This window comes from Macaca mulatta, chromosome 4 (assembly GCF_049350105.2).
Source record: "Macaca mulatta isolate MMU2019108-1 chromosome 4, T2T-MMU8v2.0, whole genome shotgun sequence".
Lineage (NCBI taxonomy): Eukaryota > Metazoa > Chordata > Mammalia > Primates > Cercopithecidae > Macaca > Macaca mulatta.
The window spans coordinates 37757256-37901434 of NC_133409.1; the positions used below are offsets into that span (position 1 = coordinate 37757256).

At 39.8% G+C, this 144179-nt stretch overlaps 3 protein-coding genes, 2 long non-coding RNA genes, 3 other non-coding genes and 1 pseudogene across 20 annotated transcripts; 4 read left to right on the top strand and 5 right to left on the bottom strand.

The window, feature by feature from the left end:
• Nucleotides 1-10866: 10866 nt before the first annotated feature.
• VNN2 (vanin 2) lies at nucleotides 10867-25808 on the bottom strand. The gene is made up of 7 exons (XM_015137426.3): nucleotides 25565-25808; nucleotides 25310-25440; nucleotides 23418-23610; nucleotides 19397-19685; nucleotides 18081-18454; nucleotides 16692-16862; nucleotides 10867-11489 (listed from the first exon to the last, which is right to left on the bottom strand). Exons 1-7 carry the CDS (start codon nucleotides 25775-25777, stop codon nucleotides 11298-11300), a joined length of 1563 nt encoding a protein of 520 aa, XP_014992912.3. The 5' UTR covers nucleotides 25778-25808; the 3' UTR covers nucleotides 10867-11297.
• A 2283-nt stretch (nucleotides 25809-28091) lies between these two features.
• On the bottom strand, nucleotides 28092-31332 carry LOC144340646 (uncharacterized). Its single transcript, XR_013416890.1, has 3 exons — nucleotides 31206-31332; nucleotides 29939-30121; nucleotides 28092-28624 (listed from the first exon to the last, which is right to left on the bottom strand). It is a non-coding gene; the product is annotated as an uncharacterized LOC144340646 (long non-coding RNA).
• Nucleotides 31333-37148: 5816 nt separating this feature from the next.
• On the bottom strand, nucleotides 37149-67214 carry SLC18B1 (solute carrier family 18 member B1). 11 transcript variants are annotated; one of them, XM_077998649.1, is made up of 15 exons: nucleotides 66991-67214; nucleotides 65332-65471; nucleotides 58538-58618; nucleotides 57927-58022; nucleotides 57517-57590; nucleotides 55513-55660; nucleotides 51762-51918; nucleotides 47036-47172; nucleotides 44428-44529; nucleotides 42008-42099; nucleotides 40780-40875; nucleotides 39926-40000; nucleotides 38831-38924; nucleotides 38685-38734; nucleotides 37151-38126 (listed from the first exon to the last, which is right to left on the bottom strand). In XM_077998649.1, exons 4-15 carry the CDS (start codon nucleotides 57984-57986, stop codon nucleotides 38060-38062), a joined length of 1152 nt encoding a protein of 383 aa, XP_077854775.1. In that variant the 5' UTR covers nucleotides 57987-58022; nucleotides 58538-58618; nucleotides 65332-65471; nucleotides 66991-67214; the 3' UTR covers nucleotides 37151-38059.
• A 4010-nt stretch (nucleotides 67215-71224) lies between these two features.
• LOC114677492 (uncharacterized) lies at nucleotides 71225-81028 on the bottom strand. Its single transcript, XR_013416988.1, has 4 exons — nucleotides 80915-81028; nucleotides 72906-73089; nucleotides 72752-72808; nucleotides 71225-71377 (listed from the first exon to the last, which is right to left on the bottom strand). It is a non-coding gene; the product is annotated as an uncharacterized LOC114677492 (long non-coding RNA).
• Nucleotides 81029-82198: 1170 nt separating this feature from the next.
• RPS12 (ribosomal protein S12) lies at nucleotides 82199-85165 on the top strand. Of its 3 annotated transcripts, none has more exons than XR_013416037.1 (6): nucleotides 82199-82270; nucleotides 82387-82531; nucleotides 82627-82879; nucleotides 84070-84172; nucleotides 84563-84664; nucleotides 85081-85165. XR_013416037.1 is itself a non-coding variant. In XM_077998646.1 (6 exons), exons 1-6 carry the CDS (start codon nucleotides 82219-82221, stop codon nucleotides 85141-85143), a joined length of 582 nt encoding a protein of 193 aa, XP_077854772.1. In that variant the 5' UTR covers nucleotides 82199-82218; the 3' UTR covers nucleotides 85144-85165.
• Nucleotides 82961-83033, top strand: LOC114677865 (small nucleolar RNA SNORD101). Its single transcript, XR_003729294.1, has one exon. It is a non-coding gene; the product is annotated as a small nucleolar RNA SNORD101 (small nucleolar RNA).
• On the top strand, nucleotides 84408-84483 carry LOC114677892 (small nucleolar RNA SNORD100). Its single transcript, XR_003729318.1, has one exon. It is a non-coding gene; the product is annotated as a small nucleolar RNA SNORD100 (small nucleolar RNA).
• Nucleotides 84822-84951, top strand: LOC114677884 (small nucleolar RNA SNORA33). The gene has a single exon (XR_003729312.1). It is a non-coding gene; the product is annotated as a small nucleolar RNA SNORA33 (small nucleolar RNA).
• A 50401-nt stretch (nucleotides 85166-135566) lies between the features above and the next one.
• On the bottom strand, nucleotides 135567-136204 carry LOC708321 (high mobility group protein B1 pseudogene; annotated as a pseudogene).
• Between the last annotated feature and the right edge of the window lie 7975 nt (nucleotides 136205-144179).

Genomic DNA, 144179 nt, shown 5'->3' on the forward strand with positions numbered 1-144179 from the left:
TCCACCCCAGTCCTAAGTGATATTTCTGAACTCCTATAGCATTTTTTTCTGTGCTGCTGAATGTCTCTCACTCCTTGCTGTTGTCTTGACCTTTAATTTAAATATTATACCAATACTTAATATTGTATATGCATGTTTTTTCTTCTTAAAGAGATTAAAAAGAAACTTGATGTTTTCTTTCAGAACATCCATGTCCAATAAACATCTAGATAGAGATGGTGTATCCTGGGATGTGGCCCCTGGAGGGTAAGGGAAGTGTCCTGCTCACTGTTGAACCTCATCACCCCGGCACATGTGTGACAGATGGTGAAAGCTCAATATATGAATGAATGTTGAATGAAGGAATCTACTGCCTGATGAACCAGTCTATTCCGCCTTTGAACATTGCCAATTTTAAGAACTTTCTTTCTTGTTATTGAGATGCAATTTACTTCACCTGTGTTCTCCAGTTTAAACCTGCTTCCATTTGAAGACTAATCAATAATTCAAAAAGTGTTAAGTTCTCTCTCTTTTATTTTTTAAACATATCATCCTTATAAGTCCCTTAAGGGCAAGGTCACATTATAATTCTCTGCTGCTCTATAGAATTTTATACAGTGCTAAGCTCTGTAAATGTTTTTTGATTAGTTAAATTCAATTCCCTCACCTAATTTTGGATTGAATCCCCTTGTTTGAATATGAGTTAATTTAAAATGTAGAAATTTGTTTTAAGGTTTAAATCTCTGATTCTAGAACAATTAACACTGCTTCTCCCTCTTGAAATTCTTTCTAAGGTCTAAGGAAACTTGTAAGTTATGGAGATTTGTGTCTATTGGGTTTGGTTTGGTTCTATAATTCAAAGTTCCTTGGTTTCAATAAACTTTTCCATTATCCAAATATTTCTGCTCCCAGGTACCCCATGGTGTTTCCTGATACCATTTCAGGGCATAAGGACATAAGAACATAAATTCAGCCCTAAATTCTGAATTTATGTCTGACATAAATTATTTTCATCAGACATCAGACATCAGACATAAATTCTTTTCAAAATAAATTTCTGAGGAGAAGAGGGAAACCATGTAAGACAGATGGATTGATCTGATATGAGAAGAAAACGATTTTCATATTTCGAGTTGAAATTCTAACTCTTTTATTGGTTCACCTGAGTTTCTGAATAGAACCAAAAGGAAACAAATAGGAATTCCCCTTCATTCTCCCAGTCCCTAGTTCCAGGAAATGTACCAGCTTTTTATTCTGTTGAAATCAATAGAAACTTGAGTTATATATTTTATTACCCAATGTTGTTAGTAACGCCTTTGTTTCATAGGTGTATAAGGCTTGCCGATACAAATTATTTGAAACACTGTATTGGTACATAATCCTTACGACAGTCTGGCATTATTGTAGGACTAAGAAGTTTAGAGTCAGAAGTTTTGTATTACAGTAAATATAATTCTTCTTTTAAATATGTAAGGGACACATTTTAAAGGAGAGAAGAGGTGCTGAAAGAACATCTCTAAGAGTGTATTGGCTTTCCCCAAATCTTTATTTCTAACACTCATTGTAAAACCTCCTCTCCATTCTCCTTATCAAGATCCTGACCCCATGAACAAGAATTCCTCTTTCAGGCTCTCCATCAGCCTCTCTGATCCCACTCCTCCCACCCTAGCCCTCAATACTGTAATCCATTAGCGTTCCCTTGACCATTGCTATCATTAATTAAGATACTTCCCATGCATATGTTGAATCAAAGCAGAGAGTAAGAGCTTTCTTTCTCTTGGTTCCATTTTATATTTTGTGTTCTTAGCTAAAAGTACTCTTCTTATAACATGATCACTGCTGCCCTGATCCTGGAATGATTCTGACCAAATCCTGCCATTCAAGCTCAAATCCATTGCCTCCCCAGTCTTGTTGCTATTCCCTTCTCTAAACTCTGAATGCACTTATGGCCAGTAGCCACATTGTTGTTCACTGTTTTTCAATCCCTTACTCTACCTTCTCACCTGGCCCCAGGTTTTTTCTACTTCATAACTTCACCTATCTTCTAACGAAAGGATAATGACTGTGTCTCCATCTTTAGCTCAAACTTCTGTTCTGAACTTCAGGCCTATTTATTCAACTCAGAAGAGCTCCCTTCCACAAGCTCCCACCAGGTATCGACCCACCTGCCAGCCATCTGGACCTGTAAATACTGCCTCCCCCTATCCTTACTATAAATGACTGCTCTTGACCCTATTTAAGTCTAGCCCCTATCCTTGAGCACTGGATCCCAAGGACATTGCTCTAGAAGTTAGGCCCTCTTACTTTTTTGTTTGTTTGTTTTGGAGACAGGATCTCACTCTGTCACCCAGGCTCTAGTGTAATGGTGCAGTCTTGGCTCACTGCAACCTCCACCTCCCAGGTTCAAAAGATTCTCCTGCCTCAGTCTCCCAAGTAGCTGGGATTACAGGCACCTGTCCCCACACCTGGCTAATTTTTGTATTTTTAGCAGAGACGGAGTTTTACCATGTTGGCCAGGGTGGTCTCAAACTCCTGATCTCAAGTGATCTGCTCACCTCGTCCTCTCAAAGTGCTGGGATTATATGCATGAACCACCATGCTTGGCTTTTTTTTTTTTTTTTTTTTTTTTTTGGAGATGGAAACTTGCTCCATCACCCAGGCTGGAGTGCAGTGGTGCAATCTTGGCTCACTGCAACCTCTGCCTCCCAGGTTCAAGCAGTTCTCCTCCCTCAGTCTCCCGAGTAGCTGGACTTACAGGCGCACATCACCGTGCCTGGCTGATTTTTGTATTTTCAGTAGAGACAGGGTTTCACCATATTAGCCAGGTTATTCTCGAACTCCTGACCTCATGTGATCCACCCACCTTGGCCTCCCAAAGTGCTGGGATTAGAGGCATGAGCCACTGTGCCCAGCCCCGTTACTGTTTATCACCAATTTTTCTTTCTCTATTGGATACAATAAAGAAAACACAAGTATCCTATTATATATTCTATAACTATCTGGTAATATTTTCTATCTAAAAAAAAAAAAAAAAAAAAACCTTCTTGATCTGACATCCTCTTCCAGGTCCTGCCCCATTTCTCAGCTTTATTTTACAACAAAACTCCTTTCCACCATGGCGTGTACTCCTTGCCTCAATTCCTGTCCTCCCAACAGGATTTTACCCCCATGATTTCATTGCCTTGTCCAGTTGCCATTAATCTCCCTATTACTAAGTTCAATGGTCAGTTCTCAGCCTCATCTCACTTAACGTCTTGGTAGTATTTGACACAGCTGCCATTATCCCATTCTTAATGTACTTTCTTCTTCACACTCTTTTGGTTTTCCTCTTTCTTTCTTCTTGGCTTTTGTATTTGTTTACTTTGTTTTGTTTCTTTGGACTTTTTTTTTTTCTGGTTTCTACTCATGATCCCTGACTTGGCAATATTGGTGCACCCTGGGGCCCCAACCTTTGGAAGTCTTCTGTTCCAATCTACACTCACTTCCTAGGTGATTACATCCATTTCATCTCTTTAAATACCATCTATATATTTAACATTAGTGACTCACAGATTTATATATCTATCTCAAACCTCCCTTGAGAACTCTAGACTCTTATGTCTAGTAACAGTCTACTCAAAATCTCCACTTGGATGTATGAAGGCTTATCGGATCAACATGAACAAAAGTGAGCTCCTGACTTTCTCCTCCTGATGCTCTTTGACCAGTAGTCTTTCAGATCTCAATTAATGGCTTCTCTCATCTCCCTTTTGTTCAGGTCAAAACCCTTGCAGTCATCCTTACTTCTTTCTATCTCTCTCAGTCTACACACGTTCAAGCAGGTAGTCTTTTACTACAGCAACTGTGGTCCAAGCCATCATTATCATTAGTCTGGATTATTCCCAAACCCTCAGACCTGGTGTTTGTACCACTACTTCTACTTTTGCACAACAACAATCAGAGCCATTCTTTTAAAATGTAAGACTAATCATGTCATTCCTCTGCTCAAAACCTATCAATGGCCTGGGCGCAGTGACTCACACCTGTATTCCCAGCACTTTGGGAAGCCAAGGCAGGCGGATCACCTGAGGTCAGGAGTTCGAGACCAGCCTGACCAAAATGGAGAAACCCGTCTCTACTAAAAATACAAAATTAGCTGAGCATAGTGGCATGCACCTATAATCCCAGCTACACGGGAGGCTGAGGTAGGAGAATCACTTGAACCCAGGGGTCAGAGGTTGCAGTGAGCCGAGATCGCACCATTGCACTCCAGCCTGGGCAACAAGAGTGAAACTCTGTCTCAAAAAAAAAAAAAGAAAAAAAAATTATCAATGGCATTCAACTTTACTCAGAGTAAAAGGCCAAGTTCCTACAATGCCTAAAAGAACCACTATAAGCTGTCACTTCTAACAATTCCTACTACTTTTCCCATGTTCACTTGGCTCCAGTTGCATTGACTTCTTTGTTGTTCCTCAAGCATATCCCCGTACTGATTCCACTACCCTTAGGGGACTGCTGCAGTTGGCTCCTTCCTGGCTACTTTGCCTTTAGAACTTCCTCCTCCACTCCATCCTTCAAACTACCATCAAATTTATCTAGTTTTTAAACTGTTTAGTCCCTCATCGCTACTTGACTCTAAAACTCTTCAATGTGTCTTTCTCTCAGCTTCTAGATAAAGTCCTGACTTCATTTGTGTTTCAATAATCTGGCTCTGGACTATCTCTCCAGTCTCATTTTTCACATCGTCTGTCCTTATCCTTCCTCCTTGCATCCTCTTCCTCCCTAATGCATTAAACACTGCCTGAAGCATACTTCCATGCCTTTGCATGCATGACTAACCCTATCTTAGATGCCCTGATTATCTTATTCTGTTTGTCTGTGACATTTTTCTGGTCTTCCAAGGTAGAATTGATCCATTTCTGGTCCTTGTATTGATCACAGCACTATCATATTCTATGCCTTTTATTATATGTATTAAATGAGATCCTTGAAAATGCTTAGCACAGTGTGAGACATATTCTAAATGCTCATTATTTAATTGCTATGATAATGAGTGGTAATGATGATGGTGGTAGTGATGCTCTATCTCTTCTTCTAGACTGAGATCTTTCAGAAATAGAATGTTTGTTTTATTTATCACCAGTCAGCACAGGGCTTGCCTGACCTAAAGTAGGCATCCAAAAATTCATTTGACATTTTAAGATGCACAAGAAGACATGTACCAGGATGCTCAGAGAAGTTTTAGTTATAATAGAAAATAATACTAGTAATAATTGTAATAAACAAACAACTAAAAAAGTAGAAAACTTAAGTATGTGTTAAACTTGACCATGCAACAAAAGTCCAGGTACAAAGTTCTTCAAAATGATGATGCAGAGTTGGCTAACATTGCTTCATGGTTCTGTGTTCAGCTTATTACTGAGAAATCACATAAGCACCACAAAGTACATTATATATTTGAGATAAAGGACATATACCGACACCAAACCTGCGTTTTCACAGAGACGTATCCAAAGATCATGGCTTCAGTAACTTTCTTACAGTGAAGAAGATGCCAGGTCAAAGAAAGTCCATGTCAGTTCACATCACTACACGTCACCACTGCATGTTAGAGAAAGCCCAAAATAGGCATGCTACCTGCCTACTGATGGCTGGTTGAGGGGCCATGATCACATGCCTGGGTCCACCACTGCATCACGGCTGAATGCAACCACATTTTGTATGTTAGCACATCATCTGGTTTACCCACAATTTCCATGCAGCAGGCCTGGCCATACTCACCATATTCATCAACGGCAGAATGGACAAATGAATAATGCTTTATCTCTTGAACCAGGCAAGATGCAACCAGAAAACAGAAACCATCCCAATTATTTTAAGAAAATTTAATATAAAGATCTGACCCAACAGGTATTTGATGAATGAAGGGCAAAAAATGAACACTGGGGTAACTCTGAGATGGTAACTACGGGAAGCAGCTACCAGTCCTAGTGTGTGAACAGACGGAAGAAGAGAGTGTTAGAAGCTGGAAGGTGGCTGGAGGAGCCTGTGGAGCTGAGGCTCAGGAGTGGGAGAAGAGGTTGCTCTCCAGCTGGTGCTGATGAATCAGATCCTTAGAGGGCCCCCATGGAGCTGGACCTCAGTACTGGCTGGTGCTGGTATTTTTGAAGAATGGCAATAATGCTGGTTCTGAGAGTGTGGGGAAAAAAACCTAGAAACAACAGCTGCTAGAACAAACTGCTGCTGCCAGGTACAATACCATGGTTGGGAAGACACCGATAGGGCAGCTAACAGGACAAGTCCCTTTCCTCTTCCAATGTAAGTGTCCCTCTGGTGTCTCCTACTAGCAAAACTTAGCAGGGAGCAGCCAACGAAAGAGAAGTATTTGCTTAGTCACAGAATCACAAAAAAAAAAGAATATGGGAGGGTGGGTTTGGAGCTGAGAGATAATAACTTAGTAATCTGTATATCCGTATAACTGTGCACCATGAAGCAGTGAAAACAGTGCACCATAAAGCAGTGAAAGTGGATGAAATAGAGCAATGCTCTTTTACATGGACTAAGCTCAGGATGTTGAGTATAAAAATAAGAAACATGCAAAATGTGAATAATTTACCATATATAGAATACACATTTGAAAAAGATGCAGAATTGTACTAAGTAGGATTGTGTATGTATATAGAAATCATGGGAATAATCTGTCACTATCTTAGGAGAGGGAGTTCCTCAGGGGTAAGGGGATGGGAACAAGAAGAGACATGCTGGGGCTGGGACACAGAGGCTTCTGCTCTATCCATATTGTCTTATTGCATAAGCTGGGCTGTGGGTCCGTGGGTGATTGCTATGCAAAACGATCTGTGTGTCAGAAACATCTGCATAAATAAAATGTTTAAATAACTTGGAATATGCATTTTTTCTTTTTTTGAGAAAGAGTGTCACTCTGTTGCCCAACCTGGAGTGTAGTGGCAGGATCTAAGCTCATTGCAACCTCTGCCTCCCGGGTTCAAGAGATCCACCCACCTCAGCCTCCCAAGCAGTTGGGACTACAGGTTCCCACCACCACACCCAGCTCATTTTTGTACTTTTAATAGAGATAGGGTTTCACCATGTTGGCCAGGCTGGTCTTGAACTCCTGACCTCAAGTAATCCACCCACCTCAGCCTCCCAAAGTGCTGGGATTACAGGTGTGAGCCACCACGCCCGGCTGAGTTTTATTTTATATGATTGTTAGTTGCATAAATATCTTCTTTCAAGAAGTGTCTGTTCATGCCCTTTGCCCACTTTTTAATGGGTTTGTTCATTTTTTTTTTCTTGTGGAATAAAATGTTCCTTGTAGATTCCAGATATTGGACATTTGTCAGACGGATAGATTGAAAAACAATTTTTTTTTTTTTTGAGATGGAGTCTAGCTTTGTTGCCAGGCTGGAGTACAGTGACACAATCTCAGCTCACTGCCACCTCCGCCTGCTGGGTTCAAGCTATTCTCCTGCTTCAGCCTCTCGAGTAACTGGGATTACAGGCGTGCGCCACCACACCCAGATAATTTTTTTTTTTTTTGTAGAAACAGGGTTTCACTATGTTACTCAGGATGGTCTCGATCTCCTGACCTCGTGATTCACCTGCCTCGGCCTCCCCAAGTGCTGGGATTACAGGCATGAGCCACTGCGCCCAGTCTGATTGCAAAATTTTTGTTTAAGTTCCTTGTAGATTCTGGATATTGAACCTTTGTCAGAAGGCTAGATTGCAAAAATTTTCTTCCATTCCACGGTTTGTCTGTTCACTCTGATGACAGCTTCTTTGCTGTGAAGAAGCTCTTCAGTTTAATTAGATTCCATTTGCCAATTTTTGCTTTTGTTGCAATTGCTTTTGGTGTTTTTGTCGTGAAATCTTTGTTCATGCGTATGTTCTGAATGGTATCGTCTAGATTTTCTTCTAGGGTTTTTATAGTTTTGGGTTTTACATCTAAGTTGTCAATCCATCTTCAGTTAATTTTTGTATAAGGTATAAGGAAAGGGTCCAGTTTCCATTGTCTGCATGTGGCTAGCCAGTTTTCCCAGAACCATTTATTAAATAGGGAATCCTTTCCCCATTGCTTCTTTTTGTCCAGTTTGTCAAAGATCAGATGGTTGTAGATGTGCAGTATTTTTTTAATTCACTTCTGAAATGCAAAATGCAAAGTAACAAGGAAGCAAAGGTTTATAACATAACTGATCAAAGCTTTTAGCAGGGTTGTTCAATCCATATTGAAACAAAATAAGATGTCACAGAATTCTTGAAGACAGGGAAATTGAAATTAGTCAGTTCACTCTCATCATTTTTCTCCTTTGACTTAGCTTCACGTGGTCTAGAAATTCTCAAAGAAATTGTTTTTTTGTTTTGTGTTTTTTTTTTTTTGACGCAAGATCTTGCTTTTTTGTCCAGGCTGGAGTGCAGTGGTACGATCACAGCTCACTGCAGTTTTGACCTCAGAGGCTCAAGTGATCCTCCCACCTCAGCCTCCCAAGTAGCTGAGAACACAGCCACACACCACCACACCTGGCTGGCTTTTTGTATTTTTGGTACAGACAGGGTTTTACCATGTTGCTCAGGCTGGTCTTGAACTCCTGAGCTCAAGCAATCCTCCTGCCTCAGTTTCCCAAAGTATCAGGATTACAGGCATGCTTTCTTTCCCATTCCAAGTACTTTATTTGCATACTCAAGAAATCCTCTTCACAGTTGTCCCTGTTTCTTTATCCAAATGTCTTCTCAGGAATGCCTTCATTGGAAGTAACTGTGTATGGCCCAGTGTAAGTGTGTGAGTGTGGGTGTGGGTGTAATAGCCTTATTGACCTAAGCAGGCATCCAGTCTCAGATGTCTTTTAGAACATTATCACCTATGGACTCTCTTGGAATGATGGTCAGAATGGAGTTATAAATGTAAAAAGAATTTGGGAAAGAGGCTAAAACAGAAAGAATGCTGCCAGAAATCACCTGTACAGAGCAATGAGCTGACACTATGAAGATAGGTCAAAATGCAAAGAAAGTAGGAAGTAGGAGCAGTGCAATTGCAAAGCAGGTTGTGAGCATATCACAAAAATTATGGAAATAGATCATATCAAAGGGAGCAATGTCACAGAGTGGCAAAGGGAACAAAGAGAATGCATTGACCACTGTCTCAGTACTTAGTGCTTGGGATGTAGTAGGTGATCAATGCTTCCTGAATGAATGAAAGAAGGCTAAGTAGTGAGCCCTGAGAGAAGGCGGCTGCTGAGCCTGTGACTTTGTAATACAGGAGGCTGTAACCAGGAAGTTGTAAGAGAACATTTCAGGAAAAAAATCTAATGAAAGAAAATAGCAGAAAATAAGAGCTTTGTTTATTATTTGCAGAACCACAAGGGACTCAAGAACTAACATGAAATTTTAAAATGGGATGAAAGATAGTTATCAAAGAAGTATTAAGGCTAAATGAAACTATGCTTGGGTTGTCTGATAAAATAAAATGTATGTGAGAAACCACTGCGGAGATGGGCTAAAATGTGCAATTTTGCAGTAGAGCATTAAGTGCTCTTTAATTTCCTTGGCACTTGGTGCTTTTGTTTTTTGTTTTTGTTTTTGTTTTTAACAAACTGAGGTACAGCTGACAGCTCCAAGCTTGGATCAGAACTGCCCCTTTCTGTGAAAGGAGCTCCTTGCTTGTATCTTACTCAAACCAGTTGGTTTAAGGTCAACTGTTGATTTTCAATCAACATCTAAACTTCTACAAGTGAAACATCATTGCCCAAGAGCCAAAATACATGCTGCAAAACCACTGCACAACATCTATCTTCCTCAAGCAAAACTTGGCAAATCTTAAATGTCCCATACTTCATGAAAAGAAAAAAAAGCCAGGAGTGGTGGCTCATGCCTGTCATCCCAGCACATCGGGAGGCCAAGGTGGGTGGATCACCTGAGGTCAGAAGATCGAGACCAGCCTAGCCAACATGACAAAACCCCATCTCTACTAAAAATACAAAAATTAGCTAGGCATGGTGATGGGTGCCTGTAATTCCAGCTACTTGGGAGGCTGAGGCAGGAGAATCACCTGAACCCAGGAGGCGGAGGTTGCAGTGAGCTGAACCCCCGCCATTGCACTCCAGCCTGGGTGACAGAGTGAGATTCTGTCTCAAAAAAAAGGAAAAGAAAAAAAAGAAAAGAAAAAAGAACATAAAACTTTTATGATTATATGATTTGGGCTATATACACAAATGCACATTCATTACAGCTTTAAAACTACCATCTTTGATGTCCCAGTGCTGAACATAGGGAATATGTATGCTCTTCTCAAAATTAAATACAAAATGTGGCTTAACTTCCATATCCCTTCTCTTAATAGTAACCACTAGATTATAAAAGGAATCTTATTTTCTAGTGTATTTTAGTAGAATATTAAAATCAAATCCATATGTGGGTTTATGACAATATGTAAAAACAAAAGATAAATGCTTCAATTGTGATCTTTTAATGTAAAAGTATTGAACTTAAAAATACTTTGGGACATAAAAATCAGAAAATAAATCTGAAAATTCAAAATCATTTATTTAATCTTAAGAGTATCTGAATTAAATGACCAATAACAAATATACTATTATACTTCAAGTAGCATGGAATATATGTATTTTGTAAAAAGTCAACCGAATGCTGAAAATAGTGTAACTTTTAACTGTCATGGTCTTTGTGTTATGAGATTTCTGCCTGCTAAATTATGCCATAGCCTTAAGGGAGGACAGTTGGGGCTATGAGTGCCCTGGGTCAGGTCTCCTTTGATATGAACTTGGAATAGCCGTCAATTCTTCTAGCACTCAAAGCTACATTCACTGTAGAAATAAATGTCAACATTGCCTCTTGATTGGAAAGTAAATCTCCTGATAAACATTAGCACAGAATACTAGGTGAATTCAAATTGTCTTTAATGTCAAACAGAATTCAGTCATAAACCTCTAAATTCCCATCATTACTATTCTCTTCAAAGGCACAGCTATGTTTGCCATGGCCCTGAAACTCCTCACTCTTCACCCTCCCATACATACAAACCCACACAAAGTCTCAAGCAAATGAGGCTGGAACTGCGGTCTGATCTTCATTTATCTGACCCAAACACCCAGGCTCTTTCCATTGTTCCACACTGCAACATTTCAGAGTAGCCAAAAAAAATGGACAACATTATCATAAAACTTAAAAAACAATTATTGATGAGAAAAAATATTTAGAACTCACTGGTCTATACTACTGAAATAGCACTTCAAAATTTCTTAGTAAACTTGGGAAGCTGATAAGCACATTTAGCCAAGTATATGATGCGGAAACTGAATGATAGACATGCCCTATACCAATACAATATTTTGCAAAGCTATGATCATTAGTAATATGAATATTAACAGGTAAGTTATTGCTGAATTGCTGGTCCCACTTGAGCTGTAAAATGAGTCCTTTGTGTACCACCTCCCAAAGAGGGATACTGTTAGTATAGGCCCAGATGATCCATTCTTGTTTACCAAACGCCCATCTTTCAGCACCTAAAGAAAAGGTGGGAAAAGTACAGTCAGCTTTCTTAACATACAAGTTAAAAGCAAAGTAATCATTTTGAAACCATCCTAGATATAATATATAGTCAAGTCATTCCTGATTGAGGAGGATGCAGCAAGTAAACCAGGCAGGGGACAGCCACTTACTATATAATGAAGACTAGAGCAATTCGAGAGGGCCCAAGATTTTAGTTTCAACAATCAAATGTAACCATTAATGGAAAGTCAAAATCAGCAGCAGCAATTCATTGAGTTCAATTATGTGCAAGACAATCAGGAACCAGAGAGGTATACATCACATCCTTCCCTCAAGAAGTTTAAGAGCTAATGGTGAAATGGAGTGGATTCTAAACATAAAGAGAGAAATCAGTTTATCAGTTTATCAGAGAAGACAACAGGTAAGTGCTTAGGAGGTCTGAGAAGGAAAAACTGAACTGGTCTATTTCACAGAGTGGGACATAAGCTACCAGAAACCCAAGCAGTTAGGAATCTCTTTCTAGGGCTGTATGGTGAAGACATTGTGGGGAGTGGACATTGAATCAGCAAAGGCTCATTCTGAGACAGAAGTGTGTGTGACAGGTCAAGGCAATGTGAGTTCTCATTCTAGGTTGGTTAGAACCGGTGGTGTGCTAGAGCTAGTGGTGCACAGGCTCATGAGAACAGATTGTTAAAGTTTCAAGAAATTTGACAGCTGGCTTTTAAACACAGCTACTTTCCCCTCCTCCCCCGCTTTTTTGAGATGGAGTCTTGCTCTGTCACCCAGGCTGGAGTGCAGCGGCACGATCTTGGCTCACTGCCAGCTCCACCTCCTGAGTTCAAGTGATTCTCCTGCCTCAGCCTCCCCGGTAGCTGGGATTACAGGGGTGTGCCACCAAGTCCAGCTAATTTTTGTATTTTTAGTAGAGACAGGTCTTCACCATGTTAACCAGGTTGGTCTCCAACTCCTGGCCTCAAATGATCCTCCCAACTCGGCCTCCCAAAGTGCTGGCATTACAGGCATGAGTTATCAAGCTCTGCCAACAGATCCATTCTTGAAGCTGATCATGGTGGGAATATTGACACAATGAAAATTGGCAAATTCCATAAATCAGGGCTTTTTGTTTTCTACCTCAGGGAAGGAATTGTTAAAAGTTACATCACACCACTAGCTAGAGCTGAAGATTAGTGAAGAAGAGAAGAAGGAATATGGTCAGAGGAAGGTGGAGATCAGACTGTGAAAGGCATGAATGACTAGATCTAGCCTGAAGCCACAGTGGAGTCTTCGTAAGAGAAGAATGTGTACAAAGCAATTGAACAAGAGTAGAAGGAAACATGAATAGACAGTCAATAAACAGAAAAGAATAAAAGAAAATGAACCTGTTAGTTGCAGAAATGGAGTTGGAATGGAGAAGAAATTGAAAATTGGGAAATTGGTTGGAGTGGAGAAGAAATTGAAAATTGGGAAAATAGATGCTTTATAACTGGAAGAAGAAAATGACTAAATATCCTAGAAGATAACGATTGTGCTTTACTGTTCACAAAGTGCCGTCACATGCATTATCATATTTGATCCTCACCAAACCAGTCAGGAAAATATTCTCTTCTATGAGTAGGAAATTCGGGGGTTAAGTGACTTTCCCAAGGTTATCTAACTAGTTAGTTACAGAGAACAGACTCTGCCAGTGCTTCTGATAATACACCAGAGTTGCTTAAGGTGCTAAAGCAAGATGTTTCCACATTTGTGGGCATGGTCAGTAACACCACCCTTTTTACATAAAACTAAAGTGGTGGTGGGGGTTGAGGATATGCAATAAGTGTGTTGAAATCTCTGCCATAGTGATCCTCTAAGATAATGTGTAAATATTTACGGACAGAGTGTGCATCCATCAACAGAACTGAGAAACTACTCAAGAAGCCATAGTGAGCATAACTGATGTAAAACACTTGCCATCTTCAATATTATGACTGCTCTCTCTAGAAACAACATATTCACAGAAGGGCCATGCCCTTCAAGGTCTCTAGAGAAAAGAAGCACTAAAAAACCCAAGAATGGGTTATTGGACTTTCTGGCTCTTTTTGAGAAAAGTAGGCACCTTAATCCTACATGGTCTTTAGATCACCATCCCTAAAGAGGAGAAACACATTGCCTCAGGCTTCCGTGGCTTCTTGGAAATCTTTTCCAAAAATGCCCAACTCCTTTTGTTTTAATTCTGCGCTCACAAAACAAACGGATCTATCATTTGTACTTTCGAGGGTATTTGCCAATGAAGAGTCTCCTTGACATACAGTTCGTTGTTCCCAGCTAAGGGAACCTATTTTTTTAAATAACAAGTTGGTGTTCTAGCTTATCTATCTTGCAAGTTTGATTAGTATCTGTTCCTTAGAACCTGATAAACTTCAGTGAAAGTCATGCCACAGAGAATCTACACTTGTAAAATAAAGACTTGCCTCACCCTCACCATGATGCTCCCTCCAAGGGACTGCAATTCCAAAGACCCTCCCTGCCAGCTGTCACATGCCTCTTTCATCTCTTTTTTGGTGTAATACAATCTATATCTCATTTCTTTCTTCTGCAAATGGGCTGGAGCAGGTGAGACGAGATCCAAATGATGATCATAGGTGCCCAGTTTAAATGGTAGGTTCTATGCCCCCCTTCCCTCCTTTCTTCCATTCAAGAAAGAGCCAGAGATGGGATACAACATGACAAGTTCACAGAATCATTAAAAGTTGAGACCTACTGATACCACACTTACCCTGATGTAATAATTACACATTGCATGTCTGTATCAAAATATCTCCTGTAACTCATAAATATATACACCTACTGTGTACCCAAAAAACTAAAAACAAGGCTGGGCATGCCTGTAATTCCAGAACTTTGGGAGGTTGAGGTGGCAGATCACTCGAGGTAAGGAGTTTGAGACCAGCCTGGCCAATGTGGTGAAATCCCATCTCCACTAAAAATACAAAAATTAGCTGGGCGTGGTGGCATGCACCTGTAGTCCCAGCTACTTATGAGACTGAGGCAGGAGAATCGCTTGAACCCGGGAGGCAGAGGCTGCAGTGAGCCGAGAATGCACCACTGCACTCCAGCCTGGGCGACACAGCGAGACTCCATCTCAAATAATAATAATAATAATTAAAAATAATAAAATTACATTTTTTTAAGAGTTGAGATGTACAAATACTATGGAGTTAAGCACTTAAATGTGTATTCTCTTGTATCATTCTCTAACTCTTCTTAACTTCCTGAAGCCATTTGGGATGAAATTTTTAAAAGAAAGGAAGTAGCTATGGAATACATTATTTACGTTCTCCAACTCCTCATGCACTATCACCATCCACCTTCAAACACTTATGTGGTTCAGAGTAAGAGTGAAATCATATTTCTGGCTTTGGATCTTTAAAACCTAGTTTGGAAAACTCTAGCATTTTTTGTCCTTCTCCCATGGATGAAGTAGTTTCATCAGGTGAATGTTCAGTCCTACTTTGGGACAATTCCTCGAAGAGAAAGAGTTCTGTGAGTACAAGACATGGAAAAAGTGTCAAAGTAGTACCAGAAAATTAGATTGTGTGCTCAGTTTACATGTTCAGGCTTACAGGATATAATGCATCAATATTGCTAGACCCTATGTCCTCCTAAGTTTACCTTGGTGACCCTGATTTCCCTCTCTCATTTCCTTTAAGTGACCTCAGGTAGACGTTTATGTCAGTCCAGCCACCTTTTAGCTACTGGATTTTAGCCCAAGACTCCTTGCTGTAGATCTAATCATGATTTTCTGTAGTTGGTACTTTAGCTTTTATTCCAGCCTCAATTTCCTCATGAGATTCTACCTAAACAGGTTCTATGGCAGCAAAGGATTCCTGGTCTTTGGATTTTACAGCCTTAAGGCTATACCATATGTTAAATTGTTGGTTTCACAGAATTAAGTATTTTTGTAAGTATGATATATTCCACTCTGATAACACAGCAGATACAGATACATGACCATAAGCAATCTGCAATTTTAAAGACTTCGTTACTTGATGCCTTGATGGAATTAACTTGGACCCTATTTTATAGACCATGTAATGATTTCACCCTAGTTACTGAAACCCAGCCACTGTTTACCACAATTCAGAGAAAACATTAATATTCGAACCACTGGAGTTTATGTATATATGCATGTATGTGAGTGTGTGCAAGTGTTGTACATTAACAGATATAAGTCTGCAGAGTCATAATTCTTATTTGAAGCCAGCTTAATTTGTGAATTAATTAGCTACAGTCACTATAATTTGTGAACAAATGCTGGATGCAGTGGTGCATGCCTTTAAGTCTTAGCTACTCAGGAGGCTGAGGCAGGAGGACTGCTTGAGCCCAGGAGTTTGAGGCTTCAGTGAGCTATGATCATGCCACTGCAGTCTAACCTGAGTGACAGAGGAAGACCCTGTTTCAAAATAAAAATGTGAAATAAATATTTGATTTTCTGTTTGTCTTCACATGTAACAAAAGGAAATTAAAAATCTATAAATAAACATTCTTCAGTGAATGGTATCTCAAACTCACAGTTCTAGGTATGTTCTTTATTATGTTCTTCCAATGAAGTGTCATCATTTTATAATTAGTTGTTATAAATTGAAAAAAATGATCACAATATTTTCCCCTCCTTGACCCATGTCCTTTCGCCACGTGATTTTATAGCTCTTCCCATTGAGAGGTCTGAGTCCTTTATTTCCCTACCGCTTGAATCAACTTTGCTCATGTAACTTCCTGCATTGATGCAACATTTGCAAACACGGTGCAAGCAGAGACTTGCAAAGAACTTGCCCATTGTGGTTTTTTTCTCTTGATGCTTCTGGACTCATTAAGCTAACATGTGAACAAGCTCAGGTTTGCTGAAAGATGAGAGACCACAGGGAGAGATGGCCTTAATAATCCCAGCTGTCCAAGACAAGGTAATCACAAACTGATCAGTGCTAGTCAACCCACTAGCCCACTAGCCAATGGCAGACATAACGAGCCCAGCCAGCATCAACTGAGCCTATCTCAGACCAGAAAAACAGCCTAGCTACACCAAGTTCAAATTGCCAACCCACAGAATCAGGGCTAAAGAAATGGTTTTGAGGAAATTTGTTACACAGCGGAAGTTAACCAGCAGAGTGGCTATAGCTTGTTTTACTTGACTTCAGAGAACATATAAAATGAAAATACTCTTATAAAAGTCCTCTTACTTCAAATTTTCCAGGTGACAGATGAATTTCGGTAAGTAGCACTTCAGGAAAAACATACTTTGTTCCAAATGTGCCACTGAGGGAGAACATTTCAAATCTTGTAGAAGCAGTTTCTACTGGCTGTCCACAAGTTGTCAAATTAGTAGTTTTGCACTTCAGCATTGTGCAAACCTATGTGGAACAAACGCAGATAAAACACAATGCCTTACATTGAAGTTACTTGTACCAGAAATGTTACCTTAGTTTTTAACCACGCTAAGCAAACATTATCTTTCTCTGAAAAGGGATTTGGATCATGTTTCTTATAATTAACTACTTTATTAAAAATGGCAAGTGATTTGAGAATCAACCTACTTCCTAGATAACAAGTGGATTAAGAGAAAGAAGTCAGTTTAGAATTAAACTATTAATTTGGTATGTCAGATGATGGCACTGAGCTCAATGAAGTGGAGGTCTTTGGGCAACAATAGTACTGAAGCTGAAAGGATATTAAATTTTTTCCACCCCTGAATCTCACCTCTCTTTTTAATCCTTTTCTTTAGAAGAAGGCAGTGGGCACGGAGTATAATAGGAAAATACAAATTCAGAGCCAACATTCTATAAAACGTTTTCATCTTTAAAATTTGTCATTTGAAAGCAATACAAGGCCAGATGTGGTGGTTCACACATGTTATCCCAGCACTTTGGGAGGCCAAGGCAGTCGGATCACCAGAGGTGAGGAGTTCGAGACCAGCCTGGCCAACATGGCGAAACCCCGTCTCTACTAAAAATAGATCCAGGTATGGTGGCATATGCCTATAGTCCCAGCTACTCAGGAGGCTGAGGCAAGAGAATCGCTTGAACCTGGAAGGCAGAGGTTGCAGTAAGCCGAGATCATGCTACTACACTCCAGCGTGGTGACAGAGTGAGACTCTGTCTCAAAAAAAAAAAAAAAAAGAAAGAAAGAAAGCTGTACAAAAACTAGGATATCTGATTAGAAGAGAAACTAAGATAAAAGTAGTATCCCTATTTACTGTTAGTTTTGCAAGTGAAAATAAAACTGTTCATAATTTAGATATGTTGGCAAGCCCAGTTAAGGAAGTCTTCCTCATGTTCACCACAATAGGCTGGTTTATTTGTCAAATAGAAAGTCATCAAGGTTTGGTTAATAATTTTTTAAATATGGTAAAAGCAAGCAATAAGATTATACTTAATTCCCATTGCAAATATTTTATCCTAGTGTATGTATGTGTATAAATGCACCTGTGTGTGTGGCGGGGCGGGGGGGGGGCGGTCATCAATGCATGGAGTCAAGCCAAGGAAAAGCACCTGGTTTTCTGGAACAAATATAAAAAGTTGACCTGGAATTTACCTTTCACTTGAACTCCCTTTCATTTGAACTGAGATTACCTGCCAGTACTCTCTTCTCCTTCGGCCATGCAATCCTGTGAAAGCTCCTAGAACGTACACTTCATTCTCTTCTTTTTGTAACATTCTGTAGCTTAAATGACAGCAAAGCTCCTTTTGACAGACTGTAAGATTTCCTGCATTTTCAAAAAGTTCTGTGAAGTTGAACCCGTCCCGGGAAATAAATCCCCTAAAAGTGCTTTTCTGTACTGGAAATGGTTTGATGGTGGTGGCATAGGCACTCCAATTCACAGCTGTTGGGGGGGCAAGCGAGGATAGGGGGTGTGAATCCACCTCCGAAAGGAGGAGTTTTCCCGACTCTGTCTTCATGTCATAATGATACACTTTGGAACCGTTTGGTGTGTAAATACCACTTCCTGTGAATGAAAGACAGGTCTTCTAAAAACAACACACACAAAAAAACCAACACTGCCAATTTCCCCATCAGAACTGAGCATGTGGTCACGCCACCATATTAGTCACAATGAGAGAGCATGCGTACTTCTAATCACACTGAACACCTAACTACTTCTATTCTCTATTGGAAGAGATTAAAACAAACATTCCTTGGTCTCATCTCAATTAAACCTTAAATATAATCGCATTATTTATTAGCATTATGGAAAATTAAACCAACTACAAAAATCTTTGTAGTCAGGAGTTCCTGAAAGGTGGGGAAAGGGAATAAAAATTCTCCCCTGTTCCTCATTGTGGTGGTTTTCAAATATATCCAAAAATTCCTTAACACTCTTCTTTCCGGTGGGAGGATCTAATTCCTTTCCCCTTGAATGTGGGCTGGACTTAGTGACTCACTTCCATTGAACAGAACATGGCAGAAGTGATGGTGGGTAACTAGTCATAAACAGCAATGTGGCTTCCTCCCTTTTCTCTCTTGTCCCCTCTCTTTAATTGCTCTAGGGGAAGACAGCAGCCATGTCATGAGGATATGCCATGCAGCCCCATGAGGAGGCAAAGGGAAAGATGCAGAGGCTTCCATGGCCACTGAGGAAAGTAGAAGCTGGGTAGCGTTTGGCAAATTACTTGCACTCTCTGTATCTCAATTTTCTCATCTGCAAAATTGGGATGACACTAACTATCTCATGTAATTATTATATAATTACATGAATAATACACATAAAGGTCTTAGTATAACCGTAGGTTATAATCAACTGCTAGCTTTTTTTTTCTATTGTGAAACGATGACAAACACAGTAAGGAGTTCAGACAAAGAAGCAAAAAATTAATACAGGTCATATCTGAGGCATTCATTTCTCTGCACTTAAAAATAGAAGATGAAACCTAACCTGGTCATGAATTACCTGTCATATTTAGGCTGACACGATGTATATTGGCCGCAAGAAGATTAACTCCCATTCCCATTGCCCAAGCTGAATGGAATTCAATAGCTGTCAAAAGGGGCAAAACATTCATCCAGGCTGTGGGAAACAGTATGGTGTCCACATGGAAATCTTTCACCAGGGTAACAGCGGGATCATAGAAGAGTATATCAAAGCACGTGAAAATGCCAAATCTTCCAAATGTGGTGTTGAAAGTCACCAACTCCGGCTTTTCAGGGACATCAAACTGAGGCTCAGAGTACAGGTGGTACTACAACAAATGGATAGGAGAAAACTAGTAAAGCCTTGTTTGTTGAAGAGATGACTCATAAAAACCCTCCAAGTTGGTAATAAATTTGGCTATGGTCAACTGCAGGGAATCTCCTAGGAAGTGGATAAATCTGGCAATTGGAAGGAAATTTCTAAGGAAAATTGTGGAGGAATATGTAACATATGTCTATAGCATCTCTCTCATCTCCTCTCTCTCCTTTCTCTCTCTGTCCGTCTCTCTCAGTTAAGAGCAAAATACCGCCCCATAAACCCCAAAGTATATAAGCTTCTTTTTGTTTTATGTTATTTTGTTTTGTTTTTCTGAGATGGAGTTTCGCTCTATCACCCAGGATGGAGTACTGTGGCATGATTTCGGCTCACTGCAACCTCCATCTCCTGGGTTCAAACGATTCTCCTGCATCAGCCTCCCGAGTAGCTGGGGTTACAGGCATATGCCACCATGCCCAGTTAATTTTTTTGTATTTTTAATGGAGACGGGGTTTCACCGTGTCAGCCAGGATGATCTTGATCTCCTGACCTCATGATCTGCCCACCTGGGCCTCCTAAAGTGCTGGGATTACAGGCATGAGCCACCACACCGGCCCTATAAGCTTCTTAAAGGTTAAAAAACATGCATTATTCTTCTTTGAATCCTTGGTACCTAGAAATGTAATATTAATAGATGCATAATAAATATCTATGAGTCAGGTTAAAGATGCCATCTCTCTCTTTAGTGTCCCATCCAAACTAATCTCAGTGACTCTTACCCACCTTTCAAAATTACCATAGAAAAGAAATGTATTTAATTCCCCTGATTCCTTCCAGGTAAACTAAAAAAAAAATTTAGTCTAATATAATAATTGGGGTCAACAGTTAATAAAATGGTCTGCAATCTAGGAAATGCTGAGGGTTCAGAAAGAGACTATTAAAACCTCTCTAAATTTATTTTATATCTAAAAAATAGAAAAGAAATTGAACTTTACTATTATTTTAAGAATTGACAGGCCAGGCAAGGTGGCTCATGCCTGTAATCCCAGCACTTTGGGAGGCCAAGGCAGGCAGATCACTTGAGGCCAGGAGCTCAAGATCAGCCTGGCCAACATGGTGAAACCCCGTCTCTACTAAAAAATCCAAAACTTAGCCAGGTGTGGTGGTGTGCACCTGTAATCCCAGCTACTCAGGAGGCTGAGGCAGGAGAATTGGTTGAATCTGGGAGTCAGAGGCTGCAGTGAGCTGAGATTGTGCCCCGCACTCCAGCCCGAGTGACAGAGCCGGACTCTGCCTCAAAAAAAAAAAAAAAAAGAATTCATTGAAAAAGATATTCCCATTAGATTCACATATGTCAGAGGTCATAGGTTACAAACGGTCCCTGAGGTATCCTCATGGAAGAGTGAGAGCCTCTCAACTTAGACAGGTGACTGCAGGTTCCTTGCTAGTTTGTCCACATTCAGTGCACTGTGCCATCCTGCACGTTACAGAATGGAAGAATAGCTTCAAATGATTACTGCAAAGAAACTGCATTGAAAGATAATACAGGCCGGGCGCGGTGGCTCAAGCCTGTAATCCCAGCACTTTGGGAGGCTGAGACGGGCGGATCACGAGGTCAGGAGATCGAGACCATCCTGGTTAACACGGTGAAACCCCGTCTCTACTAAAAAATACAAAAAACTAGCCGGCCGAGGTGGCCGACGCCTGTAGTCCCAGCTACTCGGGAGGCTGAGGCAGGAGAATGGCGTGAACCCGGGAGGCGGAGCTTGCAGTGAGCTGAGATCCGGCCACTGCACTCCAGCCTGGGTGACAGCGCGAGACTCCGTCTCAAATAAAAAAAAAAAAAAAAGAAAGATAATACAAACAATGCAAACAATCTCCCAAGCAAGAAAATGGAAGTAGTGACATTTCTATTTTTACTATGAGACACATTTTAAGAAGAAAGTGAAGTGCAGTGATATATATGAAAAGAAGTTGTCAAAATCCACAAAATGATGAAGAAAGCATTTTGAAATTGTTGTGCTTTATAAATACACACACAAGAATACATATATTGAGGACTTATGTTAACAATTTTTTCCAGTGGGGGTCCATGATCAAAATAATTTGAAAACCATTGGTTTAACATCGCTCCTCTTAATTAATATTTATATTTTAACTGAGACTGCCAGGAGATAATTTCTCCACTCCAAAGATTCTGAGGCTACAATTTAAGATGCTTAGAAAACATCTGGGAGTGGAGAAGGGACATTCACACTGCCTGTACATCACACATATCCATTCAAAAGGCCAGCCTTCTCTCCCTACCTAGTTTAGTATCAAATTATGACTTAAAGGTTATTTGATTCTTTTTTTCAATTCAGAGTTTAAAGTAAACATTTATGGTTTGAGCTTAAATCTATTAAATGGTAATTAAGTTAGCTGGTGTAGAAAATACGGTATTTTATGATTTGATAGCAAATTAACTTATATGAAGTTGAGTCATACAATTTTGAAACATCTTTATACCATTTCAATATTAAATAGTATTTAGATTATGGTTGTGCTCGGTGGTTTATGCCTCTAATCTCAGCATTTTGGGAGGCCAAGGTGGCAGGACTGCTTGAGGTGAGGAGTTCAAGGACAGCCTGGGCAATGTCTTTATCTCAGCACATGCCTTTAATCTCAGCTACTTGGGAGACTGAGGCAGGAGGATCACTAGAGCCCAGGAGTTTGAGGTTAACAGTGAGCCGTGATGGCTCCACTGCACTCCAGCCTGGGCAACAGTGAGACCCTGTCTCTTAAAAAAAAAATAAAATTATTGAAATAGTGCCCAGATTATAGTCACCTTAGTATTTGTTTTATATTAAAATTACTTGTTTTATATGTGCAAAAAGTTTATCTCAATCCTGGACCATTATGACACTTTTTTTTTTTTTTTTTTTTTGAGACGGAGTCTCGCTCTGTCGCCCAGGCTGGAGTGCAGTGGCCAGATCTCAGCTCACTGCAAGCTCCGCCTCCTGGGTTCACGCCATTCTCCTGCCTCAGCCTCCCAAGTAGCTGGGACTACAGGCGCCCGCCACCTTGCCAGGCTAATTTTTTGTATTTTTTAGTAGAGACGGGGTTTCACCGTGTTAGCCAGCATGATCTCGATCTCGTGACCTCGTGATCCACCCATCTTGGCCTCCCAAAGTGCTGGGATTACAGGCTTGAGCCACCGCGCCCGGCCGACACTTTTTTTTTTTTTTAACAGCTCTCTGTCTACATGATTTTCCAGAGTAGTTTTTTCCAAAGTGTCATTTTCTTTTTTCTTTTCTTTTTTTTGAAAATCTCCCTCTGTCACCCAGGCTGGAGTACAGTGATATAATCTCGGCTCACTGCAGCCTCTGCCTCCTGGGTTCAAGCAAGTTTCCTACTTTAGCTTCCCACATAACTGGGACTATAGGCATGTGCCATCATGCCCAGCTAATTTTTGTATTTTTTAGTAGAAACGGGGTTTCACTATGTTGACCAGGCTGGTCTCAAATTCCTGGCCTCAAGAGATCCATCTACCTCAAGCCTCCCAAAGTGCTGGGCTTACAGGCATAAGCCACCACGCCTGGCCCAAAGTGTAATTTTCTTTATTGCCCACTTTCTAAAACAAAACAAACAAAACAAAAACCCTTTAGTAATATTGTATCATACAGGGAATGAAAGTCAAACTCCTAAACCCAGCATTGACCATTCATGACACGCTCCGTTTCACACATCCGCCCCTCTCTCTTACCTTATGGTAACGTGCCACGAGTTTTCCTTCTGGATTATACACCACATTGGTATTGTATTGAAAGTAGCCAGTGGGAGGACATGTGGAGTGACAGGAATTACATGGCTTTTTGTCCCCCAAATTTGCCAAGACATAGATAGAGTTGTTCTTGGCCAAGCAGCTGAGTCTTGCTTGCACTGGTGTGTGACCAAATCTAAATCAAATTATAATTAAGACATTTCAATTTTTAAAAAATATTTTAGTCACTTCATACAGAGACAATAGCAACTGTAACCACTTAAGTGGAACTTAAGTCAATACAAAAACTACGCATAAAAATATCCTACTTTAGGCCGGGCGCGGTGGCTCAAGCCTGTAATCCCAGCACTTTGGGAGGCCGAGACGGGCGGATCACGAGGTCAGGAGATCGAGACCATCCTGGTTAACATGGTGAAACCCCGTCTCTACTAAAAAAAAAAAAAATACAAAAAACTAGCCGGGCGAGGTGGCGGACGCCTGTAGTCCCAGCTACTCGGGAGGCTGAGGCAGGAGAATGTCGTGAACCCGGGAGGCGGAGCTTGCAGTGAGCTGAGATCCGGCCACTGCACTCCAGCCTGGGTGACAGCGCGAGACTCCGTCTCAAAAAAAAAAAAAAAAAAAAAAAATCCTACTTTAAAAGCCACAGATGATGACTTACACTTGATGAATACTTCCCACACCATATCTGTCGCTCCAGAAATTCATTACTCAGTCTCCTGCCTCATCAAGGGTCTCCTCGCTACTGAAACATCCCATCAGCATGAAATATCCTCTAGTACCTCCCATCTTTAAAAAATAAAATTAAAACCTCTTTTGACCATTCCAAACATGCCCTTCCAAATATTGCTTTAATCCTCAGCTCTCCCTTAAAGCAAAACTCCTCAAAAGATCAGTCCCTCTTGCCATTGCCAGTTCCTCCTCTCCCATTCTCTTTTAGAGCACTCCAACTTTTATCTCTATCACCCAAACTGTTACTAATGCCAGCAGTGACCCCCACAATTTACCTGATCTCATCTTGACTTTTCAACAGCAGTTGGCACAGTTAATTACACCTCCTCGCGGAAACACCTCACTTTATTGGACCCACCCTCTCATTTTCCTATTTATTGGTTGCCCTTCTTCGACTCTTCTGCTGGTTCCTCCTTTTCTCCTGAATCTAAACACTGGAATTTCCTAAGGCTCAATCCTCATACCTATACTCTTCGCTAACTCACTTCCACAGGGGAACTCATCACGGTGTTTGAAACCATCTATATGCTGACGTCTGATCTTCTATCTCCAGATATAATTTTGTCTTTTCATGCCAGACTTGTCTGTGCAACTGCCAGGTTGACGTCTCCAGGATGACAGTAGGACTTAGATTTTTAATATATATTAGAAGGTTTCTAGATAACCGTTTCCCAGGAAAATTAGCTTTGTGAGCCTAGGAAAACACAGTTTCAAAGCATAAGATCTTATGATTCACTTGAAAATACATGGTGAAATCTTTCTGCCTAGGAAGCAACTCTGGGATGGAGAGACTCTATGACACTGAAAGGGTGTCCCCTCAGCAGAGGCCTTGGAATGTATTCCTAACACAATCCACTGTCTACTTCAGAAATTAAGTTGCTACTTGTATCTATGAGATCCTCTTCCCTTAGTTTTTCTTGCAGTAATACCCTATTTACATATTTTCTCAAAATTTAATAAAGATTTTTAATCACAAACGATTATTAAATAGTATCTAAGTTTTTAAAATCTGACAAATATTGAGATAAATATAACCATAACATATACCACACATATAGGATAATTCAAGAGCAATCATTTTGCTTTGTGAACATCCACGTTTTAGAGAGTTACTTTTGCACAAAAGACTAAGATAGTTAAAATACCTGTGGGAGTCTTGACAAGGAATCCAGTTCACCTGAGGGTCTGGGATATCCTCCAGATAAGGGAAAATAGTTTCCCTGGTAAATTCCCATCCATAAAGTGCATCTTCTGGAGTCACAATGATTCGAGCACCCTGTTCACAACAAGTGAAATAAAAATGATTTTTCCATGTACAACACGGACAATTCAACCCTCTCATCTTCCACCAGTTCCCGTGCCCCTCGCATACATTATGATTAGCAGAAATAAGAGAATACCTGCTCGGCTGCCTGCTTGATCGCTCTCTCAAGAATGTCTATATTCTTGTTCATGAGATTCAAGGCATCCTCCTGAGAAACAGGTGTTTTTGTTCTATTTGGCAAAATGACAGCATGTTCATACACTGCAGCTATAAAACTGTCCTCAGTACCAACCTGCAGGGTTATTAGGGCAAAAACTGCCACAAAGGTTGGAAAAGAGGAAGTGACCATGGCTAAGGTTTAGTGATTTCTGAAAGTAAAAATAACATTCACATAGTATTTATAGAGGGAAGAATGTTTGCATAACATGTGGCTGCCAGTTACTGGCCTTTTACTCTATCATCTTTTTTTTTTTTTTTTTTTTTTTTTTTTTTTTTTTTTTTGAGGCAGAGTTTGCTCTGTCGCCTAGGCTGGAGTGTAGTGGAGCAATCTCAGCTCACTGTAACCTCCGCCTCCCAGGTTCAAGTGATTGTCCTTCCTCAGTCTCCCAAGCAGCTAGGACTGTAGGCACACACCACCACACCCAGCTAATTTTTGTATTTTTAGTAGAGACGGGGCTTCACCATTTTGGCCAGGTTGGTCTCGAACTCCTGACCTCGTGGTCCATCCATCTCGGCCTCCCAAAGTGCTGGGATTATAGGCGTGAGCCACCGCACCTGGCCTAATTTATAATCTTAAAGAACACAATATGTCTGACCACTTTTAAAGAAGAAAAATTGCAGTTCATTTAAGACAATCAGAAAGTATTACAGGGATTGAACAGCACGTACTATTAAGATTTAATATTGAATTTCCAAAAGACTCCCGAATTCAAATATAGAACAATTCCAGCTTTTATTAGTAGAAACTCATAACTAAATTAACTCTCATGTAAAAAAATCACATCACAACAAATATCTCGTTTATTAAATTTAAAAATTGACAACAATTTTTTTGGTTCTGTTGAGTCACTAACATCGTGTTTATTTTTAGATGAGGGGGAAAAAATTAAATACTTACTACTAAGAAAATGTATCACAGAACAATATTGAGAACAAAATTTACCCAAATCTATACTCTGACTTACTTATTGCTGTTAAGGACTGAAAACATGCGCTCCAGAAAAGCAGGATTTTGTGTCTGGTTTGTTCATTGCTGTATAGTTAGTGCCTATAGCACCAATACCCCCAGGCACCTAGGCCAGAGGAGGACTCTCTGCTCAGGGGCCCCAGACCTCAGGAGACTCTGCTTCTTTCCTTCTTTCTCTCTTTCACCCTTCCCTCCCCCTCCTCCCCCTACTCCTCCTCCTCCTCTTCCTCCTTCTTCTTCCTCCCTCCCCACCCACTGCTTTGAAGGAAGATACAACGGAAGGGGAAGTGTCCAGGACTGATGATAAAGATCATCTGAGTTGTAATAAAGAGAAGATGTAACTTTCATTTTTGTTAGCAGCAAATAATAACAATGAGTTTAAAAACAATGCTAACAGGTCAGATGCGGTGGCTCACGCCTGTAATCCCAGCACTTTGGGAGGCCGAGGCAGGCAGATCACCTGAGGTCAGGAGTTCAAGACCAGCCTGGCCAACATAGTGAAACCCTGTCTCTACTGAAAACACAGAAAGTAGCTGGACGTGGTGGTGGGTGCCTGTAATCCCAGCTACTTGGGAGGCTGAGGCAGGAGAATTGCTGGAACCCGGGAGGCAGAAGTTGCAGTGAGCTGAGATCACACCATTGCACTCCAGAAAAAAACCTTAACAACAAATACAGGATGTGATCTTGGATGCCTTCTTAGGACATCAGTATTCTCCCTTCCCCAGGCCCAATCCTACCAGATAAAGGGTTTGTTTTGTGTTTATCCAGTCCTTTGGTAAAAGTTACAGAAATGCTTTTAGACAGCATAGAAGAGTCGGTACAAATAAAGTTTATTCTGTGCTTTACTTCATACTGAGGTAAATTCTTTGTTAAGAATGGGGCCTAGGGGCTATAAATAAGATCTGCTCATATTTTCTGCTTTGAATAGAAGTTTCTATTAAAGGAATAACTTTTCTTATCTCTATAGAGCAGAAAACTAAAAATAATTTTAGGAAAAATGGTCAAGCCCTTTTGTGGAAAATGCAAAGGGATAGATATTTTTATGAATTTTTAGCAGATTGTATAACAGACTTAGTATACAACCATACTACATAGTGTATATATAATTAGTAAATTAGCATAGGTGATTGGTATATAATAGATTATGAGTGCCATTAGAGTTTAGAAATCATGTAACCCAAATGCCCACTTATTACAGGATAGCAATCTGAGGCATAGAGAGCTAGAGTGACAGAGCAGGATGTGCCGCTTCTCATTCCTGATTCCAGAGTCTTTCCTTTATACCCAAAACAGCACACGTGTCTATGCTCTGTTTTAATGTCTGCAACTGAGTGTCTGAACACTCGTGTCTTTGGGGTTATTTTTTGGCGTTTTTTTTTTGTTTGTTTGTTTTGAGACAGAGTCTTGCTCTGTTGCTCAGGCTGGAGTGCAGTGGTATGATCATGATTCACTTCAGCCTCCACCTCCTGGACTCAAGTGAGTCCACCTCAGCCTTCTTAGCAGCTGGAACGCCAGGTATGCACCGACATGTCAGGTTAATTTTTGTTATTTTTTGTAGAGAGGGAGTTTTACCATGTTGCCCAGGCTTGTTTCAAACTCCTGGGCTCAAGCAATCCACCCACTTTGGCTTCCGTGGCTTCCGAAAGTGGTGAGATTATAGGTGTGAGCCACCGAAGCCAGCCACTCATGTCTTTTAAAGAACCCAATTCAAAATGATCACCTTAGGAAGACGATAGGCAAATGTGCTAAGTGCTAAAGAAATTTCTGATGCAGTGGATGCCTAATAAAAACAACAAAGCTCTTCCATCTCCATAAGTACAATTTTGGCCATGACCTACCTTCATTGATCTAGTATCACCAATTAGTAATAGTTCCTTATCTCTTTTGCTTGGAAGTAGTCAGGTAAGCTGATGAGGAGGAGTTAACAGTTTTAAAATTTTGGCAGTAGAAGTGGGGACAATCATATCTGTTATTGTGTTCCCAAATCTGGATGTTTTTCTCTGTCCTTGGCTGTAAAAGATAGAAATGATGTTGATTAGAGTTTTGTTTTTTTGTTTATTTGTTTGTTTGGCTAACAGGGAAAGGGAAAATCACTTCTGATATAAAATCAAGATGACCAAATTTCCTCCTTTGTTTTTTTATTTGCAGCATCTAAAAATTGTCTCATAGAAACTGAGAATCTGAGTAACAAAGGTAATTGCAAAAAAGAATCAGAAGTTAGTAAATTAAGGAGCAATTTAAATATAGGAAAATCCCTGAAATGTAAAGAAAACATTTGCCATAGAGGTCATTGATGTTGTTTTAAATCTTCAGAAGTAAAAAACCAAATTCAGGACATACAATTTCAAGAGTTGACTTTTCATAAAGATGATTGATCAGATAAGGCTTAACATTTTTAGTTTAACTGAGTTATAAATTAAAGTAAGGTTATTTTTGCCACAGGGAACATTGATTAATTGTAATTTACTGCTAAAAGAGCCTGCTTCATAATTTGTCATTTTGTGATTAACGAACTTAGCTAAAAGGGTAAAAAGTTAAAATCAATTAAAAATTATTTGGTCAATGAGTCACTATAAAAAACAGTAACTGGGTGGGCGCAGTGGCTCATGGCTGTAATCCCAGCACTTTGGGAGGCCGAGGCGGGTGAATCATTTGAGGTCAGGAGTTTTGAGTCCAGCCTGTCTGACATGGTGAAACCCAGTCTCTACTAAAAATATAAAAACTAGCTGGGCATGGTGGCAGATACCTGTGATCCCAGCTACTCGGGAGGCTGAGGCGGGAGAATTGCTTGAACCCAGGAGGCGGAGGTGGCAGTGAGCTGAGATCACACCATTGCACTCCAGCCTGGGTGACAGAGTGAGACTGTCTCAAAAATAAAGAACAAACAAACAAATGAAAAACAGTAATAGCTCAAATATTTGTTTCTAATTGTGAATCTGATCATCTGTTAGAATAATATTCAATTGGGCTAGGTTTTAAGTCTGTAATTTTAAAAACCTCATTTTTTCCCCACTTTCTCAAGAGTAAGTATAGAGGTGTAGTTTCCGCTTTGCACCACTTCTTTGGACCTCTATTTCTCATCTAAACATTTAGGTAATCATACCTGCTCTATCTCCTAAAGATGCATGAAAGTCCTCTGTAAGACTATGATGCAGATCACAATAATTAACAAAAGTGAGTGACTATTTAGTAATATAATATCCTGACTGCTTAATATTATTTCATTGTTAGACCCACAGAACTACTGTTGTTCAATTAAAATTCTAGTCTATTTGGATGACCCTGCTGAAGAACTGCTGGAATGAAATGGGGTTGACAGGGTACCTGCATCAACTCCTGATTCATGCTAAACCCAGTGTGGTAGAAGAACCGCAGTGGGGTAGCACAGGCGAAACAAGAAAACCAAGGAACTCAACCCCAGGAAGGAGAGGAGCTGCTCCAGGCTCTGACACTGGCTGCTGGACTTCCTGTTCTATCCCTTCTCCTGGATGCAAAATGACGAGTGAACTGAGAAACAAAGAGTGGGAAATAGCATGTATCATTATCAATGACATTCTCATAGGCAGCAAGGGTGATGTGTCAAAATAAGAATAAGAAGCAATAAGAGACAGAAAAGCCAGGCTCCAATGTTAAAACTGTTTCTCTTAATATCGTATACCAAAAAAGTACAATACTGTATCCAAAAAAAGTACTTAATGGCAAAGAAAAAAGTTTCCGTCCCTACACCATTAGAGTATTGCATATGGCTTTAGCGAGACTGAGTCAGCCCCTGTAAAAGGAAAGGTTGGCTTGAAGAGAACTAGCTTGCATTTTAGCCATCTTTGGGGGCCAGGTCTCATTCAGATGAGGTAATCCTCCAACTTTAGAGTTGGGTGGGTGTTCAGTGCTTCAGATAGCTAACGAACACTGCTGAAATCAAGAGAAAATCTGAGAGGGTAATGATATATCACAGCCTTGGATTCTCTGAAAGCACTACTAGATGGAAATGCTTGTGCCACATGAAATTGCCAATCATCACTGCTTTCGACCTAGCAAAAGTAATTGCACATGGTTCAACCAACATGTCTGTTTTCCTCTCTCAGAAACTTAGGGCTGAAGTTGCAGAAGTCCCTTTGAGTTAGTAACATCCTCCCCTACCTTCCGACAGCTCCTGCTTCCTTAAAATAAAATATTAACAATATTAATATCATAGTTCTACCCACTATGCCAGTCTATTAACTCTGCCAAAAGTTTCTTGCATTCACCAGCAGGTCCTTTTAAAAAAATCAAAAATTCTCTTGATTGAATTAAAAGCTTTTGGTAAAGTCGGGATGACTGTCACCACGGAGATACATCCACAGGAACTGGATCCAAGTCACTTGTTGATTTATGTAGGCAGTTGGAGAGACATGCGTTTGAAAGGGTATGGTACGAAAATAACATGGAAATCTCAGACATGAAAAAAAAAAGATAGATTAAAAATAGAAAAGTTTATATTTTATTGAGCAATATGAGAATGTCACAGCAATTCACCAATAATGCCCCTTGTTTATTTTCAAGTGAACAAGGAAGCAAAGAAAAATAATGTTTGCAACCCAAGATAACTACTTACAGCTTTAGTCAAGGGAGAGCCTTCCACTCCTGTGGACCTCGGCTGCTTTCCTTTCCAAGGCCCCTGCGCCTCCAGTCACCCCTAGTGACTTCCTGTTTTGATTTCACTTTCTGGGTGGGCTATACCCTCTGAGATGACAGAGAGGAGTCCCAGCAGTTGCTGGTTCAAGGATGCTGCATCTTCAGTCAGACGCCAGGAGAAGGAGTGTCTATTTTATTCTAGCCTGGCAATTCTGATTCCTGAGCTTTTCTTTCAAGGAGCTATATGGGCCAGATGACACAGGCCAAGAGCAATGACACAATTTCTACTGAACGAAGCTCAGCAGAAGAACCACAGCTATAGAATCAGGAGATTCTCTAGCCTATAAAGCCTAAGTTGACTCTTATATTCATGGCATAGTCTTTCTCTTTAGCACATTATTCTTGTACTGTAACGCAGATCCCACTCTAGACTGTCCTTCAAATTAGAGAGAACTAAATTGTGTATTATCCTGCATCTAGTTATGGTGAGTTTTTTTCTCACTGTAAGTTATAAGGGTCATGGTGGCATCTGATAATAATTAACATGGACATGGACTCTGGGGCCAGAATGGCTGGGATTGAGCCACTACCTAACTATGTGAGTATGAGCAAGTTTTGTGCCCTCTCTGTGCCTCAGTTTCCCCTGTCTGCAAAATGGTGATATGTGCTGAATAATTTTTGCTGTTATTACTATTGCTTCATTCCTAGAAGATGGAGGCCCAATTACAAGGGCCATGCCCAAGGCAGCTTTGACCCAGATGTGGCTGACATACCTGCCTGCCCTTGGTTACTGTCTTGTTAAAAGAATGTCAATGCATCTACTACTTTATTTTTGCATTGTTCTGTCTGTCTCCACAAAGTCTTTCAAGTTTCTTCTCTTCCAGATCAACCTGATCTGAATGATTTTTCCTAAAATTATGAACTTAAATTCTGTTTCTACTTGCTAATCTTGATGGCATTCCCTCCAATCGTACCGTAGATTCTCTTTCTGATCAAAAGCTTTCACTCCACCTATTTCATGCACCATTCTATTTTTTAAAAAACACGCTCAACAACTTGCTATGTAACTGGATTACTCACACGTTGCTGTTGGGAATGTAGGGTGGTACAGCCACTCTAGAAAACAGCTTAGCAGCTCCCTGAAAAGTGAATCATGGCTCCACTCCTTTCCCGCGCTGGGTGGCAGCCAGGCAGGGAGGCAGGGCAAGATCATAGCACCTCCTTTACCCTCCTTATCCTTCTTCTGGGGATGAAATTCTTTACGAGTTATTTCTTCAGTTTCTTATAAGCTAAACCATTAACCATAGTGACTACCTGCAAAAACAGAATAATGGAAGTCTGGCATTTGTCTGCATTTTTTAAACACCCCAAAATGTGAGTCTTATGCCATAGTTCTACTGAATGGAGTTTGTTTATATGGAAAGATCAATTCATGAACAATATCAAATTGGAAATTCTCACTCTTCTGAATCATCTCACCAAAGTTTTCAGTGCTGTGTTATAAGAAATTCCTACAGCTATATGAATGAAGAAGCTGTGGGCAGATCTTAAGATAATTTAAGATATTAAAGATAAATTTAATAAATTTGTTATCAAGATAAATTCTTAATTCTCACAGTTATGTGAATGAAGAAGCTGTGGGCAGATCCTTCTTTCCCATGCAGTTCTTTCCAATTAATAGTGTTGCTTTACTACAATAATACTGTTTTTTCAGAAGATGCAGTAGCAAGCATACAATTCAATGCCGTAGTTCTCTTACTGCATATGATTGCCTACTTCCTAATTCACATCCCTGTCTCCCTCACTAAACCATGTTCCAGAACTACAGGCTGGACCTACCTCACTAACAACCAAGACACGAACAACCAAGCCATTCACATTTTTATCAGATAAGTAAAATAAAGAGACAAAAGCCAACCAATAAATATGATGATAGAACAGAAAACAGTAGAAGAAAAAGCATAGCTAAAAGTTCTGAAAATATATGGAGAAGAAAAGGTATTAGTACTATTCTCAAACGAAAAATTTATCTACACTGGTTTTAATTATCTTAAAAGAAAAAAAAGAAACCTACCTGTATTTATGCAACAACTGATTTCATGGCTGTCATTTTTTAAATTTACAATAAGGTTAATTGACTGGTTTGGTACTCAATTTTTGTCTTGACTGATAAACACTTACAAATGATATACTGCTTTTTGTGTCTGGCATGCTATTGTTGACCTTTTGTCAACATGAAATACACTCTGAATTATTTTAGTACTGATGATAAAATTGCACTGAACTACAAGTCAAAATTTGTTATGACATCATGTTTTCCTAGATGGTCCCTTGTAATACTCAACTATAAGTAAGCTGGGATTAGAAGTCCGGCTGTAGGTTTTCTAAAAGAAACTAGTGCAAATATTTAGGAGTTGCAAGCTGCTCTTAACAAAGACTGGCTGTGCGGACTTTAGTTTCCTTTGTTAATACTTTAAATAACATTTTAGCTTCTCCATGTAAATATGTTGTGTCTGAGCCTCCCCCTCCTGTGGGTTTGTTTCATAAAACAGGGTCATGTGACAGTGATACCAAAGAAAAGGTGAGTATCATGGGACTACCCTGTGGATAATTTCCTTCTGATATGAATGTGTAGAGATATTTCTCAATTATTAATTGCACTTAATGAAAATTAATTGGCTATGTAAGAATTTATCACCCACGTCTTTTCCAGCTAGGTTAGAGAGGGTATCTGTGACATATTTAAATCTTGATCATTAAAAAATAAGTAAATAGGTTTTTTTTTTTTTTCTTTTTTGAGACAGAGTCTTGCTCTGTCGCCCAGGCTGGAGTGTAGTGGCGTGATCTCCGGCTCACTGGAACCTCCTTCTCCCAGGTTCAAGTGATTCTCTAGCCTCAGCCTCCTGAGTAGCTGGGATTATAGGTGTGCGCCACCATGCCAGGCTAATTTTTGTATTTTTTGTAGAGACGGAGTTTCACCATGTTTGCCAGGCTGTTCCTGAACTCCTGACCTTGGGTGATCCGCCCACCTCGGCCTCCCAAAGTGCTGGGATTACAGGCATGAGCCACCATGCCCAGTCAGATATTTAACTAAGGTATGATATTTAATATTTATTGTCAAAATCAAGTTTCTTGTCTAAAATAAATTAGTTGAAAACAAACAAACTAATCATGCAGTTATCATGCAACCCAGTAGTTGTATTGCTGGGCATTTATTCCAGGGAAATGAAGTCTTTTTTTTTTTTTTTTTTTTTTTTTTTGAGACAGAACCTCTCGCTATCACCCAGGCTGGAGTGCAGTGGCGTGATCTCGGCTCACTGCAACCTCCCCCTCCCGGCTTCACGCCATGCTCCTGCCTCAGCCTCCCAAGTAGCTGGGACTACAGGTACCCTCTACCACGCCTGGCTAATGTTTGCATTTTTAGTAGAGACAGGGCTTCGTCGTGGTAGCCAGGATGGTCTCGATCTCCTGACCTTATGATCTGCCCACCTCAGCCTCCCGAAGTGCTGGGATTACAGGCGTGAGCCACCACGCCCGGTGAGAAATGAAGTCTTATGCTTGGTACCCCACCCTCTACCCTAGCCCCTGGCAAAAAAACCAAAAAACCTGTTTCTAAATGTTCATAGCAGCTTTATTTGTAACAAATAAAGTAGTATTCCATTGTGTCATATAGCCACCCAATGGAATACCACTCAGCAACTTAAAGAACTGAACTATTGATACATGCAACAATGCCAATAGAATCAAGGGCATTATGCTGACTGAAAAAAGTCAATCCAAAAAGTTCCATACAATACGATTTAATTTATACGTTTCTTAAAAGGACCAGGTGATAGAAATAGAGAATCGATTAGTGGCTGCCAGAAGTGAAGATGGGAGGGAAGTGGATGTGGCTACAAAAAGGCAACACGAAGAATATGGCGATGGGAATGTTCTGTATCCTGGTTGTGCTATTGTACTATAGTTCTGCAAGATGTTACCATTGGGGAAACTGGGGAAAGAATACTCATGATATTTTTCTATTATTTCTTACAACTGCACGTGAATTAACAATTATCTCAAAATTGTTAAAGTTTAATTTTTAAAAACGATCTGTAATTTGTATTTATCCTTTATAGTTTTCTTTTGGATTGATTTACGTATCATATTATAATGTATAGTTTGCAATATGATCTTAACATAAAAGATACCTTTTATTACTAACATATTCCACATTTGGTTATATAAAATATTCTCATTATTAAAAAGGTTCTTTTAAGCTACTCAGTCTCATTACATTTAGAAGACTATAAATATATAAAAATATAAACACATACACAGAGATTTCCCTTGATAGTTTTGACCTACCTTTTGGTTTCCTTGTTCAAAGTGTTCTTTCCTCTGTCTTTTCTCATATTTTAAAACTTTTCTGTCACTTATCTTTTTTTTTTTTCTTTTTTTAAGACGGAGTCTTGCTCTGTCACCAGGCTGGAGTGCAGTGGCCTGATCTCGGTTCACTGCAACCTCTGCCTCCTGGGTTCAAGCAATTCTCCTGCCTCAGCCTCCCAAGTAGCTGGGACAACAGGCGTGCACCACCATGCCCAGCTAACTTTTGTATTTTTAGTAGAGATGGGGTTTCACCAGGATGGTCTCGATATCTTGACCTCGTGATCCATCCACCTTGCTCTCCCAAATTGCTGGGATTACAGGCGTGAGCCACTGCTCCCAGCCCACTTATCTTAATACTTGCAAAATTTCAAAATGAGAAAGGGGTAAATTTGGTTTTGTATGTAGCATCTTTAAATACAATGCTATCCAAAGGAAGTATTGAGAGCAGTGTATTGGGAATGGGAATGAAGGAAGTTCTCTCCCCAGAGAGCCGGTGCAGGGGGCCAGGGTCACATTCTGTCCTGGCACTGCTCTGGGAAAGGAACTGCAGGCCATTTGTCCTCCTCACATTGGATCACACTCTGTAGGTTCAAGAGTGAAAGGCTTGAGGGGACAGGGAAATGAAGAGATCACAAGACAGATGTACATCCAGTCTTGACACTCAATGCCAGGCAGTCTTCCAAAGCCATCCTCTCCAACCCTTGGTATTGTCCTCCTTTTCCATATTTTTGGTTTTGGTGGTATGCAATGACAAACCATGGCGGCTTGAACTTTTGCCACTTCAGGATCCATTTTGCTCCTCTTCTTCCCCAATTCACTAGCAGTCACCACCATCCACCCACACCCTCAAGCCAAAACCTAGGAGTCCTCCTAGATTCTTCTCTCCTCCCTCCACATCAGCACATTCTGTTGGTTCCACTCCCAGATAGAACCTTTTCTCTCCATCACCAACTCCCTGGTCCAAACCATTATTGTCTGTCTCAAATCTTCCGAGGTTCCCCCTCCATTCCCATTTACCATCCCTATCCCCACCCACTCACTGTCCACATGCAGACAGAATCAGATTCTGGCATCACCTCCAGTTTACTAGACTCCAGCCAGCAGACCAAGCCTCATCTTTGACCATGTCAAGCCCTTGTGCACATACTACGGACTGTCCTCTGTCAGAATGAATGAATGGTGGCTACATTCTACTCCTTCAGATCGCAATTCAAAGGTTGCACTTCCACGGACTTTTTCAAATTAGGCACCCACATCTAAACAACTCTAGCCAACTGCTCTATCACATCACCATGTTTTTTTTTTTCCTTCTTAGCATTTCTGTAAGATAACTGGAGAGTCTGATATTTACTTGTTGTTTGTCTCTTTCACCAGTATAAGGTACATAAAAGCAGAAATTGTGTTTATCTTGATCACAGCCAAATCCCTAGCATCTGGCAGTGTCAGCCCAGAGAAGACATTGAAAAGATATTTTTGAATGAATACATAAAACCATTTCTTCTTTTAAAACATTACTGTAAATGTGGCTACTACACCATGAAAATAGGTCAAGAAGCATGAGAGTTACACAATAGACATTTATGCACTTTAACAACATCATGGATTTCACACGAAGTTGGAGGAAGCCCTTCCCTAACAAAACAAGCATTTGCATTAGGGGAAGGAGGCTGACCTGCTCTAGGGATGAAATACATCTACCAAGAATATGGATAAAAACAAAAACAAAACAGATGGCAGAACCAAAAAACAGAGACATTAAAGGAAATGAACAACGTTATACCAAGTAATATTTATAAATCCAGATCATAAGTGAACGTAAGTTACAAAAATGGAAGTTGTAAGTATTGTTATTCTTGTACTTTTCACACAAACAGACTTTTTAGAAACGTTTAAAGCCAGGGAGTGCTAGAGAGTTTCTGTATGGCAGGCAAGAATTCTTCCTTTTGAACAAGACCGAAAAACCTCAGGACAAAGAGAAAGTATATCTTTTAAAAACTGATTTCATAGTAATGTTTCTATATATTTTGAAGCACCTTTATATATTTAGAGCATATCAAATTAGTTCATTTATTTCCCTGTTCATAAAAAAGTACATTCACAGAATTAGTGTACTCAGAATAAAAAATAAACAGAGGAAATGAGAACTAACTCAAGTTAATAACAACATCTTCAAGGACAAGTTTGGTCACTTAAAAACTAAGTTTTGTTTTGTTTTGTTTTGCTTGTTTTTAATTACCTCTTTCATACTTAATATTTCAAATATAGCTAGTACAGCAGGACTGCTTTTCAGTATCACAGTAAGTACAACCCAATACAAGATCATCCAAAAACACGTTGACACTTCCAAGACACTGGCATGGGGTCCATGGAGTTTTGTGCGTAAAATTTTAGAAACCCTTCCTACAGTGATGTTTAAGGCCAGAAGCATTTATTTCTCAACTTTCTATCAATCCAGGATCCATCAGACTAGGTTTCATTAGGCAAGAGAGTAGTTCGTTCCTCCTCCGTGCTGAGGATGTTTTGAGATTTAGACCTACATTGAAGGAAAGAGATGAATATCAATATTTCTCATCTTAAACACAAACAAACAAACAAACAAACATAAAACCAGTACCTGTATCTCCATCCAACTATCTTTTTAAAAAAGTATCTACTGCCCGGGCGCAGTGGCTCACGCCTGTAATCCTAGCATTTTGGGAGGCCAAGGTGGGCAGATCACTTGAGGTCAGGAGTTTGAGACCAGCCTGGCCAACATGGTGAAATCCTGTCTCTACTAAAAATACAAAAATTAACAGGGCATAGTGGCCCACGCCTGTAATCTCAGCTACGTGGGAGGCTGAGGCAGGAGAATTGCTTGAACCCAGGAGGCAGAGGTTGCAGTGAGCTGAGATTGTGCCACTGCATACCAGTCTGGGTGACAGAGCAAGTCACCATCTCAAAAAATAAAAATTAAAAGAGTATCTACACAACTGATGAGCCTCAGAGTGCCTAGAAATCCACAGACTGGAAGAATAAATGTAAAATGTTATTTATTTTCCACTTGCACTGGCTAACTTTTAAAGAGAGAAAAAAGCCCCCAGATTGACCATACCTTCTTCTCCTTGAATACTCCAGTAGATAAAACAAGCCCATGGCTAATCCCTTAAACACAATTAAAAGTACTGATTAATGTGAATTTTCCAAGTCAAGTTTTTCCACAAATATAAGGAAAATGAAAATAAAAGACTCATTACTCACACTTATCAGAGCCCATAGACCTTGTATAGCTGCTGCCCATTCAAAACCAATTTTCTCATACAGAAATCCACCCAGCGTTGGTCCTAAAAAAGCACTAACAACAGAAAGAAGAAAAAGTATTCAATAGTGCAAAAAATAAATAATTACTTCATAAAAAGCTACATGATCCTTCAGTTGTAAGTATTCATAAAATTGGAAGATAAGTACCAAAGAAAAAACTAATTCCTGGACACAGCATTCAGTAAAAGAAAATAATTCTACCTGATAATGACATTCAAAATTTTTTAACAATTGTGAAATTATTACTGCTTCTGAAAAGTAGATGGCTTACATCAAAATAAAAAAGATGAAACAGGTTTAAAAAATTCTTTATATTATTCTATTCTCAGTATTTGCAACTAATATAACTCAATTCAAAACAATATATTACATTGGTTAGCATAGTTACCCTTCTGGTAGAAGGTAAAAATAAGCAAATGAATAATAAATGAATAAACTGTAAAAATCAGAGACATGTTTCTATTAAAGGAACTTATAAATATCACTTAAATAAGATAAAGTATATGAAACCATTTTGACTAAGTATTAAACTGTTGGTATAGGCATTGATTGTCAAGTGAGAGGGTATGGATTAGAACTCTGGCTTTCCCCTAGAGGAACTGTTTGTCTTTGAGAAACTCATCTGATCTCTCAGTGTTTCAATTTCTTCATCAACTAAAATAGGGATAGTATTAATATTTTCCATCTTGCAAGTATGAATGAAATTAAAGGATGCTGGGCACAGTGGCTCATGCCTATAATCCCAGCACTTTGGGAGGCCAAGGCAGGCAGATCACCTGAGGTCAGGAGTTCAAGACCAGCCTGGCCAACATGTTGAAACCCTGTCTCTACTAAAAATACAAAAATTAGCCAGATGTGGTGGCTGGCACCTGTAATCTGAGCTACTCAGGATGCTGAGTCAGAAGAATCTCTTGAACCCGGGAGGCGGAGGTTGCAGTGAGCCAAGATCGCACCATTGCACTCCAGCCTGGGTGACGAGAGTGAAACGCCATCTCAAAAAAAAAAAAAAAAGAAAGAAATTAAATGACTACTCACCCGATTGACCACATTGCACTGAAAAGACCTGATACAAGTCCCAATGTACTTAATCCCTCTTCAAACCCATTTTCACTGCAAAAAGAGACATGAGTGTATCCATTATTAAAAGGAAAACCTGTGTGAAAGAAAAATTGTATGATAGATCAATTAAGATAAACCAAGGATAATCTGGAAAAAACCAACAGCAAGAACACTCCACTTCTGAGATAAAAAGCAAATCTAATTTAAAAGAATTTTCATAGTTACATTTACTCCATGGTTTTCTAGAAATAATTTTTCTACATATATATGATATTAAGAAGCATGGCTTGTTTGCATTAAATACTTATAAAAATATACAATTAAGAAATTCTTAAAATGAGATGAAGATGGAAAGAGAACAAAGACAACTTTAAAAAAACAGAGATAGCTCCTTATTCCCATGAGAACTATTGAACTGACCCAGCACAGCCATAGTACTTAGTGTTCATCATCACACCTATTAAACAAAAGAATGATGACCAGGTGACACATGCTGGTCACTCTAGGCTCTCTCATGGACCTCCTCCATGAAAGAGGAACAATGCTGAGACCTATCTCTTTTGCTTTAGCTTTTCAAAATTACATACATACTGAGGCATACATCAAGCCAGGTATCTGTCCACAACCCATTTTAGCTACTAATGTACTATTATCATTTCTATTAGTGTATTATTACTATTTATATCATGATATCATATGCTACAGAATCATGAAGATTTGACATTGGGGCAAAAATATCCAACATGCTGCAAAATTGAGAAATTCAAGAAAGCCTGTGATACTCACTACTTATTCACAATACAGCTCTTCAAGCAATGGAAGTAACTTACTGTGCACAACTGAGAATTTCCGGGAAAGTTGGAATTATACTCATTCCGGCAGAGATGCCATTTACAACTAGTATCAGCACCAGCAGCCAAAGCTGACTGCAAAAGGGTTTTGGAGAAAAAAAATACAAAAAGAAAAACATTAGCATTTTAAGAAACACAAAGCTTAATGCTAAGGAAGTGAGGATCCCAGATACGTTATTTTCACTGATTATGTGCCTAGTCTCATTTCCATTCCCATCTAACCCATTTCATTCAGTTGGAGTGCCTTTTAGCTCCTTACAGTATTTGTTGGGGCTGGGGGAAATTCATCCTGATATCTCCATCTTTGGTTATATATATCACATGTCTGGAGCCAACCTGGCTTCTTCTCACCAAACAAAATCCCTTCAAAATTAGTGAAAATGTCAGTACTAATACTGTTCTTTCAATCACTTGGCTTTGAACTTCAATTAATTTAAAAATGGCATAGAAGGAAAGAGGTAAAAGAAGAGTCAGGAAACACATTTGTTCCATATGAGGAGACTATGCCAGTTACTTAATATATGTTACCAGATTTAATCCTTGTGATGTAAGTACTATTATCAGCTCCTTTTTGTAGATGAGAAAACTGAGGCTCTTGGAAGTTAAGTGGTTTGCTTACTAGTACATGGCAAAGCCAAAACCTAAACTCAAGTCTGAAGGACTCTGAAACCCCTTCCTTTCCATATTACTATGTTTTATCCCAGAAGTACCTGAAAAGGTCTAAGAAGTTCAGTTTATTTTAGCAACTAAATTACATTAAGCAATTTAGTTTTAATTACATTAAGCAAGGTTTAATAGGCAGCTACTACATGCTAAGGATGATACAGAGACAAAAACAGATTTGGTCCCTGCCTCAAGGAAAAAGAATAGAAAAAAACAAAAAATGTATTCTAAGAACTATCAAGTAAAGGTAAGTAGCAACAAATTCTATTTTAAAAATAAAGTATAAACAAGTAGGTACAATTGAAATACAGGAGAATATGCATTTTTGTCATTTGAGACAGATTTTATGCATTTTTTTTCTGCTTCTCCCACTGCTAGCTTCTAGTAGGGTAAAATATTGTCAGCCTAACAATTCAATAGAGTACTACAGTTAATTATTTAAATATTAATGTTCCAAATACTAACCTATACCAGTGTTAAAACAAAATTTTTTGAAATAATTCCTAATGTTATTTAGCCAAACATACAGAAGAAAAAAAACTACCTTTTAATATGCAAGACTGGGACAGGCCCTAAGAGTATGTAGCACCCAGCCGTGATTAAGTTGCCAAACACCAGAAGCCATTTCCTTAGAGGCTGGTAAGGAGAAAGAGAGTCAAAATGAGTCTTAGAGGCAAAGACCCTCCATAATCAAACAATATAAAACAATAGTAAAAAACATAAATCATGATATTCAAAAACCCAAATACAATGAAGAAAACAAAACTTTACATTTATTTATTATTTATTTTTTAATTTTTTAATTTTATTTTTTATGTTTTTGAGACGGAGTCTTGCTTTGTCGCCCAGGCTGGAGTGCAGTGGCAGCGCGATCTTGGCTCACTGCAAGCTCTGCCTCCCGGGTACACAACATTCTCCTGCCTCAGCCTCCCAGGTAGCTGGGACTACAGGTACCCGCTACCACACCGGGTTAATTTCTTTTGTATTTTTTTAGTAGAGACGGGGTTTTACCATGTTAGCCCGGATGGTCTCGATCTCCTGACCTTGTGATCTGCCTGCCTTGGCCTCCCAAAGTGCTGGGATTACAGGAGTGAGAAAATAAAGAGATGAGAAACTCGCAAGCAAGGACAATATATAACAAGACAGAAAGTGAACAAAGGACAAAGATTTCTTAGCAGGGGAGTGTACTGCAGATCAGATTTTGCACATGATGAACTATTACAAATATAACAACAAAAAAACTAACTATAAAATGCAATGACCAGCCAGGCGCGGTGGCTCACACCTATAATCCCAACAGTCTGGGAGGCCGATGTCGGAAGATTGCTTGAGCTCACAAGTTTGAGACCAGCCTAGCCAACATGGTAAAACCCAGTCTCTACTAAAAAGGCACAAAAATTAGCCAGGTGTGGTGGTAGACATCTGTAATCCCAGCTACTCAGGAGGCTGAGGCAGGAGAATTGCTTGAACCTGGGAGGCGGAGGTTGCAGTGAGCCAAGATCATACCACTGTACTCCATCCTGGGTAACAGAGCAAGATTCTGTCAAAAAAAAACAAAAACAAAAAACCAGTGACTACAAAAAAACCCCTACCAGGTATTAATAGTTACAATACCTAGAAAAATCACATCATTAAAAAATTGCCTGCTAGAGACTGAATGCTTATATCCCCCCCAAATTTATACATTAAATCTTAACATCCAATGTGCTGGTATCTGGAGGTGAGCCTTTGGGAGGTGATTAGGTAATGAAGGTGCAGCCTTCATGAAGAGGATTAGTATCCCTATACAAGAGGCCACAGAGAGCTCCCTTGCCTGTTCCATCGTGGTGAGGTTACAGTGAAAGAAGACAATCTGTGCGCCAGGCAACAGGCCCTCATCAGACATCAGATCTACCAGTGCCTTAATCTTGGACATTTTGGTCTCCACAATTGTGAGAAACAAATTTCTATTGTTTATAAATCCTCTCAGTTTGTGGTATTTTGTTACAGTATCCTGAATGGACTAAGATCGTATCCACTAAAATTATCCCTTATAAACTACTTGAATCAGGACAAAAATTACAGGGGTGCCATATCCGCTCAGTTAAGTAAGATTATGTCTGAAAACCAAGCTCCAAACACTGTTTAAGATACTTGCTTTTGGACATCTGGGTTACTAAGTATTCCACAAGTAAATCAGTTCTTGATAAATAAATATGCAAATGAAATGAAGGGAAATGCAAAATATAAGCCCTAAAACCACAGAAGTTTAAGATTTGACTAGCAGTACTAATTCTGTGCTCTCATCATCTGTACCGAATGGCTTAAACCTGGTTGAAAGAGAACAGAAGGGTATTTTTTTTTTTTTAAACAGAAAGGCTATGAGATAACCAGTCCATATTTATGTGGTCAATTTTTTCACTCACACAGAAAATCTAAATTATCTCCTCCTAAAGAAGAAATCTCTCAATTTGATCAAGTCTGTAATAGCCTCTAGGACTTTGCCCTATTTATTAAGATCAATCCTTTTTTTTTTTTTTTTACATCAAGAGTTTTTTTCTTTAGAGAGTCTAATCCAGGAGCCGGATGTGGTGGCACATGCATATAATCCCAGCTACCTAGGAGGCTGATGCAGGAGGATCACTTGAGACCAAGAGTTCAAGGCTGCAGTAAGCTATGATCGCGCCACTGCCCTCCAGTCTGGATGACAATGTTGGGGGAAGAAATTAGAAAAAGAAAGTCTAATCCAATTTTTTTTTTTTTAAGCGTAAGACTCTTCCTCTTTTCCCAGGTGAAGCAATTTAAAGTGAATTGGTTTAGTGTGATAGCTGACCCTTAGGGTGACAGAAGATACTGCAACCTCTCCCTAGTCCAATTGAATATATCAAGTCTAACCAGTGGACTCCTAGAGTTCCAAAGGAACAATTGGAAAACCACTGCTCTAAACATGCAAAAGTGACTCAAATATAAATTAAGTGTACGTACTGGCATTTTATCACTTAGGAGACCAAATAGTGGTGAAGAGATGGCATAGGACAGTGCCAGACCCAGGAATACTAGTCCCACATATCCAGCTGGTAAATTAAACTGTAAAAGAAATCCTATATTAAAGTCACATAATTAAGTCATTTTTAAGTAAACATCCCTCTTTTTTCCTTCTACCGTTTCTTTACCTCTTATTATTACCATGAGTCTATTAATAATATTCTGCACTGTCCTAATTTTCATCTTACCTTTGAAAATGCACTACTTTTTCTCTATGGGAGGACAACCTAACCAGAAGTCAGAAGAGAAGATTTTTTGCTTTGTAGCCTTTGGCATTAAACATACTTTGCTTCCATAACTCAGAGTACTTTTATATGTAAATTAATGTTTTGCAAACTTCAACGTGCATAAAAATTACCTGGAGAATTTGCTAAAAGAGATTCTTGGATTCCAACCATAGGGTTTCTGATTCAGAAAAAGAGGAAAATAAATTTCTAAAGATTTCTTAGGTTGGAGTTGGGTAATGGGATGGGCCGCAGCACTTCAACCTGAAAAGGGGGCAGCAGTGGTGAGGCACCACCAATAGCCCTGAGGGAGTCAATGTCTGATGTAAAACTGGGTGTGGTGGCGCATGCCTGTAATCCCAGCGTTTAGGGAGATTGAGGCAGGTGGATCACTTCAGGTCAGGAGTTTGAGACAAGCCTGGCCAACATGATGAAACCCCATCTCTACTGAAAAATACAAAAATTAGCCTGCTGTGGTGGCGCATGCCTGTAATCCCAGCTACTCAGGAGGCTGAGGCAGGAGAATCGCTTGAACTTGGGAGGCAGAGGCTACCGGCTACCATGAGCCGAGATCATGCCACTATACTCCAGCTTGGGTGACACAGCGAGACTGTCTCAAAAGCGAAAAAAAGTTCTGATATAGTCCATCATCAGCCAGAAACAAGAAGGGCCTATACTACCTCCCATACCACAAATGGGTCGATTATAGTTATCTTCGAGGAAACCTCCTGTCTTCCTCATCTTTTTAAAATAAATTACATTTTCTTGAGAAACAACAACAAAAAAGATTTCTTATAAGATATACACAAACAACTTGGATTTCCCAGAGATTAGTTATAGATTTTTTTTCATTGTTTAGACACAACTTCTTAAAAGCACAGAAAAACAGCTGAAAAATACAGGTTGTTGACGATCTAAATGGACTGTGTCAGTATAATCACAAAACATTTTTCTTATGGGCGTCACACGTATCCATGTGAAGAGACCACCAAACAGGCTTTGTGTCAGCAATAAAGCTTTTTAATTACCTGGGTGCAGACAGACGAGTCTGAAAAAGAAGTCAGCAAAGTGAGATGGGGTGGGGCGGTTTGATAGGATTTGGGTAGCTAGTAGAAAATTACAGTTAAAAGTGGTTATCTCTTACGGGCAGGGGCGGAGGTCACAAGGTGCAGGGTGGGGAGATCATAAAACTCATTGCCCAGGGGAGGAATGTCACAAGGTCGATTGACCAGTTGGGGAGGGGCAGGAACAAATCACAATGGTAAAATGTCATCTTTTGTGGTTCTTCAGTTGCTCCAGGTCATCTGGATGTATACGTGCAGGTCACAGGGGTTATGATGGCTTAGCTTGGGCTCAGAGGCCTGACATTGGGTAACTTACGGTACTCACTGGCTAAAGGCAATATTATATTACTGTCTAAATCTTGGACCAGGCACTAAAATAACAGTCTCCAAGTTTACCTGTGAAGTTCCCCAAACCGTCTTCAGTGATTTCAAGGGGTAGTGTAAAATTATAAGAAAAATTAATTTTAATCTTTACATTCTATGATCAGTAAATGTTCAGAAAGCATTTGAAATGACCATATTAGCAACTTTATTGATATTAGAAAGTATATTGAAACTTAAGTTTCTGTGCTATTTTAAATCTAGTACCTCAAAGTCATTATGGGCCGAAGTTAGTCATTTTTGCCTTTTATCAACACATATTAATTGTTCAGTGTAATTAACTACCACACCTTGTAATGGACTTCACTGTGTCAGTAATAATATTTTTTCAAAAATATCTAAGAACAAATTTCGATGACTTCAAACTTTTAGAATTCAACATTTTATTTTTTAGTTCTAGGGATACTTGGTTCCTTTCTCAAATCCCAGAATAATACAGTCCATAGTCATCTGATTATATGAAGTAGCCTAAAAAGTCAGTAGACCCGGGGGGGATCTGTTACAGAAGAAGCACATCTCACATCAAATGAGCTACTGTGTACCCCTAATGTCTCACTGCAATTCAAACAAAAAGAGGAAAAGTATCCTTGTTAAGCAGCATGGATGATGCCCAAGCTAGACCTACAATGACATGAGCAAGGTCTTAGAAAGAAGGAAACTAATGTTTTGGCCACTTAGTGAAAGACTTCTTTCATTTTTACTGAATCAGATCCCTAGTTCACAGGCACAGCAGAGATGGACAGGCTACCTCGGTGTGTAGTGCCCATTCTGCCTCCTTCTCCCAGCCACGCAAGGGTCTTTCCACAGAGCAGGGCCCAAGAACAAGCAGTTACATCCACCTGCTACAACGCAGCACTCTTCAGCAATCAGGCAACTTACCTTCTCCAAAACAAAGAGAGACAGAGTAGGATCAAGGAAGCCAAAACATGAGCTGAGTGAGTTGATGACGAAGGCTATAAGGCCAACTTTGGGTAAAGCAATCAGTTTCCAGAATGAGTGTTCACCTGGATCAGACTCTTTGGGGAAAAAAGAAAAAAGAAAAAAAAAATCAAAGCAATTAAAATCTCTTAATTTTAACTCATTTGGAAAACTGGTAAGACCATCTTTATCTGGTAATCAACACAACTCACCCTCTGAGTTTGCCTAAAATTGTATACAATCTACACTTGCATATAAATTATTCAAACCTAGAGGCCACATTCAATTTATCAAAAACAATTTCCCAAATTAGAAAGAATCAACTGGAATGAGAGTGTGAGGGAAAGAAGGAGTCTTAGGTTACAGGTTGTAACTATTATACTCATCCTGGCCAGAGATAATATCAGGTTTAGACATTGTATTAATCTGTTCTCACACTGCTAATAAAGACATACCTGAGACTGGGTAATTTATAAAGGAAAGAGGTTTAAGAAACTCAAAGTTCCACATGGCTGGGGAAGCCTCACAATCATGGTGGAAGACGAAGGAAGAGTAAAGGGACACCTTACATGGCTGCAGGCAAGAGAGCTTGTGCAGGGGAACTCCCATCTATAAAAAATATCAGATCTTGTGAGACTTATTCACCACCATGAGAACAATATGGGGGAAACCACCCCCATGATTTAATTACCTCCACCTGGCCCCACCTTTGACGTGTGGGGATTATTACAATTCAAGGCGAGATTCGGGTGGGGATATAGCAAACTCATATCAGACATGAAAGCTTTTTTTTTTTTAAGAGATGGAGTGTATTGCTCTGTCACCCAGGCTGGAGTGCAATGGTGTTATTATAGTTCACTGCAGCCTCCAACTCCTGCACTCAAGTGATCCTCCTGCCTCAGCTTCCCAAGTAGCTGGGACTACAGATGTGCACTACCTCAGCCAGCTAATTTAAAAATTTTTTAGAGATGGGGTCTCCCTACATTGCCCAGACTGGTCGCAAATTTTTGGCCTAAAGCGATCCTCCCACCTCAGCCTCCCACTTATGGATGTGGAAACTCTTTGATGGCCATGACAGCCTTCATTTATCCCCATTTCTCCCACAATATCCTACACAGTTCATTAGTCTATAAATACTTGTTGAATCACGATCAAATATGGAGCAAAGTGCAAAAACATCATGAAGTGTGGTTCAACTATTTTAAGTGTTATCCTTAGATTTTTTCAGGATATAAGAGATAAAGTGAAACCTTGGTGTTAGTTTTTGTTTGTTTTTGTTTTTTGTTTTTTTGTTTATGTGTGTGTGTGTGTGTGTGTGTGCTTTTTTTTTTTTGAGACAGAGTCTCACTCTGTCACCCAGGCTGGAGCGCAGTGACGCGATCTCGGCTCACTGCAACCTCCGCCTCCTGAATTCAAGCAATTCTCCTGAGCCTCAGCCTCCTGAGTAGCTGAGATTACAGGTGCACGCAACGTGCCTGGCTAATTTTTGTATTTTTAGTAGAGACGGGGTTTCACCATGTTGGTCAGGCTGGTCTCGAACTCCTGACCTCCAGACCCATCCACCTTGGCCTTCCAAAGTGCTGAGATTACAGGCACGAGCCACCGTGCCTGGCTGGTGTTAGTTTCTTAATTATGAACCAAGTATTCAATGGTGAAATAAATCTGAGCACATCCTTGATGCTCCTACAGAAACTACAGGATGTAGTTGGACTTAGAAAGAGGAGAAACACCACTGTGTGGCTCAGTGAGGTATTGCAGGCAGGGAGACAAGTTGGTGTGATTTTTGAATTGTATATACTAAGGATATTTAGTCACTTTTAAACTAAAAATGATAAAAGATTCCAATTTTAATTGGTTACATTTATTGTGAAAGTAAGAAGTATTATGTATTTATGGTAAAAAATAAATCATTATTGCATAATAGTCCCTGTTCCTAAAATCCAGGGTGAGAAAAGGAGTTGTCATAGTGAGAATATATTAAAACATCCATGAAAATGAAACATAATTAGTATAATTAAGCTGTTGAAGACCAAGTAATGAAAACTTGGGGTACTTGCTTGAAGGGACATGACTCCCTGGCTGACAAAACCTGCCACAGGAAGTTACTGTTAGAGATGGGGAATAGGGTTGTCCTCAAGTGTGAGGGGGCAGGAAAAATGCTGAGCACTATGGCACTACCTACACCAGATCTAGTCCAGTGATCGAGAAGGTTTAGAAAAACTCCCCAGAAAAGGGCTGGGCACAGTGGTTCACGCCTGTAATCCCAGCACTTTGGGGGGCTGAAGTGGGTATATCATGAGGTCAAGAGTTCGAGACCAGCCTGGCCAACATGGTGAAACCCTGTCTCTACTAAAAATATAAAAATTAGCCAGGTGTGGTGGCACAGGCCTGTAATCCCAGCTACTCTGGAAGCTGAGGCAGGAGAATTGCTTGAACCTGGGAAGCAAAGGTTGCAATGAGCCAAGATTACGCCACTGTATTCCAGCCTGAGCAACAGAGCAAGACTGTCTCACAAAAAAAAAAAAAAAAAAGAAAGAAAGAAACCCCTCCGCCCCCCAAAAAGGTAATAAAATCAAGTTTTGCAGGATAAGTAAGAGTTAGGTAGAGTGGAAGAAAGATATTCCAGATCATATGGCTCTTCTACTTAAATCTAACAATAGGCCAGGCACAGTGGCTCACACCTATAATCCCAGCACTTTGAGAAACCAAGATGGGAGGATCACTTGAAGTCAGGAGATCGAGACTAGACTGGCCAACATGGTGAAACCCCGTCTCTACTAAAAATACAAAAATTACCCTGGTGTGGTGGCATGTACCTGTACTCCCAGCTACTTGAGAGGCTGAAGCATGAGATTTGCTTGATCACAGGAGGCAGAGCTTGAAGTGAGCCAAGATTACACCACTACACTCCAGCCGGGGTGACAGACTCCGTTTCAAAAAAAAAAAAAAATCTAACAATAGCTCCCAATGGCTTTCAGGATAAAGTTCACATTTCATGGATTTAAGGATTTTTTATTTTAAAAAATAAGTAAAAATTGTCTCTATTTATGGTATAAAACATTATATTTTGATATATGTATACATTGTGGAATAACTAAATGAAGCTAATTAACATGCTTTGCCTCACATACTTTTTTTTAATGGTAAGAACACTTAAAATCTACTATTGACAATTTTCAAGTGTACAATATGTTGTTATTAACTATAGTTGCCATGATGTACAATAGATCTCTTAAACTTACTAGACCTTAAAGATTTTAATAAGATAATTGACACATCCATGACTCTATTTTAGAAGTATTTTTTTTTTAGAGCAGTATAGGAGAGGGGACCTGGTGAGCAGATATAATGAATGATTCTTAGCCACCCAATGCTAAAGCCACATCGTCTATGGGTCTAAAAGGTGGTAAAGAAATGGGCAGAACTTATAAAATAAAAAATTCTGCCGATATCAGTAATTTTTAAAATTTATTTGATTTTCTAGCATCATCTATCTATAAACTCTTCTAAAACAATAACTTTTTTTTTTTTTTTTTGAGACAGAGTCTCACTCTCCTGCCCAGGCTGGAGTGCAGTGCCGTGATCTTGGCTCACTGCAACTTCTGCCTCCTGGGTTCAAGCAATTCTCCTGTCTCAGCCTCCTGAGTAGCTGGGATTACAGGCATGTACCACCATGCCTGGCTAATTTTTGTATTTTTAGTAGAGACGGGGTTTCACCAGGTTGGCCAGGCTGGTCTCGAACTCCTGACCTCAGGTGATCTACCCGCCTCAGCCTCCCAAAGTGCTGGGATTACAGGCATGAGCCACTGTACCTGAGCAAATAATAACAATCTTTAAAAGTAGTATTAATTGGGAATACTTAAATCTACATTTACAGCCTTAATATTATCAATCCTAGAGATTTTTTTTAAATACCAGTTTATAATTTTTTCGGGGGGGCGGACACAGTCTCGCTCTGTCACCCAGGCTGGAATGCAATGGCACAATCTTGGCTCACTGCAACCTCCACCTCCTGGGTTCAAGCGATTCTCATGCCTTAGCCTCCCAAGTAGCTTGGACTACAGGTGTGCACCACCACGCCCAGCTAATTTTTGTACTTGTAGTAGACACAGGGTTTCACCATGTTGGCCAGGCTGGTCTCGAACTCCTCTTCTGGCCTCAAGTGATCTACCAGCCTTGGCATCCCAAAGCGCTGTGATTACAGGCATGAGCCACTGTGTCCGGCCCAGTTTATAATTTTTTAAAAACACTATTAAAAGAGAACACCTGAATCTACATCCTTGTATCTGAGCTACTCTGTGAAGACAGCTGCAAGGACCACTGGGAAAGAAGGATGGGCATTATTCTCTTAGCTTATAGCCTTCTAGGAACACTGGGCTATGTGTGGCCCACAGAAACTTCTGGCTTTGATATTTAGTTTAGTCCAAGAAAATCTCTCATAGACACAGCATATGGTAATGGTTTATGATCAGAAGTTAAATATTCGCTAGCTCTAAAGGTTGGAAAGAATTTTTAATTTACAGAAATTCATATAAACTAATTGCCTGCATTACTGAAAAAATAATCAGTTATTTTTAAAAGCTACTTTTGATTATATAAAATAAAACAATATCTGGTAAACTGGTCTCTTACAAAGGTATAAACATATATTTAAGGTTCTTAAAATGAGTCATAAGTGTGGACTTACCATAATTGGGTAAAATATACATATTCAGTGGTACCATCAGCAAAACGATGCATCCCAGAACAATAAAGGGCACTTCATAGCCAAAGGACTGATATAAAAAGCCACCTACAGGAGGACCTAGTATTAGCCCCAGTCCAGAAAACGTCTCAAGACTTCCCTTAAAATGAGAAAAAGAAAAAATCAGTTTAAATATTTCATTTGAAGAATTAACAAGGTACTATCTAAAAAAACGAAATTCTGTCTTCTTCATAATTTACATACACACACTCCCAAGATGGACTCAAAATTTAAATGCACATATTGAAATCATAAAACTATTAGAAAAATAAAATATGGGAGTATTTAAAAAATTGTTATCATAGGGAAGGTATTGTAATTGTGACATAAAACACCAGAAGATAAAAAAGATTGACAAATCTGATTACGTGAAAATATGAAAACTATGCATAAAAAAAATCAAAAGATAAATGAAGAACAGAGAAAAAAATGGCAAAGAACTAATTCCCCAAATACATCATGAGAGCTACAATGAGGAAAAGAAAAATGGGCAAATGCTATAAATAAACTGTTGACACATAGAGTGGAATACAAAGATATTTTGGAAGTTCACCCTCACTTTTTAAAAGAAATGAAATGAGCAAATTTAAACCACAAGATACCAATTTTCACCTATTTCCTATCGAATGCTCTATGCTAGCAAGTGAACACCAGTAGGCAATTTGGCAATTTGGCAAATTAAGGCACATATCTCATGACGCAGAATTCCACTTGTAAGAAACTAACTTATAAGTATAGACATGTAGATGTGACATGGTATGTATATAAGCTTATGCACTATAGCAGAGTTTTGCAATAGCAAAAGATGAAAATAATCTAAATATTGATCAACGATGTAAGTAAACCAGGTTATATCCACACAGTGTAATACTATACAGCCAGTAAGAAAAGTAAAGAGTAAGAAAGTTCCTTATATGTAGGTACAGGAAGATCTCCAAGATGATTTCATTGTTGGTGTAACCAGTGAGGTGCTGAATGGTACATATGGTATGCTACCATTTGTGTAAAGAAAAAAGAGGGATAATGCAATAGTCCTGTCCAAGTAAAAAAATAAAAAGAAAAAAGGGGGAGGGAAACCATGCTCTCTCGCTTGCGCTCTCTCTCTCTTTCTCAGTGTGTGTGTGTGTGTGTCAGTGTGTACATACATATATGTGGAATTTCTCTGGAAGAAACCTACAATATCTGTTGCCTTCCCTAAGGGGATGGAGGGCTGGGCACCTGCACAACTGGTGTGTATACAAAGGCTGAGTAACAGTTATATGTAGAATATATTTACTATATTCTATGTTCCCTTCTGTAACTTTTGAATTTTGTACAATATAAAATTATTTTGTTTAAAGTTAAACAAAACAATGCTATGGAAAAAAAGGGTTTACCACTATAGATATTGCAACATTTTAAATCAATCTAGTTTTTAGGGACCTTAAACAGAGATCTGTGGCTTGCAACCTTATATCTTCAGACCTTACAGAGTACACAAAAGTATTCTATTAATAACTTTCAACACTTCAAAAAGAAACTGAAATTCTTTAATCACAATAAGGCCATCCAGATCAATTACCATGTTAGTGTGTTAGCTGTTGGCTGCAATTTTATACAGAAACTTGGTATAGCAACACTGGTGTCTCTTGCTGATCAGAAGATCCAATGGACTATTATCATTATCGCAGGAATTTATTAGGTAGCGCTTTCCAGAGTGTTCCACAGAATACCAGCTCTTTAAGAGATCAACAAGTCTTGTTTGTTTGAAAAAATAGTTCCAGGCCGGGCGCGGTGGCTCAAGCCTGTAATCCCAGCACTTTGGGAGGCCGAGACGGGCGGATCACGAGGTCAGGAGTTCGAGACCATCCTGGCTAACACCGTGAAACCCCGTCTCTACTAAAAAATACAAAAAACTAGCCGGGCGAGGTGGCGGGCGCCTGTAGTCCCGGCTACTCGGGAGGCTGAGGCAGGAGAATGGCGTAAAAACCCGGGAGGCAGAGCTTGCAGTGAGCTGAGATCCGGCCACTGCACTCCAGCCTGGGCGACACAGCGAGACTCCGTCTCAAAAAAAAAAAAAAAAAAATAGTTCCAGCCAGGCGTGGTGGCTCACACTCATAATCCCAGCCACCTTGGAAGGCCAAAGTGGTAGGATTGCTTAAGCCCAGGAATTGAAGACCAGCCTGGGCAACTCAGCAAGACCCTGTCTCAGAAAAAGAAAGAAAAAGAAAGAAAGAAAGAAAGAGAGAGAGAAAGAAAGAGAGAAAGAAAGAAAGAAGAAAGAAAGAAAGAGAAAGAAAGAAAGAAAGAGAGAAAGAAAGAAAGAAAGATAGAGAAAGAAAGAAAGAAAGAAAGAAAGAAAGAAAGAAAGAAAGAAAGAAAGAAAGAAAGAAAGAAAGAAAGAGGGAGGGAGGGAGGGAGGGAGGGAGGGAAGGAGGGAAGGAAGGAAGGAAGGAAGGAAGGAAGGAAGGAAGGAAGGAAGGAAGGAAGGAAGGAAGGAAGGAAAGAAAGAAAAGATAGAAAAAAGTGGTTCCATAGTTAAAGTGCGTTGTAGAACATCTAATAAAGTAATCCTACTCCAGGATTTTCAAGGTCTGAAGACATTAATGTGAACTAGGCATCTCTAAGTTAGAGGCAGCAGACAGCACTCTCCAAACCTGCTTAGCCATAAACCCTTATCTTATAGGGCATATCAACAGACTAGTGTTCTTCTGAGCCCTTTCTCAGAAAAATATATTTTTTTTCTTCCCTTTCCAGAGAAATATATTTTCTGGAAATGTAAATTGTATACCTGCCAAATGGCAACAGAATCTAACATAAACCTATCCAGCTATATACATAAATGCTTAACAAAAAGTGGGAATAAGTATTTACACAGCAAAGCGTTTACCTGATAGTAAAACTTTTCAAACTACAGTATTAAATGAGTAAATAAGGGAGTCCTTGTTACTAAGCTGATTAGATTCTAAAGTCTAAGAGAGCAATTAAACGCTATAAGGGCGCCATACAGACTCTGATATGAGTCTTTCAGAAGCGCATGGGCCCAGAGAGAGAGAGCTATAATAGAAAAGACTTCTTGGGGGTCAGAGAGGCAGCTGCCTATGGATGGGATGGGAATCTGATATGTCACTAATACCAGTTCTATAAGCATCTAAGCAGTATACAAAAACACATGTCAATATGATGCCACCAGGATTTGGATTTTTACGTCAAAATGCAAAAGCATCCTCAGATAGACAGTGCAGAAGCACTTAAGGACTTTGAGATGATTTCTAAGATCCCGTGCATAAATCTGGGGAAAGCGGAGGAAGGACTTTAGTATTAATTGATTATTTTGCCACTAGGGATAACTCTTTTTCTAAGGCAGAGGAATGCTTCAGGCAGCTCAACCACAATCTAGGCTACAGGTAGACAGCAAAAAAAACTACCAAGGAAATTTTTTTTTTAAGTGGTAAAAAGAATGACTGATTTGGACCACATTTACCTGTCAAACTGCCCATTCAGGGAATTCTAAAACCAGGAAGAGCACCCAAGTAACACCAGTGTTACATTTATTGACAGGCTTGCTGCTAGTCGAACTCGGGGTGAAAGGCAACAATAATACAGAGAGTACAGAAATGCAAGTATAGAAGAATGGATCCCAGCTTTAACTTGGAAGGGCAAAGATTTTGGCCTACGCTCAAAGGAAAGTGGGAAATACTTATAAAATACATACCAATACTGTAGCCACGTTATTTGGAAAAGCCTTTGCCAGGATAGAAGAAGATGCAGTCACTGCTGCAGCAAAGCTAACTGCATCCATTACTCTCACTAGAAAACACATAGCAATAAATACTGGTCCATCTGGAACTCGGTCCAATACACTAAAAAGGAATAAGACAATTCTCAAATGCCAAGCTAGTTTTCATTTCTTTCCTTTTTAACTGTACTCACTAAAAAGAGTAGTACCTCACCCATAGTTATTAGAATAAATCACTTTAGAATATAATTTTTTAAAAAAGAGTTGCTTTGCTGTCTTTTCAGTAGGAGAAAATTACCCTTTTTCTTTTTTTGGTAACAATTTGAGTCATAACAACAGCTTAGTTGCCCTGTTCTGCGATATAACTGGTCCCCCAGATGATAGTACCAAATAAACCTTTCTAGAATATGTAGAATCGGTGTGGTGACTTATGCCTGTAATTTCAGCACTTTGGGTGGTCGAGGCAGGCATATGCCCCGAGGTCAGGAGCTGGAGACCAGCCTGGACAACATGGCGAAATCCCATCTCTACTAAAAAATACAAAAATTAACTGGGCATGGTGGCAAGCACCTGTAATCCCAGCTTCTTGGAAGGTTGAGGCAGGAGAGTCGTTTGAACCTGGGAGGCAGAGGTTGCAGTGAGCCGAGATCGCACTACTGCACTCCAGCCTGGGAAACAGGGCAAGACACCGTCTCAAAAAAAAAAAAGAAAGAAAAGAAAAAGAAGAATAACATGTAGAATCACTCTGACAAGACCCATATAGAAGAAAGAACTCAGTTTCAGATCTCTCCCATGGTAGGACTCAAACCAAAAAAAAAAAAAAAAAAAAAAAAAAAAAGGAATAAAGAAAGAAAAAAAAAGACCCTTCCAAAAATTTTTTAACCCCATTTCATTTAACAGTTTTCTTGGCCGGGCGCGGTGGCTCAAGCCTGTAATCCCAGCACTTTGGGAGGCCGAGACGGGCGGATCACGAGTTCAGGAGATCCAGACCATCCTGGCTAACACGGTGAAACCCTGTCTCTACTAAAATACAAAAAAAATTAGCCGGGCGAGGCGGCGGGCGCCTGTACTCCCAGCTACTCGGGAGGCTGAGGCAGGAGAATGGCGTGAACCCGGGAGGCGGGGCTTGCAGTGAGCTGAGATCCGGCCACTGCACTCCAGCCTGGGCAACACAGCCAGATTCCGTCTCAAAAAAAAAAAAAAAAGTTTTCTTGAGTTTACTTCATTATAATCTTACTATACTGTTATTCCTCTGTGTTCCCATGTACTTATATAAGCTCTTCCATATTATTTGGCATTACGCTGCTGGTTTAAGAACTCTAAGCTTAAGAACTTTCACATCTGTTTTGTCACTGGCACTCATTTTTCCTTTTTCGGGAAGTAGCAATGGGGGAAACCATTCTATTCCATGCTCTGAACTGAGCATGTGACCTGGCCTGGTCAAGCAGAACATTCTTTCCCCCTGGCTACAGCCATCAGCAAAGGTCAGGTCAGTGGGGCTTCATTCTGTGACTCTAATAGGAACTACTAGGCAACTGGCACTTTCTACTGAAACTGCTAGGGGTCACCTTGCCACCTAAAGGGGAGAGCTTGTTCAAATCACAAGAGGAAAAATGTCTCATGACATCGTTTCAAATCTGTATTCTGATATTTTTTGAGTTGACACTTTATTAAAGAAATTCACTTTTTTACTAAAGCTAGCACGTTTCCGTAACTCAGAAAAGTGAGTTAAGTTTCTGTCACTCACAATCACAGGAGTCCTAATGAATAAGTTCAGTAGCAAGCATCAAGGAGATCCCCCAGAGGCCTGTTTCCTTAAAATCAATGCCATTTATCCCTGTTCTCTACTTACTCAACTTCTGCCATTAGTCACATGCTATGCATTTGACAGACAATAATGGAACCATTGACTTAAAGAACCTTTAACAATAGATTACAAAATCTGTTCAAGCTCCCAAATATAATCAGAAAATGACTTACCCAAAGAGAATTGTAACTCCTCCTGAGACAAACATTCCTGCTACAAACATAAATTTTGCTCCAATATGTACAAGCTATAATAAATGTCAAAGAAGAGTGGTAAATTTATGACTTCTGAAAGTCTATACTGATAGAAACAAATCCACTGTATTGGAAAATATAGGATGGGGAAAGACATGTACAGTGAATATATTATAATTCTTTAATATAGTGACAGTACTCATTGCTTAAAAACATGGAAAGAGTTAAAAATCAATCAAATCTGAGGAGGGAACTGTCAACAGTGGCACAATTTATAAAATTATAACCATGGTTATTTCAGTATCGATGCAAATTCTAGACTAGTAAACTAAAATAATTCATCATATAATTTTTAAAAATTAAGATGTGCATATGAACTTTATACTTACATAGTTTCCAAATACCAAGCATGCCAGCAACTCGAACAAAGCAAAACATCCAAAGATCATACCGATAATTGTATTGCTGGTTCCCTTCTTTTCAGCCTTTAAGTAATAGAAATGGAAACAAAGTTTCAAAGAAAAATTAGCATCAATATGGAAAAATGGGAATAATAGATCAGAGCATCATCATCTTGTGAACTTTATCTGCATATCAGTTTCAAAAAGATTATTCTTTTAAAATAAATGGGGTGGGGAAGGAAGGGAAACTAGTAATAGTTTAGATAGTAAACCATAGTCTCTTACATGAAAATAATTCACTCACCATGCCTATAAAGAATTGTTAGCTTTAGCTGGCAAAAGTCAGAATTAGAGTGTATAAACAAACACAAAAAATGCCTTGGTTAAGGAAATTTGGGCTCTATTGCATAGTCACAGGACCGAGGAAACAGCTGATTTAGACACACTTCCTTTTGGGTATCACATTTAATTATAGGAAACAAACAAAAAACGCTGGCCAGTCTTCAAACTCAAGAATAGGAAGTTCCATGAGTTGGCACATGGGTCAGACCAAGGCCCAATCAGTCTAGGTCTCTGTTTCTGACAGTAATACCAATTACCTGACAGTTTGGAGAAGACAGTTTTCCTTCCTGTCATCAACAACACAGGTGAGAGATGCTCCCCTGACATTCTACGTTCTCCTGAAACAGCCAAGGTAGTTTATCATCCATCAATTACAGTTACTAATGTTTATAGCCTATTCTATCAGTGAGCTCCTAAGATTTGCTACAGGTAATATTTATCCTAAATCTACTTCTTTCGAACTTCAAATGCTACCACTGTGATACACAACTACATTCACATATAAAAATAGAAAGTTTAAAAAACTTTGTCAAGTCCTGGAACTACGGCAGATCCTTAAATCAGATTCTAGCTATAGAAATTTAAGGAATCAAAATACGAGTTTAATTTCTTTAAGATAGGACTGGCCACTTAGCATACTACAAAGGGAAAGCCTGAACTGTCATATATTGACCATCTTGTATATATAAGGCATTGTACCAGCAGTGAATATTTATGGTCAGAAGAGTCCAGTTTAGATCCATCCTTTAGGCAGAGCTTTGGATTTTCGCAAATAACTTCATAATTAATACAGAAATGCACACGTGCACACACACTTTTGCACTCTTCAACATCCATTCTCTACAACCATGATTGCCTTTACCTTTTCTCTCTAAGTACAATTTACGATAAAAATTTTCTCCATCCCTTCCCATGTAAAGATACTATCATCATTCAATCTTTGTCTTTTTCAAGGATTTTTTTTCCATGTCAGACTGTGCCTCTTTAAATAAACCATACATTTCTCATAGCGTCATACCACAGGAAGCCAGAGAAGTGAACTCTGTTGTTCTAAGCTAAATTTTAGGAAGGGCCTCTCTCTTACTCTAGGAAAAGTCCTCAGAAATGTCCCTAAGCACTTGGTGGTGCGTGAAGGCAGAGAGGATGGGCCCACAGCTCCACAGTAATGGCTTGGGAAAGATTTAAGCCCCTAATTCTTGGGCTTCATAACTAGCCATTCCCTTTCCATGTACTAATAACCACAGTAAATAACGGTGTGGATACGAGAGAGTTCATTAAAATACCTTTAATGGCACTGTAACAAATGGTTATGCTGTACATCGACTGGAACATGAGGTCTACATTTCTACTACACATGGGTCAGGTTCCTCAAAAAGAAAATGTTGTGAAAGGAGTCAATTAAGGCATAAGAAAAATATTCATGCCGGGCACAGTGGCCCACACCTGTAATCCCAGCACTTTGGGAGGCCGAGGTGGGAGGATCACTTGAGGTCAGGAGTTCGAGACCCGCCTGGCCAGCATGGTGAAACCCCGTCTCTACTAAAAATACAAAAATTAGCCAGGTGTGGTGGCACATGTCTGTAATCCAGCTACTCAGGAGACTGAGGAAGGAGAATTGCTTGAACCCAGGAGTCAGAGGTTGCAGTGAGCCGAGATTGTGCCACTGCACTCCAGCCTGGGTGACAGAGCAAGACTCTGTCTCAAAAAAAAAAAAAAAAAAAAGAAAAAGAAAAAGAAAAGAAAAGAAAGCAAAAGAAAGAAAGGAAGGAAGGAAGGAAGACAGAAAGAAAGAAAGAAAGAAAGAAAGAAAGAAAGAAAGAAAGAAAGAAAGAAAGAAAGAAAGAAAGAAAAGAAAGACAAACATTCATTAGTCAAGTTACATTATCAATGCATAATAGTTCCAATAAGTACTTAATTTAGAATCTAGCAGAAAACATATAAATACATATAGCAATTAATACTTACTAGACCCTCATTATGAGCCAGGATCTCTATTAAGTGCCATTTTGCATGGTATCTAACAACAATTAAATAAGGGATGTATTTTTAGCTGGCCTCATTTATAGATGAGGAGAGGGACTTGCAAAGGTTACAAGGTCATAAGCCATTACAGTTTCCATCGTGTGCATGTTCCCATATTCACTGTGGAAATGGAATGCTGACACAGGATGTGCTAGAACCACATGCTACGGCAGCAGCCAAATGCCATTTTTGGAACACGGATCCTGCTTCACATTAGGAAAGCAAAAACAGCTGTTAAAAGCAATTTCTAGGCCGGGCACAGGGGCTCATGCCTGTAATTCCAGCACTTTAGGAGGCCAAGGCAGGCCGATCACCTGAGGTCAGGAGTTCAAGACCAGCCTGGCCAATATGATGAAACCCCATCTCTACTAAAAAATACAAAACAACTAGCTGGGTGTGGTGACATGCACCTGTAATCCCAGCTACTTGGGAGACTGAGGTGGGAGAATCACTTGAACCCAGGAGGCGGAGGTTGCAGTGAGCCGAGATCATGCCACTGCACTCCAGCCTGGGCATGACGGAGCGAGGCTGTCTCAATAAATAAATAATTAATAAATAAGCAATTTCTGGTTCTCTGACCGAGGATGAGGGTGGCAAGAAAAATGATGAACAGAAGTAGGAATCCCACACCAGAATTTAAGAAAGGCACTGTTTTTCCTTTGCCCAGTTAGTTTAGCTAATAAGAAAGATGGCAGAACATGCAGGAGGAAGGGTGAGGCTTCACCAATGCATTTGTTGACCATAAGATTTTAATCAGAAATGAAAAGTCAAAGCCTGCTCTTGATATTTACAGCTTTTAAAATTAGAATGTTCTCTCTCCTGCCTCTGTCTCCTTTCTTTCTGCCTTCCCTCTGCGAGGCGAGACAAAGTAGCAAATATAAGAAGTCACATTTTGCTCACTTCTGCTTGCCAGCACAATGTCACAAAACCCCTGACTCTGTGACAACATGCAGCTCTTGGGAGGGATGAGTTGAAGACAGAGCAGGATAGAGCACATGGCCCCCCACATCTCTTGCCTGAGCTTTTACATTCCTTAAATGATAAATGCCCCAGCCTTGCCTTTTCATACACATAAGATAACATCTAACAGGGTTGTGATTATGCTTTTATAAACTATTACCAAAGGTACATTCGTAATCTATAACCAGATATACTCTTACACCTAAACTTTGATGTGACCTTGCGCGTACTGAATCTCCACCACCTGTATATGAGGTGGGAACTGAAATACTCAGCCTGTAGTCCTCAGTAAGACTCCTGAATAAAATGAACTTTAATTCTTTAAAAGCTTGACTTTTTTCTTTAGTCAACATTTTCTATAAGCAAAACACTCAGTCAAAAGCTTAAAAAGCACACACCCATAGCCTGGTTTTCCTTTGTCCCTATTCACTTAGAGGAAACTAACGTTAGTTGCACTCACTGAGTTCCAGCTGAGCTAGGAAATGCCCTTCCCACTGGTTGATTCACTTACTCCAATTCTTCTCCATCTCAATTCCACAGGCTCTTATTATTTAAAAAAAAAATTTTTTTGAGACAGAGCCACACTCTGTGACCAGGCTGGAGTGCAGTGGCGCGATCTTGGCTCACTGCAACCTCGGCCTCTTGGGTTCAAGCGATTCTCCTGCCTCAGTCTCCTGAGTAGCTGGAACTACAGGCACGTGCCACCACGCCTGGCTAATTTTTGTATTTTTAGTACAGACAGGGTTTCATCATGTTGGCCAGGCTGGTCTCGAACTCCTGACCTCAGGTGATCCTCCCGTCGGCCTCCCAAAGTGCTGGGATTACAGGTGGGAGCCACTGTGCCTAGCATTATTATTATTATTTACAAATCCCAAGTCTGGCCAGACTGCTTTGTCTTGCTCAAACACCTCTGATGACTGCCCACTGACTAAGTCCTTGACAAGTGCCCTTCTTTCTATCTCCGGCCTGCCTCCTCAGAACCACTGTCTCCTATTAGACCTTACTTCACCCCAGGCTCAAGCCACATCAAGAAGCTGTCTGCTGTTCCCCAGAAACATGCCATTCACTCTGCAATTCCTGTGACTATACCTAGAACACCTCCATCTCTGTTCACTATAAGAATTAACATTTCTTAGGACCCACCTTAGACCAGGTGCAGTGGCTCACACCTGTAATCCCAGCATTTTGAGAGGCCGTGGTGGGCAGATCGCTTGAGCTCAGGAGTTCAAGGTCAGCCTGGGCAACATGGTGAAACCCCAACTCTACTAAAAATAGAAAAAAAATAGCTAGGCGTGGTGGCACTGCCTGTGCCCCAGCTCCTCAGGGGGCTGAGGCAAAAGGATCTCTTGAGCCTGGAAGGTTGAGGCAGCAGTGAACCCTGATCATGCCACTGCACTTCCAGCCTCAGTGACAGAGTGAAACCCTGCCTCAAAAAAAAAAAAAAAAAAAAAAAAAAGGCCCATCTTAAATTTATCCTGAGAGTTCCTTTCAGTACCGCCCTTTCTTCTCCTATCCCCACTCCATGTATGACACAATTAACCATTCTTCTTTCGAGGATCTTATAACATTAGTATGGATAGAGGGAAGCCAGAAGAAAATGATAATGTAAAAACAGAAAAAAAAAAAAAAAAAAAACAGTCTTATAACATTCTGGAAATCCTTTTCTTAAGGGATATCCAAATCATTGGAACCTTTTCTTTCCCCCATATTTTTTCACTCCCAATGGGTGGACAAGAGAGAACCATTTCCCTGATTTTTTTATTCTACCCTAACACATCCCATGCTTTGCCTGCTCTAGAGAAGGAACTCATTAAACCTCTACTTAATAGAATTGAATTGGGCAAGTCACAGCTTCTGAGACTGTTTCTTCATTTGCAACATGCTGAGATTCTCAAGATTCTGTATGCAGTTGTTGCAGGGATCAAATGGATAAATAAGGGGTAATGTGTACTAAAAGCCAGAGAGCACTGTATGAGTACATGGCAATATTGTTCCTTTAGCAGAGAAGCCACTTTATCTTCTTTTGTATCACACAGAACGAAGGACTACATGTTTTAAAGGCAGCTGGAGGACTATGAAGCCGCCACTGCACTGTGAACCAAGGATCTGGCAAAAAGAACAAAATAAAACACATGGATATGTTGTCTACACTCCAAGCCAGTCATATTCATTTCATACTATATCCTATTGACATCTAGAATCCAGTTGGACTTTCTAGGGATTATAATCTTTGAATCTGTGTCAATAAATCCTAACGCCATATAAAAGTCTATGCCTAGAAGGAACAAGCCCTATTAATCAGAATTCCTCCCTTACATAAACATTGCTGCTAGAGTCCATAAGAAATTCAAGTTAAAAGAGGGAATATGGAGTGGGGCAGGGGCTGGGCATGGTGGCTCACACCTGTTACCCCAGCACTTTGGGAGGCCAAGGTGAGCAGATCACCTGAGGTCAGGAGATCGAGGCCAGCCTGCCCAACATGGCAAAACCCCACCTCTACTAAAACTACAAAAATTACCCAGACGTGGTGGTAGGCGCCGGTAATTCCAACCACTCGGGAGGCTGAGGCAGAAGAATCACTTGAACCAGGGAGGCAGAGGTTGCAGTGAGCTGAGATCGCAACATTGCACTCCAGCCTGGGCAACAAGAGCGAAACTCTCAAAAGAAAAAAAAAAAAAGGAAGCGGGGACAGGAATCAAAACGTCCTAATTCTAAAATGTGGGTAAAACCTCAAGAAAATAGTTACTGTCTTAACACAGACCTATTGCAGTGATATTTGAATCTCAGTTATTCAGTGCACTCCTTTTTTTTCAGTTGCAGAAACCAAATAAAGATTAATCAGACTACAGGGTAAGCAAAGTAATTCTCAGAAGATCAACTACTTTTAGGTGAATTACCTCCCAAGAAGATGTTCTTTCTGACTGGATTTTTTTTTCCTGGTATCAAGCATTCTATAAGAAGTATTCTGTTGGCTGGAGTTCTATACACCATCTGTCCTATATGTAGATTTTTACATTTTATATACTATAAAATAAAATAATTCAAACGGCTTAAAAAAAAAAAAAAAAAGAAAAACAGAGCTCCTAAGTGAAGGGGTGGCCTGCCCCTCCACACCTGAGGGCGTTTCTCATTAGGTGGAAGGAGAGACTTGAGAAAAGAAATGAGACACAGAGACAAAGTATAGAGAAAGAAGAAGAGGGCCCAGGGGACCGGCGCTCAGCATACAGAGGACCCGCGCCGGCACCGGTCTCTGAGTTCCCTCAGTATTTATAGATAATTATCTTTACCATCTTAGAAAAAGGGAAGTGGCAGGATAATAGGATCATCATAGGGAGAAGGTCAGCAGTATGACATATGAATAAAGATCTCTGTGACATGAATAAGTTTAAGGAAAAGTGCTGTGCCTTGATATGCATATGCAAACATCTCCATAAACCTTTTTAGTGCATAAAGAGCAGCATTGCCGCTAGCACATCCCACCTTCAGCCCTAAGGCGGTTTTCTCCTATCTCAGTAAACAGAACAATCAGGTTTTACACCGATGTTCCATTGCCCAGGGACAGGCAGGAGACAGATGCTTTTCTCTATCTCAACTGCCAAGAGACCTTCTTTCCCCTTATACTAGTCCTCCTCAGCACAGACCCTTCACGGGTGTCAGGCTGGGGGACAATCAGGTCTTTTCCTTCCTACGAGACTATTTCAGACTATCACATGGGGAGAAACCTTGGACAATACCTAGCTTTCCTAGGCAGAGGTCCCTGCGACTTTTGGCAGTGTACGTGTCCCTGGGTAGTTGAGATTAAGAGAATGGTGATGACTTTTCACAAGTATACTGCCTTCAGGCGCTTGTTTAACAAAGCACACCCTGCACAGCCCAAAATCCAGTAAACCTTGAGTCACCACAGCACATGTCTCTTGCAAGGACAAGGTTGGGGGTAGGGTCACAGATTAACAGCATCTCAAATACAGAACAAAATGGAGTCTCTTATGTCTACTTCTTTCTATATAGATACAGTAACAGTCTGATCTCTCTTTCTTTTCCCCACACTAAGGATTTAAAAATGTCTTACCTCCTTGGGGAAAAAGGGTCCAAGTATAGAATAGCACATCATGGAACCTAAGTTCATCGAAGCTGCCGATATCAGTACAAAAACCTGTTCTCTCGAAAGCCACCTGGGAGTCTCTCCTGCACTTCCTGCAGGATCATCACCTTGAATGCAAACATGCAGCAATTAGGTATATAATTGAGACTACTCATCAAAGTACACAAATGTGATTTCTGTGCACATGTGTTGCACTCTGAAGATATTATTTGCTGAGCTTAGGGCTATTTTGAATATAGCACATTTGATCAAACGGAACACGATCCTTGTACATTACTGCAGTTTTGAAAACATACTGCTTTTATTTACATACTATTCTTTACTAGAATTTAAATGCAGAAATCATCAAGCTATCTGATCTGTTTCGCCTTCACTTTAAAGTCTGTTTCTCTGGTCTTTAATAACCCTTCAAGAAAGATGAGGTGGCAGGGTGATCTCCAAAGGGTGATGCTCTCTGAAGCATAATGTCCTTATTTTCTCAAGTTACTTGAATCATATGCTACATGAACTCAATGTTTCAAGCATGTAATGTTAACTTATTAAGATTTCTGGCCCGGCGCAGTGGCTCACGCCTGTAATCCCAGCACTTTGGGAGGCCGAGGCAGGCGGATCATGAGGTCAGGAGATAGAGACCATCCTGGCTAACACGGTGAAACCGCGTCTGTACTAAAAATACAAAAAAATTAGCTGGGCACGTGGTGGCGGGCGCCTGTACTCCCAGCTACTCGGGAAGCTGAGACAGGAGTATGGCGGGAACCGGGAGGCCGAGCTTGCAGTGGGCGGAGATCGCGCTACTGCACTCCAGCCTGGGCGACAGAGGGAGACTCTGTATCAACAAACAAACAAACAAACAAAAAACCCACAAAGATTTCTCAGGCAATATTGAAGTCAAATGAAGTGTAAGTAGGAGAAAACAAGCGAAATCATTCAGCTGGTGAATTAATATTTACAATGGTATGCTTCTGGATAGACAAGTCCCAAAATTCACAAATCAATACTTTTCTTACCCTAATTACTAGTCTTTTGCATCAGCTAATTTAACACTTATTTCCAGGGCTAAATTGTCATTTAAAAACACTAAATCAATTACTCAGAGTTCCAAATATCCAAGCAAATCCATCAGCCATTTATAAATTAAACTGTTTTTAGGAAAAACTTAAGAAAAATATATTTGCTTTGCTCTATTTGTCAGAGGTTGCCATTGCAGTCCAGAAGGAAAAAAAAAATCTGTGCAATATGAGGAAGTCTTATGAATCTTTGTACATTGTTTGTAGTAGATGAGAAAGGGAAATGAAAGTTAAAAACAAAGGCAACAACACTGGGTACTTGAAAGGTAACGTTTTACATTTGCCTAATGGCATACTTATTTGAATGCATTAAACACACAGTACTTAAAAGCAGAGGCATAGGTTAGAAAGTCATTAGATACCGTGACACACATCCAGTCCTGGAACATTGCCACGTCCAGAGAGAAAAGAAACGCTGGCCCGAACCCCACGATCAGGCCCCCGCCTTTTCCAATCTCTCGGAAAAGAATCAAGCTAAAAGCAATTCAGTCGTTGCTAAAGAGACAGGCCCGAAGCCGCCGCTGGGCTCCGGGCTCCCGGCCACGCAATTCATGGTCACCTCCTGGTGCGCGTGGGCCCTCCAGGTCACCCGGCGCGTCCATCCCCGGTGCGTGGACTCCTGCGCCCCACCTCCCAGGTTCAAGCCACGTCCTTGGACTCGACCTCCAAGGAGCCACTGGCACTCCGGCGGGCGACTGCTGCTCAGCTGGAACCTGGCATTCCCGACTCCCTGTGGGCAGCGATCCGCCCAGCCCGTAGCTCCGCAAAGCCTTCCAGGACTCTGAGTCCCCGGGAGGCGGCCGGGGGCGGGGCAGGGGTGGAGCAAGGCTCCTTCTTTTTTTTTTTTTTTTTGCCCCCCCATTATCTTAATACACCACCTCAGCTGCTATATCATGGTGTCCTTTTTCATTCTGTGAGAGAGAGAGAGTGAAAAAAGATGAGTCTATATTCCATACAGTTGTACCCCCCTCTATCTTAAAATAAGTTCCATTTATTCCTACGAAAGGAAAGAAAGGAAGCTTATGTAGAAATAGAAAATGTAGGGAGTACGTCAACTGAAAGACACAAAAGTGAATTAGAAAATTAGGTTTATACAGGCCCTTTGAAAGAGTGAATTATTTTTCACAGTGGGTAAATGCGGTAGTGTTCGTAATTATTGAAGCCAGACACTATTGAACTGGAAATGAATTAACCAATATGAAGCACCTGTAGTCGAAAAATATTTGCAAGAATACTAACGAAGCATGGTGAAGTGGCTAGGAGTGCGACCTCTGGAGGCAGGTGCCAGGGTTTCAAGTCAGAGCACTTACTGGTTGTGTGTAACTTTGGATGACAAGGTCAGTTTCTCTATCTGTACAACTGAGATTCTAATGTTTACCTTGTAGGGTGGCTGTGAGCATTGGCGATAAAGTGTGTTAGTAGCTAGCACATGAACATGATGGCTACTACCTTACTCTCACACTCACAGTTTTCTTGCACAAAAAATAGGTTTCACTTATTTTCACCTTTTTTACCATTTGGGAAGTGTTAAATCTTGAGGACTAGGACTAGCTGGGCGCAGTGGCTCATGCCTGTAATCCCAGCACTTTGGGAGGCCTAGGTGGGCAGATCACCTGAGGTCAGGAGTTCTAGACCAGCCTGGTCAACATGGTGAAACTCCGTCTGTACTAAAACTACAAAAAAAAAAACCAGTAGCTGGGCGTGGTGGCGGGCACCTGTAATCCCAGCTACTCAGGAGGATGAGGCAGGAGAATCGTTTGAGGCAGAGGTTACAGTGAGGCAAGATCCCAAAGAATTGTGTGAGGGTGGCTTTATCAACTGAGAATCTGCCTCAGATCCACTGTACAAGGTTGATTCCAATACATGGGATGGTGGATAGTAAATTTGTAATTACTGGGCCACTTCACTCCAGCCTGGGTGAAAAAGTGAAACTCCTTCTTAAATAAATAAATAAATAAAAGTTTAAGGACTGGGAAATTCTTGATATGAAGCCAAACCAAAAGACTGAATTAGCACTTTGTGCCAGGCATTATCAATTTAAAGATGAATGAGCCCCATCCAGACTCTGCCCTCAAGTAGCACACCTTCTAGCAGATGAAATTCACACTAATAATCTACTATAATGCAATCAGTTGTATACAGACATATTGCAAGAACCATTTACTTTGGCAAATGGGTCCTGGATGACTTTCTGAGGAAGTGATGTTACCTTGGTTCTTGAAGGTTATGTAAAAATTCCCCAGTGGGCGAGTTGTGAAGGAGAACCTGGAGAACCACTCTGAACAGAAAGTTCCACTCTAGGCCGGGCGCGGTGACTCACACCTGTAATCCCAGCATTTTGGGAGGCCCAGGTGGGCGGATCACGAGGTCAGGAGATCGAGACCATCCTGGCCAACATGGTGAAACCCCATCTCCACTAAAATACAAAAAATTAGCCAGCGTGGTGGTCCACGCCTGTAGTCCCAGGTACTCAGGAGGCTGAGGCAGTGGAATCGCTTGAACCCAGGAGGTGGAGGTTGCAGTGAGCCGAGATCATACCACTGCACTCCAGCCTGGCAACAGAGCAAGACCCTGTCTAAAAGAAAAGAAAAGAAAAAAGAAAAGAAAAGAAAAGAGAAAAGTTTCACTCTAGCAAAGGTTCCCTAAAGTAGCCTTATGTAATCTTTATGATCTAACCCCTGACAGCTTCTCCAATCTCATTTAACTCTATGCTTTCTCTTCAATCTAACATCTGTAGAGGAAAATTTTCTTGAACGATTTATTTGATGATTACATTTCCTCTTTTATTTTCTTTCTGGACTGTGCTTTATGTGGATGTTGGGTCACCCAAACTGGTCCTCTTACTTATTTCTCTTTTTCTTCTCTCTTTTTTTTTTTTTTTTTTTTTTAGACAGGGTCTCACTCTGTTGCCCAAGCTACCACTACCATGACACTATCATGGCTCACTGCAGCCTCAACCTCCTGGGCTCAACTGATCCTCCCACTTCAGCCTCCTGAGTAGGTGGGACTATAGGCATGTGCCGCCACGCCTGTCTAGTTATTATTTTTTCTTTTTTTCCCCTCCATCTTATAGGAAGTATCCCTAATTATACCTTGCCATCTGAATTTTTGCCAACCGAATCTTGCCAACTGTATCTTGCCAACTGAATGTTTCATTTCTGTTGCCATCTATTTCCTTGTATCTCCATTCTCATTCCTCTCCCCATTTGCAATCATTCTTGCACGTTTAATGCAAATCTTGTTCTTCATGTTCTCAAAAAGAATCTGTGTTCTTATGTGTCCATCTATTTTTAATTTACATCAAGGCTATTCATATCCCTATCCTACTCTCTTCCTCTAATCTCTACCTGTCATTCTCCCTTCAGATCATCAATTTTATAATCAAATATTATTACTGTGTTCGTTTTCTGGGGCTGCTGTACAAATCATCACAAATTTGGTAGCTTAGAACAAGGTCCTGGAAGCCAGAAGTTCAACATCAGTTTCACTGAGCCAAAATCAGGTGTCAGCAGGATCATGTTCCCTCTAGAGGCTCTAGGGAAGAGTCTGTTTCTTACCCCTTGAAGCTTCTAGTGACTGTTGGCATTTTGTGCCGCATCACCCTAATCTCTGTCTCTGGGATCACTGGGCCTCTTCTCTTCCGTGTGTAATCTTCGTTTGCCAGTCTCTTGTAAGGATATTTTGAATGAATTTAGGGCCCACCTGGATAATCCAGGATGATCTCTTCATCTCAAGTTCTCCAATTTAATCACATCTGCACAGACCCTTTTTTTCATATAAGGTAACATTTACAGGCTCCAGGGATTAGGATGTGGATGTATCTTTGGAATCCATTATCAGCCTACCACAATTATCTATTCATAGACATATATACACATATAGAGTATTTTTTTCTTTGCAAACTAAAATGGAGTAATAGAGTCTTTGTTTAAATGCCACCGCCTCAGAGAAATTCACTCTTTATTATTTATTTATTTAATAATAGAGACGAGGTTTCACCATGTTGCCCAGGTTGGTGTCAAACTCCTGGACTCAGGCAATCCATCTGCCCTGGTTCCCCAAAGTGCTGTGATTACTGATTACTGCCGTGAGCCACCACACCTGACCAAGACATTCATTCTTTTTTTTTTTTTCTTTGAGATGGAGTTTCACTCTTGTTGCCCAGGCTGGAGTGCAATGGTGCCATCTTGGCTCACGGCAACCTCCACCTCCTGGGTTCAAGCGGTTCTCCTGCCTCAGCTTCCCGAGTAGCTGGGACTACAGGCATGTGCCACCATGTCCGGCTAATTTTGTATTTTTAACAGAGATGGGGTTTCTCCATGTTGGTCAGCCTGGTCTTGAACTCTCAACCTCGGGTAATCCACCTGCCTCAGCCTCCCAAAGTGCTGGGATTATAGGCGTGAGCCACGGTGCCCAGCTAAGAAATTCATTCTTATCCCCTTATCCAAATACAGCCCCAGTCATCCTTTGTCCTTTCACCTTTCTATTTTTCTTCCTAGCACTTCTATCAGTCAGGGTTCCCTGTTGCTAATTTAAAAAAGCAACGTTGGCTAATTTAAGCAGAAAATGAATTTATCATTGATTATTAGGTAACACATAGTATCATCAGGAGGATCACGCATACCACTTAGAGGCTAAGTGCCTAAAGTCACACCACCTAAGTAGTCCAGTATGCATAGCACTGCAACCCTGCTGGACGTACATCTCCAGCACATGCTGCCAATACCACTGGAGCCAGGTATAAGACATTGTAGTTAGAATATCATCCCCACTCCTCAAGAATGCTGCCACTCTCACCAGAAGAGGTTTTAGGTGGTGCTGGCTTCTTCCACTCACTTGCTTCCATTGCATATCAAGACCCGACGTGTTTGAAGTCAGGCAGTAAAAAGTGTCCAACTATGTTCTTCTTTTCAAGAGTGGTTTGAATATTTTGGTACTTTGAATTTCTAGAGAAATGTCACAATTAGCTCTCATATTCTCCAAACAACCTGGTGGAATTCTTACTGGTATTTGTTTGACTCCATGTATCAATTTGGGGAGAACTGATATTGAATCACTATTAAGCTTTTAATCCATGAACACGGAATATCTCTCCAATTATAAAGATATTTCTTTCATAACATTTTCACATTTTTCACGGTGTAGGTATTATATGCCTCATGTTAAATTTATTCCAAAATACCTTAGTTTTAGAAGCTAGTAAAAATGGTATTTTTACATTTAAATTTCCAACAATTTGCTGATTATATATAAAAGTAAATGAACTTTTGTATGAATATGGTATCCTGCAATCTTGCTAAATTCCCTCATTAGTTCTAGTCATTGTTGTATAGATTCTATTAGATTTTCTACATAAACAATTATGCCATCTGTGAATAGAGTTTTACTTCTTCCTTTTTGAAATGTACGCTTTTGTTTCTTTCACTTATTCTATTGCACTGACTAGGATGCCCAGTAAAATGGTGAATAAATGTGGTGGGAATGAGTGCCTCACTTTGTTCCCAATCTCACAGGAAAAACACTTGGTCTTCCACTATAAAGTACGAAGTTAGCTGTAGATTTTTCACATGTGCCTTTCAGAAGGTTAAGGATGCTACCTTCTATTCCTAATGTGTTGAGAAATTTTAAAATGAATTTGTGTTAAATTTTATCCAATAGTACTTCTGCGTCTATTGTACATGGTTTTTCTTCTTTATTCTGTTAATATAATAAATTATACTGATCAATTGTCTAATGTTAACTGTCTAATGTTAACCTTGCATTCTTGAGATAAATCTTGCTTGGTCAAGATGTATTCTCTTTTTTATATATTGCTGGATAAATTTGCTAATATTTTGTTAAAGATTTTTTTGTATATGCTTATGAGTAATGTTGATCTGTAATTTCTTTTTATTTTCTTTTGTCAGGCTTTGGTAGTAAGTAATTCTGCACTCATAAAACAAGTCAAAAACTTCCTCTCCTCCAGTATTAACATGTATTAATTTGAGAAGATAGTCTACTTACATATAAGGTAAGTATTGATGGGATTGGGTTTACGTCTACCATTTTACTATTTGTCTTATATATTCCCATCTGTTTTTTATTCATTTGTTTCTTTTTTTTTTTAACCTTATTTTGGCTTATTTGGGAAAAAAATTTTGAAATTCCATTGCAATTTATATGTTATCATTTTAGCTATATTTCAACTATTTTTAGTCGTTGCTTAGGGATTACAATACACACATTCTTAACTCTCCTGGTCCACTTAGGGCTAATATTGTAGCACTTCATGTAAAATGTAAGAACCTTGCAGGTTGTTAGACTCATAGAGACGGCCTTACCCAGCAGCCACCTCTTCTCCCTTCATCCTTCATTCTTAGTTGTCATACGGATTATATCTATGAAGACACAAAGTTCATCACGCAATATTATAATTTTTACTTTAGCCATATGTACTGTTTAATCAAAAAGAAAAATATTCTGAAATTTACTCACATATTGACCATTTTCAGTGATCTTCATTCCTTCTGGAACATCTAAATTTTCCATCTGGTATCATTTTTCTTCAACATGAGCAACTTTCTGTAACATTTCTTCAAGTATGAATCTTCTGGTGATTAGTTCTGTTAGTTTTTGTTTAGCTCTGAATGTCATCATTTTGTCTTCGTTCTGGAAGGGCCTTTCATTGAATATAGAAATATGGGTAAAAAGTTGTCTTTCAGCCCTTTCAAGATGTGATTCTGTTATCATTTGGCTCCTATCTTTTGAGAGAAATTAGTGGAATTTTGTATTATTGGTTTCCTGTATGTAATACGTCTTTTTTTCCTCCTAAATGCTACTGTAATTTCATCTTTGAGTTTTAATATCTCACTTATGATATGCCTAGGTGTGTATACGTGTGTGTATTTATTCTTCTTGGGGTTCACTGAACTTCTTGAACCTGAATTTATGTGTTTCACCAAATTTGGGAAGGTTTTGAATATTGTTTTCTTTCTCTCTCTCTCTCTCTTTTTTTTTTCTTTGAGATGGAGTTTCGCTCTTGTTGCCCAGGCTGGAGTGCAGTGGCGGGACCTCAGTTCACTGCAACCTCTGCCTTCCAGGTTTTAAGCACTTCTCCTGTCTCAGCCTCCTGAGGAGCTGAGATTACAAGAATGCTCCACCATGCCCAACTAATATTGTATTTTTAGTAGAGACGGAGTTTAACCAAGTTAGTCAGGAGTTCAACTTGGTTAACCAAGTTTAATCAAGTTGAACTCCTGACCTTATGATCCACCTGCCTCAGCTTCCCAAAGTGCTGGGATTACAGGCATAAGCCACCGTGCTACCCTATGTATGTGTAATTCAGGGTTCAGCCAGAGATTGAGGCAGAGTATACATGGAAAATTTTGGTTTTCCCCTCTCTGGCTCTCTCCTTTCTAGGATTTCCCTACTTTCTTCAATTTCCAGTGCCATGGTTATTCTAAACTCTTGTGATGGTTAATACTGGGTGTCAACTTGATTGGACTGAAGGATACAAAGTATTGATCCTGGGTGTGTCTGTGAGGGTGTTGCCAAAGGAGATTAACATTTGAGTCAGTCGGCCGGGAAAGGCAGACCCACCATTAATCTGGGTGGGCACAATCTAATCAGCTGCCAGTCTGGCTAGAATATAAGCAGGTAGAAAATGTGAAAAGAGAAACTGGCCTAGCCTCCCAGCCTGTATCTTTCTTCCATGCTGGATGCTTCCTGCCCTTGAACATTGGACTCCAAGTTCTTCAGTTTTGGAACTCAGATTGGTTCTCCTTGCTCCTCAACCTGCAGATGGCCTATTGTGGGACATTGTGACTGTGTGAGTTAATACTTAATAAACTCCCCTTATATATATGGTTCCGGTGCGGTGGCTCACACCTGTAATCCCAGCACTTTGGGAGGCTGAGGCGGGTGGATCACCTGAGGTCAGAAGTTTGAGAGCAGCCTGGCCAACATGGTGAAACCCCATCTCTACTAAAAATATAAAAATTAGCCAGGCATGGTGGTGCATGCCTGTAATCCCAGCTACTCAGGACGCTGAAGCAGGAGAATCACTTGAACCCAGGAGGCAGAAGTTGCAGTGAGCTGAGATCATGCCATTGCACTCCAATCTGGGCAACAGAGCAAAACTCTGTCTCAAAAAAATACATATATATACTATCTATATATAAATATTTTATATGTTATATATGTATATGACATATATACATATATAATATTTTATGTTATATATGTATATGACATATATACATATATAATATATATAACATAAAATATAATATATAACATATATAATATATAACATATATAATATATAACATATATAATATATAACATACATAACATATAAAATATAATATATATTATAATATGTTATTTTTTTATATATGTATAAATATATATATTCCATTAGTTCTGTCCTTCTAGAGAACCCTGACTAATACAACTCTGTTCTCTGGTTTTTAAGGCATTACAACTGAGGAACTCTATTAGTTGTTCCATGTAGCACTGACTAAGGGTGTCCTCATGCTAACACTCATAAAAATGGAAAATAAGCCAGTGTCATTCCTTCCTCTCGGTGTTGGTCCCCACAACTATCCCCAAATTCTGTCACTCTCCAGTGTCTTCAGGTAGTTATTTTTTGTTTTGATACATTTTCAGAGTTACCTTAGTTATCTGTAAGAAGGATAGTCTTGCAGAACCTCCCACTAATTAATATTTGTTGCATTTTATTAAACTAATAATCTGTGATGAATTGAGTGAAGAATCCTCAGATAGATAGTCATTTTGTAAAGCACTGCCTTAAGAGACTTTTGATGAGGTCCTATAACCAAGACCCCTGGAACTATTACATTCCTACCATTCCCTAGACCTGACTGCTCAAACAAACCGTTCTATTCTTACTATTCCCTAGACCTGGCTGCGCAAACAAACTGTTCTATTCTCTGAGCCATCCAGTACATTTCCAACAAATTCATTTTAAAATGTTGGCCACAGCTCATTCTGCTGCTTGGAAAGAATTATCACTGATACAGTATTATTCAAATCTCCTACAATGAACATGCTTACTGATTCTAATATTTAAAAAGCCATAGCTGTTATTTACAAATGAAGACATCATCTGTAAGTTGGAGACATAGGAGGGAAGCGGGCATTAACTACAGCTCATAGTCATGTGGATAAAGTCAAGTAAAATCAGAAAACTAATATAGCAGACAGCATAGATGTTCAACATTTACTAACAGTGAAAATTGTTTGAAAATAATGATGTAGAATACTGAAACCAAAAAAGTGCTTAAAGGTATCTCGTATAATTGCCTACTTCATTTTGCAGATGAAGTACCTGAGATCCAGAGATTGGAAGTCTCTTGACCAAGGCTACAGAGTCAGAAAATGGTAGAGAGGAGAATCTACATCGAGTCCTAGAATCACCAGTCTGCCCTTCACATTCATTTGTAGTGTTAGAACCAGTTATAAAAATAGGACTTTTTTTTTTAAAAATGTAGTTTCAGTTATAAGGATAGGAGTGGTACTGACTTCATTCTAATGATTCCCTAATAAGAAGTGCAGGCATCAAATACATTTTAGAGCATCAGGACCCATTTTCAAAAGAAACGTTGCACAGATAACAGCAGAGGAAGCAGCAGAGAGGGCTGGAGTCTCACCCACACAAGCCCTCTTTGTATCCTAAGGGAATCAATTTAATGTTAATTTAAGCTTTGCTCTACCCGCCACTACTCTTTATTTCATTTATAAATTACTGTGTAGCGGCCAGGTGCAGTGGCTCATGCCTGTAATCCCAGCACTTTGGGAGGCTGATTCGGGTGGATCACCTGAGGTCAGGAGTTTGAGACCAGTCTGGCCAATGTGGTGAAACCCTATCTCTACTAAAAATACAAAAATTAGCCAGGCGTGGTGGCAGGTGCCTGTAATCCCAGCTACCCGAGAGTCTGAGGCGGGAGAATTGCTTGAACCCGGGAGGCGGAAGTTGCAGTGAGCCAAGATCGTGCCACTACACTCCAGCCTGGGTGACAAAGTGAGGCTCTATCTCAAAAACAAAAAACAAAAACAAAAAAAAATAAAACTGTGTAGTTGGTTTATAATTAGTTTATTTATAAAAATCAGCCAGGTTTGGTGGCAGGCGCCTGTAATCCCAGCTACACGGGATAATACTTATGAAGTATTATCTCTAATTATATTCCATAGTATGTTTGTTTAGTTTCCATGAACTCTAAGTCAGCCCTGTAGTGTGCTGTTACAGTACCCAAGAGTTCTGGGTAACATCTGGTAGCAAAAAAAAAAAAAAAAAAAAGTGGATGGTTGGGCACAGTGGAGTTCAAGATCGGCCTGTGCAACATAGCAAGATCCTGTTTCTAAAGAAAGAAAGAAAAAAAAACACCAGATAAAAACTACAAAACAAGCAGGTGAAGATATATTCTTACTAAGACTTGTGCAAACTTAGATGATAATTACACAAAACCCTCCAAAAATATAAGCTATTGGCACAGGCTTCATACTTAGCTATATAATCATCTAACCGCATTCTCCCCTACAACCTTGTTTTCACTTAATAAACATGTTAACTTTACAAGCTACTACCGACAGCCTTTATTAGTCTATTCCACTCTTGCTAATCCATCTGCTTTCTTATTTTCTGTTTTTTTCTCTCTTTGCTACTTCTCTTTTTCCTTTAATTCTTCCTTCGATGTAATGGGATTCTATTCAAATCTTTCTTCAGCTATGACTAATTTTTCTTCATTATGTTTAAAACTACATGGTATAATAAATGAGAGTTAAGCCTATATGTTTCTGAGTTGCAGCAGTAGAGCATGTTTTAATTTTTTCTCCTATTTCTTATCACTCATCCATCGTATTTAGTTTCTACTCCCTACCCCAAAGGTAGGGACACTTGAAGTTTTCAAATTAAAAGTGATTTCCTGGGATGCTCAAAGCTTCCAACTAACTCACAACAGATGCTAATTTATTACGGTAGTCCTCAACATGGCTTTCCTTTAAGTATGACATCTACTCAAGAGGCTTTATTTTTATTTTTTTTTATTTTTTATTTATTTATTTATTTATTTATTTATTTATTTATTTATTTTTTGAGACGGAGTCTCGCTCTGTCCCCCAGCCCAGGCTGGAGTGCAGTGGCGCGATCTCGGCTCACTGCAAGCTCCGCCTCCCGGGTTCACGCCATTCTCCTGCCTCAGCCTCCCGAGTAGCTGGGACTACAGGCGCCCACAACCGCGCCCGGCTAATTTTTTTGTAATTTTTAGTAGAGACGGGGTTTCACCGTGGTCTCGATCTCCTGCCCTTGTGATCCGCCCGCCTCGGCCTCCCAAAGTGCTGGGATTACAGGCGTGAGCCACCGCGCCCGGCCTATTTTATTTTTTTTGAGACGGAGTTTTGCTCTGTGGCCCAGGCTGGAGTGCAATGGTGTGATCTCGGCTCACTGCAACCTCCGCCTCCTGGGTTCAAGCGATTCTCCTGCCTCAGCCTCCTGAGTAGCCAGGATTACAGGCGCCTGCCACCACACCTGGCTAATTTTTGTATTTTTAGTAGAGACAGGGTTTCACCACGTTGGCCAGACTGGTCTCAAACTCCTGACCCCGTGACCCGCCCGCCTCAGCCTCCCAAAGTGCTGGGATTACAGGCTGAGCCACAGCACCTGGCCCCAGGAGGTTTCTTTAATCTTATTTCACTCAGTGAATTCATTCAGTACACATGTGTTTAGCCTCCAATATGCAATTCACTGTACTAAGTGCTGGATGGTTTAGGACACGAGCAAGGTAATATTTAAGAACCTTTCCATGTATTTTCATGTGAAGTTCTTTATAAGGTAAATTACTTTACAGGCATAGTGGTAAACACTTTAAATGCCTATCTCATTTAATCCTCACAGAAATATTATGGCATTACCACCATTTTACTAGCTCAGAAAGAAAATAACTTGCCAAAGGTCACAAAGTAAGCTGGAATTTTAACCCTGCACAGTTGGGTCCTCCTGACCACTCCATGATATAAAATCATGATTATGTCTCAGCCCGGTTTTTCTCTCCAGCTCTGGTCTTCCAAGTAAGTTTTTTTGCAGTTCATCTCAAAAAAGCTTTCTTTCATTTGATCATTCTATATCTCCTCCTTCTTTGTCATCTGTTATGAGTTGAACTGTGTTCCCTCAAAATTCACATGTTGAAATCCTAACATCTTCTACTTCAGAATAAGACCTGATTTGGAATAGGTTTGTTGGAGATGTAATCAGTTAAGACGAGGTCATACTGGAGCAGGTGGGCCCCTAATCCAATATGGCTGATATTCTTATAAAAAGGAAACATTCAGAAGCAAACTCAGACATGCACACAGAAAGAACATCATGCAAAGACTGGAGTTATGCTAACACAAGTCAAGGAACACCAAGATTGCCAACAAACCTCCAGAAGCTAGGAAAGAGGCGTGAAATGGGTTCTTCCTCACACCCTCAGAAGGAACCAACTCACCCAACACCTTGACTTCAGACTTCCAGCCTTCAGGACTATGAGATAATAGATTTCTGTTGGTTAAGCCACCCAGTTTGTGGTACTTTGTTATGGCAGCCCTAGTAAACTACACATCTACACTTAGATAATTCAGAAATCCAAATGCAAATTTTTCTGCCTAACAGCAATATTCCCTTCCTCCATCTATATAGTTTTTAGCACAGCGGGATAGAACCAGTTGTACTGTTGCCAAACCAGAGATGTAAAGAGTAATTCTTGAATTCTCAGCAATCTCCTTTCCACATTCTGGCAATCAATCAAACGACTGAAGGGTTAGGAGCACAGGCTTTGAAGTCCACTGAGCTTAAATACCAGCTTCCACATTTCTTAGCTGTGTGATCTTGGGCAACTACCTAAACCTTGGCTTCCTGACCTGTTAAAGTGGGCTAATACCATCACTACCAGATACAGTCTCTATAACAATAAAGGGCAAAAATGCCTGAAAAGACTTTAGCACCTTACCTGGCATATAGAAAAAGTGAAACAAGTTACCTCTTACTATCAGTATTGTTCCTAAAACAAACTTTAGAATACATTTGGTTTTCATATGTGTGTCAGATTCATATTTGTGCACATGATGTGTTATACTCTGCTGGTATAAGAGTGACCAGTCACTAACCTCTGTGTAGTCTCCCACCTTTACCAGTCTCAGAAATTGAGAGGAGGTAACCTTAAAAATGTGAACTAGGAGGCTGGGCGCAGTGACTCGCACCTGTAATCCAAGCACTTTGGGAGGCCAAGGTGGGCGGATCAACCAAGGTCAGGAGTTCGAGACTAGCCCGGCCAACATGATGAAACCCCCCTTTCTACTAAAAGTACAAAACTTAGCCAGGTGTAGCGGTGGGTGCCTGTAATTCCAGCTACTCGGGAGGCTGAGGCAGGAGAATTGCTTGAACCCGGGAGTCAGAGGTTGCAGTGAACCAAGATCCCGCCACTGCACTCCAGCCTGGTGACAAGAACAAAACTCCACCTCAAAAAAAAAAAAAAAAAAAAAAAAAAAGTGAACTAGGAAAATCTATATTAAAGAACCCCTGTATCACCAGTGTGCCCTTTGACTTCATTTTGGGGGTTAGAGCTGGTTTTATAAGTAGGACTTAAAAAAAATGTAGCTCCAGGTCTAAGGAGGGAGGTTTGTGTGAAAGGACATTTAGTGCAGTGAGATATTAAAGCAGAGATCCACGATGTCTGAGTCAACAGAACAGATTAGCAGCTGCTAAAAGATAGAGACCAAGTCTGAGTTGGCTGGTACTGGGAACAACTGCCTTAGCTAACAAGACACTTGATCATTTCCCCCCACATAAATATGCTGTTTGCCAGTGATTGTTTTCACACTTAGGTTTCCCAAATTCCCTGCTTCTTCCTTAAAAACTCTTTTGGGGAAGGAATCTAATATACTTAGCATATTAACTTTACTATCTTTAAATAATAAGAAATATGCTGAAAGATTATTTGCCACATTCTCCTTAAAAAATACAAACGTGTTAACTATAACCTCCAAAATAGGCAAGAAGGCCTTCACACCTTTGCCCCTACACTTTCATCCATTTAGAATACCCTGTCCTCTCCTTCCACGCTCGCCGATTTGGAATCCCTTAGTTTTTGTTTTGCTGCCAGAAGCCTGAGGTCCTCTTCTTACCTTTCCACACGATCCCCCACTCCCTAACCCCCTGTCACTTTTATCTCCTCTGTGGCCCTGAGGTATTCTGATTTTTGTCTTAAATCTTATTCCCACCACAAACAAACCAGGGCAGCAGGAATGAATCCTTATCTTTATAAATTCCGCGTTTTCTTTTTCTTTAATCAAAAGCTCAATAAACATTTGCATGAGTTACTGACAGAGAAGCAGCTTGAACGCTTTAAAAATGAAACTGAAACCAGCGGAAAATCTAAAACTGAACTCTATCAGTTTATTAACATTACAGCAGGTCTCTGTTCTGATGAACTCCCTGGCGCTCTTACCGCGTTATCCAGTTTTGTTTTTTTCGCTGCACTCACCAGTCTAACAGTATCTGTTCACTGGATTCACAGCGCTGGCACGTGCCAAGCGCCTAATAATTGCTCACTGGATTGGCGGCTGACTACTCAGGAGAGGAAATTAAACACAAAGGCAGTATTGATCATATTCAGTAGTGTTTCGTGCGTTTGCTTTGGAAGTGGGGATTGGGGAATGGTCAATCACTTCCAAATTTAAAATGTTGCTTCCCGTAAGAAAATGGATTCCTCAAAGACTGGATATTTCATGTCTGTAGTCCTGGCCCTGCGTCAGGCACATTGTAGGTGTTGAAAATGCACCTGAGGAATTCTGATTTGCGCGGGACTGTGTATTCCGAGCACAATCCATCCTTAAAAACCAAACAAAGCAGAACAAACTTCGTTCAGAAGCGACTCCCCCTATATTTAGAAACTAGAATTGACCCCCCGGCTGCAGGGTCCCCCTTTACCAACACACCGCAGGGAAAGTGCTTAGAAATAGTGAAAGCAGCCGGGAGCAGTGGCTCACGCCTGTAATCCCAGCACTTTGGGAGGCCGAGGCGGGAGGATCACCTGAGGTCAGGAGTTCGAGACCAGCCTGGCCGACATGGTGAAATCCCGTCTTTACTAAAAATACAAAAAATTAGCCAGGCGTGGTGGCAGGCGCCTGTAATCCCGGCTACTCGGGAGGCTGAGGCAGGAGAATCGCTTGAAACCGGGAGCCGGAGGTTGCAGTGAGCCGAGATCGCGCCGTTGCACTCCAGCCTGGAATAGTGAAAGCGTGTTGGTTCTCGTTTCATGAAGACAAAGATGAGGATCACACCCACAACGACACAATCATGGGGGTCTCTCAGGGTGACTTAGGAGCGAAGGAACAAAATGCGCTGCCTGGGAAGACTGGGTCTTGTGGAAGCGAGGGGAAAGTAGAACGTGGTGTGGAAAGGGTTAAAACTGGCGCTCGGCGGGATACAAGGCTCCAGGTGCCTTAAGGACCACGCGGAACAACTTGTTTGTCTCCTGTCGCGCTCCGTAGAATGAGTTCCCTGGGCCTCTGTGAGCCACGCCCCCTTAAAGAAGGACAACGCGAAGCTGCCCACGTAGTGCCTGTTGCACTCGCCAAGGACTGGCCTGGCAGACACAGAAAACTCGCAGTACTCTTGCCTCAGGACCGCCTGAATCCGGAAACAGAAAGTCCCCAGGCCCGGCACCGCGGGAGCCACCTCTTTCGAGGGTGGGAGTGCACATGCGCACAGGGGGCCTGAAAAAACCCTTAAATACCGTCATGCGGGCTGATGAGGCCTCTTTCCCTGCCGCCGCGGAGTCGCGCGGAGGCGGAGGCTTGGGGTAAGTTTTGCGAAGCGGCCCGGTTGTATTGGTTGTGATTCGTGGCTCGTTGTGTTTTTACAGGGATTAGTTACAAGTATTTGGTGCTCTAGCAGGTTAATGCTTTTGTTTTTCAGTGCGTTCAAGATTCCGCTTCACCCGTAACCCACCGCCATGGCCGAGGAAGGGTGAGCCCAGGGGCCGGGTTTGGAGTTGGGGTCGGGGTTCGGCTGAGGCGTGGGCCTGCAGCTGGCGGAGCAGGACTGGGTCGAACGGGTTGCCGTAAGCGCTTCTGTTGTACACTAGGTCTTTTCTGAGGTCAAGGCGTTATGCGGTGTGAGGATTTTAACTGATGGTTCTGATGTGTCGTGTTTCAGCATTGCTGCTGGAGGTGTAATGGACGTTAATACTGCTTTACAAGAGGTGCTGAAGACCGCCCTCATCCACGATGGCCTAGCACGTGGAATTCGCGAAGCTGCCAAAGCCTTAGACAAGTACGTGTATCAGTCTCAATACTGTGGGTTCTTGCAACCGGAACAAAACTGCCACCCAAGGGAAGAAGGCGTGGAGTTCATGGTGTTAGCGCAAAAGTTCTGAATGGCATCCGTCCTACAGGAAACCTAGGAAAAGGTATCAGAACTTAGATCTATAAAGCCCACTTAAAATGTGTGGGTGGCTGTTGGAACGGGGATAAGCACTCAAAACTACAGTGTTTGAATGATGACTTAAATTGTCGGATACCCCTTCACTCCTTTTATGAGTGAAATGTAAGAGTCTGACAAACCTGTAGGTCGTGGGGCTAGTCAGTTTTATACTTAGGCGGAGAGATGAGATGGAGAGCCACATTACGTTTGGCAGTTTGCAAAACAAGCATTACATTAATGGAATTTCAAACTCAGGTTTCAGAAGCATTTGGTCCTAGGTGTAGGAATATCTGTGATTTATTTTAATTTGGGATATTTATTAATGTATTTTGAATGGATCGAGTTAATGTGTTTTTTATGGTGGTTGCATTGACAACCTACTCTTGAGCTGAATTTAAATGCAGTTTTAAGGTTTTACAGGACAAGTTCAGTTCGTTTTGGTGTAATCTAGCCAGTTGAATCCGATGGAAACGGCATTATTGTTAAATGTATTTAGTAGATTCTAGTATGAATCTTATGTATTTCTACTTCGGCAGTATTGCAAGGCATTTCATAACTGTTCCATTAATGCCACAGCTTTTTTTTTTTTTTCCTTTGAGACAGAGTCTCGCTCTGTTGCCCAGGCTGGAGTGCAGTGGCGCGATCTCATTGCAACCTCTACCTACCAGGTTGAAGCAATTATTGGAATTACAGGCACATGCCACCATGCCCAGCTAGTTTTTGTACTTTCAGTAGAAATGGGGTTTCGCCATGTTGGTCTCTGGCTGGTCTGGAACTCCTGACCTCAGATGATCTGCCCCCCTTGTCCTCCCAAAGTGCTGAGATTATGGGAGTGAGCCTCGGCGCCCGGCCTTTCACATGTTTCTTACGATGTATGAAGCTGGCTTACAAGAAAGCCATTATGGTTGGGATTTGGCCACAAGTTTTAAAAATGCCTTTATACCAATTCAGTGTGTCAGGGAAAGAGGTTTTACTGAAAACCTCTTAGGTTAATTGAAGATGTATATGCTACCTAGCAGGTTCTTCAGACTCAGGCAATTTTGTACACATTTATGTGTTAAATAGATTTGCTGCTTATGTTTTACAAGTGTTAGTGCAAAGATAACTCCTAAAATGCAAGAATGATGGATTTGGATCTGAGTTGTAGCTTCATTTTTGTTGTAATTTGAATTTCAGGCGCCAGGCCCATCTTTGTGTGCTTGCATCCAACTGTGATGAGCCTATGTATGTCAAGTTGGTGGAGGCCCTTTGTGCTGAACATCAGATCAACCTAATTAAGGTAAGGCTGCTAAGGATTGTGTTGGGACTAATGTTTAGTGATGCTTGTATACCAGGGTCAATTTTGTGAAGTCTCAAGCTCTTCATTTTGTGCAGGTGTAAACATTACGTGCACCTGATACTGTTGGCCATTTTAAAGATGATTGTAGGTAGAAGCATTTTATACCTGCAGAATTGAATGGTAATTTTGACGTTGGTATACAACGAAGATTAGTAGGCTTGTAGGTGATCTTTGTGCTGTACATGATGACAACTGGCTCCCTCTACTGAACTGCCATGAGGAAACTGCCATGTCACCCTTCTGACTACAGCCACCTTTTGGGTTGAATTTATTTTTGGTAGTGTTAATGTCTATTAATATGATTTTTTTTTTTTAATTTTCTCCCAATAGGTTGATGACAACAAGAAATTAGGAGAATGGGTAGGCCTCTGTAAAATTGACAGAGAGGGGAAACCCCGTAAAGTGGTTGGTTGCAGTTGTGTAGTAGTAAAGGTAAGTCACCATTTATTTTAGGGATGAAGATTGTGCTAGGTAATCATATAACACCTTGTATTGAAATTAAGTTGAGGATCTTAAAAAAGGAAAAAACTGATTCAACAGGTTTAAAGCATTTTCTGCATTTCAGAAAAAAATAAAAGCTGTAATTTATAAGCCAGCCAATGAATCTGCTTACCTGATTGTGTTTGTGCAGACATACTTTAAAAACTGGCAATAGTAAAGCCATGTTACGAGCCTTAAGGACATTGAAGTCGTTAAGGTCCCTGAAAGTGGCTATAACAAATCTTAGTGATGAGAAACATATTTATAAGACATAGCTAATTGTTGAAGCTCCACTGTAGTTGATAATAATAACTTGGTGAAATTCCTAAATGTTAACAAGAAATGGCATGTGTTTTTTTTTTTTTAAGGACTATGGAAAGGAGTCTCAGGCCAAGGATGTTATCGAAGAGTACTTCAAATGCAAGAAATGAATAAATAAATCTTTGGCTCACATTCTTCATGTCTGGCTTTTTATTTGGGGCAGTAAAATAAGGTCCCTGTTAGCAAAGTAAAATAAAATCTTCACAAAGTGATTACTACAGATGAACTGGAAATGTGCTCTCAAAGTCTTCTCCCCAACCAATGACTGCATCGTGGGGCGATTCAAACCTGAACAGCCCTAGCAAAGAGAGGTCTGCCATGCACTATTGGTGATGGCCAGGGTTACTTAGCTATGGGCATTTATCCCTGGCTAGACTCGTCTAGAATCTGGAGAGAGGCTGTGTGTTTTTAATAGGTTAAAGTCTATGAAAGGACAATGAGTAGACATACTGGGCAGGTTGGTAGAAAGTACACAGTTGGACCAGGATCAAATCTTGCCTGTAGGACATGTCTGTGATGTCTAGGAATGCTTGTGGACATTCCTTTGACTTTTTGAGATGGAGTTTCATTCGTGGTGCCCAGGTTGGAGTGCAGTGGTGCAATCTTGGCTAACTGCAAATTCTTCTGGGTTCAAGTGATTCTCGTGCCTCAGTCTCCCAAGCAGCTGGGATTGTAGATGCCTGGCAATTTTTTGTATTTTTTAGTAGAGATGGGGTTTCACCATGCTGGCCAGGATGGTCTCGAACCGCAGGTGATCCACCAGTTTTGGCCTCCCAAAGTGCCGGGATGACAAGTATGAGCCGCCATGCCTGGCCTCTGTTTTGTGCAGTAGCGAGAGGGGCTTGAATGCATCCCCGTCCCTAGGAAGCTCCGCAGTGAAAGAAGCCATGGCTGGTGTTCGGTGTATTTCAAACTTGGATAAATGTACTGTTAAAAGAATGTGAGGCCGTGTACTTTCTCAATCCTGGTTTTGAAAACTATACCAACGTTTTTCTTTGCATCTTATACGTTAACAGGCTGAAGGCCTTAATTGGGAATCAGTAGGGTCTCCCATACTGGTTGGTTTGGTAGTTACAGCTAAAGCTGGTTGACCTTAGCATGGTGGTGACATTGAGTGGCCTCATGGAAAGCAAGGAGCTTCGAGATACTTTCTCTGAAGTGTGTGTAACCTGGAAATGTGTTGACATTGAAATTGTCAACTTTATGTACTCTGGCTTTTCTGAGAAAAGTTCACTTTGAATTCTAGTTTCCATGTATCACCAATCTTTGTTGATATTTTTGAGTGCCTGTTGCATATATGGCACTGTTAGGGCTGTTACATATGTTCAATTAGAATGGAAAGCAGGTGAAGTGTCTTACATGTGTGGTTTTTTTCGTAGAGATGGGATTTCACCACATTGTCCGTGCTCAGATTTTTTTTGTTATTGTATTTCCATGTCCACTGTCACCTCAGCTGCAAAACACCAAAGTCAGAAGGAATGTTAATCCCAAGGTTTGGTTTGGTTTTGTTTTTCTTGAAACGGAGTCTCCCTATGTCACCCAGGCTGGAGTGCAGTGGCACAATCTTGGCTCATTGCGACCTCTGCCTCCAGAGTAGCTGGGATTACAGGTGCATGCCACCATGCCCAGCTAATTTTTGTATTTTTAGTAGAGACAGGGTTTCACTATGTTGGCCAGGCTAGTCTGTAACTCCTGACCTCAGGTGTTGGATTGGCCTCTCAAAGCTGGGATTACAGGTATGAGCCACAGTACCCGGCCTAAAATCTAACCTTAACTCTGCATTTTCCCTTCTTGTTGCTCTGTGTTTGCTCCTCCAAGTCATTGAAACGTCTCCATCCTCAGACTTTTGTCTGTTTTCTGGCTGTTGTCCTCACTGGAGACTGCTCGTGTGCTTGCCAGCAGCCTCTGGTCAAATGCAGTGGCTCAATCCCAGCCTTTTCCTGACCTCCAGGATTTTGTTTTAAGTGCTGTTGGCATTTTGACCGTTACATTTCAGTTCTTTCCCTTCTGCCTGTGCTTTCAATTGTAATAGTTTCCAGAGTTCAGGTGAGCATCAGTTTGCTTCTCTGCAGCCTTCCTGGGATATTCTCCCACTCCCACAGCTTCCCCTGTTTCCCAAGTCTATTTTGTTTTTTTTGATCCACTCTCAGCTGTACCAGACAATTTCCCCAGGAACACCCACTTGCTCTTCAAATTTTGCATGCCTTCAAGTGAACTTTATCATCACTAACATGTTTTTGTTAGAGGAAAAGAAAGCTGACCATGTGGTATGTACCAGACTGCGTTCATTATCACTTGTTACTACCTACCACCTTCCCATGCCAAAGGCCTTGGCATCCTCAACTCCTACCTGCGCTGTAAAGGTCTTACTACTGTCAGTCTCATCCAGATGATTTTCAAGACATGAGTCACTCCATTCCAGTTACTCATCCAGACTTCTGAGTTGTAGTTACTGAAAAGTGATCATGCCCATCTCTTCATAACTTTGGTTTGTTTGAAGTACCTCTACTTTTCTCCATCTGGATATCTCCTACTCATTCTTCAAAACTCAGTGCAAATGTAGTGTCAGCTTCAGAGTGTGATTTGCCTGTGTAGCTTATATGGGATCACTGGGGAGCCCATTAAAGCAAAAGTGCCAGTACAGAAGCAGATGTGTTCATTGTTTTATGTAGGAAAATAGTTTTATGAAACCAGTTGCTGTGTGTGCTCAGAATCTTGTTGAGGACATCCCTCATGAACCCAAAAGGAGAGCTGTTTGAGCCAAGCACTTGATGTTTTCTTGCACCCATGGACAATGAGACTTGTGACTCCCTGTGTACTTTGGCTGTGAGAGCCTCCAAATGAAAAACTCCATTTTCTTTCTATTCTTTATTTTTATTTTTGCTTCATTCTGATTTTATTAAAGTGTATTCTATGTATTTCTGATAAACCACTTTAAATGCTTTAAAAAATGAATGAGAGGTGGGGTGCGGTGGCTCATGCCTTAATCCCAGCACTTTAGGAAGCTGAGACGGGCGGATCACAAGGTCAGGAGTTTGAGACCAGCCTGGCCAACAGGCTGAAACCACGTCTCTACTAAAAATACGAAAAATAGCTGGGCGCGGTGGCAGGTACCTGTAATCCCAGCTACTCGGGAGTCTGATGCAGGAGAATCATTTGAACCTTGGCAGGTGGAGGTTGCAGTGAGCCAAGATTGTGTCATTGCACTCCAGCCTGGGCAACAGGACGAGACTCCATCTCAAAAAAAAAAAAAAAAAAATTGAGAACAAAGATTGTAAAAAGCCTGTATTAGACTGCTATTATAAACAAGTATTGTCAGTCTTTAAACTGGATTGTTGAGGCAACAGAAGCATTACATAGACAGGGCTTATAAACCCTAGGAAAGTGTGGAAACATCTACTAGTCTTAACTAAGGACTAGTCTTGCCCTTAATGGAGTTTGAATTTTTTTTTTTTTTTTTTGAGACGGAGTCTCACTTTGTCGCCCAGGCTGGAGTGCAGTGGCTGGATCTCAGCTCACTGCAAGCTCCGCCTCCCGTGTTTTTGCCATTCTCTTGCCTCAGCCTCCCCAGTAGCTGGGACTACAGGCGCCCGCCACCATGCCCGGCTAGTTTTTTTGTATTTTTTAGTAGAGACGGGGTTTCACCGTGTTAGCGAGGATGGTCGCGATCTCCTGACCTCGTGATCCGCCCGTCTCGGCCTCCCAAAGTTGGATTTCTTTTTTTAAATGAGTTCGTTATTTAAAGAGTTGTGCTCAAGGACTATGTTAAGCACAAGTACTCCTGAGAGCCACTGAGAAGGAAGAGACTAGTCAGGGAATAAGGTCACAGCCATCACCACTCCAGGACAAGGATGGGACAGGCTGATGGCAGAGAAGGGTACAGCGTTGTCTTCCCAGCCAGGCATGTTCAAAAAGGTCAATCCACGTGCTAGAACAACTTCAGCAGTAAGTCCCAGCAAGAGTAAAAGAGATGGCGTGGTTAAGGAGGTGATCTGGGGAGAGGCCACAAGACTCACTCAGGGCACCAGTCTGACTCACTGCTGGTGGCTTGGGATATAGAAGTACTGACACAGCAGAATGTTTAGAAGGATTGGGACCAAGCCGATCCCAGGCAAAAATAAATCATGAGTTCTTTTTTGAAAACATGGTTTGACACTTCAAATATAACAGTACATCTCAATTCAAATTGCTTTATCATAAGTGAGATGTTTCATCCCAGAGTTTACAGATCGTAATCTTAGTCTGTTGATAAATCGTATTCAAATCTGGCTTTTGCTTGATAAGGCTTACAAATCAGGGTGGAGGATGAATCTTCTAAGGATTCTTCCTCTATGTTGATGGGCAGTTTTCTAAGCTCTTCCCTACTTTGTAAAATATTCCTACAGAGTATTTTTGATCCCCTTTTCCACCCCGTCCTCTTTCTTCTTCCTTTCTTCTTCTTTTTCCAACACCCACCCCCCCCCCGCTAAATGTTCAGTGACGGTTTTCATCACCACACTGTTAATTTGGCTTCCACAGTACCTTAGTTTTTGGAAGGAAATGTGCCAGAGAAGAGACAGAAGTGTCTTTCTGTTGTGTTTTTCTATCTCGTTTGAGTTTGTTTTTTTAAATATGAATTAAGCAAACTGAACGACAAAGATTGTGAAGATAGAGACCCTGGTGATCCTCCTGAGGCCCTACCAATCAGTGAGGTTCTATTTGCCTTTCACTTTTTGATGATAACGGGAGAGAAAAAAAATTTGTTTTTGTTTATTTTGTTTTTTGTTTTTTTAAGATGGAGTCTTGCTCTGTTGCCCAGGTTGGAGTGCCGTGGCACAATCTTAGCTCACTATAGCCTCTGCCTCCCGGGTTCAAGTGATTCTTCTGCTTCAGCTTCCCGAGTAACTGGGACCAGAGGCGCGTGCCACTCTGCCCGGCTAATTTTTGCATTTTTAGTAGAGACGGGGGTTTCACCATATTGGCCAGGCTGGTCTCAAACTCCTGACCTCGTGATCTGCCTGCCTCGGCCTCCCAAAGTGCTGGGATTACAGGTGTGAGCCACTGTGCCCAGCCAGGGAGAGAAAAAATTGTAAAGCATCAATTCAGAATGCTTTAGTTTAGAAAACATTTATTAGGCCAATTTCAAATAAAAGAATAGGCATAGCTATAAGTATAATCATCACAGAGCTACAATACTTTGTGTTGATGATGGAGGAGAATTGAATAAAATGTATGTTTACATAGTGGGATATTAGGATGCCACCAAAATGGACAGTATGGAAGGGCATTTGTTAATATACATTTTTTGAAAAGTAGTTGAACGTACAATAGGATAGCATTTTCTTTTTTTTTTTTTTTTTTTGAGACGGAGTCTCGCTCTGCCGCCCAGGCTGGAGTGCAGTGGCCGGATCTCAGCTCACTGCAAGCTCCGCCTCCCGGGTTCACGCCATTCTCCTGCCTCAGCCTCCCGAGTAGCTGGGACTACAGGCGCCGCCACCTCGCCCGGCCATTTTTTTGTATTTTTTAAAGTAGAGACGGGGTTTCACCGTGTCAGCCAGGATGGTCTCGATCTCCTGACCTCGTGATCCGCCCGTCTCGGCCTCCCAAAGTGCTGGGATTACAGGCTTGAGCCACTGCGCCCGGCCTTAGGATAGCATTTTCTTAAAAAAAAAAAAAAAAAAAAAAAAAGGAAATACTAAAAGAATATAGAATATAAAGGGGCCGAGTGCGGTGGCTCACGCCTGCAATCCTAACACTTTGGGAGGCCAAGGTGGGCGCAGATCACCTGAGGTCAGGAGTTTGAGACCAGCCTGGCCAACATGGTGACACCCTGTCTCTACCAAAAATACAAAAATTAGCCAGGCATGGTGGCAGGAGCCTGTAATCCCAGCTACTCCGGAGGCTGAGGTGGGAGAATCTCTTGAACCCGGGAGGCAGAGATTGCAGGGAACCAAGATCGTATCACTGCACTCCAGCCTGGGGCAACAGAGCGAGACTCAGTCTCAAAAAAATAAAAAAAATAAAGATAAAAGAATATGAAGGTACATGCTGGCAGAGAAGACAGGTTGGAAGGATATACATCAAGGTGTTAATGTTTCTAGGAAGGTTTTCCATTTGCTTGTTTTCTTTTTCGTCTAATCAACATGTATTGCTTTTGAAGTAAAATATTTATTTTTATTTATTTTTATTTTTTAAATGAAAGCCCAAGTGGGCTCTGAGAAAGAAGGTCAAGTGCCAAGAAAACATTTTAAATTAAAGAAATGAAATAATGGTACAGTACATTCTTGGGGTTAATTTGAGTGCCATTAATATAATAATCTTTTTTTTTTCTTTTTTTTTTTTTGAGATTTTGAGATTTTGAGTCTTGCTCTGTCGCCCAGGCTGGAGTGCAGTGGCACCATCTCGGCTCACTGCAAGCTCCGCCTCCCGGGTTCACACCATTCTCCTGCCTCAGCCTCTGGAGTATCTGGGACTACAGGTGCCTGCCACCACGCCCGGCTAATTTTTTTGTATTTTTTTGTTTTTTTAGTAGAGACGGGGTTTCACCGTGTTATCCAGGATGGTCTCGATCGCCTGACCTCGTGATCCGCTCACCTCTGCCTCCCAAAGTGCTGGGATTACAGGCGTGAGCCACCACACCCGGCTTTAGTATAATAATCTTTTTAAAAATTTGTGTTTTGTGAAACAAGTGAATTTATACTTGTCTATACTTTCAGTTGTAAAAACAAAACTGCTTAAAAGGAATGAATTCGTGCCTAGCCTACAGAGGGCAGTAAGAAACTGATGCCAGCTGAGGGACAGGTCAGTGAGAAACAGGAAGACAAGGTAAGAAGCAGGGACTATAGCAGGTTCACCCTAGGAAAAGATTCTTATCCCATTCTCTGAAGATTTTGAGAATTCTATTTGTAGGAATAGAGATTATAGGATATTGTTGAGCTTAGTTTACTATTTCTGGTTGCATTTATTTACTTTTTACAAATTGTTACCCATCATTTGGATTCAGTTTAATAAAAGCTTCCAATAACAATAATAATACCAAATTAGCCTTGCTCTTAGACCATTTACATTTAAACTTTTTAAATACTAAAGGACATTGGCATTTTCTAACTCACATAACATTATTTCAATTAGTTGTAATTTTAAGTAGTTTAATGAAGTTTTATAAATGATATCAATTAGAATTCTGTAACCACCAGTGGACACTGGCTGTTTTTTATCTTTCTTCCAAGGTTACTAATATTGCTCAATTGCAATATATATGTATGAAATAAAAATCAGAAATTATAAAAATGTAAACCGTTGATTTTCAATGTTTTCTCCGCCATATTGAGAATATGCCTAGAACTACCTGAAGAACAAGTTTCCAGAGAAAGCCTATTCTGGAAAATGGGCATAATTTGGAGATGATCAAGGCAAGGGGTATGCTTTGGAGATTAAATTCTCCACACCGTAGTTCCATGGGAGCATTAACTATGTTCTGAGCCTTTATCTCCCGTGCCTAGGACAGTGCGTGGTATGGCAGGCACTCAGATGTTTCACTTGTCTGTTTGTGGGCTTTCTTTTCAGGCTTAAACTCCTCAGCCTTTATTCACCCTCTATTTTTTAAGGTTCCTTTTCCTCTGGCAACAAAAGTAAGTCTCTCAGGTTGGGCTGCTTTGAGTCGAGTGTGGAGCCAAGCTGTCTCAACTTCCTTTCTCTCCAGCTCCACTCTAGGGAGCAGGGCATAGAAACATATCCTATCACAATATGGAGTACATGGCTCTAAGAAGCTGAAAAAATAAGTTTAAAAGCCATTGTGAGACCTGGGAACAGTAAAAAGCATGTGAATTCAGGGAAACTATTTTTACATTGCAATAATTTCTTTTTGAAGCTTATTTATTGAGACATATGCCAACAGCACAGAATTATAGGAGTGATGTGAATTAAACCTTATACAAATGTAGTATTTGTCTTTTTATTTTTCCTTCTCTCAACTACCCCCAACTAAAATTTACAAATGGATATAAAAATCCTGTTTGTACCTCGTTGGCTCGTTAGAGAAATACTGAGTCAAAGGTCTGTGATATTTCACAGTGCTGCCCCCAGGTGAAAAGAAGCAAAATGCACATAAAAAAATAAATAAATATGAGATGCATAAGGGGAAAATAAAATATTAGCATACAAAATGCTACAAATTAAAAAGCCCGCCTTCTCTTATAGATTTGATGCTGGATAAACTTGATGGATTCTAGGAGTCAGCAGATGTTTTGCTAAATGGGTACATGTTGTGTCTTGCAGGAGGTACTTAGCCCCACGAGGGTCATAACGTGATGCAGTTATGCCACTCTTTCAGGAGGAAATGCACATATAATTTAAGAATAAATTAAAACCTTTTCTACATTTCCTCACAAGCTGCATTTTGAAATAAAATTATCCATTTCAAAATATTATATTCCAAATTTCTATCATGTGAAGACTCTAGAAAAGTTTACTCCAAAATAATGAAAATGATAACATAATGTGGACGATGCTAAAGTGCAAAAGCAGAATTCAGAGTTGTATGTGAAGAGGAAATGATACGCAATAAATCTGTTAGATATTTTTAGTAACATATCAGGGCATAAAAGGCGGAGTTGTCATATTACCTTTGTTGTTGTGTTGTCTTGTGAAGTGAGTCTCATTCAAAGTATTTTGGGTTGCACTGCTGCCTTCTAGAAGTGCTCAGCATAGAATACAGGACAGATGAAGTTTAACAGTCACTTTGGTTTGACACTATTGTGTTGGGTTGCAGTAAAAATAAAACAGATAAGAAGTGAACTGGTCTTCAAATAAACTTCTATATTGCAGTGAAACTGCTAAGGTGTTTCTCCTGTCGTGGCAATGGGCAACAACACGACCTTTTATGATCCAGAAACCTGCCTGGCCAATGAATCCAATACATCCCAGTACAAGACAATTTTAAAGTCCGTGTTCAAAGTTTATTTGCAGCAAATAGAGTTAATACTTTAAAAGCAGAAGTATTAGGCTGGGTGCAGTGGCTCATGCCTGTAATCCCAGCACTTTGGGAGGCTGAGGCGGCGGGCAGATCACCTGAGGTTAGGAGTTCAAGACCAGCCGGGCCAGCATGATTAAACCCTGTCTCTACTAAAAATACAAAAATTAGCCAGGCACGGGACCCATGCCTGTAATCCCAGTTACTCAGGAGGCTGAGGCAGGAGGATCACTTGAACCTGAGAGGCAGAGGTTGCACTGCAGCCTGGGAGACAGAATGAGACTCCATCTCCACAAAAAGAAAGAAAGAAAAAAAAAAGCAGTATTTCTTGGTGGTGGTGGAGAGGAGGCAATGGGAAAAGGAGACAGAGAAAGTGAGGGAGGGATGGAGAGAGAGGGAGACAGAGGGAGAGAAAAATGTTCAGGTCACTATAAATTAGTACAGAGGATTCCCATTTTTTTTTTGCCCCATGCTGGTGATTTTCTCAAGTTAAAAAATGAAAACGAAATGCCAGCATTCACTTTTTATTTTGGAAATTCAGCTTGATGCAATTGTTAGTTGAAAATAAATGTAAATAGGCCGGGCACAATGGTTCACGCCTGTAATCCCAGCACTTTGGGAGGCCGAGGTGGGTGAATCACGAGGTCAAGAGATTGAGACCATCTTGGCCAACATGGTGAAACCCTGTCTTTACTAAAAATATAAAAATTAGCTGGGTCTGGTGGCAGGCGCCTGTAGTCTCAGCTACTTGGGAGGCTGAGTCAGGAGAATCACTTGAACTCGGGAGGCAGAGGTTGCAGTGAGCCGAGACTGCACCACTGCACTCCAGCCTGGTGACAGAACGAGATTCTGTCTCGAAAAACAAAACAAAACAAACAAACAAAAAAACAGGAAAAAAAAAAGAAAATAAATGTAAATAAACTGAATATTATCTGACTGATTCTGCTTTCATTGCATTGGATAGAACTCAGTAGTTGTTTTCTCTGGAGATAACAGAAAGTCTCAATTGAAATAGCATTTTATTGAAGTGAAAAGAACTTATAATTGTCAGTTCACGGATTTTTACTTGTGCTGAAAGTCTTTAAGGCAGCAAATAAAATGTTCCTCTACCTGTGCACTTTATCCTCCTACTAAGATATTCAAATTTGAAAATTAACAGCTAGTTTGGATGAGATATGCAAACTTCTATTTAAGAAAAGCAATATATTTAATAATATTTATATTGCCTTATCTGAATTGGAAGACAACCAAAAAATAATATATGTGTATTATTTTATTTATTTGTTTTTTTTCTTTTGAGATAGAGTCTTGCTCTGTCACCTAGGCTGGAATGCAATGGCGTGATCTCAGCCCACTGCAGCCTCTGCCTCCCAGGTTCAAGCGATTCTCCTGCCTCAGCCTTCTGAGTAGCTGGGATTACAGGCACAAGTCACCATGCCCAGCTAATTTTTGTATTTTTAGTAGAGATGGAGTTTCATCATGTTAGCCAGGCTGGTCTCAAACTCCTGACCTCAGGTGACGCACCCACATTGGCCTCTCAAAGTGCTGAAATTACAGGTGTGATCCACTGCGCCTGGCCCCAACATATAAATAATATGTAAATAATAATAAAACTCTGTAGAGTTGAGTGGATGATCATGTAAACCAACTCCTTTTAACCTTGTTCTGTGATTCCAGAAATCTATAGATTCTTTGATTTCTATTTCAATGACTTGATAATGAGAGTTAAATAATTGCGCAAATAAATATTGGGGATTTATTTTATAATAACATCTTGTTATATTAGGTGATTCCCAAATTACTTCATTTTTTATTTTAGTCTTTTGAAGAGGGTCTACCATGGTGGAGGGACTCTTACATAATACAAGGGTCTATTTAAGATTAACCATTTAGTATAAAACAAAAAGGTATATTTATATATTTTTGATGATCATTTCCCAAAGTTAGCTTATTGTTAAATGATGCAAAATTTAGGGAATTAAAGCAAACAACCCAAACTATTAAAGTATTCTTCCTAATGACATAAGTGATCTTCTTTAATACTGTCACCGAAGGTAAATAAATATTAATGACAATTATGGTAAAAGTTATTTTCCTGAGTGTCAGCAGCCACCTTGCCTCTATTATAATGATTGGTTTTGATATTTTCTAGAAGTAATTATACGGCCAGACCAAAATATGACCTTCCTACTTTCTTTCCTGTGTTTCTGGAGAAGATGCTTTCTCTTGCCTCTAGAGAATTTAGGCCTGATGTAACAATATTTTTCCACTGCAGATTCTACTGGAATTGGAGTCTGAGGTTTTTTTGGTTTTTGTTTTCTTCTTGAGACGGAGTTTCACTCTGTCACCCAGGTTGAAGTTCAGTGTCGCAATCTCGGCTCACTGCAACCTCTGTCTCCTGAGTTCAAACAATTCTGCCTCAGCCTCCCAAGCAGCTGGGACTGCAGGCCTGCGCCACTATGCCCAGTTATTTTATTTTATTTTATTTTATTTTTATTTTTTGTATTTTTAATAAAGACGGGGTTTCACCATGTTGATCAGGCTGGTTTTGAACTCTTGACCTCAGGTGATCCACCTGCCTCAGTCTCCCAAAGTGTTGGGATTACAGGCGTGAGCCACTGTGCCTGGCCAAGTCTGAGTTTTTAAGATGGAAGAGACTTGAGAAATGGTCTAGTTTGATTCCTTCATTTTCCAAATGAGAAGATAGAACCCCAAGTTCCAGGACATGACCCAAGAAACCTTTGAACATTGTGTAAACTGACTGATTATAGGATTTGCCATTTTGTTGAATATTAGAATAGTTTGTATTTAATATATGTAGAAGGATTATTATTATTATTATTAGACAGAGTCTTGCTCTGTCATCAGGCTGGAGTGCAGTGGCATGATCTTGGCTCACTGCAACTTCCGCCTTCTGGGTTCAAGAGACTCGCCTGCCTCAGCTTCCCAAGTAGCTGGGACTACAGGTGCGCACCACCATGCCCAGCCAGTTTTTTGTATTTTAGTAGAGATGGGGTTTCACCATGTTAGCCAGGATGGTCTTGATCTCCTGACCTTGTGATCCACCTGCCTCAGCCTCCCAAAGTGCTGGGATTACAGGTTTGAGCCACCACGCCTGGCCCTGAAGAAATATATTTTATAAATTGGTAGGTAGCTTCCACAAGAGGCATGTAGAGATTTGGAAAAAAAACTGTTTATACAAAGCTAACTTTCAAATGTACAAACATAGTCTTCCATAAGTCATTCATTTTCAATGCTCTGCACTTTGAGTTTTGCTGTGCAAAAACTGTGCAATATTTTCCTGATCTCTACTTACTCCATATTATCCAGACCAACAACAGTGGTTCAGCATGGTGAATTCTCCAGAAAGAGGGATTTACAACACTGAGTCTTATCAAGCCTTCAGTAGGGGAGCAACACAGGTGAATTAATAGGGCCAAGGAGACACCTTTAAAGAAAAGGGAAGGGAAGGGGAGCTATTTGTCCAGAAAATAGTGATTTGAAGAAAACCAATCTGGAAGTGTATGATGAGGGTATATTTTATAAAAGATTACAGCTAGCTGCTTTGCCTTGCCATGAAATAAACAAATGAGAATTAATTTTTAGAAGAGGTTATAATAACTTTAAATGAGGAGTGTTGCTACCTATAGTTGATTGTAAAGGGAATTGGGCTTTTAAATATAATACTGGGTTAAGTACACTTCTTCTGAGACCCTGTCAGCAGAATGCTGATGTTTGTAATTGGAAAAGAGAATATCTCTTAAGGATCTGTTTAACAAGTCAGCCCAAGACACAGATTCTCATCCTCAACTAGAATACTACTCCCATTCACAAAAACCTGGGGAATATGATCACATTAATGCCCAATAGATTTATAGCAAGAATAAGAGCAAAATAAAATCTATGTATTTTGAAGACATGGACTTTCCTAGTGGATATATTTTCAGATTCTAAGAGTTGGAGGTAAAAATGTTTTTTTAAAGTTTATTTTTTTTTAGTTAGTGTATTATTTGTATCTGCTTTGGTAAAATTTCAAAATAAGACAGTGATTTCTATTGTTTTGGTTAACTTTTGCCTTCCTCATACTCTCTGTGAGTATTCTAAATTTGAGATTGTTGGTGATAAATCCATTTCCTGAGGACATTTTAGCTAGTATTAAAACTTAATATATGCGGTTATTATTTTTAAAGTTTAAATTTTTTTATGTTTACATTTTAAAAATGAACGACTGAAATGTAGGTAACATGAGGAGAGCAATATTCTGAAAAATGAGGTGCAGTACCAATTTAATGTTTAGATAAAGACCAACATTTCTTTAGAATAACTTTTATTTAAAGACATATCAAATTTAAAACATTATTATGACACTGTCAATTTGAATAAGATTGGTTTTTAATCTATGGCTAGAGAAAGTTTACAAAAGAACCAACAGTCTCTGGTTTGTAGTTTTATCCAATTTTACCTTTCAGTCCTTTTGAGGGTAATTTCATTACATTCTGTGCAGTAAACAGGAGATGGCAGCATTACTTCAGCCATTCAAAAAGACACTCAAATTAATCCCTTCTGAAAAGAGAAGGCTGGGAGCTGACGGAGAGTAGAGATTTAGCAGCAGGTGCTACAATGTACATAGAACAGAGGAATGTATGTTTCCTATGTAGGATACATAGGAAACAAATGTGAAATAAAACTGTTTAATGCCTCTGAATGCTGCACATTTTAACGCATATTTTCCAGTATAACAACCCCTTCCCTTGTAAAAGTGAAATGGGTCAGATGTTGAGATTTTTATGGGATTTAGAAAGCTGTGTATACATAGCAAAGAGCTTGGCTCTACAGCTGCAGGATTTTTAATCTCTATTTTTTATGGAGTAGTAATTTTCTAAGAACACTAGACACTCATCTTCTTTATTTCTTCTCGAATTTCTAAGCATACATTAATAATAATATGGAACTTGGGTCTCAGGTCAAAAAAATACATACCTGATCCAAACTGTTAGTATCTCTTACAACTGTTAATGCAGGAGATAAAATATTAGAGTGGTAAATCCATGGGCCTCCAGGCCTCAGCTCCTTTTTCAAGTCTAATTTGATACCTCTTCTTGAGGACGCAGCTTCTAAGGAGCACAGATCTGTAATATACACACTGGGTATATTTTGTTGAATTTTTTTATATATCTGTAAATAAATTTACTTATGTTTTGTTTGTGAAAAATTTGTAACGGTTTTTCTTAGCTTCCTTCAGGAAATCTAACCAGCTATTGGAAGAATACTTGGAAAATCAAAAATTTTATTAACTTTAAGTAAAAGAAGAGAAAATGAAGGCCTAAATAGAAGTTTCCTTGATGCTGATGTTTGACCTTTACCCTGGTTAAGGAAGAAAAGATTCAAAGAATTGTTCAAAGATTCAAAGAAAAGATTCAAAAATTGTCTCCATTCAAAGAATGGAGACTTGAATTCCAGCCTTTATCTTCATTTTGAAGTCTATATTCTTAGGAGCCTTGTTTAGGAGATATTTTGCCAAACCCTATTTTTAAAATATGGATTTTTGTTGCTCATTTTAACTAACGTCTGAGCTTTAATTTCCTCATATCTGCACATAATCTGCTTTAGGCTATGATTGCTTTTTTTTCTCTTTTGAGAAAGCAACCTTTCCATGTTGGTATAAGTTTAGCTTGTATTTACTAAGCAGAACATTTTATTAATATGTTAACCATTTCTCCATTAAAATCCAAGTCTATCACATACATAAATATAGCTTTTATGGGTTCACCAGAGATCCAAACGTGAACCTGAAATTTAGTCTACCACTTGGCAGCTTATGTCAACTGGCAGGGCTTCTATATCAGAAATAATGACTTGAGTGTGAGTTTGAATAAATGAAAACCATAGATATTTAATCATAATGCAGTCAAGAGGTTTATCCTGGGCTCCATAAATAGTGGGGAGGGCATAACTGGTCTTGAAACACTTTTCACTTTTCTTTTTCAGTATGTTCTGTTTTCTCATTAAGTAATTGTGAACAAAGACACTGATACTAATTTTTATCCTTTTTGACATGCTAATGGCTTTAAAATGTGATATTTGACAGAGTCTTGGTCTATTTGGAGGCCAACCACTGAGCATCAGATTGCAGATTCTTATGGTGTCCATACTAAGGCCTTTGAAAAGTGGTAACTCAGAGAGGTGAATGCAAGGGCTTTTAAGATGTCTGTGTCTGTACCCGTATCTGTCTCTCTCTCTTTCTCTCTCTCTCTCTCTCATTTTGTGGTTGGTCAACGTACACTGGCTTTATAGTCAGGGGAGCTTGAATGTGAATCCTGCTTTGCCAGTTACTGATTGTGAGACAACAGAGAAGTCATTTCACTTATATAAACCTCATGTTTTTTCTCTAAAATAGGTATAATAATACCTGTCCTATAATGTTTTTGTGAGGATGAGATGATATGTATAAAGTACTTTTGTCCAATGTCTCAAACATAAATAATGGTGGTTGTTATTATGATACAGAATTATCAGAGCAAATTTCAATGTATATAATATTTTTAAAGAATAAAATTTGATGACTTTTTCTTTGCAAAACTCTACCCTATATAAAGATAGTTTTAAGATCTGTTAAACCTCGAATATTCCCTATGGAATAGGTTAAAACTTTAGTTACACAGTGCTTGGGACAATATATTTGTATAACCTTCTCGGAAAAGTTTTATAAATAGTTTTCATAGGCCATGGACTTTATTAGGGTCCCAGTCCTAAGGGGTCTATAGAAGCTTGTCTAAAGATTATTTAGAAAGATTATAGAAAACTGTTCAGTCCGGCCGGGCGCGGTGGCTCAAGCCTGTAATCCCAGCACTTTGGGAGGCCGAGGCGGGCGGATCACGAGGTCAGGAGATCGAGACCATCCCTGGCTAACATGGTGAAACCCCGTCTCTACTAAAAATACAAAAAACTAGCCGGGCGTAGTGGCAGGCGCCTGTAGTCCCAGCTACTCGGAGGCTGAGGCAGGAGAATGGCGTGAACCCAGGAGGCAGAGCTTGCAGTGAGCCGAGATCGCGCCACTGCACCCCAGCCTGGGCGACACAGCGAGACTCCATCTCAAAAAAAAAAAAAAAAAAAGAAAACTGTTCAGTCCAATGGGTGTTTATGTCTGTTCAGACCCTTGCTCTTGGCTTCAGCTCTCAGCTGTGGCTTTGTGCCCCTGGAGATAGCATGCTTGTCAAGCGCATTGGTTTTAGCCACCTAGAGCAGTTGCTGCTCTGAACAGAATTGCCCAAACAGAACACTCATTTTTGCACACTATTTACTGAGTGTTTAACACAATGTTTTATTTTTTATTTATGTAGAATTTTTTTTTGTCGCCTAAGAAACAAAACGAGTTTAAATATTTCATTTAAATATTTCCAAAGTCTAGGCCTTCAGCCTTGGAAGTTCTTTGATATTGAATCCTTTGTGTTTTCTTTCAGTTACAATTCAGGTCTTTGAGCAGCGAGGTCAGATAATCTTGTTCCTTGCTCTTCGTTCTTCTCTGCCTGCCCTTTCTTACCTCTTCCAGCCCCTCGTTTGTCCAGCCCAAATTAGCCTATAGATTGCATCTTTGGTTAAGAGTTTCTTGAAGGTAGGGAACACACTTCTTATGTGCTTTCCTCAATGGCTAATAAGATATTTTGTTCAAAAGTACTTAAAATGAGGACATTAAAATGATCTATGATCATATTTTCTGTGTTGGGGATGCCAAATACTATTTGCACTGCCAAATATGATTAAGCTAAAATGGGGCTCTTCATTCTGGAAACAAGATAATTGAATACCGTGACAGAGATGATGAATAGTACAGAATGAAAAAACAGTCTCCCATTACCATTTAGGTTAATCCATCGAGTAATTAAATAAAACAAAAAGCTCCTTTACATACGGAATAGACAACACATTACTCTAAGAGATGATATGTGCTGAAAAGGGAAAGATTTGAATAAGTATAGAGGAAAGTTGTAGAATGAATAATCAAAGGAAGCTGCATATTTTGAGTGTATCTCTATACTTTAAGGCTAATATCAGTAACTGCCATCTTGGGATCTCTGCCAAGATTGAGCCATCCTACTGGACTGGTAGGATGCTGGATTTGATAGTAGGGCTTTTGTTATGCTTGCGGGAGTAATAGAGAATAGAATTGCAGTTTTAATTTTAAAATTATTTTGTCTTTGTCTCTAGCACCCTTCATCATCCTTACCTAATAAAACCCCTATCCTGGTTCATACCACACTTCTCCTCATCCATTCCTGCACCGCACAGCTGAGCATTACTGCAGAAAAGCATACAACCAAACCAACTTGTTTCCTCTCAGTGTATAAGGATGTAGGTAGGAGGTTAGATATGGAGGTAGCAACTTGGGAATGTTATTTTCTGATGGTTTTTATTTTCTCTCAGTGGAATAAGGAAGTAAGTTCATTACAGAAAGAGGATGAGGGAGGAGGAGGTGGTGGAGATTTGAGATGAAAGGAGGGTGACAGAGTAAATAAACAAAGCATGTGATCCTATATTCGCTTAAGCTGTGGTCCCCATTTCTTGATTCCTATTTATAGCAAAACCCCTCAAAAGAGTTGTCTGTTCTCCCCGTTGTTAGCTCCTCTTCCAGTTGATCTTGAACTCACTTCAATAAGGTATTTGCTGTCAACATTTCTCTGAAACTTGGCTTCTCAGTGTCACTGGTTATTTCCAGGTTCCTAAATTTAATGGTTCATTCTCAGCCTTTTAACTTTCTTGACATCTCGGCGGCATTTGGCAGTTGATCACTCCTTCCTCTGTGAAAGACTTTCTTTACTTGCCTTCTAGAATCCTCTACCCGTCTGTTTTATTCCTGCTTCATTTGCTTCTCCTCAGTCACATTACCAATTCCTCCCCCTTGTCTCTGTCCTAAATATTGCAAACTCAGGTTTCCTTCCTGGATCTCCTCTTTTTTCTATCCACACTCACTCTCTTGGTGATTTTATCCTTATGTATGTGGAAGGCTTCCCAATTTACATCTCCATTCCAGACCTCTCCCCTGATCTCCAGGTGCATGGACTTAACTGCCCACTTGACATTTCTACTTGCATGTCTAACAGGCTTCTCTAATCAAACTTCTGACCTTTCCTCAAAAAACTTACTCTATTCTTAATTCTTCCTTATTACACTATGGACAACTCTATCTTCTTTTTCTTTTCTTTCTTTCTTTTTCTTTCTTTTTTTTTTTTTTTTTTTTTTGAGACAGAGTCCTGCTCTGTCGCTCAGGCTGGAGTGCAGTGGCGTCATCTCAGCTCACAGCAACCTCCGCCTCCCGGGTTCAAGAGATTCTCTTGCCTTAGCCTCCTGTAGCTGGGATTACAGGTACACACCACCATGCTCAGTTAATTTTTTTTGTATTTTTAGTAGAGACGGGGTTTTGCCATGTTGGCCAGGCTGGTCTCTAATTCCTGACCTCAGGTGATCCATCTGCCTCGGCCTCCCAAAGTGCTGAGGTTACAGGTGTGAGCCACCACGCCCGACCAACTCTACCTTCTTAATTGCTCAGGCCAAAAAATTTGGAGTCATTCTTACATCCTTTCTTTCTCTTATGCTCCATAGTCATCTCTGTCAGCAAATCTCGTTGGTTTTGCTTCAACATTCAGTCAACATGTGATGATTTCTTACCACCGTTACTGCTTCCATTCTGGTCGAAATCACTATCATCTCTCTCCCTTGGGTAACTGCAATAGTTTTCTAACCCCTTTTCACCTTTGACCCTGACAGTCTGTTCTCCCAAACAGCAGCCACAGGAATCTTTTGAAAACCTAAATTTATCATTTTACTCCTCTGTTCAAATCCTCTAGTAGCTCTCCATCTCACGCCGAGTAAAAGGCAGTCCTTAGAGTGGCCTACCAGGCCCTATATAATCCGACTGTCTGCTGCCTCTATAATCTTTTCCCCCACCTCCCTCCCTCCCTCACTTTACTTAGCAACACTGGCCTCCTTGGTATTCTTTGATAGTACCAACCATACTCCTGCCTCAGAACCTCAGGACTTGCTGTCTCCTTTGCACAGAATGATCTTCCCCGGTGTTTCTGCATGCCTCACTCCATCCCCCTCCGATTTCTGCTCAGATGACACTTTATGAAGGCATTCTCTTGATCATCCTGTCCTATTGAAAATAGCAGCCCCTCTTTGTACTGACTCCTTTCTGTTCTAATAACGAACCGTAGAAATGATCCCTGAAAGACTAGTCTTAAGGCTCCTTTCTTTCTCCTCCACTTTTTTTCTTTTCTTTTTTTTTTTTTTTTTTGAGACAGAGTCTTGCTCTGTTGTCCAGGCTGGAGCGCAGTTTCACGATCACGGCTCACTGCAACCTCCACCTCCCGGGTTCAAGTGATTCTCCTGCCTTAGCATTCTGAGGAGCATGGATGGCATGTGCCACAATGGCCGGCTAATTTTTGTATTTTTAGTAGAGACAGAGTTTCACCATGTTGGCCAGACTGGTCTCCAACTCCTAGCTTCGGGTGTTCCACCCGTCTTGGCCTCCCAAAGTGTTGGGATTACAGGCGTGAGACACCGCGCCCGGCCTCTACTTTCTTAAGTTGTCTCTGTACCATTCATCACCATTTGACACTCTGTATTTAAATTACTTACTTGTGTGTTATATGTTTTCCTCAGTTAAAACATAATTTTCATTTTTATAGATAGAGAGTTAAGGAAGGGCTTCCTGAAGAAGTAACTCTTTAATTGAAACATGAAAGAGGAGGAGAAATTAAATAGGCCCAGAGAGGATTCTTCCAGGCAAAGGGAAATACACATGCGTAGGCTTCCTTTTGTGGGGGGAAGCAGGGTGAAGACAAAAGAATAAATAAGGCCTCACTCCCGCACATTGGACTCCTCCATGATGACTGAAATTATGGCCACCAGGAACTCTCAGACTCAGCTTGTCACACTCATGACCAGAAAGTAACTCAGTGCTAGTCTCTCTGCTCCTATGTTCATAAACTCTAGAGAAGGACTTGGATGAGCCCTCTTGTGTTAAGAGATGAATTGGAGGAGTGGAGCAGTATGTCTGGTTGAGCTTGGGTCACTTCTTCACCTCTTAGATAGATCTCTGTGACCAGGAAGGTGGCCACATCTATAAAAAGATAGCAGCTACCCCTCAAGCTTCATGTTAAATGGTGGAAAGGTACATTTCCCCCCACAAAAACAGGGATTAAGAATCAAGAGGGAGGCCGAGGCGGGCGGATCATGAGGTCAGAGATCGAGACCATCCTGGCTAACACAGTGAAACCCTGTCTCTACTAAAAATACAAAAAATTAGCAGGGTGTGGTGGTGGGCGCTTGTAGTCCTAGCTACTTAGGAGGCTGAGGCAGTAGAATGGTGTGAACCCGGGAGGCAGAGCTTGCAGTGAACCGAGATCGCACCACTGCACTCCAGCCTGGGTGACAGAGCAAGACTCTGTCTCAAAAAAAAAAAAACCAAAAACCAAAAACCAAAAACCAAAAACAAACAAACAAACAAAAACTCAACATCAGCCCAGATGCAGCGGTTCATTCCTGTAATCCCAGCGCTTTGGGAGAGTGAGGCCAGCAGATCTCTTGAGCTGAAGAGTTGGAGACCTGGTGAAACCCTGTCTCTACAAAAAATACAAAACTTAGGTGGACATGGTGATGTGGACTTGTAGTCCCAGCTACTCAGGAAGCTGAGGTGGAAGCAACTTAAGCAGTTGATTAAGGTCGAGGCTGCAGTGAGCCGTGATAGCACCACTGCATTGTAACCTGGGAGACAGAGTGAGACTCTGTCTCAAAAAAACAAAACGAGAACAAAACCAAAACAAAAAACAAACCTCAACATCATCTCAGAGGTATTTTTTTTTCCTTGCTTCTCTAAATCCATTCTCCAACTTTGTGTGGAGTGTGACCGGAATGAACTGCACTCATGAGCATCTCTTGTGTTCTACCAGTTAGAGGCACTATCGGGGTGGGAAGTGGGTGAGGCCAGGGTATTTAGTCTCCAGGCTTCCTGCTGGTTCAACTTAGTCTTGTAGGGCTGTAGGGCAGCCCCTATACTCTCCAAGGGTAGGAATAGCTTTTTTGCTGTTGCTAGTCCTGGAATCCTGTGCCATCCTGCTGTTTCTTCAAATCCTGCTTACTCTTTTTGTAAACAATTCTTTTATTAAAATTTGTTCAATTATCCGGTTTAAATATGCCATTCATTTCCTGTTTGGACATAGATTGATATAAAAATACGGGATATTCTAAAGGAACAATTTGGGAAAGCTAAAGAAGATAAAAGAGAATGTGCCTTTGTACAAATTCTATAAAACAAACTGCAGAGACAAATCAGAGGAGACTGAGGTTCTAATGCAAAATTCCCAGGAGAGAATGAAACTAGACATCTGCAGGTAGAGAATAAAGCAGGCTGGATTTCAAATGGTCCAAATCCATGCTGATCTATGCTGATGGTAAAGATGGAAAGATGAATTAGGATACATTTTGGGGAAGTTTATACACTGATGATGCCCTTTCTGGAAAATTCAGTTCCAGTCAATCAAAGGTTCATAGAAAGGTCATGATAATAACTCACTTTTTCTATTTCCTTGGCATGTACACCCTCCAGACCCAAAATCTCTTTCATTGTTACATTCATTTAGCAAGTGCTGTGATTATTGCATGATATTTATTTGTAAAATAGGATTAACAAATGGACCACCACTGGTTCACCCATATCAAGAAATAGCTCTAAAGAGGAAGACATCTGTGGAAGATAAACGAGAGGACACTTAGATGGCCAAAGCAACCCAAAATAAACAGAAGGAAAAAAAAAATAAACCTGAGATATCGCAACATATGAGAACCAACTTGTATACCAACTCTGCAATGGTAGAGGAACTTTTGGGAGAAAAGTTCGCATTCATCTATGATGAAGAGAGCAGGCTGGTTACCTTCTGTAACCAATACAACTGAAATCAATACAGTCTTTAAACCATGGCATAGTTTTTTAAATAAGTGTGCATTAATCTTGCAAGTGTGCACAATGCTCATGGAAAAAAGAAATTATTGTAATGTTTTATCTTAGTGCTGTACCTAGCAAAGTGCTTTGCATATTGAAAATGCAAGCATTAGTTGAATGAATAAATGAAAAAAATTAATCCACTGGAAAATGAGCACTGACCATTAGCATATCAGTAATTTAGCACTTTTGTTCTCAGTGTAATGTTTTGCTTATTTAACTTACTGCTGTTTTGATTGGGTTCTATTAATTGATAGTAGTATTTATTGGGCCTATTAAAGATATATGTTTAGCATCTATTTACATTGCTGAAGTTAATTGGTGGGAATTCAAACACCTTTTGGATCTATCCCTCTAGAAATTACAGACAAATCTATTAATTTTTTAGTCATTAGTATGCAGCCATTGGACATGTATATTTACATGTAAATATACAAACCATATGTGTTGCCAAGTTATTGCTTGTTTCTAATTTGGATCCTGAGTTTTCTTGGCCACCCTAACCTGAACAACAGTGTAGACAACAGAACAGTGAAAATCCAGTGCCTCTATAGAGTGGACAAGTACCAGAAGTAGCCCCAGAGGGGGTATCACTGCCATCATCGTTATGTATTTGTAAATCTGCATATCAGAGGATTCCATTTTAAGTGGAATTATTAGAATTTTATCAATGTCTCTATAGTTGCCTTAAAAGCCAATTTTGTGACATTTGTGAGCATTGAGTAAGAGGAAAAGAATGGAAAAATGTATCCAAGAAATGTGATAGATATGTAAATTTGGGTGCAACTTTAGGCTTGAGATTTAAAAATAAAACTGGGCTCCTATAGAATTTTTACATACTATATAATAAAAGTCTGCAATCTGATCCTCACACATCTCCATTAACATCTAACATTGAATTTGTTCTATTCTCATTGTTTTTCATTGATACAAGTGTTGGGTGAGGAATTCAGGAACTTTCCTTCACAAATGTTTTATTTGATTTACAGCATTAGGGACTGTGATATTCCTGGTTAGAATATTTTACTGTTGAAGTCTTTAAGTAAAAAACATTAGTTGAATTCCCACAGGAGAATGTGCATCAGCCCTGTGTTAAGCTCTTTGTTCAGACTTATTATTTCAGCTTCCAAAATGTGTTTTGACTAACCTAATAGTGTGATAAATGCAAGAAGTGTGTGCACAGCTTAAAACATTTGGAAATGCTTCTACTATGTGCTGCTTTTACACTGGGCAGTTTACCTTCTCTGCAAAAGTATTTCTATTCCACACTCTACTGTCCCATGGGTTTCTGAAAGGTGAGCATGAACTTTGTGGGAATTCTATTTTTGGATTTTAAAACTGGAGTTGCATGGTAAACAGTTTTTTACTTTTACTTTGTTAGTTTTCAAACTTTCTCCCTTTTTGAGTGCATGGACATCAGTTTCACTTGTTGCCCTTTATATTTATGCACATTTCCTAAACTCACAACACATAAGCCTTCCAGTTAGGTGGCATATTCCTCCTGGATTCTCCATGCTTTTTCATTTCCCTTTTTCACCTTTCTAATAATCTCCTTTCCTTAACCACTTAGTGGTGTGAACCTTCAAGCTATAGTTCCATTATCAAGACAGCCTACATCACCAAGACAGTCTACTCCTTTACACTGTATATATGCCCTTCCCAATAAAGTAGTCAGTAGCCACATGCAATTGTTGAATACCTGCAGTGGGGCTAGTCCAAACTGAGGTGTGCTCTAAGTGTAGAATACACGCTGGATTTCCAAGACTTAGTATAAGTGAACAGGATATAAAATGGCTGATTCATCATTTTATATTGGCTATTGTGTTGAAATAATAATATTTGGGACTTATTGGTTTAAATAACATATATTATTAAGAAATTAAAATGTGGCCAGTCATGGTGGCCCACACCTGTAATCCCAGTGCTTTGGGAGGCTGAGGCAGGCAGATTACCTGAGATCAGGAGTTCAAGACCAGCCTGGCCAACATGGTGAAACCCTGTCTCTACTAAAAAGACAAAATTAGCCAGGCATGGTAGCTCATGCCTGTAATCCTAGCTACTTGGGAGGCTGAGCCAGGAGAATCACTTCAACCCAGGAAGCCGAGGTTGCAGTAAGTGGAGATCACGCCATTGCATTCCAGCTGTGGTGACAAAAAGAAATTAAAATGTATTACTAAAAAGTTTTCTTTTCTTTATCTTTTAAAAATTAGGCTACTAGAAAATGTGGCTCACATTATGTTTCAATTAGAGAGCATGGCTCAATATCAATCTTTCTCAAATCTAGTTATCCATCAGAAGCATCTAATAAAGAAAACAATACATGGCTGAGTGCGGTTGCTCACACCTGTAGTCCCAGCACTTCGGGAGGCTGAGGCGGTGGGCAGATAACCTGAGGTCAGGAGTTCGAGACCAGCCTGGCCAACATGGTGAAACCCTGACTTTACCAAAAATACAAGAATTAGTGTGTGTGGTGCACACCTGTATTCCTAACTACTCAGGAGGCTAGGCAGGAGAATCGCTTGAATCCTGGAGATGGAGGTTGCAGTGAGCTGGAATCATGCCACTGCACTTCAGCCTGGGTGACAGAATGAGACTCCATCTCAAAAAAAAAAAAAAAAAAAGAAAACAAAACAAAGCAAAAACCCCACAGTTTCCTGGTCCCTACCACAGACCTAGTGAATCAGGATGCTGGAATGAGTCCTAGGAAATCTGTATGTTTGGAAGGCTCTCCAGGTGGTTTTGAGGCACTGAGTTAGGAGAACAACATTTGAGAACTTCTACCCTATCTGCCCTCTTTTCCCACCTCACGACAACACTTTTTGGTTTGGGATCCCATATGCTGCAGGAAGTACTCTTTTATGTGACTGAATATGGTTGTGGGTAAATCACAAAACACAAGGAATTACCTGCTTCCTAAAGTAGTTTTCTTCCCTTAACCTATTTAAATTTATTTTTATACATTTAATTTTTTAATTGACAGGTAAACATTGTATATATTTATTCTATTCAATCTGGTGTTTCGATATATGTGTACATTGTAGAATGGCTAGATCAAGCTAATTCAGCTATGTATTACCTTGCATACTTTTTTTAATGGAAAGAATACTTAAAATCTACTCTGTCAGCATCAAATGTACAATAAATCCACTGTCATCACCGTAATGTACAATAGGTCTTTTGAACTTTTCCCTCCCATCTCTCAGAAATTTTGTGTCCTTTGACCAACATCTTCCCTATTTAAATGTAGAACTCTTTAAGAAGGAGCTTAATAAATAAAGGTATTTGCATAGTGCTGTGGAAACTCTTCTGATTCAGTTTGGAGAAGCAATGGTCACTTACCTTTTAAAACTCCATTTAAACGAGTGGGGATGATATATTTGTATAGCAAACCTTTTATTTTAATTTAAAAGATATATACAGACATTTTATTATCAATCTTACGATGTAGGGCTAATGGTTTCTTGACATGTTGGTCTGCTGACTGCAGCCCTGCATTACCTTTCTTCCATAAGCAACACCTAAAATGCGCCCTTTACAAATTCCACTTCTAGTTTCTTTAAAATGTAGAAAGATATTTTTAATTAATTAAATAACTTATTTATTTACTGGAGAGATGGGGTCTTGCTACGTTGGCTAGGTTGGTCTTGAACCCCTGGCCTCAGCTTCACAAAGTGCTAGGATTACTGGTGTGAGCCACCATACCCAGCCCAGAAAGATCTTAAAGTACTTATGGGGCAATCTGAGTATAGTGTTTTCTAGATTATTGTGACTGTTTTTCTAACTTTGTATAATTTCATCATTTAATTTGACAGAAATTCACTTTTTTTCTTATTTTTCCAAAGGATTTAACTTAGTTTTCACAGAGATACTTTTTGGTTTTGCTTTTCTGTTTCATAAGTTTGCATCTTATTTATTAAATTGCAAAAGTTCAGTAAGTACAATTGTCATAACCAGGTTTGGGAATAAAGTTGACTTTTGTAGAACATAAAACTGTCAGGAGCAATATTGTACAGCCCTTCTAAGATGTATAATAGTCTGCTATTGAGAGCACCTAGAATGTCATGGACATCAGTCTAACATGTTTAACAGAAGGAATGGACGGCATGATGAATTAATCTGATGAATCAATTCATGGAAGGTCATTAAGAGAAGCTCTACAATAAAAAATAATAATGTAACAATACTAATTACTATTTATTGAACACTTACTATGTTGCAGACATAGACACTTTGTATATAATAACTCACATTTGACTTACAAACATTCTTTGAGGCATGGTTTATAATTAGCTTAATTTTATATATAAGGAAATTAATGCTTCCAGCGATTAAGTCACTTAAGGTCACACAACTTTAAATTTAGAGATAAAATTCAAAGCCAGGCCAGTCTGATCCTAGAATTCACGATAAGCTTTTAACTTCGAAAGCCTAACCTTGAGGAGAGGGTTCATGTTGTCCTTTGCTGGAGATCTTACTTGGCCTGACATTGATCTATGGGGCTGGGTCAAGGGCACAGACTCTGCAAAGCAAGCAATCACCATAACAAATAACTTGCATGTGTGTCCTTGGTCAGTGAGCAACTCTATCAGCCTTTTTCAAATATGATGAAGCAACGTGTAATTAATATATTTAATGTCTTAAACTAATGAATTGATTGAGTGTTTTGAAACAAACTTTGCTGAGAATATTATTTGTGCTCGAGCCCAGGCTTCAAAGACATAAATACATTTTTATCCTAATTTCTGGACACTGTATCCTGGGATCCCCAAACCAGGTATTTATCACGCTGTCTCCTTTGTGGTGCTTTTCCTTGGTGTGATGAATGTGGCTTCCTGGCAGGACTGTTTTACACCAGCCTCCAGGCAGGGTCCTTTTAGCTCAAAGAAAAATAAATTGACTTCAGGAAAAAAAAAAATCCTGCCATCAACTTTTTGACCCTTCCTTTTCCATCTTCTTTTTCCTGACTGTGGTACTATGCATACTTCGGTCTTCAGGGATCCATCGCTCATTTCTACAAGAGCATCAGGTGACCCAGATGTGCACTTTGAGTGCCTTTTATATGCTTTGTCACACCCATATTTGTATATGATAATTAATCACCCATGGATCAATCACCTAAAATAATGGCCTAGGCTACCTCTCCTTCCACCATGATTTTCCTCCCACGGGAAAGCTGTGCAGGTAGCTTTGCCTAGGTGTCATTTGGTAATAAAATATTTTTTCTAGATGTTTTCCAGTGAGTTACAAGCACTCACAGTGATTTACACTTATTTTCTTGTCTTTGCAAGTGAATAATGGCATTTACTTTCTTTGAAGTATAATTATGCCCAAAGAAGTAATTCTAGTAATTTGGAGGATATGGATTTCTAAGACTTTACTTTTAAATCTTCCACATTTGAAATATTTTTTATAATGATAATTTTGATCAGAGAGTTTAAAAAATAAAGCTGTGTAGCTCCTCTTTTGCACTGCTAAGAGCAATCAAAATTATTTTATGAAGTTTTTGGTGCATAAAGATTTCCTGCCAGGACAGGGAGCAACTTTGTTAGATCCTTAAGCTTAGATGAACTTATATTGTTTATTCTGTGTTGCTTGAAATTCAAGACTTTTGGCTACCAGAAAATAAGCAGCTGCCACAAGTAAATCCAGAGGAAACAGGAATACTGAAATTTCTTTTCTGTGGAGACCTGTTCCTTGATGTCTCTGGGACAATACTAAACATGAGTTTCACTTAATTTCAAAAAAGTTAGCTTCATAGTTACAATGAGAGAAGAGTGAGAAGAGATCTCCTATTGTTTTTCTCTGGAAGAAAATGCATTTTAGGATTGGAAATCAAATTGAATATCAAGAGTGGATAGGAACACTGACATGCTTTTACAGATGGGCAAATTCAAATTATTTTTGAAGGGCATTGGAATTTAAATAATTACTCACATGTGCCTTGTAAAATAAATATTGCTTATGAAGTGTGCCAGCAGTTCTCAAACTGTGGTCTCCACATCAGCAGCATCAGTGTAATTTTATGTGTCTCTTATCTGTGATTCTGAAACTCAAAAAGCTCTTCAAACTAAAAGGTATTTCCTAACTCATTTGGCAGCAAAATCTGACCTGACTTGAACTCATCTGGCAGCAGAACTTGACCTGAAAAAAGGTGAAGGTATTTGTAGCCTTTATTTATCTCTCTTAGTAGAAATATCCATGCACTGCATTGAAGAAGTATTAATGTTTGATCATGGAGAGCTGCCACAGACCCTGATGAGAGTATGCCATAAAGCCTTTATAAATTTTTTTTAAATTGAATTCTCAAACACAACTGGTCCTAAGGGTTTTTGATATGAATGTGGACCTGTTATGAAATGTCAGGGAGTGCTAAGTGCTAGGAAGAAAAATTAATCAAGGTAAGGGGATAGATAAAAATGGGAAATGCTACATAGATCCTAAGCATGAATGACTGTTACGGGTCTGCACAACATGCATCCAACTTTAGGAGCAATCACTAACATGTGGGCATGAAAAAATATAATCATTTGTAGAAAATAGAAGGACTTTGGCAAAAACACACACACACAAAATTCTTCAAGAGGAACTTAAGTTAAAGTCTTCTAATCAGTTCCCACCAAGTAATTTCTTAAATACAAAACAAAATTTTATTAAAATTATAGCCTGATATAGTGAGATGTGAATGCTTGTAAAGTATGTAGAATTCAAGGAAATGGAGTTTAGAAGGGGAGTTATACTCTTCTATAATGGGGACATAAATATATGTTTAGATAATTGATGACTAAATGGATTAATTAGTGACATGGAGAAGAGAGTCTGGGGGCAAGGGAATCTGAGTTATCCCTGTGTATGTGCACGTGCGTGTGTGTGTGTGTGTGTGTGTAGCCCAATCGAAGCACATTTATGACTTTTTCATTATGCAAAAATGGCATATGGAAATCTTCTATGAAATGTTAGTGATAGCATCAGCCCTGCCAACTTCAAATTCTGGTGCCACTATTTATGTTTAACATTTTTCTCATGTTACACTGCATGTAATAGTCATCACCTGCTAGGAAATATGATTACTAAGCTATTATTAACATGTTTAGTAATATAAGTGGTGTCTGACTCTTCTGCTTTTTCTTATTATTTTATCTTGAGTGTATAATTTATAACAATATTTAATGTGCACTAAACTGTCATAAGCCCAGCGTAAACTTAGTGAATATTTAAGGATGACTATGTATCTTTGTCATGAGCTAAATTAAAGCTTTTAAGTGATTTCTGTTGGTTTGATCTCTAAAAGTTTTAAATGAAAAGTTATGTTTGGCAAAGAATTGTGCACTGATATCTATGAAATCATAGTTTTGGGTGAAAATAATCTTATATTTATCTATTTATTTATTTGAGATGTAGTCTTGCTCTGTTACCCAGGCTAGAGTGCAGTGGCACAATCTCGGCTCACTGCAACCTCCGCCTCCCGGGTTCAAGCGATTCTCCTGCTTCAACTTTCTGAGTAGCTGGGATTACAGGCGCCCACCACCACACCCAACTAATTTTTGTATTTTTAGTAGAGATGGAGTTTCATCATGTTGGCCAGACTGGTCTCAAACTCCTGACCTCAGCCTCCCAAAGTGCTGGGACTACAGGTGTGAGCCACCTCACCCAGCCATGAATCATTTTATCATCCCCCTTAGCACATGATCACACAGTCCCTGCTTGAGGCTCAGGGTAAATAATTGACTGTCTCTATTTCTTTTTGCGACTCCATTTTTGCTCTATACTGAGTAAAACATAGTATTAGCAAGACTATGTGCTTGTGTTTTCTGAAGCTGTGGAGACTAGACTACTCCTTCAACCTTTAACATATACTGTTATATTTGACCCTCTCTTTTTCTTTCTCGAGTTGTCACATAAATGATTTTGTGACAAATGTTTTTGGAGCTTTTCTTCATAGTTCCTGGCTTCTAAACCAATTGCCCTCCATTGGACACTGTCTCATTTTCTTTTGTCCATTTGAAAATATAATACCCAGATGCAGCCACAGCAAGCTAGAAGGGCTATGACCAACACAGAACATAGTGACATTAAAAGTTTCCTATATCTGGAACCATGCTGTTATTTTTGCAATCCTATTATATATTTCCTTGTTTATTGTTTTATCCTATTAACAGCCTTTGGCACTTTTGTGGCACCTCAAATGAGCTACTCTCGACCTTAGCTTTTTACATCTTGTCCTACAGATTCATGTTTGATTGTATAAGTGATATGCAGAAACCAGCCTATTTACTAGTCAGTTGGTAGGTTGATGTGACACAATTACACACAGGAATGGTTCAAAATAACTGGAAAACTTCATATTAAATTAATTATAATTTTAAAAGCAGAATTTTCATAGTTTTAAATTTTGAGGCGGTAACTGAATTGCTAACCCTACTATTAACAATATTCTCATTGCTTTGCACCCTGCGTCTATTGATTTTAGAAAATGTCAGTGGAGATCATGTTCAAGATATTGATCCCTGAATTAACAAGTAATAGCTTCAAGTAGTGTTGATGTATATGAAGTTTTCTGAGTAAAAGACAAAACACCACATCTTGGAACTTGTTTTCTAGCATTGACCATAAGGATATTAGACATTTTTATTTTAGTTTATGTTATGTTATTTTTTGAAAAGTACGTTGTTAGGAGAATGGGTCACATGCTGATTACAGATCTCCCTTGCAGACCTTCAGCTTATGAAGTTAGGAGAATGATTTATAAAGTTGACTGTAGGTCAGATCATCTTTGAGAAAGCTGCGCTTTCAACACCACAGGATTAAAAGAAAAAACCAAAAGGAAAAACACTATATTAAAAACAACCCCTCCTCCCAGCTCCTATTCTCAACCCCCCTCTCTTTCCCCAATATCCTGGTTCATAACCCGGCATAAAGTCCATGCTGGTGACTGATGGTCTTTGCCTCTGTGTGTCTGCTTCCTTCCCTGCCGTTCTGGTTTTCCCAGTCTCTCTGTCTATGCTCATTACTTTTGCTCACTCTGTTTTCATCAGGATTATTAAACTGCTTGGGTCTTGCTTTGTGGTCTTTTTGAAAGGAAATTCTTAGCTACAGGCAAAGACAATGGAGCAAATTTCACTTTCTTGGTCTTAGCACCATATTGCTAGGGAGTTAGTTACATTATGCCATGAAAAATTGGTTGGTTACCAGATTTCCAAGACCTCACTCATGGATATAACCCTAATGAAATATCAGTGAAGACAAGAATCCAAGAACACCATGCCAGACTCCCCAAAGGGAGTTATATTTTCAAGACAGTGAACTTTTGAGTGTATTATGTATGAGCCTTTTAAATGTTATAACTCATAGTTGACTAGACAGAGTGAAAACACAAATAAAAATGTAGCGCTTTTTTTTTTTTTGCAAAATTTTCATCTAAGTATCAATCCACACTGAAAGTAGCAATAACGTATATGGCATATTTTTCTTTTTTTCTTTTTTTTAAATGGAGTCTTGCTCTGTCACCCAGGCTGGAGTGCAGTGGCATGATCCTCCAGAGTAGCTGAGATAACAGGCATGCGCTACTAGGCCCAGCTAAGTTTTGTATTTTTAGTAGAGATGGGGATTCATCAGGTTGGCCAGGCTGATCTCGAACTTCTGACCTCATGTGATCTGCCCACCTTGGCCTCCCAGAGTGCTGGGATTGCAGGCATGAGCCACTGCACCCGGCAATGGCATATTTTTCATAAATTAATTAGGTATTTATTTTCTATTTTAAACAGTCTTACTTTTTATCTTTTAATCCAACCTCTTTCCTCTATCTAGGATTTCGAACTGACAAAAACTTAACTACACCTCTGTCTAATATGGGTAACCTAGAAATTAGAAATTCTAATACATCTGATATCTTGATAATACAACCAAGGTTACCAACATGAATGTGTGATATTATTTTCCATAAAGATTGTTCTCTTCGGGCCAGGCGAGGTGACTCACGTCTGCAATCCCAGCGCTTTGCAAGGCCAATTGCGGGCAGATCACCTGAGGTCAGGAGTTCAAGACTAGCCTGGCGAATATAGTGAAACCCCATCTCTACTAAAAAAAAAATACAAAAATTAGCTGGGCATGGTGGCAGGCACTTGTAATCCCAGTTACCCAGGAGGCTGAGGGGAGAGAATCACTTGAGCCTGGGAGGTGGAGGTTGCAGTGAGCCAAGATCATGCCACTGTACTCCAGCCTGGGAGACAGAGTGAGACTCTGTCTCAAAAACAAACAAACAAACAAACAAAAAACCATTGTTCTCTTGGGGCCAAGCACAGTGGCTCATTGGCTCACACCTGTAATCCTAGCACTTTGTGGGGCGGAGGCAGGTGGATTGCTTGAGCCCAGGAGTTTGAGATCAGCCTGGCCAACATGATAAAACTCCTTCTCTACAAACAAAAAAATTAGCTGGATGTGGTGGTGCACCTGTACTCCCAGCTACTCAGGTGGCTGAGGTGGGAGGATCACCTGACCAGGGGAGGTTGAGGCAGGTGAGCAGATATCATGCCACTGTACTCCACGCTTTAACCTGGGTGATAGAGTGAGACCCTTTCTCTCTCTCTCTCTTTCTCTCTCTCTCTCTCTCTCTCTCTCTATATATATATATATATATATATATATATTTCTCTTGGGAAAACCTACTGACAATGATAAACTGTTCAGATTTTAGTCTTATAGTGGGTAATATAATCAGAAAGACTTTGGGGGAATCAAATCCTTAATAAATGTAAAATATTTCTTTGGAAGAGTCTAATTCCTGACAAATTATGAGGGTCTTCAAATGTGCCCCACTGCACATGCAGACTCTAGTTCCCCTCAACTTGCCTAATGACCTTGTAAACTAAAAAAGCAAAAGTCTAGTGGTTTATCATTGTCAAAAACCCCCTAGCCAGATGAAATTTGAGTTGTCTAAGCACTCCCTGAATGTATATATGTTTTTTATTGTAATTACTTGCTTCTTAAATGGCATGTTTATATTAAATGTATATAGGAAATAGAATTATCTTCTGGAAAGAGATAATCAAATAGTAAAGTGTAGGCCACGGAAGACCTTGATATGGAGGCCCTGGATGGCAGAAGACATTACAGGAAAGGGCGGTCACCAGAGAGTTAAAGTGGCATTTGGGATTCTTGTTCACTGTCCCTCCAACTATTGCGTTTGTTTGTTTGTTTTTCTGATTCACAGGGTAAGAGGAAGTTTTTTATTTAGCTCAGGGATAGAAAAATTATGGCATTTCAAGCATAGGCTAAATTTAATTGATTTTCGCTCTACTATGAAAAGTCACTGATTAAAAATAGCCGACGGGATTGTAATGGAAATGTGTACTTTAGAATCAGACTGAAAAACTTGCAGCTATCGAAGTGAGCCTTTTCAGATAGTCAGTATATAGTACTACTTACAAGACTTCACCCTTTTCATCCAATTGGATGATTCACTTGGAATTCTACACTTTTGCTCTTCCTAGTTCTGAAAGCATCACAACCTATTCTTAAAAACAAAACTTCTGCAATTTTGATATTTGCTTATACCAGTTTCATGCACTAATTTCAATTATTAGTTCCTATATTTAGGTAGTTAGGTCAGCTGTGCTCCCTCCCTTCTAGACTAAATCTCAGTGGAAGCTAATGGTGGGGATGGTGTCACCCGATGGTGTGTGAGGGAGGCTTGGGAATGGGCTATAGCCAGAGCTGATATGTTGTCAGGTTAAAGTGCAGTTAGGGAAGTGAATCCTAAGTTTTATTTTCCCAAATCTTGCCTTTCCCTAGTTGTTCCCTCGCCCTAGGAGAGGACCAACTGTAAGATACCAAGTCCAAACAGAGATAAGATATAGTTCAGGTCCAGTCTAGGCACAGAAAACAATGGAAAATCTCTTAAGACTAAGACGGGAGCTGTCCAGGATTAATGCTGGATCCTTCAAGCATTTCTTTAGGAAAATGAGGTAAATAAAGAGAACGGGAGCTATTCCCAAAGATTTACAACTTTGCTAACAATGTGGGAACCATTGGAGGTTGGATATAAAGGAAAAGAGTGTGGCTTTTTGAGGGTAGTTGGAAGAATGTACAATGACTTCTAAATACTATCAATACTCCTAGTTCTGGTCCACTAGTAGTGCCTCTCCTTCCATGTCCCACTGCCACCCTGGAGATCTATCAGAGCATCCTTCTGTGCACTGATTTCTGGACTTCTTTCTTGAGTTGGATGCCAAGATGCCAATTTTAATTAGAAGAATTTTAGTAAATAAATATTGTCAGATTTCTCCAAATATCTGAATACTGTTTTTTTGAGACTGAGTCTTGCCCTGTCGCTCAGGCTGCAGTGCAGTGGTGCGATCTTGGCACACTGCAACCTCTGTCTCCCTGGTTCAAGTGATCCTCCTGCCTCAGCTTCCCGAATAACTGGGATTATTGGTGCGTGTCACCACTCCTGGCTAATTTTTTGTATCTTTATTTTATTTTATTTTATTTATTTATTTTTTTTTTGAGACAGAGTCTTGCTGTGTCGCCCAGGCTGGAGTGCAGTGGCCGGATCTCAGCTCACTGCAAGCTCTGCCTCCCGGGTTTTTACGCCATTCTCCTGCCTCAGCCTCCCGAGTAGCCGGGACTACAGGAGCCCGCCACCTCACCCGGCTAGTTTTTTGTATTTTTTAGTAGAGACGGGGTTTCACCGTGTTAGCCAGGATGGTCTCGAACTCCTGACCTCATGATCCGCCCGTCTCGGCCTCCCAAAGTGATGGGATTACAGGCTTGAGCCACCGCGCCCGGCCTGTATCTTTAGTAGAGACAAGGTTTCACCATGTTGGCCAGGCTGGTCTCAAACTCCTGACCTCGTGATCTGCCCAACTTGGCCTCCCAAAGTCCTGAGATTACCAGTGTGAGCCACTGCATCTGGCCAAATATCTGAATACTTTTTAAGGTAGCAAGGAGTCACTAAGACAAAGGACTTGAACCCATTATAAGTTAAAGTGCACTCACCAAGTATCATGCCGCTGGGCAGCACTGCACTGTGCTGTGCTGAGTGTGGGCAGTTCAACTACAAATCAATCAGTGTATAATCAATGTTAAAAGGGATGGTTCAAAAGATGAGTGTTACGTGATTTCAGATCAGGGAGGGGACTACATGGTCTTGAGTGATCAAGGGGTTTCTATGGAAGAAGCATCACTAACTGGACCTTCTTCAGGGAGAGGAAATAGGTGCTCAGAGAGATGCTTTTGTGTTCCCTGATGTCATAGAAGTGACATTAGGGAGAGGGTGAGGGACTTTGGCTTACATTGAGAAGTCTCAGGGGCAGCTTTGAACAGATGTGTTTGGTGGAAGGCAGAAATAATATAAGAACTTTGAAAGTCAGTGTGAGGAGTATAAGCTTTACACTGAGGGTAATGGTGAACTATTGACTTTAGGACTGATGTATAAAGTATAGCATGTTGATGAAAGGAGGTGAAGGGTAGCAGAATATGCCACTCCCAAATATGCAACTTGGCATAAGGATGATTTTGAACTAAAGGCACTTGAATAACAGAAGGTGCAAGAAGGGCACACTGACTTCCCCTTTTCTTCCTAAAAGTAGGTGATAAATCCCTCATGTGAAAGATGCTCATTCTGGAGGTAAGAAACATTCTTATCACCAGAGATAGGGAGTCAAGACTGAGAGAATTCTGCATACACAGATCTTGTTAAAGCGATTCTTATCTTTCTTTGGTCCTCTCATGCTCTAGTTTGGATACACAAGCCTCCAAATTTCATGTAGAAACTTGATTTCCAGTGTTGGAGGTGGGGTCTAATGGGAGGTGTTCAAGGTCATGGAGGTGGATCCCTCATGAACAGATCAACGCTGTCCCTGGGTAGGAGGATGGCAGTGGGGGAGTCGGTCAGTTCTCACTCTACTAGTTCCAGGGAGAACCGGTTGTTGAAAAAGCCTAGCACGTCCTCCTCCTCTCTGTCTGTCTCTCACTCTTGTTTCTGCTCTTTCATCCTGGGATCTCTTCTCTGCTCACGTGGGCTCCCCTTAACCCTCCACCATGAGAGGAAGCAGCCCGAAGCCCTCACCAGAAACAAATACTGGTGTTATGCCTCTTGCGTAGCGGTGAGCTAAATACATCTCCTTTATAAATTACCCAGCCACAGGTATTTCTTTATAGCATTGCAAATGGACAAAGACATTCCATATATTTTAGTGACTTTTCTACAACTGCCTCTCAGTGTCCAACCTAGTATACAAGCACTTAGGCTGTGCCACCTCTTTGGATCTTCATTTTCCTGTATGCTTTTCTCCTGTTAATCTGTCTTATGTTGACTTAATTCTCAGGGCCCACCAGAGGCCACCAGAAGCCCTAGGAGGGTAGAAGTAAAGTGTTGCCTCCCTTCTAGAGGGTTTTAGGAAGATTGTTTGTCTAGCAGAAATGCAGTTTTGCCTGGAAAGTAGTAAAACTGGAGTTGGGGAGACTTTGGGGAGAAATGCAGGGGAGGTTGACATAGGCCTCGTGAAGGTAAGAAGGCCAGAAGGAGGGAGTGCTGTGTTGCAGCAGTTACAGAAAGTTCATGATGGGGCCACCTTTCAGAAGGATAAGGCTGTGTAAGTGACAACCACAGTGCTCCAACCCGAGAGAAGTAACTGACTTTATATTTTGGAGAAAGATGTCGAGTGTTTGATTTTGTGCAATGGATCTGCATGACGCAGCTGGTGTTGATACTGAGGCTGTGGGCTCTGTCTGGCTCCCCAACAGGCATTCTGGAGAGGTTTTTCCAAGAAATTAATTCCATGGACCGTTGAGGCCTGGTGCCTCTCTGTTGATTGTAACCTTTCTGACATGGTTTTACTGGCCAATGGTATGTATGTCAGTTTCATTTTTATCACTCTGGATAAAAATGTTTGGGGCAGGAAAGCAAATTCTACAGCTTGTGCTTTTTAGGTTCATGGATTTCAGTGGCCTCAGATAGTTCCTATATCTTCATTCCTGCAACATCCCAAGCTCCTTTTCCTTGAAGTCCTTTAAAAGATAGCTTAATCACCGGGTGCGGTGGCTCACGCCTGTAATCCCAGCACTTTGGGAGACCAAGGAGACCGAGGTCAGGAGATCAAGACCATCCTGGCCAACAAGGTGAAACCCCGTCTCTACTAAAAATACAAAAAAAAAAAAAAAAATTAGCTGGGAGTGGCAGTGGGCCCCTGTTGTCCCAGCTACTTGGGAGGCTGAGGTAGGAGAATGGTGTGAACCTGGGAGGTGGAACTTGCAGTGAGCCAAGATCGTGCTACTGCACTCCAGCCTGCACGACAGTGTGAGACTCTGTCTCAAAAAAATAAATAAATAAAAATAAAAGATGGCTTCAGAACTCTAGGAGATAGTGCAAGAAGTCAGTCAGCCTCCTACTCCTCTACTCCTCTTGATCCTACACTGGATTAGTTGATCTCTTTCACTCTCCAAATATTTACTGACCACCTATTAAGTCCTAGGTTTTACCCCCAGGAAGATCATAGTGAACTGGAGAGGTCAAACATCTGGACTGGAAATTGAAATGCAGCCTCAGACATACCATGCTAGGTGTAGTGTAGGATAGGGTTCCGGAGCCAGGCTGCATTTGAACTCTAATGCACACACTGCCTGTGTGACCTTGGGCAAGTTACTTAACACCTCTGTGCCAGTTTTGCCCTCTGTAAAATCAAAATAATAATAGCAGGATTATCTTGAAAGTTAATTGGGGTGATGCAGGAAAGAAGTGCTAAATAAAAATCAGCCAGTATATTCTGGCTCAGAGAAAGGGTAGGGTGGAATGAAACATGGCATAGGAGCAGCTGACTATTGTTTGTGCATACTAGTACATATTGGAGATCAACAGCCAGAGTCCATTTTGATTGGTTATGGCATCTGTCCTGATTGGTCACTGTGTCCATTTTGATTGGTTGGTGACTGTACTGTATGGGTTGTTTAATATTTTTTATATCATCTCAAAGTTTAAGTCAATGGTCCTGAAACATTACATGTGCCTCAGTATAAATGGAATGCTTGCTAAAAGTGCAATTCTTGGGTCCCAGTCCCAGAGATTATGATTCAGTTAATCTGGAGTTGGCCCAGAAGTATTTTAAACATGCATTGATTGCAAGACTGCTTTCCTAGAAGCTCTGATTTAGAGGGACAGAAGAGGTTATCTGGAAGAAGTAACATTTAGCCAAGACCTGGAATTATAACAGCTTTAGGCAAGGAGGTGAGGAGAGCAGGATGGAGTAGGGGATTATTCTTTTCAAAGGGAACAGCATGGGCAAAGGCACATAAGTTATGGTAGAAACATTCAGAATGGTTGGAGTATTAAGTCAAGGGTGGATGGCAGCAAAAGACCCAATTACAAAGGCATTGTAAACAGTAGGTTTTTTTTTTTTTTTTTTTTTTTTTTTTGAGACGGAGTCTTGCTCTGTCGCCCAGGCTGGAGTGCAGTGGCGCAATCTCGGCTCACTGCAAGCTCCGCCTCCCGGGTTCACGCCATTCTCCTGCCTCAGCCTCCCGAGTAGCTGGGACTACAGGCGCCCACAACCGCGTCCGGCTAATTTTTTGTATTTTTAGTAGAGACGGGGTTTCACCGTGGTCTCGATCTCCTGACCTTGTGATCCGCCCGCCTCGGCCTCCCAAAGTGCTGGGATTACAGGCGTGAGCCACCGCGCCCGGCCTTAACAGTAGGTTTTTATTTTACCTTCAGTGTAATGAATGAGAACTCACTTAATGTGTTTTACGAATGGGGTGGCAGGATCAAACTTACGCGCTGGAAGATCTCTGGTTTTGTGCAAAGGGATGAGGGCAAACAAGCCAGGGGCAGGAGGCAGCCTGTGAGCTCCCTGGTGAGAACTGCTAGCTTGGTGGCCTGTCACGAATCCTTACTATTGCCCTTGGCACTTTTCCTGACTCTTTCCCTCCTTACTGACGTCTGGCCCTCTCTGGACCTGGTCAGCCACTCAGGCCAACTGTCTTCCTTCATGGCTGGTATGTGACCTCCCTGCTTCAGCCTCTGACATGATGGTCACAGTGACTGTGCTCTGGTTTCAGTACTTGGTCACACTCGCACCCAACAATGCAGAGGAAGCAGGTGGGTAACTCAAATGTAAGTAGAGGAAAGCAAGGCCCTATCTGTCTAATTCATCTCCCTGTGGCTACAAATGTGTAGCAGTAGTGTCTAGGGGAGTAGTATGGAGTAAGCACTCAGTTCATATCTGCTACAGAATGAGGGCTCTGTCTCTGGCAGGGGCCTACGGTAGATACCAGAGGCCAATTCCAACTTCTGTGGATAGTGTGGAGTGATTGTAATTTGACTCAGCTTGTCATTGTCTCTGAGGGGTCCTTTTTATTCATCCTTTTGATCATACCTCCTCTCGTGTTTCCACCTTATTCTTTGCATTAGTTTTTAACAGGAAAAGGAGATTGAACATTTTTTTAAGTGTCAGTCAATCTCAAAATATTGTATGTTAGCTCTACAAGCTATCCTGCTGTGCATCTTGGGCTTATTTGGAGTTACTTTGCCAAAGCAGAGAAAGTACAAATCCTAGAAACCTGTTTCTCACTAAACTCACTTCATAAACCCATCCAGAGTCATTTTCCACAATGGGATTGAAAAAGAAAGAAGAAGACAGGCAGTAATCAATTGTAGCACTTACTAGTTTACCCCTCAGATCTCAACCTTTTGCCAGCACTTAGAGCAGGATCCCGGGAGGACAAGAAATAGAGAAAGGAGGTTAAGTGAGCTCCTAAAATGGTCATAATTTTCCAAAGTTCATGTTTTAAAACCCTGGGATCAGTCCCCGGAAGACCATTTATTCAATTATTAAAACAAAATTATGGATAATGCGCTTTCCCCCACCAAGCTGACTGGATATTTGTCAAACCTGAGTTGTACCCATTGATAATAGGGATTAGGAAGGACTTGCTATAAAGTGCGAAGTGTGTGTTTAATTGTTACTGCAAGAAAAATATAACTTACTGGTAAACTGTGCAGAATTTGAGACAAAGTGCCCTTTTTAGTTTTGTAGGAATGTCATGCTAACCAAATATGTCCGCATGGTTTCAATTAAGCAGAGGAATGTTAAATGTAAAGCTAAATTGATGAAAATAACCAAACTTTCTGACAAACCAATAAATTGGAGTCTAGAACTCATTGCCCATACTGTATGGCAGCCAGAGAAACATTGCTAGATCATCAATTTTTACTGAATTTTTGAGTGAGTTTATACTTGAAAAGAGAAAAGGAATGCTAGGAAAGTAATTTAAATTATTCCCAGCTATAAACAGAGAATATGCATGTTGGATGTAGACCTTATTCTTCCCTGTATGCAATTGAACTGATTGTTTATTCTTTTAGCAATTTCCTCACTGAAATTTTTGGAAACGTAAGACAGAGTTTTCAGGGAACTCTCATGTCAACATTTTGGCAAATGATCTGGCAACATGCTAGTCATTGGACCGCTTTTCTGAACTCCTCAGAACTACTCCATGGCAATCTGTTTTCTTTGAAAGTGATGTTTTAATTTTCCTTCCCTCAAATTTTTATTCCTTCAAGTTGCTGTCACTTTGAGATGACAATATACTAGAAAAATTATGAGTTTGGAGAAGAAAATTCTAAATTTCTTCCTGAAAACAGAGGGTAAAATTACATAGTCAGAAATATGACTCTCTGCACATTTCTGCTTATGTCAGAAGTTTCCATTTCTAATACAGAAATTTACCTCTGAATTGGTCTTTTTATTTTGTGGGAGATGGCAGGAAATAAACCTTTGAAATCAAAGAAAGGGGAAGCTAAGACCATCATCTTTACCACTGTGAAATGGGTACCCTTTGGTGAAAGGTCAGTCAGAAACCCAGGCTCCCACATCTTGATCTCCACTGCCCTCCAGGTACAGAAGTTTGCTGTGATCGTCTCGCTAAGAAAGTAGAACTGCTTCCAAATGTAAGGTAGCGTCTCTCAGTTTCTATGGCTCTATCCCAAGCTCAAAGTGTGCCAGAAGGACCCTGTATCCTATTAGGGCCAAATTTTAGTCCAGGCAAGGGCCTATTTCAAAACCTATTAATGCTATAATTTTTTTTTCTAACAACACTGGGGAACAATCAGTTTTTCTTATTAGATGGTCACTCAACACTTTTGTCTGGTGCCCACTCAAAAAATACTACATTTTGCAAAATTATTTTTGGGCACTTCCATGAAACTGCTCCTAAAAAGGAGCAGTTTAATTTAAAAAAAATTAAAGTTTCATGCTTCTGTTTTTATTAACGTTTCAAACCTTTTCTCAATGTTTGATCAAATTCATCTGAAATTTAAATCAGAGTTAATTACATATATTATATATTTCCAAGGACTTACACTACATTTTAAATTTTTATTACTTATTTAAATGGCATTCAGAGGAAAAAAATGAAATAATCTCATTTGAGGGCAGGCAACATGGTTTTCCCTCAATTTACCTCTGCATCTAGTTGTTACTAATGTTGCTGACTTCATATAAATGCTCAATTACTATTGCTGCTATAGTTCCCGTTAACTGCTGTATTTAAGATGAGTAGTGGTGGCCTCTTGATCAATCAAGTATTTAAAGCACCTTATCCTTTAAGCTTTTGTGTTATCCACACATTTAATTTGCTTAAAACCTCTTAGGTATTCATTCAAATCACAGATGAAAAAGTTGAACATCCGTGTTCTGAGATAAGCTGGTAGTTATCTCCCTCCAGGTTCAGTTGATTGGCAGATATTTATTGGGTATTTAGGCCCTTTGCTCAGACCAGGGTTGCAAAGATAATATTACATGATCTCTGTCTTCCAATAACTCTCAATAGAGATGATAGTAAAGCAGTGATTAATAAATATGCTATCAGTCAGCTATGAATTCATTTAATGTGGTATTCCCCAGATCACAGTCCTCATTCTTTCCATATAAGTGTCTGCTATACATAGATAAGGCAATAGGACAAGTCTTAGAAAAAGATTATGCTTTGTGATATTTATTTCATTTACAAATTTATCTTTAAAGACTTTATTAAGAGTTTTGCTGTAATCAAGGCCCACTATACCTACCAATTTAGGATAGTTTCAGCCCGGTATAGACAGGCATAGTTTGTAGGGAACAAGGTTAACTCTCCAGTTCAGCGTAACTGAAGCCTTCTGATACTCTGATTTCTTAGTTAGGTATTCCTCTGACTTTTGCCATCCTCTCTTCTGGGTTTGATCTCACTTCTCTAATAACTTCTTTGTATTCATATTTCTCATCCATCTTTTCTTTAGTCTTTCACAATCCCCTGCCCTCTGGCTATCTCCAGCACTCCTCAATTTTCACATTAGTGTTTAGCTCTTGGTCAATTTGTTGTTCATTCCAACATTAGAACTTTCAAAAATATGTAAAGATAGCTAATAAACGTATTAGGCATGATATCTGTAAGTCATGATACATTAATCACTCTCATTGCATACATTTTCTCTAAATATATCTGATATAACTTTTGTCTCTAGACAAAAGATATTAAGTCATATGTAATGGGGGTAAGAAATATCACCCTTTATACTGTACTTCAGCCTATGGCTCAAAGACTGATCAATACAAAGTTATCATGAGGATGGTGGGGCAGCGTATTTCAAAGTGAAGTTTCAAGGAAGTCTTTATGGACCATCCCACACCAAAGAAACACTGTTAGGCCCACTTCATCTGATTTGCCCTTCAAGAGCTGCCTACAGAACTCAGGAACCTTACCATTACAGCAGATAAGTAGATGGAGTCTAGAAGGTTTTCCACTTGACCGATGGTCAACCATGTTATCATCCTTCTGTTGTCATTTTGGTAGACAAAGAATAACATTCAGATTCAAAAATCATTTATTATTAAGGGCCTATTGTGTGTAAGCATAGGCACTTTCACAATAAATTGCTATTCTTTAATTTAACAAATATGTATCTTGAGAACCCATTATGTGCCAGATTTGTGTACTATATGGAAGATTTGATATTTGGTCTAAAATCTTGGGGAAAATCCATCAAATATAAAATACGAGAGTGAAAGTCTCTCAGAAAGTTGTTTTTGTTTTTGTTTTTGTTTTTTTTGAGATGGAGTTTCACTCTTATCACCCAGGCTGGAGTGCTATGGCACAATCTCCGCTCACTGCAACCTCTAACTCCTGGATTCAAGCAATTCTTCTGTCTCAGCCTCCCGAGTAGTTGGGATCACAGGTGCCCACCACTACACCCGGATAATATTTTTGTATTTTTAGTAGAGATGAGGTTTCACCATGTTGGCCAGGCTGGTCTTGAACTCCTGGCCTGACCTCAGGTGATCCACTGGCCTCAGCCTCCCAAAGTGCTGGGATTATAGGTGTGAGCCACTGCGCCCAGCCTCCAGAATCTATAAATGCTATACAACAACAAAACAAAATGAGAGGATTTTAAAATAGGAATATTGTTGATATTTTCATATGATTTTTCAAGCACAAAGCAGAATGAAGCAAAAATTACTTATGGGGGAAATATACACATTTTCCCTTTGTACTTTTTTTTCTTTTTCTTTTGCTCCTGCTTGAGCATTAACAACAACATATGGTGAATATAAGTTTGCAATATATATAATGCTTTTGTATTTTTCATAAATTTTAATGTAAATACTCAAATTCAAACTGAATGAATTAGATGAATCCAATTCATATATGAACGGCTCACGTAACTTTGGTTCCTAGGAAACTGGTGTAACCTACTTTTTGGTAGATTCCTTTACCTTCATTCAGAAGTGCTGGCTTTTCAGTGTTGGCTAAGTTCTAAGAACAGATTAGAAAGGAATAGGCTGAGAACTCAGAAAACCTTGTTCGTACTTCTAATTTAGGCTGTGACATTAGCTTTGTTCCATTGCTTCTTCATATTTGGCACTGGTAAAATGTCTATTGAATAGCAATCTTAAGAGGCACACTAAAAATCATTTCAATTTTAAGGGCTTTAATAATAATAAAGGTTTAAAAACAACAGCGACGTAGATAATAGTAGCTAGCATTTATAAGGCTAAGTATTTTATTTTATTGTAGAGATGGAGTCTCGCTCTGTCACCCAGTCTGGAGTGCAGTGTCGCGCGATCTTGGCTCACTGTAACCTTTGCCTCCAGGACTCAAGCAGTCCTCCCACCTCAGCCTCCAGAGTAGCTGGAATTACAGGCATGCACCATCATGCCTGGCTAATTTTTTGTATTTTTAGTAGAGGCGGGGTTTCAACATGTTGGGCAGACTGGTTTCGAACTCCTGACCTCAAGTGATCCACCCTCCTCGGCCTCCCAAAGTGTTGGGATTATAGGCGTGAGCCACCATGCCCAGCAGGCCAAGTATTTTAAATACATCCTCTTGTAATTCTTACACTTCTCTGTGCTGTCGGCTCTGATATTATCTCCACTTTGTGAGTTTCAAGAGATTAACTATCTTTCCCAGATCTGAATGCTCTTAATGCCTGTGTTATGGAGGCTCTTTTGGATTTTTTTCTCATTAGTTGGTATTTGTCTTAAATGAATAATACAGTAATAATAGCTATATCTATAAATCCAAAGCTAGTGCTCATCACCGTTGTTTGAAAGATTTTATGTAAAAGTGTATGTATATATCTCTATATAAATGCTTTCCTAAATACAGTGTATAAAGTCTGATGTCATATGTAAAGGTAATAAGAAAAGACTAAATCTGAATTGGAGACTTGAGATAATATTGTTTACTTATTCGTAGCATCATGGGAACATTTGAAAATAATATAGCAGAAAGTTAAACAAACGGGAGTGGGGCGTTACATGGAATAGCAGTCCTTGAGATTCAGTGAGACACCAGTAGGATTCTTGGAACAGCATTTTAGAAAACCCTTTGTCCATGGTGACTTCTTTTTTCCTTGGGGCTGTAACAAAGGACATTTTACTAATAGAGCAATTTATGTTAAATCCCTTCCTGAGCCCAAGAAAACCTGGACTTTTACTTCCAGGTTATATTTCTCTCATTCTTCTAAGATCAAGGTTTAAAAAAAGCTTGAAAAGCAGGATTCAATAAATACATGAGCTTGCTAGGAATATTTAGACACTCGGTCTTGTGACTGTGGAAAATCATTCACTCTAGCAGAACCCAAAGGGCTTTTATTTCCTGTTATGGGAAATACAATCTGGGTGAGATGGAGAACGTTCTTTAAAGGGAGATGTTTGTGGGTCACTTCAAAGTTACGCTTGCTTACCTAGGGCTCTCTCCTTGAAGAAACTTTGTTAACGTCAGCATCCATGTTTCCTTTTTCAGTTTAGAAGGCGCATTTCTCCTCCCCACTCACCCCCACTTCCTGTTTTCTGGTAGCTTTGCAGATTCGAAATGCCTCTCAGGACATAGTGTAGGGGCCAAGGACATGGTGCCAAACAGCCATGATTTAGAACAATCGAGCCCCCCTGGATGTATTTTTCTACTTTACCAGCAGTTTGATAACTAAGGACTATAAACTTTGAATACTGAGTCCAAGTCCCTGTAGACTGTTCTGTTCAAAATTCAACTCCTACACTGTTTTATAGAGAACAACACTGGCTCTTGTCTTTAAAAAAATAAAAAAGGTAATTTCTGGTTCTTTAGACATACTGAAACATGATATTTTCCAAATGTTTAGAAACTGTGATACAGGAGAAGACCAAGTTGACAGTATTATTATGCATAATTTTTTAGGGTTGCCTTTCCCTATTTATTACTTGTGGTAGCAGATAATCAGCTCAAATAAGTTATTTGAATATATAGATCCATTTTGGAAGGCTGAGATGGGAGGATTGCTTGAGCCCAGGAGTTCGAGGCCAGCCTGGGCAACGTGATGAGACGCCATATTTACAAAAATACAAAAAAATTAGCCTGGTGTGGTGACATGTGCATGTAGTCCAGCTATTCGAGAGCTTGAGGTAGGAGGATCACTTGAGCCTAGGGAGGCCAAGGCTACAGTGAGCCAAGATAGAACCACTGCTCTGCCGCCAGCCTGGGTGACAGAGTGAGACCGTGTATCAAAAATAAAAAGGAAAAAAGAAAAAAACAATAAAGGAATATATATACACACATATAAATGTGTGTGTGTGCATATATATATACATATATATATATGTATATCCACCACACAAAACCCCTTTAAGGACTCTCTTTGTCCTGTTGGTGTAAAGAAGTCTTTTCTCACGGAAAAAATAAATAAATTCTATTTGATATTTAAAAATGTAACAAACATTTACTGAGAGATGGCTAAGTGCCTTGCACTGCACTAAGTGTTGAACAGTAAAAAACAGTTTCTGTGGACAAGAAGTTTCAGGCCCAGAACAGTAGGCTTCCACAAACACATGCTATGCTATGCTCTGCTGTGTTTACTGAGATTACATTAGATCTCGTAACCATAAAAGACAGTGATTTCCAAAATGTATTCTTAGTGGGACTGCTGCTTAAACTGCAGTCTATTAATAAACAAGACTACAGGAGAATGTTCCACAGTCAAATAAATGTTTGGAAAACTCGTGATTAGGCAAAGTTAAATAGGATTCTGTTGAACTCACCTGACCTCAGAACCCTTTTCCTTAAACATCTTTAGGGGCAGGATCCTGTAAAACACAAATTTTGCGAAAGTGATATGTTAACTTTTAATAACTTGGAAACTTTATTTATAGGGTAGTTTCCTGGGCTAGAAAGTTCCAAGGTGACAGTTATCACTGGGGTTGAGAAATCTGCTATGGGACACTTTGCTGTCACTGTTGGAGAGCATCTAGAGCCTGTAACCTTTTACTTGACATGTTAGCCCTCATGGAATCCCAGCTCCCAGTTCGTCCTATTTCCTCAGCTTCCCTGCCATCCTCCACTGATAGAGTGTGAGGGAGTCAACAGGAACATCGCAGAGTGGGGACAGGTGTGCTCCTGTGATGGGTTTAGTTTGGAGAGCAGCTGGGTCAGGCATCACCCTGTGAATCTCCTGGGATAATCCAGCTCCCGGACTCTGTAATAAACCTAGATATTTGTTTTACTAAGTGAGATGCTTCCCTGAGCGTTCCTTTGTGTACAGGGACAGTGGAGACAGCTGAATTTCTCCTGGATGCAGATGGCCATTTCAGGGGAGATGTCTAATGATGCTTTATAGCTTTCAAAGTGCTTTCACATGGTTTGTTTCATTTGATCCTTCTACAAATCCCCTGAATCAGCATGGCAGAGTTTTCTCCCAACTTTGGAGATATGCAACTTAGGCTTAGAGATGAAAGGATTGGTCTAAATTTACATGATAAGGAAATAACCAAATCAGATTGGAACACAGCCACAGTGCTTCTCAAAACTAACCTGAAATCTTGTTAAAATGCCGACTCCCATTCAGTACGTCAATGGTGTTGGCCACAGATTCTGCATTTCTTATACTTTGCCACGTGATGCTGACATCCCTATTTCCTGCTAGGCAATAGTTTAAATAGCCAAAATTCTAGACCATAACACCTTATATAACTACAAATTGGTTGAATATGTATGGGAAATTTATTTCTCAAAACCCATCTTCAAAATTGTCCCCTGAGTAAATGCAAGACTCATGACCCTACTCGATGTGTCTCTATGGTCATGTGGCTGTGCTGTTCATACTCTTTCACTCAAATCCGTCATTGCATTGGTCAGCGAAACCCCCGTGCTATGCTTTGTATTCAATTCTCTCTTTTTCACTTCACACTGTTATTCACATCTGCCAACCTGTCCCCAGTCCTTAATTAGCCCATCTCTTCCTTCCAAGTATGTTGCATCTAATTTTCAAGATTTAAAGATAAATTTTTACTAAAAGTTTTCCCCAATTGAATCAAACTATCCCAATCTATATCTCAGGGCCTCAATCAGTGTACATGTGGAAATACTACATGTATTAACTTTTTTGTAGTCTATAGTGTATTTTATGTAAGCCACACGTTTGTATAGATGACATTTACTATGAGGAAAGAATAGCTTTTTAACTGTAATCCTCTTGTGGATAAATTTCTTCTAGGAGGTAAGTATGTCAAAATTATATCTTAATTAGCCAGAATGAGTAAGGAGTACCATGTTGCAGATAACAATGGGAGGTAATGGTTTGTACCATGGCTTCTAGAACCACACACAGACTTGATTTGAATACCAGAATTTACAATCTATATGAGCTAGGCAATTTGTTTAAACTTCTTTGTACAAAGGGAATACTCAAGGGAGTACTTATTTCTTCATATTAATTGTTCAATAAATTTTAGAACAACATTTTCTGTTTTGCAGAGAATAGTTAACACAGGCCTGCGGTTGTAAAAATATAGCATGACAAATTGAACTTTACCATCAATTTCATAATGTTGTACACAAGGATAAGGTGCTGAGTGAATAGATTCATTATTAATTGATAAATATACACCCTTGAAAACTAGAGAATATGATCCTGAAGTCTTTGCTTTATAAAGCTATAAGATTTGTTTTCCAATTAAAAAATGAGATTATTATCTATATTTACAAAGTGCTAAATAGAACTCTTGTGCTTTCAAAATGAGTATTTAAAAAAAAAATTTGGAAGATTCTTATTAACAAAACTAAAAACAAAATAATCTGTGCCCTTTGTAATTATCGAGTTTATTTTCTGTAAGGTGTGAAATATCAAACTAGATAACTCTTATTGGCTATAATTAATATATACAACATCTTTTAAAGTATTAATAATTCTGAAGCTTGTTTGCATGTCTGTTTGAAATCTAGAGAGAGTATGAATGCAGATCCAAAACCTCAGGTTTTTTCCCATAGCTTTGCCTCTGTTGTAACTTCTGTCATTGACAAATCCTTGTGTCTTAAATTTGTTTGGTTGCTCAAGGCTTGGTTCCCCAAGTTTAAGCTGTTAACCTGCTGAGGGGAGTCAGGGTGTGAGACAGGTAATTATAGGACAAGCTTATGGGGTTTGTGTGTGAATTTTGGTCATGAAGAAGATGCTAGATATGGATAGTTCCAAGGGAGGGAGATGCTAAAGGAAAACAGGAATAGGAAAGAACACATTATGTTTATTAAGGAAAGTGAAGAGCTTAGCTTTAGTAAACTGCCCATAGAGTAGAATGGAGAAAGATAAATACAATGGAACAAGTAAGGATCAACTGGTGAACTCCCACATGGTGGTGGGATTTGAATGTCCTGCTAAAGGTTTGCACTTTGCTTTAAGTCTTGCTAAATAGAGAAATCACGTGATGGAATATGTTTTAGTTATATTATCCAGGCATTTGGTTGTGCAAGAATGGCTTAGGTCTGGGAGAGATTGAAAGCAGGAACTCATTTAGAAGTCAGCTCAATCGATGCCATGTGAGGTGAGAAGTGGTATCCTAGATCAGTAGCTGTGGCAATAAAGAGGGCAGGATAAGAGAGGTAAAGCAATTGTATTAAAAAGAATCAGAGCATTCCATTCTGTCTGTTTGCATTTGAGAAAATAGAAGAATGGGAGAAACCTACCCTAACTAGAAGATGCAAGCCCAGTGAACCAGCAGAACCGTGTCACAAATGGCAAGACCAAGAGATGATTTGTTTGGTTTTAGATATGTTGCTTTGAGATAATGCCAGAATCTTTAAATCTCGACTATCTGTCACCTAAGAGGGTCAAGAAGTAAAATGGAGAAGAAACATATGGAAGAGGTACTTGAACTGTACAACCACGTAAATTTTCTAAGGAGATAAATTGATAAGGAGAAGATACAGGGAGCTAAGGATGGGATCATGGGAAGGAGTAATGGACTGGAGACAGGAGGAGGAATGGTCAGTGAGGTAGGAGATGAATCAGACAGAAGGCAAAGTGGAAGGGTCTCTTTGTTTCGTTTTAATAAAAAAAATTATGTATACTTGTAAGTATTCAGAATGACAACAAAAGAGCTGCGACTTTTTTTGCAATTAAAGTGGTATTCAGTTAACATAACAATTATTTTGCATAAGCTGCATCAGAGACAACTGAAAATGTAAAAAACTACCATCCCCACATATAACTAATTTGTGCTCTGCACCAACAAGAACCTGCTTTAAATTTCATGCCAATTTACAACCTCCATACTGTACCAGGCAAGGTTAGGGGCTATTGAGAATACCACCAGGAGGGGCTATTTAAAGACACAGTGGGTTAGTGTGTTAATTATACAAAAAAAGACACTGTATAATTTAAAAACTCATCTTACATAGCCTTACATTTCGGTTTTTTTCTTTAAAAGAAATGAGTTGTGTATAGGAGGGTTAAATGTTTTATTATTTAAAAAAAATTTATTATTATTATTTTTTAAGATGGAGTCTTGCTCTGTTGCCCAGGCTGGAGTGCAGTGGCACAATCTCCACTCACTGCAAGCTCCGCCTCCTGGGTTCACACCATTCTCCTGCCTCAGCCTCCCGAGTACCTGTGACTACAGGTGTCTGCCACCACGCCCGGCTAATTTTTTTGTATTTTTAGTAGAGATGGGGTTTCACTGTGTTAGCTGGGATGGTCTCTATCTCCTGACCTCGTGATCTGCCCGCCTTGGCCTCCCAAAGTGCTGGGATTATAGGTGTGAGCCACTGCGCCTGGCTGAATGTTTTATAGACAAGAAAAAAACTGTGATAGAACCAACTTATTCATCATCATCATCATCTTCTTCTTCATCTTCATCCTCTTAATCTTCCTCTTCCTCATCCTCTTCATCTTCCTCCTCTTTCTTTTTCTTGCCTTTCTCAGCCTTGGCAACTCCCTCTTTCACTGCATCAGGTTTTCCTTTAGCTTGGTGTGCAGCAATATCCTTTTCATATTTTTCCTTCAGGTTCACAGCCTTCTTTTCGTAAGGATGCTTGTCATCTGCAGCTGTGTCATTCCACAGCTTTCCCAGCATCTTCACAACACCACCAATGCATAGGACAGGATGGATGTTCTCCTTTGATTTTTTCGTGATACTCAGAACACAACAAGAAAAAGGCCAAAGGAGGCCTCTTGGGTGCATTGGGATCCTTGAAGTTCTTTTTGGTCTCCCCTTTAGGAGGGATACAGGTTGTCATTTCTCTTTCATAACAGGCCTTGTCCGCCTCTGCCATATCTTCACATTTTTCTTTCTCTTTAGCAGACGTGGTCTTCCACCTCTCTGAGCATATCTTAGATAATTCTGAGAACTTGACCGAAGCATCTTCGTTGTGCTTCTTGTGCTGCTCCTGACAAGTTTGCACAAGAATGCTGTGAAGACATTTTGCCTCTCAGCTTCTTAAGATCTCTTCTGCCCATGTTTCATTATTTTTCCTCAGAAAGACACAGAGTTGCCCTGTGCCAGTCCAGCTTTCACTTGCCCCGGTGCTGTCTCTATGGAGCTCAGCGTACTGTAATGGCGGCGAGAGTGAGAGCCAGACACGGCCTCCCTGGAAGACTTTCTTGAATGCTGAATAATTAATAGTACACCATGCAGCAGAGAACTAGGGCACAGGTTCCCAGGGAAGACTGTGTCCTCTTTACATTTACAACTTGCCTCTCAATATTTATGCACACACTGCTACATGATGTAAACATTGAAATATTTATCATGGAATAAATTTAGATAAATAGTGATAAAAATAAGATTACTCATTTTTGATTCATTAAATTTATGTGAGAAAATAGGTACAGTCTTTTTAGCAAATTGCAAAGAAATTGATTTCTGTATCAGTAGTATAAGGATAATAATAAAAATTATGTAATATACTGAGCTACTGCAATCACAAATCATGTATACTATGATGTGAATGAACTACCCACACTTCTAATATCAGCCTCCTCACCAGAAGTGGATAAGATCGATCTCATCCACTCTCCTTCTGCAAAAATAGATCCCATCAATTCTTTGCTTACTTTCTTTTCTTTTCTTTTTCTTTAGAGACAGGGTCTCACTCTGTTGCCCAGGCTGGAGTGCAGTGATACTATCATAGCTCACTGCAGCCTCAAACTCCCAGGCTCAAGCAATCTTCCTGCATCAGCCTGCCAAATAGCTGGGATGACGGATGTGTGCCAATACACCCAGCTAATGATTAATTTTTTTTTATGGCAACGGGATTTTGCTGTATTGCCCAGGCTCATCTCAAACTCCTGGTCTCCAGCCATCCTCTAGCATTGGCCTCCCAAAGAGCTGGGATTACAGGCATGAGCCATTGTGCCTGGCCCAATTCTTTGCTTTCTAATGGGCCATTTCTGTCAGCAAATAAAAATGCTATTCAATTTTAACTTGTTATTTAATATTTTTTTCTCAACTTCTTTTTTTCTCTTTCAGTTTTTGCCGATTTTCTCAAAAAAGGCGACTTTACCTGCTGCCTTCAATTTCTCTTTCCCCATTGCTTCTTCATCCATACTAAACAGTCTTTCATTCCTATCATTTCATTCCATCACAACAGCTTCTGTCAAAGTCACCAGTGACCTCCATATTGCTAAATCCATTAGTCTCTCAGCCTTCCTGTCACTCAGCCTATCAGTAGCTCTTGACACAGGCAGTCACTTCTGGGAAAGACTTTCTTCATGTTGCAAACTACACATAACACGGCCCAGACAACTACCCTTTCAAACGTGCTCCTCCTTCCATGGTAAAAGGCAACTCTATCATCACCACTGCTTGGGGCAAAAAATCATGTTGTTACCTTTGATTTCTTTCTTTGAAACCCCACATCCAATCTGTTAGAAAACCCTACTGGCTCTACAATGAAAATGTCTCCAGGAATATGGCCCCTTCTACTCTTGATGGAAGATGCTATCATCTCCCACCTTGGTTACTACAAGCCTCCCAACTCATCTCCTTGTTTCCACCCTGTGCCTTCCTATGGTCTATTCTACACAATAGCCAGGGATTCTTTTAAGCAATTGCTGTATAATATTATATTATATGTAATAAATTATATGTATTATATGTATTAAATTATATGTAATAAAATTTCTTTGTTTGAAACTCTCCAATAACCTCCTATGTAACTCAGAGTAAAAGCCAAACTCCTTATGATGGCCTACAAGATCCTACATAACCCGGTGCCCGCTGCTTCTCCGATCCTGATGTTCCCAATAACCGTGATATGCTCACCTTAGGAAAACTGAAGTTGATGAGTCTTTGCTTGGGCATCCATGTGGCTCACTGTCTCAATTCTTTCAGGAGTTTGCTGAAATTTTACCTTTTCAATGGGACCCTTCTTGATCTGCCTATTTAAAATAAGTCCTGGCCCCTTATGCCCCTAGTCCTATACCATACTTTATTTTTCTTTTCTGCACTTGCTACCTTATGACAACAAGTTTTCTTTTCTTTTCTTTTTTAAAAAATAATATGAACTCCATTGGAGTAGAAGTTTGTTTTTTCATTCTAGTATTCAAGCACTTAGAACTGGTTCTGGCCCATAATAGGCACTCCATATATATGAATGAATTAAAATAAAAACAAAATTAGCCTAATTTGATTTAATGAAATTGCTTGCATTCACCTTATATTGAACATCTGGAAAGTTGTTTGTATTGACTTTGGAGTATTTTAGATTCTGATCCAGTGATGATCCAATGATATATTTCAAGTGTTGTTTAAGTGTTTTAGGAAATATTGGTTTCAATGGGAGTATTACTTTATGGAAAGTAATCTACATTTGTAGTAAATGCATCAAGAAACTAATATATATGAGAAAGTCCTGGCATGGATTATTAGTGATTATCAGCTTCATAACCATGTTCTCCTGGCTATAAATATGTCTCACTTTCCATACTCAATGATTTAATGAGAGGCACTGTGGTCAAATGGAAAGAACTGAAATTTTAAGTCTGAAGTCTAGGTTACTCCTCATCAATTGGGTGACCTTGCATAAATTACTTAACTTTTGGGGGGATATTTTCCTCCTTTAAAAAAGTGGTAACAACAGTGAGTTGACTGTAACAATTAAATGAAGTCTGAGAAACTTGTTGAGAGCATGTACTTCGTTTTGTTCATTGTCATATTCTCAGGGATTGTCACGTGTGAACAGTGAGTGGCACACTGTATGATCAATAAAATATTTGTTGAATGAATGAAAAAATAATGTGTGCAAAGAACCCAGACAAGTGCCTGGCACAATGTAGGCACTTAAAAAATGGTAGTACAGGCACAGTGTCTCTTGCCTGTAGTCCTAGCATTTTGAGAGGCCGAGGCAGGAGGATTGCTTAAATTCAGGCAGAAAAGAAAAATGAAGTATGGTATAGGACTAGGTACATAAGGGGCCAAGACTTATTTTAAATAGGCAGGTCACATTTCTGGAAGCTAGGAAATCCAAGATTAACACGTCAGCCTCCCAAGTAGCTGGAACTACAGGCACTCACCACCACACCTGGCTAACCGTTACATTTTTTATAGAGATGGGCTCTCCTTATGTTACCCAGGATGGTCTCAAATGCCTGAATTTAATAGGCAGATCAAGAAGGGTCCCATTGAAAAGGTAAAATTTGAGCAAATTCCTGAAAGAATTGAGACAGTGAGCCACATGGAATTTAATGAGCCAGGGAGGTTGAGGCTGCCATGAGCCACCGCACTCCAACCTGGGTAACAAACAAGACTCTGTCTCAAAAACAAAGGTAGCTATTATAATAGGTATTAGTAAATTAACTGTATTTCTTTAGTTATACTATATTCAAGAGCATAGAGTAGATTCTGGCTGACTTTAGCTGTTTATTCCTCTTTAGATAGATTTGAAGATGTTTGATTGAGCTTACAGAACATTTTTAACACTGGAACTAGAAGGCGTTTTCACTTGCTTTTCTCTTGATGAAAAGAACAATTCAACACCGACACTATAGCTGTAGTTAAAATAGAAGCTGCAATAAATTTTGGTTAACAGTTAATGTCAAAACAGTTTTTTGGAGTTTTTCTACAAATTTGGTGGTAGAACTATAAGTAAGTGGTCCTGATGCTTTCAATTGAACTGTTCATCCATGGCCTCCTCGCACAATGCTACCAGAGTAGGACCCGGATGTAGCATTTCCCAATTACACCACCTTGAAAACAGACCTCTGCTGATGTATTCAATGGCTTTTAGGACGGCATTGCCCTTTGGACACAGAGAAGTTAACAGCGGAAGAACTAAAATTGGAAATCTAAGTTCATGTCCCATGGATTCAGTAACTAGACGTGTGATGTTAAATTATTTGACTCAGTTCCTAATCTATTAAAGATGGATTAAAAAATACACAGCTTGTCCACCTTTCAATGTAATTTAGAAAGGAGAAGTATATATTTTACCCAAGGATGTTGCTATGGTCTGAATGTTGTGAATGTTTATGGCCTCTTAAAATTCATACATTGAAAACCTAATCACCAATTTAATGGTATTAGGAGGTGAGGCCTTTGGAAGGTGATTAGGTCATGGAGGCAGAGCCCTCATGAATGGGGTTTGTGCCCTTATAAAGAGGGCTGTCTGTCTCCGACCATGTTAGGAAACAGTGGGAATATGCCAACCATGAACCCATCAATAGGCTCTCAACAGACAGCAAATTTGCCTTAATCTTGGATTTCCTAGCTTCCAGAAATGTGATAAATAAATTTCTTTTGTTTATAAGCTACCTAATCTCTGATATTTTGTTCCAGCAGTCAGAATGGACTAAGACAGATGCTTTTGTAGCAAGCAACAAAATAACAACTAAAGCTTGTTTAAATAAAGGGAAAGTTTTCATAAGACATTAGACATATGAAACCAAAGGTAGGATATGTAGGCAGGCCTGAGTGAGGTGCTGAAATAGAGAACTAGAAAGCCCTCAGAAACCACAGCATCTTAATCCACCCACTTTCTCTGCATCATTTGTGTTCATTACATAGCTACGGGTTTCTACTTCCTTTTCTTGGTTTTCTTCATAGCCCAGCTCTGTTGGTTGGCTTATTAACACAAAAATGTCTTTAGGTGGTAATCCCAGCCACTAATTCAGTAACTTGACAGGTAGACTACCCTCAGAAAATGAATTGGGCCTATCTGTATTTTAACTGGAAATTCTCCGAAGAGAAAATCACAGAGACTGCACTTAAGTAGGTGTCCTTTGGGTACAATCAGCCATGCCTGGGTTTTGGGTCATATGTCTTTCTGTGCATTCGGTGAGTCCTGTGGGAACATTCTCTCTGACAAAGGAGGTATGAGTAGATCTTAAAAGAGTGTTAGGAAGTACCGGGAAATCATGGGCAAGCAAAGTGATTGACTTTTCCAGTCCAAGTCTTCAAATTTAATTGGAGATTAAAAATAAATATGTGAAAAATTTAAACCAGTCATATGTATGTCTTTCCCTATATCTTGATTTTCTAATGCGGAACAGATTTATATTGCTAAGATAAGTGAGTTTCTATGATTCAAAAAAGTTAATTTTGCTCAGAGAGGTGTCTAACTACAAATATGGAGTAGTACAGGGCAGAAGTGTGTGTTCAGAGTGTTTCATTTGGGTAGAGCCCTACAACTTTCTTTTTCCCCACGTCAGAGTTTCCCACTTACTTAATGTTCAACTCTTTTATCTGAAAATAAAAACAAAACAAAACAGGACAAATAGGCAAACAAAAAACTCTGGAGAATATTTTGACCCTTATTAAAACAGAAAAACAGAGCTTGTTTGGAAAGTCTTCAAAAAGTTATGTTTGGTCTCTGAGGTATATGGTTTGCTTTTATTTCTGTTTACACAATACATTTTATATATTATTAAATATAAACATATTAAATATTATGTAATATTTATGTTACATATGTATTTATATTGCCAAGTCAGCATTGGATGGGCTCCAGTGTGTTTCTGGTTACCTCAAGGTAACCTGAAGGCTCTCTTCTTTCTCTTTATTAATGTCTTTGCAAGCATTTCTAAATGAACTTTATTTGTATCTCACTAAGCAGCATGTATTGCTCACAACAAGAAATTTGGGGAATATAGAATAGTATAAAAATGGAAACAAAACATAGATAATCACACTACCTACAGGCAACCATTGTTCATATTTCATCATGGTATTTTTTTCAGCATTTTTTTCATGATTTTTAAATAAACTTTTTTTCATAATGGACGAATAGTGCATATATGGCTTGTTACCCTGTTTTTCTCACTCAAGATTTTTTTTTCTTTTTTTTTTCTTTCGAGTTTTATTTTTATTTATTTATTTATTTATTTTTATTATTATACTTTGAGTTCTAGGGTACATGTGCATAACGTGCAGGTTTGTTACATATGTATACTTGTGCCATGTTGGTGTGCTGCAGCCATCAACTCGTCAGCACCCATCAACTCGTCATTTACATCAAGTATAACTCCCAATGCAATCCCTCTACACCATGGAATACTATGCAGCCATAAAAAAGGATGAGTTTGTGTCCTTTGTAGGGACATGGATGCAGCTGGAAACCATCATTCTTAGCAAACTATCACAAGAACAGAAAATCAAGATTTTATTATATGAAGTTTCTTATGTCATTAAACTTTTTATATACATTATTAGCAATGTCATAGTGTTTTATTCGTAGATGTGCCACGTAGTAAAAGTTTTGCTTACCTATATCCTAACAGTGGACATTGAAATTGTTTCTTATTTTACTTTATTGTAACTGCATTATGTGACGATGTATATTTTTGGTGTACAATCTTTGTCCAAGTTTTGGTTCCTCCTGCAGAATAAATTTCCAGAAAATAATTACTTGATGAAAGTTTGTACACTCTTCATGTTTCTGAAACCATTTCAAATTTTCTTTCCAGAATTCTTGTACCATTTTGCAAGCCCTTCAACACTGAAAAGATGTCTCTTCTGGCACCCTTTGTAGTATTAAGTATAACCATTAAAAACGAAAGAAAACAAATGAACAAACAAAACTGCTAACTTTTATAGGGGAAAATAATCTTCCATTTTCTTGCTGATGACTAGTGAAATTGACATTATTTTCTTGGCGATGATTTTCTCATATATTGTTAGTCACTTGAAGTTTTTCTGGGGAGCATCTGTTTGCATCATTTTCCTTTTGTGGTTTTTTAATGTTTTCCGTAATAACTTTTATGAACCTTTTGTTTGTTAAAAATATAACCATTTGCCATGTAACTTAGAAGTATCCTTTTTTTGACGTATAGATGCCTTACACTTTAAACTCATTAAATCTAATGTTCTTTTGATTTTCAACTTTATTTTTCCTTTCAACTTTTTGTTTTAAAACTTCCAGACTCAGAAAAATTAAAAGAATAATCCAATGAGCCCTGTATACTCTTTACTTAGATTTCACTGGCTGATAAAATTTTGTCACATTTTCTCTCCTTTCTCTGACTTCAATATATGATACATACATAAACATATATGCATATATATGTTTGCGTATATATAAGTAAATGAGAGATATTTATTTATTATTGTTGAACTATTTGAAAGTAAGCTTCAAACATCATGACACTGGGCTACTATCTTCTTCGTTGTAAATCTCTTAAGAATATAGACATTCTCCTATGTACTACAATACCATTAAAACACCTATGACAATTAACAAAAATTACATAATGTCTTTTTTAAAAATTAATTAATTAATTATTTTTGAGATGGAGTTTCACTCTTGTTGCCCAGGCTGGAGTGCAATGATACGATCTCATCTCACTGCAACCTCCACCTCTCAGGTTCAAGTGATTCTCCCGCCTCAGCCTCCCGAGTAGCTGGGATTAAAGGTGCCTGCCACCATGCCCAGCTAATTTTTGTATTTTTAGTAGAGATGGGGTTTCACCATGTTGGCCAAGCTGGTCTTGAACTTCTGACCTCAGATAATCTACCCGCCTTGGCTTCCCAAAGTACTGGGATTACAGGCGTGAGCCACGGTGCCTGACCAAAAATTACATGATATCTAATATCCAGTCCTTATTTGAATTTTTCCTATTGCTCCTAAAATAAGTCTTTCATTATTTTATGTTCTTCTATTACTTTATCCAAAATTCAGTTAGGTTTCATCATTGCATCTTTTGCATGACTGTTCAGTTTATTGAAGATTGTTCTTAAAATTTGTTTAAGAATGTCCTTTTTAAAGAAGAGATTAAATTGGTTTTACCTATATTTTCTACTAAACATTTCATTTTGTAATAACACACTTTTATATTGAAATGGAATTTATTTGGGTTATGGTTTCTGCTGGATTCTCAGATTGTTTTTCTTTCTAAATAGCTTATTTTTTTTTTTTTTTTTTTTTTTTTTTGAGACGGAGTCTTGCTCTGTAGCCCGGGCTGGAGTGCAGTGGCCGGATCTCAGCTCACTGCAAGCTCC

What these genes read in the sequence shown, in the direction of transcription:
- VNN2 (XM_015137426.3), bottom strand. Translation starts at nt 25,777, where the DNA reads ATGGTCACTTCCTCTTTTCCAACCTTTGTGGCAGTTTTTGCCCTAATA. An exon ending in GGAGAAGAGAGTACTGGCAG is followed by an intron (nt 16,863 to 18,080) that starts GTAATCTCAGTT and finishes TGTTCCACATAG; the next exon opens with GTTTGCACAATGCTGAAGTG. An exon ending in TGTCACCTGGAAAATTTGAA is followed by an intron (nt 11,490 to 16,691) that starts GTAAGAGGACTT and finishes CCTTTTCTTTAG; the next exon opens with GTGCTGAAAGATGGGCGTTT.
- SLC18B1 (XM_077998647.1), bottom strand. Translation starts at nt 67,033, where the DNA reads ATGGACGCGCCGGGTGACCTGGAGGGCCCACGCGCACCAGGAG. An exon ending in GACCCTTTTTCCCCAAGGAG is followed by an intron (nt 58,023 to 65,331) that starts GTAAGACATTTT and finishes TATTACTTAAAG; the next exon opens with GCTGAAAAGAAGGGAACCAG. An exon ending in CTCTCTTTGTTTTGGAGAAG is followed by an intron (nt 44,530 to 47,035) that starts GTAAGTTGCCTG and finishes TTTCTTTTACAG; the next exon opens with TTTAATTTACCAGCTGGATA.
- RPS12 (XM_077998646.1), top strand. Translation starts at nt 82,219, where the DNA reads ATGAGGCCTCTTTCCCTGCCGCCGCGGAGTCGCGCGGAGGCGGAGGCT. An exon ending in CGCGGAGGCGGAGGCTTGGG is followed by an intron (nt 82,271 to 82,386) that starts GTAAGTTTTGCG and finishes TTTGTTTTTCAG; the next exon opens with TGCGTTCAAGATTCCGCTTC. An exon ending in GCTGCCAAAGCCTTAGACAA is followed by an intron (nt 82,744 to 84,069) that starts GTACGTGTATCA and finishes TTTGAATTTCAG; the next exon opens with GCGCCAGGCCCATCTTTGTG.